This window comes from Anguilla anguilla, chromosome 12, assembly GCF_013347855.1.
Source record: "Anguilla anguilla isolate fAngAng1 chromosome 12, fAngAng1.pri, whole genome shotgun sequence".
Taxonomy (NCBI): Eukaryota; Metazoa; Chordata; class Actinopteri; order Anguilliformes; family Anguillidae; genus Anguilla; species Anguilla anguilla.
The window spans coordinates 14406292-14545698 of NC_049212.1; the positions used below are offsets into that span (position 1 = coordinate 14406292).

The 139407-nt window shown below is 45.0% G+C and overlaps 10 protein-coding genes and 1 long non-coding RNA gene across 15 annotated transcripts in view; 9 read left to right on the forward strand and 2 right to left on the reverse strand.

The window, feature by feature from the left end:
* The window catches only part of zbtb16b (zinc finger and BTB domain containing 16b), a 107581-nt gene extending 89617 nt beyond the window's left edge, over positions 1-17964 (forward strand). For both annotated transcript variants that reach the window (XM_035385278.1, XM_035385279.1), the window contains exons 5-7: positions 10755-10925; positions 15305-15472; positions 17617-17964. In XM_035385278.1, the coding sequence (XP_035241169.1) occupies positions 10755-10925; positions 15305-15472; positions 17617-17846 (569 nt within the window). In that variant the 3' untranslated portion in view covers positions 17847-17964. The remainder of the gene's footprint in view (positions 1-10754; positions 10926-15304; positions 15473-17616) is intronic.
* A 6028-nt stretch (positions 17965-23992) lies between these two features.
* On the forward strand, positions 23993-50644 carry LOC118208964 (G protein-activated inward rectifier potassium channel 3-like). The gene is made up of 4 exons (XM_035383983.1): positions 23993-24465; positions 46789-46978; positions 47416-48580; positions 49306-50644. The coding sequence occupies exons 1-4, from the start codon at positions 24452-24454 to the stop codon at positions 49638-49640; spliced, it is 1704 nt and encodes a 567-aa protein (XP_035239874.1). The 5' UTR covers positions 23993-24451; the 3' UTR covers positions 49641-50644.
* On the reverse strand, positions 35561-41302 carry LOC118208963 (5-hydroxytryptamine receptor 3A-like). The gene is made up of 9 exons (XM_035383982.1): positions 41155-41302; positions 39784-39941; positions 39433-39477; positions 38986-39095; positions 38560-38729; positions 37561-37721; positions 37247-37457; positions 36470-36703; positions 35561-36336 (listed from the first exon to the last, which is right to left on the reverse strand). The coding sequence occupies exons 1-9, from the start codon at positions 41234-41236 to the stop codon at positions 36041-36043; spliced, it is 1467 nt and encodes a 488-aa protein (XP_035239873.1). The 5' UTR covers positions 41237-41302; the 3' UTR covers positions 35561-36040.
* A 1036-nt stretch (positions 50645-51680) lies between the features above and the next one.
* Positions 51681-61139, forward strand: tmprss5 (transmembrane serine protease 5). The gene is made up of 13 exons (XM_035384516.1): positions 51681-51987; positions 54172-54316; positions 54500-54598; positions 54981-55094; positions 55974-56109; positions 56615-56728; positions 56870-56913; positions 57143-57305; positions 57830-58014; positions 58521-58619; positions 59324-59466; positions 60139-60291; positions 60585-61139. Exons 1-13 carry the CDS (start codon positions 51730-51732, stop codon positions 60591-60593), a joined length of 1662 nt encoding a protein of 553 aa, XP_035240407.1. The 5' UTR covers positions 51681-51729; the 3' UTR covers positions 60594-61139.
* Positions 61140-61435: 296 nt separating this feature from the next.
* Positions 61436-64922, forward strand: pih1d2 (PIH1 domain containing 2). The gene is made up of 6 exons (XM_035384479.1): positions 61436-61528; positions 61797-61984; positions 62411-62534; positions 63018-63266; positions 63452-63726; positions 64247-64922. The coding sequence occupies exons 2-6, from the start codon at positions 61802-61804 to the stop codon at positions 64379-64381; spliced, it is 966 nt and encodes a 321-aa protein (XP_035240370.1). The 5' UTR covers positions 61436-61528; positions 61797-61801; the 3' UTR covers positions 64382-64922.
* A 1223-nt stretch (positions 64923-66145) lies between these two features.
* LOC118209812 (dihydrolipoyllysine-residue acetyltransferase component of pyruvate dehydrogenase complex, mitochondrial-like) lies at positions 66146-76070 on the forward strand. Its single transcript, XM_035385488.1, has 14 exons — positions 66146-66406; positions 67867-67968; positions 68252-68376; positions 68701-68860; positions 69380-69506; positions 70206-70393; positions 70775-70925; positions 71520-71587; positions 71954-72064; positions 72165-72272; positions 72514-72632; positions 72799-72961; positions 73071-73207; positions 73938-76070. The coding sequence occupies exons 1-14, from the start codon at positions 66146-66148 to the stop codon at positions 74065-74067; spliced, it is 1950 nt and encodes a 649-aa protein (XP_035241379.1). The 3' UTR covers positions 74068-76070.
* Positions 76071-76192: 122 nt separating this feature from the next.
* dixdc1a (DIX domain containing 1a) lies at positions 76193-89896 on the reverse strand. 3 transcript variants are annotated; one of them, XM_035385490.1, is made up of 15 exons: positions 89357-89896; positions 84356-84474; positions 84095-84249; positions 83726-83806; positions 83454-83507; positions 83166-83216; positions 82632-82736; positions 82195-82248; positions 81601-81693; positions 81173-81244; positions 80866-81027; positions 80533-80599; positions 79747-79855; positions 78763-78871; positions 76193-77872 (listed from the first exon to the last, which is right to left on the reverse strand). In XM_035385490.1, the coding sequence occupies exons 1-15, from the start codon at positions 89377-89379 to the stop codon at positions 77789-77791; spliced, it is 1338 nt and encodes a 445-aa protein (XP_035241381.1). In that variant the 5' UTR covers positions 89380-89896; the 3' UTR covers positions 76193-77788. The 3 variants fall into 3 exon arrangements, with proteins under 3 accessions (XP_035241381.1, XP_035241380.1, XP_035241382.1); XM_035385489.1 differs by having other exon boundaries at positions 81170-81244; positions 89357-89892; XM_035385491.1 differs by lacking the exon at positions 83454-83507 and having other exon boundaries at positions 81170-81244; positions 89357-89893.
* Positions 89897-95507: 5611 nt separating this feature from the next.
* Positions 95508-99377, forward strand: cryaba (crystallin, alpha B, a). The gene is made up of 3 exons (XM_035384520.1): positions 95508-95808; positions 97933-98055; positions 98551-99377. The coding sequence occupies exons 1-3, from the start codon at positions 95626-95628 to the stop codon at positions 98725-98727; spliced, it is 483 nt and encodes a 160-aa protein (XP_035240411.1). The 5' UTR covers positions 95508-95625; the 3' UTR covers positions 98728-99377.
* Positions 99378-99937: 560 nt separating this feature from the next.
* nkapd1 (NKAP domain containing 1) lies at positions 99938-105711 on the forward strand. 2 transcript variants are annotated; one of them, XM_035386380.1, is made up of 6 exons: positions 99938-100054; positions 100813-100889; positions 101031-101131; positions 101382-101510; positions 101866-101919; positions 102031-105711. In XM_035386380.1, exons 2-6 carry the CDS (start codon positions 100821-100823, stop codon positions 102500-102502), a joined length of 825 nt encoding a protein of 274 aa, XP_035242271.1. In that variant the 5' UTR covers positions 99938-100054; positions 100813-100820; the 3' UTR covers positions 102503-105711. The 2 variants fall into 2 exon arrangements, with proteins under 2 accessions (XP_035242271.1, XP_035242272.1); XM_035386381.1 differs by lacking the exon at positions 101382-101510.
* Positions 105712-106563: 852 nt separating this feature from the next.
* On the forward strand, positions 106564-112188 carry LOC118210314. The gene is made up of 3 exons (XR_004761829.1): positions 106564-107593; positions 110101-110258; positions 110874-112188. It is a non-coding gene; the product is annotated as an uncharacterized LOC118210314 (long non-coding RNA).
* Positions 112189-118727: 6539 nt separating this feature from the next.
* On the forward strand, positions 118728-139113 carry LOC118209838 (serine/threonine-protein phosphatase 2A 65 kDa regulatory subunit A beta isoform-like). The gene is made up of 15 exons (XM_035385530.1): positions 118728-118845; positions 119839-119929; positions 120260-120360; positions 120826-121058; positions 121678-121825; positions 122178-122333; positions 123076-123190; positions 123553-123623; positions 130282-130416; positions 131939-132112; positions 132442-132502; positions 135253-135407; positions 136256-136398; positions 137551-137642; positions 137756-139113. Exons 1-15 carry the CDS (start codon positions 118768-118770, stop codon positions 137770-137772), a joined length of 1770 nt encoding a protein of 589 aa, XP_035241421.1. The 5' UTR covers positions 118728-118767; the 3' UTR covers positions 137773-139113.
* Positions 139114-139407: the final 294 nt, after the last annotated feature.

A 139407-nucleotide genomic window follows, 5' to 3' on the forward strand; every position in this document is an offset into this window, starting at 1 on the left:
CACTCGACTCGTTAGCAAGATAGCTAACGGTAAACTGTCTGTTTATATGAGGTCAGACGGTACAGAAGTTAATGTTGGGCTGAGAGTCTGTGGTCATTGTGGTTATTTCTGTAGCAAACCCTGAGGAGTGCCAAACTCTCGATGCTGTATAGGTATGGGGCTCTCCAAACTGTAACTTGGCGGATAACATACCTGTCATCCCAGTTAAATATTTCTCTGATATTTCGGAGACCAACCCCTACATCCCACCCCCACCACCACCACCACAACCACAACCTCCAATCCTGGAGTACGCCAGACATCAGCACCTTAACTGAAAACACAAAATGTCTTTCATGACTTTCATTGGCTTTGAATGTGGTTTATATTCTCTCTAGGTCTCGGGTCAGTGTGTGGCTTGGTGAGGGTAGAGGGAGAGAATTGAGGCCACAGGGAGACAATAAAATAAATATGGAAGTGATACTGGAGGATGTGGACCTTGACAAAACCTGAAAGACTGTGACCTTAACTGAATGGGGATTCAGGGAGCGGTTAAAATGGAGGACGAAGTGCTTTGATAAATGGAAACAGATTTCAAGGTAGGAGAATTTCAGGGCGTTTGGTTTTGGGCCAGAATCGATGCCTACGACCGCTTTACATCACTCCGGTTACGCTTTGGCCTAACTGATTTCTCTGACAGCGTGAAAGGATGGCGGCTGGGCCTGGAATTAACGGAACGTGCGGCGTTACTTTACGGTTTTAAGTATTTAAAAGCGTAAACTCGACTGAACTCCGCACGTCTTCCTGACAGTTTCCCCCTGCTTGGTATGTGTCTGCAGTCTCTCATTCCCCGCACTAATTCCAATTTAATTGCCAGAGGCCTGAAGCCTCTTCAATAGGAGTAACAAATGGTTTGATTTTGTAGACTTCATCAGAGTGCATTTTAAATGCGACACGCTAACCCCACTCGAATGCCAATGAGGCCGCGGAGTAGCTCCCTGTTTACTAATTACCCCCTTTTCTTACTTCCAGTCACACTGCGAGAGATATCTGATTAAATGGGATTTGTGGGATAGGCGGACAGCGGAGCGGGGTTTTCTCCATTGTGGAGCGATCTGCAGACAAGGCGGGCCACGCGGAGCACTGTAAATTATATCCCCTTAAAGGCGCACTGCCCTTTCTCTGTTCCGCCCGGCGCCCGTGTCGCCTTACAGGAAATAAAAATCCGTCCCGATGACATCTTTGTTTTCTTCCGCTGTTTAATTTGTCAGAATGTGGCAGGTGGCTGGGAGTGGCAGGCGTTCCGTGTCAGAGCCAATATCGCCCCCCCTCCTCCACCCACTCACCCACCACCCCCCCCCCCCTTCAATGGCTGATGATCGCTTCAGCTAAGGCTGTCAAATATTTTGTTTTAATAATTTAAAGACAAAATCCAAGCGAGTGTTGAGATTGAGAGTTTGGGGAGCAGTATGAATGTATTTCTCCATTCAGTCTGTAAATCGAAATAAGACGAGTATATTAGTCCATGACAGTTACCTGAAGTAATTAATATGGCCTCCATATCACCATCTGGCAGCATTAATCTCTCTGAGGAGAGTCCATATTCTAACATTGAAACTTCTGTCGTTTCATAATAGCTGATGACAGTGAAAGGAAATGTTGTTAAAAAAAATTTTTAAAATGTAATTACTCGTTGTTGGGCTGTAGCTGTTACTGGATAAAGAAGTAAAATATGTATTCAGTGTTGGTTTGTTTTTAGGTTCTAAAGCACCACATAAATTTGGATTTATTCTGTGATGCATGGGAAGTGCAGCATTTATTGCGTCAAATGGCCTAGTTTTGCCACAGTGTAGCATAACGGTTAAATAACTTAGTCTTGCAACTATTAGGTTACGGGTTTGATTCCATTGTAAACTTTCCAAAATAAATAAATATGAAAAAAGCCAAACAAGCAAAAGGTTTTAGGTTGTATTCCCTACTGGCCCTGCCATTGTACCCTTGAAATCCAGCTGTATAAATGGATTTTATGCAAAATATCTGTCATCTGTGCAAGTCACTCTGGTCTGGAGCCTTTGCTAAATGCTGGAATGAGATGTAAATGCGTAAAGGCAGACCAATCAGAAAGCAGCCTTTAACAGACAGTAAAGAAGCCCAATCAGGTGGGAGGCTGTGTGAAATGGAACCTTGATCTATACAACAGTCTCCAAAACACGTCCTCCCCACTGTTTAAATGGCACTGCTTGTACACACAATTTATGTGTATTTTTTTATTTTCCCTGCATACTTTAATACTAATTATAGCCCTGCCTGCATGTTTTCATTCCTGTAGCTTAATGCATGAGAGTAAGTGCAGTTCTGGAAAGACCCCATAGTGTTTCATTGAGAGCTTGGCCACCGTAGAAAAGGTGTCTTGATTGTCTTTGGATATGTAGTTAACTGTTAAGTTCAAGAACATATTAGGTTCAGCAGAAGAACGATACTGCTTAATTGTAAATGCTGTTCTGATTAGTTTTAAATGGGCAAACGCCACCTGGAGAACAGTTTTTTTTTTTTTACCCCCGTAGTCAAATTCCTCTCACAATAAGATTCAATATACCATATTTTGTTTGCTTTGGTCCCATTGTTTGCTTCTCATGTTTAATCCTTGGAAGTGTGAGAGAAGGAGAGATAAATGCAGAAAAGGAAAAGAAACGATGGATGGATGAATAGTCTGAAGAAGAGAGTGGCTATCCTCACTTATTTAACCCGCCTGCCAGACCTCATCTTGTGACGTCTGAAGGAAGAACAGAACAAAGCTCCATCACTGAGGCTAACAAGCTATTTAAAATCAATAACAAATTCCTTTGTCATAAGTAACCCAATCTTGTTGATTGTTCAGACAGAACAACAACACGAAAAGGTTGTCTGAGTAATGGCCAAAAAGAAAGTAATAACTGCTTTAGATGCATTATTGATTTTAACAGACTGAGCTAGCTTACACCATGGTGCCTAGTTTGAATTGACCCTCTCACTTAAAGCACAGCAATTGTTGATGACACGATTGACATACTAATCAGAAATTACTCCACCGCTTGAGCATCAATACTACACTGGCTTGCCGAGGAGACTTCCGAGAAAAACAGACTGCTCCATACGCTTGTCTTGAGATAGAAATTAAGACACATTCGAATGGGACATATGTTCTCCTCCAAATATGTAAAGGGCGTCTAACTTGTGAGACAAACCCATATGTGCAGGAGGTTGCATTGCCAGCATTCATGGCCAAACACTGGTACATCCTGGTGGAGTCCAGGAAATTCTCCTACATAAGCAAAAGAAAAAGCTAATTCATGTAATCAGGCACTCATGTAATCAATGTCAGTACTGTTGTAAGAACCACTCAACAACTCGTAACTGGTAACTTTCTTTACAGTCTCATTCTGAGGCTGTTCTGTGTAAACCTGTGGAGTTTTTTTTTTTTCTGGTGGTATTAATTGATGTGTAACAGGAAACAATTCCAAGAGCAGTTCAAAGTCTGTGAGTCTGTGTGTGCAGTCGGACTCACTGAGCCTGAAATGGGACTGGATTCAATCTACATTTCTCTGGATACTGGTCAATCTCCCTGTCAATCATGGTTTCATTGTGTGGATGTGCCCCACAAATTGATCTTGAATATAACTGGGGGTGGTACCTGAGCAAGGCAGTGCATATTTGGACATAGTGTCACGCAGGGAGGGAGGGGTTTCGTAGGTTTGTCTGTTTTTTCATCAGCGTTGGTGGTTGCTGAACTGTAAATGAATGGATGGGTGAAAAAAAACTTAATGATATGATGGATTAGATTCTTTATTGACCTTCTAGAGGAAATGTGTTGTCACAGTTCATACACTGCACATGCCTCAATACAACACAACACAATATATACATAAATAAACACAAGTCTACATCTGCATTTAAACTGTATTTATGAATAAATGTTGACAGTACATGTAGATAAAATCCAGGCCATTAGCTAAATAGCATCTCTCTGCAAGACCTTTAAATATGGTGCGCTGTGACAGTAATGATTTAGACAAGTTGTAATAGTCCTGTTGTTTACTCGTAAGAAACGAATGTCGGTCCACTGGGTTTCTCTTCCTGCAGTAAAAGACTGCAGAAAAACAATCTAAGTGGTCCTTTTTCTCTCCAGTGAAAACCGCATAAACATGGCATACCGTGTCCTTTGTGCGCGTGCTTTACCGTTTCAACCATTATCTTCATGTGGATCTCAGGACCCACCTAAACGCCTCCCAGTACCCACCAGTTTGGGAAGCGCTACTGTAGAATCTATGTTATTGTGCGCTCAATGCAGCATCTTATTGACCACTGACATTTACGGTGAATAGCACCGAGCTGTTCAAAGGTTTGCACCCCTAGCCACTTTCTGAATGTCGCGTTTCCTTGCGTTTATGTACCGTTGTAGCATAGCTTTCTCCCTTTTGCTTGTCTATTGCCGTCTGGAAAATTTTTTCAAACGCTTTCTTTGCCCTGTATGCACGTTTTTCCGCTTGCAGAACCTGCGCTGCCGTCGTGTCCCTTTCGGGCTGCCGTTGTTTGGCCCGTTGCCGCGCCGCCACCTGTCACGCTGAGGCAGCAGCGGACGTCCCCGTGGCGGTGCTCCCTCTGGCTGAGTAGCGGGTCCCATTAACGGCCCCATTCAGAGCGCTTAAATAACTACCGCCCGCCACTCCAGGCCCATTAATATCATGTTTGGAGTGGAGAGGAGAGGCCCTCTCTGTGGGGCTGGCAGACAGTATAAATAGATAGAAGAGCAGAGGTAAATTATTCCAACAGGCAAGAGTAGTCGAGTCTGTTTCCTCCTACCGTGCCATTATTTTAGCTCACCCTCCAAGCCATTCTTATGTTTTTTTTTTTCCTTTTCTTGGTGAAAACCTGAAAGGTTGGCTCTCGCACAGCAGGCACCAGTCAGCCGAGGCTGGACAAGCATATGGCATTTAACCACACAGGGGTCAGGATTTTATTTAAGGGCTTGGTTATTGTCAAAAAAACATTGCTAAATTCTTTAGTACATTTTCAGTACAAATTATATGACAGAGTACTGTACATGTACTGTTCTTTTTCCATTCACATGTATGCACCTGACCTATCAATTAGCTTTCCTCCGCTGCAAAGCACAATTAGTAGCTCAGATGTTTGCGCACAATAGTTTCACCCATGCTACTGAGATTTAAATGGTCTGTGTTTTCCCGTGTTTCACTGACGTAGTGATGGTGGTGCTACATCCGTTTATGCGTCATCATGTGACTGGCTGTCAGGATTTGGTACCAGACCGTGGTGCGCATCACACTGAAGACCAGTGTTTGAGAAGGACAAGCCAAATAGCAGCCCCATGTTTCTAATTGCTGGTGCATTCAGGACTCTACTTAAAATATCCAGGCCTGGACAGTGTACTCACCCCGACATCTGCATACACTGCGGATAACCGTATCGTTTGTCGCCCGTCTCAGTGACTGTAAACATGTGAGCATTTGCATTCATTTTCTATGTTAAAGTAATTGGATATATTTTTAAAATAGCATTCTGTGCATTTCGTAGCGGCAGGTGTGCGCTCACACCAACCTTGAGCTGTACTGTCCAGCACTCCCTCTCAATGGATATTTCTAGTCTGGCTTATCACTCACATGGCATCTTGAGTTAATGTTTATTTAAACTAAATAAATGAAACAAAACCTGAATATGACATACCAGCTCTTGCAGTCTGTGTGCAGTATTTTTTTTTTTAAAGATAAAAAAGTCTCTGATGCAGAACATGGTGCATTTGTGCTCCGATATCAACGCAGCGATTCCTCTCGGAGTGACCTAATCACATCAGAGGTGTGAGTGAATTCTATTGGCTGCAGATAACTGATACGCTTATAGAACCCGAAGGCCGTGCTGAATCAAAGCCTGGAAAGGTTGGGGGAAAACATCTTGTGTTGCGTCTTCATAATGCTAAAGTCACAGTCAATGTGGATAGCTAAATGCATTTATTGTGCAGTAGAAGATACCTTAGCCTAGTACATTTAACTTGTTGGCAAGACATTGTCAGTGGGGGTCTGTTGTATTTTATGCATTCAGACCTTGTTCAGTGCATGTTAAAGTGTTAGCGCAGAGCGTGTATTGTACTATGGTCAGGTAGGAAGGTAGCGTGAGGGAGGTCATTGTGCATTATTCTGCACTGATCCGTGTACATTGGGAGCTGGGCGGATGATGGCAGACTCCATTGCTGGAGAGACAAACATTTGTAATGCTTCTTACTCCAAACTCCTTTCTTAATTACTTCATTGTTTATTTATCTAGCTATTCACAATGTGAAGATCATATGATACAATTATTTTATTTCTTATACACAGAATGCAGTTCTAGGGAAATGTGCGGGTGTTTTAAACTGCGCAGGATTCAATTAAAAACAGCAGTAAATTGCAAACTGCAGTAAAAGCTAGGGGGACATATTGATCCCCACCTGATTAGGTTTAAATATTAGAACATAAGCGCGTATAAAATTGTGTGAGGAGGAGAATAGGCCAGTCAGCCCATCTAGACTCATTATTTTGTTTGCAGTATAGAGAATATTCATCACTCCATCAGTCTTGAGTATGCTTGAGAGTCACTGTCTCCATTTCATGGCCTGGAAAGCTGTCACATGCTGTATGACAAGCGTTTGCTGCAGTCTGTATCACACCGCAGACTTGCATACACTGTTGTTTGCAAAAGACGTCAGTTATCAACATGGCCGCCACAATCCCTGGTTAGTGTGCAAAGCATGATGGTGCGGCTAAGGGCCCTTGCCTGGTTCTTGATTTTGTGGGTCTTGTTTATATTGAGGTCTCACAGTCAGGGTCACCGTCAGGGGGCAACAACTGGTCACGTTGTCCCAGACCCTGGAGGAGGGGGGTCCCAATATGTCTGTGAATTTGGAAATCTTACTTTCCCGGGCCTGAGAATAATATTATATCATTTTGTCCGGGAATTCGGGAATTTCACGCGACAGTGCTGCTCTCAGCTAATCTTCACTGGGTTCCATTGGAGCATACCTGTTAACTATCGGGTGTGCCATGCCCTGCACTAACAAATTCAAACATCTATTACGTTGCTCATCCGCCTTGTCTATCTCCAACAGCTAAAAATACTGGTTCTGTGGGTTTTAGAAGCCTTCAAAATTGAATTATAGACTTTTTAGAACAGAAATGGACTAAAAACTGAAAACCAGGCAGGCGGAGGGTACAGCAGCCATGGCCAGATTCCTGTTCTGTTCTCTTCTGCTTCACACATTTGTGTCCGTACTGCAGACAGGAACGCTGTTTTTTTATTCTTTCATCTGAAAGATGAGCTGTGTGGATGTTTGAGCATCACAAGACTGCAGCAGAGACGATGAATTTGAGTTCTGTCATTTTGCAGGAATAGAGATGATTTTGAATGGGAGGCCCGGGCAGCCTCTTGTGTGGCCAGTGCCATATTTCCTCACATGCTGTGACCAACCGATGCACTCTGGTGTGTCATCAGGCAAGGTCAGGCGTGCAAAATCCTTTTAGCAAAATTTAAAAGTTGAAATGAATTTTAAATGTACAAATCCTATTCGCAAAAGCCAAAGTAAATGTCCTCAAAATCCATACCACTTAATTAAAATCCCGAAAGAACATTTAGGCCTACTCTTGACACGTCATTTCAACGTCAGTACGCTGCTCACTTTTGAGAGGGATGTGTCGTGAGGTTGTGTAAATTTGGAGTGTGTGCCGCTGAAGGAGAAAGGTTGGGAAGTGCCGGGGTGCAGCGTAGGATGAGAATGGCCTGTTCTCTGCTGTGTAGGCAGTGGTGTGCGCCGGTGAGCTGCAATGGCACTGTGGCCAGGAGTCAATGTTCCAGTCTGCTGTGTGCAGGAGGATACTGAGTGTGTCCGTGTGATAGTGCTTCCACACAAGCACGGGATGTGTGTGTGTGTGTGTGTGTGTGTGTGTGTGCATGAGCTTGTGCATGCGTGTATGTGTTTGTATGTGGGTGTGGGTGTGTGTGTGTGTGTGTGTGTGTGTGTGTGTGTGCATGCGTGTGCATGAGCTTGTGCATGCGTGTATGTGTTTGTATGTGGGTGTGTGTGTGTGTGTGTGTGTGTGTGTGTGTGTGGGTGTGTGTGTGTGTGTGTGTGTGTGTGTGTGTGTGTGCGCGCATGCGTGCGCGTGTGTGCATGAGCTTGTGCATGCGTGTATGTGTTTGTATGTGGGTGTGTGTGTGTCATGACCTCTTCACACAACCTCCACAGACTGCCCAATGTCAGTTTGTTCAGTAAATTTCTTATTCACGGTCACAGCTAATAGAGAATCAGTCTTTTGTTGTTTATTTCAGGGTCATAATGTGTGTCAGTACAAAGTTCTCTTATACAGATCTCAGATGAGCTATAAAATGTGAAAAAATGGGAACATGTTTCCAGGAAACATCAAGCCTTCAAAGATCAATTAAGTCTCAGACTTTTTGAACTGAGGTGGCATTTCAAGTGTAATGAAGCCAGAAATTAATCGGGGCCATTCATTATTCTTGCACTGAATTATTAATAATAAATACAAAAATATTACGTCAGATTATTTTTCCTAGTGACCGATTATGAAGAGAGTGAGAGGAGGATTTATCGCACCCGCGATGTTAGAACGTCATGCCCGTCACTCACACGCGCTGAGGGATTCTCCTGGAGGGAGCTCCGATCGATGAATCCCTATTCGTTGATTAAACGAGAAAGGAACTGGGGATGAATAAAGCTACGGGGATCTAACCCAAAAAACTGGAGGGCTGAGGTTGTACATCAACACCAAACCGTCGCCGTGGAGTCCTGCTCTGCGATTGGGGGAAAAGCACCGTCGCCGTGGAGTCCTGCTCTGTGATTGGGGGAAAAGCACCGTGTCTGGAGAGTTGTTTTTTTTTTTTTCTTTTCTTGGGTGTTGAGGCAAATGCTGATTGATTCAGCGGGGAGACAGGCTCAGTCTCGCATTTATGAACACAAGGCGAGGGTTCTCATGGATTTTTAAATTAGTGGCAGCTTTGCAGGAAAGATGCAGTATTGACTGATGAAACAGAAGCTCAGTTCCAAACACTCAGGTTTGCTAGAGGTTTTTTTTTTTTTTTGGGAGTCTGGTAATTGAAAAAGTGTGTGTGTGTCTGTCTGTCTGTGTTTGTGCGTGTGTGTGCGTGCATGTGTGTGTGTGTATGTGCTTGTGCGTGCGTGCGTGTGTGCACAGGCATTGTGTGCGCATGCGTATATATACGTACATGTTTTCATACACACATACCTTGCTGTTTCCTTGTTTGTGATATAATCTCTTCTGAGGGGTGTGTGTGTCTTTACATGAGATCCCGTGTCTATCCTTTATGCAAGAAGCTTTGTTTAGCATCATATGATATGGACCATATCTGATGTGATCGTGGCAACTACAAGTCAGTCTGCCGTAGGTGACACCATATGAACAATTATTTGTCTAATTATCCGAGTCCTTTGAGAACAATTTACAGTATGTAATCTTCTGTTTTCATGATTATTCCCTCATGACATGATCATTTGACACTTTTTACATGTCCTCACACAATAATATACACCAAGTTGAATGAAGTAGAATATAGATTTTTTTAATGATTATAAAAATAGGTCCCAGTGCTGTAATAGCTGAGAGGCATTATCTCTGCTAGGCATAATGTATGCAGGATTGTGCATGCAGTAACACTGCAGAGGGTCGGCAGGGACAGGATTGCTTTTTTCAGGCGTTTGCAGAGGGTGTGATGGGGACCCCATGCTGGCCCTTGGCCTCTGTTCTTCATAGGCTTTGACTGCCCCTGCCCTGACCCTGGATTAGTCACAGGTTCTGTACAGAGTAACAGGAGTTATGATTTAAGGCTGTGTAAACTACTCCTGTATCAAAGCAGGGGGAAATGAATGGCTGGAGCTGAATGGTGAACGCCGCGGGCCCCAGCTCAGACGCGGTGCTCAGTTTCAAGTGTCCGATTTGCGTGTGTGTGTGTGTGTGTGTGTGTGTGTGTGTGTGTGTGTGTGTGTGTGTGTGTGTGTGTGTGTGTGTGTGTGTGTGTGTGTGTGTGTGTGTGTGTGTGTGTGTGTGTGTGTGTGTGTGTGTGTGCGCGTGTGCGCGTGTGTGTGTGTGTGTGTGTGTGTGTGTGTGCTTGTGTGTGTGTGCTTGTGTGTGTGTGTGTGTGTGTGTGTGTGTGTGTCTGTATTGATTTCTCAAGCACAGCATTACTGTTGTCTGACTGTGCTTGTTCACAGGTCCTGACAAGGCCTGTGTGTATAACAGTGTGTTCTCTCTCAGGTCCTGACATGGCCTGTGTGTATAACAGTGTGTTCTCTCTCAGGTCCTGACATGGCCTGTGTGTATAACAGTGTGTTCTCTCCCAGGTCCTGACATGGCCTGTGTGTGTAACAGTGCGTGTTCTCTCCCAGGTCCTGACATGGCCTGTGTGTGTAACAGTGCGTGTTCTCTCTCTCAGGTTCTGACATGGCCTGTGTGTGTAACAGTGCGTGTTCTCTCTCTCAGGTTCTGACATGGCCTGTGTGTATAACAGTGTGTTCTCTCTCAGGTTCTGACATGGCCTGTGTGTGTAACAGTGCGTGTTCTCTCTCTCAGGTTCTGACATGGCCTGTGTGTGTAACAGTGCGTGTTCTCTCCCAGGTCCTGACATGGCCTGTGTGTGTAACAGTGCGTGTTCTCTCTCTCAGGTTCTGACATGGCCGTGTGCGTGTATAACGCTGTGTTCTCTCTCTTCTCTCCCAGGTTCTGACATGGCCGTGTTCTGCCTGCTGTGTGGGAAGCGGTTCCAGACGCAGACGGCCCTGCAGCAGCACATGGAGGTCCACGCCGGCGTGCGCAGCTACATCTGCAGCGAGTGCAACCGCACCTTCCCCAGCCACACCGCCCTCAAGCGCCACCTCCGCTCCCACACGGGTGAGTACAGACCCCGCCCCTTTTCAGCAGGCCCCGCCCTAAAGCATCACCAGCACACACACAGGTCAGCCTGTCTTTTCCCTTTACTAAAGATGGTGGAAGAAATGACAGGAGTAACATTTACTTTTTTTATAGAAATGTTTTCTTGCCTGCCCAGGCATTACTAATGAGTTATGACAGGTTTTTTTTATTTATTATTATTTATTAATTCTCATTCAGTCCAGAACACTACTTCCTGCATAATGGTCTAGTTCTCACAGACGGAAAATGCTGCTCTCAAACATTCAACTTCTGCTCTCACCTGTTACTTCCTCTCAGCGTCCGTTCCTTCCTGTGACATCCTGTTCATTCATCTCACCTTCTGATCCCTCTACTGTTGTTCACAGAGGAGAAAAAAAACCCACCCCTGATTTTAAAATCTTAACGGAAACCGCAGCTCTTTTGTCAAATTTGCCGAATGTCGATTCATTAGATGTCAGATTATTCTGCGCCCACGCAGATATATTTAGAAGGGTGATTGATGCTGTTCACCTCTGAAGGGTGAGGGGCTGTATGCGGGTGTCAGGCCTGCTGTTAACTGCGGTCAGTCCCCCCCCCGGGCGTTGGTCCACAGCAGTGGGGAGGAATGGGGCCTGCAGTCGGGGCACAAATTAGCGTAATTCGACAACTGTGGCTTTGGCGGGGCTCCAGGGCTGGGGTCGGGTCTGCGGTTTGCTCTACCGAGAGGAGAGAGGATTGCTTCCCCCCCCCCCCATTCCCCTGGCACCACGCCAGGCCCGAGAGAGAGAGAGAGAGACGGCACTGCCTCCCGCCCGCCCGCCCTCCCTCCAAGCCTGAGCAGGAGAAACCTTTCTTTCTGTGGCCTTGGGCCTTCCCCACCTTCCCCACACATTTCCTTTCCCCTCTCGGTGCTGTCGAAGCTCCCGAGGAAGAGGAGCGGCGGCTGTCGCTCCCCGCGAGCGTCGCCGGGGGGAGGGGCCAACATGGAGCACGTGACGGGCTCAGGGCAGCAGTGTGTGTCGACCATCTTGGGCAGGTTGCACTGCAGGAAGTGCAGATTAAATTTCAGGAAAGCAGAAGAGCACCCTAGTGCATTCTATCGATCTACAACTCACAAAATGTAGATGTAGAAGTATTATTCATCTCCATTTGCTCAAAAAAGGGCCCCAGTGTAGTTTTTTTTTTTTTTCTAGTCCAGTAAATTCAGTATTTTTTTTTTTTGTTGTCCATGACAGTTGTTGCAGCCAAGCCGACAGCTGTCTTTCAGGTTGGCTGCTGTCTGTGTTTGATTGCTGCCTGTTGATGCTGTAATGCCACGCTCAGAAGGAGATTTACTTGCCAATAGAATTTCTGCGTGGCAGGAGGGAGAGAGGGTCTGATTCGAGGAAGATGAGTGTGGCTCAGTAATGGGGGGGCGGGGGGGGGGGGGCCCGCTTTCTGCTCGTTGACCCCTGGTGGCAGCCGCGTCTGTGAGAGCGCACCACGGGAGGATGGATATGTTAATGTGGAGAATCGGGGATAGGCAGAGGTGGTGATGGCCTGCTGCTGTATCTCTGCGCTTGAGGGAGGGGGTGTGTGTGTGCATGTGTGTGTGCATGCATATATAGGTGTGTCTGCATACATATATTTCTGTGTCTGCGTGCATATGTGTGTCTACACATGCATATATTTATGTGCATGTGCGCGTGTGTATGTGTGTGTGTGCATACATATGTGTGTCTGCACATGCATATGCTTGTGCGTGCGTGCATGCGTGTATGTGTGTGTGTGTGTGCGCGTGTGCATGCGTGCATATATATGTCAATCAAATCAAATCAAATTTATTTATAAAGCACGTTTAAATACAACCCAAGTTGACCAATGTGTGTCTGTATGCATATATTTGTGTGAGTGTGTGTGTGTTTGTTACAGCAGTGCGGTGGTGTTCTGAGCGTCATGGCGACTGTGTTTAGCCGTTTGGCCATTCACACTGAATGCAGTCGTGGGAGCGGTGCCACCTGCATGCATCAGTGCCGGCTCATTAGCATGCGGCTGCTGTCCCCTCCCCCTCCGCTCACACTCTGTCCTCAGGCCCTTTGAGGGGCGTGGCTGGCCGTGTGTGCTCCCGGCTGTCTCTGATGGCGCCGGCCAAGCGCAGCCCTGCTGCTGAAGGAGCGCTGTGTCATGTGACATGGCTCCAAACCCCGCCGCACGCTGAATGCCCCCACGTCTCTGCCATATCACCTCTGCAGAGCCCCTGCCACAACAGTCACCTGCAGCGTACCTTCAGAGGCTGCTTACCTGCTCCTTCAGCAGTCCCAACCTCAGAGTATAGTGTCACTTAACACCAGGAACAGTGTGCGTGAGCTCACTTCCTGTGCTGTAATGACCTTCAGGTACCCTGTTAACAGGCTATATGCAGGTTGAGCCAGCGTGCGCTGCGTTTCTGCTTGGGAAACTGGGGAATGGAGACTATGCTGGATCAACTAGTTGTTTTGGGGGATTATTATTTCCCCTGGGGCGCACCAATCCGCTCGCTCTTTGACGGGCTGTGATTGTGGCAGCGTTCACGGTGACAGAGAGGCCAGGGCGTCTCATGTCTTACAGCAGCATCTGCTGATGGCTCTATTCAGACCGACACTTCCCCCCCCCCCACCCCTATCTCTCTCCCCCTTTTCCCCTCTCCCCTCATTCAACCCCCACTTCCCCTCACGGCACCCCCTCTTCCAGAACGAACCCAATCACCGCCGCCGCCGCCGCCGGTCCATTTAAATGTGAACAACATTTAGGGGCATCTCGAAAAAGCGCGCCGGCGGTCTCTTTACGAGGGGGAGCGGGGGCCGGGCCGGGCATGACAGCACATAACGAGAAACGCAATTTATTCCCCGGCACGAGCGGTCCCGGTCAGCCGGATAATGAAACGTGTAGGTCACCGCTGATGACTCAGACCCTCGCCGGCGGAGCGAGAGGCATTAGGCGGGCGAGAGCTTTCCGCGGCGGCGGCGGCTCCGGCTAACGCGCCGGGAGAAAATTCTCCATCGCCAGGTGCTTGTCAGACAACGGAAAGCAATTAGCATGCGGCGCCGGGGAGAGGAGCCGCTCGCGCTACATCATAATATCACGGATTATTGGCGTTTGAATGGCCATTACCGGCCCGGCCCGGAGCGGCCGCCCGCTCCCGCTTGACCCGAGTCGGCCCGCCCTGCGACGCCTGCTGGGAACGAACGCCGTCGGGGAGCCGCGGGAGAGCGGCGTCCGGCCGTGTGTCACCTTCCCCCGTCATTGGTAATCGTGCCGTTCCCGTGGGCTGCTATATACGCAACAAATACGGCGCTTGTTTGTTTGTTTGTTTTTTTGTTTGTTTGCGTTTTCGTTTTCCGCTATAAAATAAACAAGACGTGATTTTTTTCCTACTTACCGTTTTCTGAGAATAATATAGCACTCGCATCATGTTTTTTTTCCCCCCTGTGTTTTATGTATTTATTTCCAGCCTTTTAAAATGAAGGAGCTGTGATTTATTTGTTTATTTTTTTTGACGAAACAATGCGACAGCTTGGTGAGCAGGCGTTAGTAACGCGCGACTTCTCCCCGTTAAGGGCTGTTGGTTGGGAGCTGGCTGGTCTGCGGTCTGCCGTGCCGTGGGAAAGGCGGGGAACGTCCGGTGTTCACAGCTGTGCCCTCGTCGTGTTCCCCAATGTTTCATCATTTTCCGGTCGAATCAGACCCTTTTAACTTCTCTGACCGGGCTGGCAGTGCTAATGCAGGAGAAACTACCAGATTATTTTCTGACTTCATAAAGTAAACTAATAAACAAACATGACCTGGTTAGAGAGAGACTACGGGTTGTGTTCACTGTGACCACATATAGAAAATGGTGGAGCGAAGGGTGGAGCAGGTCTTTTTTTTATCATGGCTTTAAATATCAAAAATGAAAGACGCAGCTGAATCTTACTTTTGTCTTTGGGAAGTGGAATCGATGATGAATCTGTATTATTACACCTATTAATGGAAATAGAATCTATCTTCCAGTGTTTAAAGCAGGAAAAGCCATGAATTTGACAAGTACAGAGAAATTCAGAATTTATTCTTTTATTGATGCATGAGCACAGTGTGGCAGTTAACAATTATCTTCTTCAGGATGCCTGACCATGTCAAAGAAAGCGTGAAAAATGAGAGACTGGCAAATATATCCCCAGCGCTAATATGATTAGCTCACTAAGTTAATTAGCCAGTATTAACCAGCTGGACTGTGAAAAGCACCATAGAAAGATCTCCAGCCCAGATTGCGCAGTTCCCCGGTGGAGCGGTTAGCGCGCCTAGCCCTGGTGCGTGTGTTTGTACGGAGCAGGTGATTTGCCGGAATCTCCACGCTGACCCGTGACCCCGCCCTCGTCCCGCAGGTGACCACCCGTTCGAGTGCGAGTTCTGCGGGAGCTGCTTCCGCGACGAGAGCACGCTGAAGGGCCACAAGCGCATCCACACCGGGGAGAAGCCCTACGAGTGCAACGGCTGCGGCAAGAAGTTCAGCCTCAAGCACCAGCTGGAGACGCACTACCGCGTGCACACAGGTCAGTGCCCGCCCCGCGCTCGCCGTCTTAGGTCAGCTTAGATACCGCACAGGGGTGTGTTTACCTCTCATAGTGTTAATTAGCGGTACGCTGGTCAGTAAGGCACCCACACACGCGCAGTCCAAGTGCACTACAGCTAGACCACAACATGCCTCTCCTACACCCATCCCTTAGTCAATACGATTTGTGCTAGGCCACCCCCTGTCAGAGAGGCCTCTGCCGTAATTGGCTGCTCGTTGTCGGCTCCGGGCCGAGCGCGCTCAGATAACGAGCGCAGCGACAAGCCTGCAGTCAGAGGCCGGCCGCTCGCCGAAGGAGCCGGGTGATGAGTCATTGACACGGGCGCCTGGCTGTCGATGGCCGATCGATCCCCAGCCTCCGTTTGCCATTCATTACCGCCCGCTTCCTGTTTGCGCCGCCGCCGCCGGCGAGGGGGCGTGTCCCCCCGGCCGCGGCTCCGTTCTGACACGCGCCGTACCGGCGGAGAGAAAAACCCTGAGGTCGTCAGGGGTCAAAGGGCAAAGACGTCGTGAGAATCGGAGTCCTGCGCTGACTCAAGCCCTCAAACTTGCTGCTCTGTGGGCTAGGTATGAAATGTGCAACGTATTCTGCTAGTATCGCTTGGCAACCACTACAATGGAATGGAGGCCGTCCCTGCCAAGTCCCCCAGATGGGACCTCCTTAAAGCACGGCTGTTTGTATAACAGCCACTGGACTTCCCCAGCACAGAACCTGCCCTTTTCACACCTAATCAATAATACAGTAAAGCTGGGGAGAGTGCAGAGGTAAACAAAAATAGGTGAAATATTGTAAGTGGTATTGCAAGGTAGACACACATGTTGTCAAGTCTGAGAGTGCAGGTGGGGCCTGGTGGCTACAGGCTCAAGCCTCAGCCTCGTCCTTGGCTGCGGCGGCTAGATACAGCTGGCCTCACGCCATCGGTGGTTGGGTTGATTCAGTGAGTTATGTCAGCTCCTCCCAGTGACCAGTCCCCCCCAGGCTACCAGCCGATGTCAGTGAGATCCTCTCTGATTGGCTCTGGCTCTCTTATAGTAACGTGCGACCCGCAGTATGTAAGGTCAGTGTCTTGTTGGTGAATGAACTTGGGGCGCACTGGTGTGAGGATATGAGAGGCAAAATGTGATTTCCAGACAGTGGAAAGCAATAAGGGGGGGAAATAATATTATGTAAGAAAAAAAGAAAAACCCTTTCCATAAGAATTAGCCATATGAATTAGCCATGTCATGAATGTATATTGTGATACATTGTCCTTAACGTAAGTCAAACATTCAAACGAATGTTGAAAACGCTGCTGGATATGCTGGAGGTAGGACGCGGCGCGGTTCGTAAGTCTGAAATAACACCCGGCAGATGGAAGAAGTTTTCCGCGGTCCCTGTTTTGCACCTTGCTTTAGATCCTGCGTCAGACGGGAGTGTTACAGCGTGCGACACATCCAGCTTCCCCTCGCCTGATCCCCATGGCACAGAACAGGACCCGCAGTGCTGGGGGTGGCAGAGAGAGTAGAGAGGAGGCTCGGGGAGCCATTTTTGGCCTGACTCCGTGTAGGGGAGAGCGGGAGGTTCTTAGTGAACCTCATGCTGCTTCTGGGCTATTGAATTGGGAGAAGGTAAAAGTAACATAAGAACTAGTTCTTCAGAACTCCTTCCTCTTGGGTACAATCTTATGTATAGCATCTCTAATTTCCTTCTTTTTTTTTTGTAAACACACCCCTGCTATTAAATGGTAAAAGGTGAACTTCACACAAAAAAACAAAAACAATTATCAGTCCTTCATTTATTTTAATGGACTTAAGAATGCAAACAAATTTAAACTTCCTTTAATGGTTTCCTAATTAATTTCAAGCAATCTAACACTTTTGCAAATCCCACCACAACCCCTCTCTCCACATTTACAGAGTGTGCTGTTACACCTTCTTTCAAAAAAATAAAAAAATAAATCTGGGCTGTAAAAATGGGTTCTTCCCTTTACGGTATCCGTGACTACCGAATAACCCAGTAAGGATCAACACAGGTGCAGATTTTTTCAGCTGAAGCCTCTCTTTAGTCATCCCCAGTATGTCCTGCATTCCACTGCACCCTCCTTACCAGCAGGGGGCGCCGCTGTCCTGTCTTTCTCCACGCAGGTGAGAAGCCCTTCGAGTGCAAGCTGTGCCACCAGCGGTCGCGGGACTACTCGGCCATGATCAAGCACCTGCGCACCCACAACGGGGCCTCGCCCTACCAGTGCACCATCTGCCTGGAGTACTGCCCCAGCCTGTCGGCCATGCAGAAGCACATGAAGGGCCACAAGCCCGAGGACGTCCCCGCCGACTGGAGGATAGAGAAGACCTACCTGTACCTGTGCTACGTGTAGAGCGGGCCCCGCCTGTACCCGCGCCTGTCAGTGTACGTGTACCCCCCCTGTCCCCTCCCCTCGTGCTGCGACAGAACAGACCCGCCCTCAGACCCCAAGGGGAAAATGTACGTACATGCAGACAGGCAGAAAGAACCGGGAGAGCCAGAGACCTTTTCTGTGCAAGAGCTGGGTGGGGTAAACTGGGGGAGGCAGTGCAGAGTTTGGGAGGGCTGGAGGCGAATGGTGTGCTGTGTGGGTTTTTGGGGGGGTGTTGATAGGTGAGAGCAGGTCTCTGTAAGTTTTTGTCTTCGTATATGTACAGTGTATACATGTAACCACGCTTTAGAAATGGGTAAAGTTTTTAGTTGTGCGCGTGTATGTACGTACGTGGGTGCGCGTCCTGTTATTGTGCAGTCAGAATAGACCCATCCGTTGGGTCCCGCCGGGTGTTGGGGACAGCTGCTCTTCCTGACTCCTGTGTTGAGGTCTGCTCCCTGTGCTTTTCCCACCCCAGCCTTTACAGGAAAGGTCCCTCTGCCACACCCAACCCACTGCTGCTCACAGGCACCACTGCTGACTGGTGGATTTGGCCATGGTTTGGGTGGCACGGTGGGGGTGGTTATGGGGGTGGCAGTCCTCTCCAGTACCCCCGTCACTTGATTCAGCCATCTTGAAGGTCTTTTCTCATTGCCTGTTATCCCTGGGAGTTCAGCAGGGTTAGTTTTTTTGTTTGTTTGTTTGTTTTATAATTGTCCTCCTGTTTTAATTGAGCGCTCCCAAATCCCAGCTTCTGGCTTTGATTATAGAGCACTTAGAACACCCCTGGCCTGTACCTTATTCATTATAAAAATACAAGTAAAGCTTTACTTGGTACTTGGTATGTTTTCTGGTCTAGGGAAGCTGAAAGCAGCAGAGAGGAGGGGGAAAATGGTTTCATTTGACGTACGATAACCAAACGAAAGAAGTGTCACGTGGCTGAACGCTGCAGAGCATTTAATAAACTGTTTACCCCAAATCCCCCAGCTCCTGTCTACACCTCGTTGTACACACAGGTTTTCCGTTTGGGGACTTGTGTAAGAATGTGCCGGTTGTCTGTGTGCGGTTATATTTGACAGCGCATCATTGGCTATAATGCGGCTGTGCGGAAGCATTCTGGCTAAGGGGGGTGTCCCCCCACGTGTCCGAAAGGAGCGCTATCGTTACAAAGAACATCAAGTGATGTTCCGCTTTTCCCTCTCAGCAGCAATTCATTATGAGTCCTGAGGGCAGGAGGTTCATTCATAACAATAACTACACACTAATAGTGAAACATGACAGCCTAAAACGACTAAGCTTTTGCAGGATCAGGTTTTTATGATTTCTTTTTTTCCTTTCCTTTGTGAAACAATATAGAACGGCACTTTTGACGTGAAGTATGTGTAGAGCAAAGCATGGCCGCGCAGATGAGGGCTCAGGGTGTTTAAATGACTGGCCAGGGTCGGGGCGTTTGTGGGGGGGTGGGGGCAGCGAGGCCCGGGCGCTTGAGGTGACAGGAAGTGCTAATTCCACGCGCATGTCTTTCCCCTTCCTCTCGCCGCATTTCTGATTTTTAACTCGGTGTGTTCTTCGGCACATTGTACTTGAATGAACTCGTCTGTCTCGTGACCTCGCGTGCTTGCGCTCGTATTTTTAATGTTTAACTTTTTGTTACGTGTCTGAAAGCCGTGTTTTTGGAGGGATGGGGAAGGGGGGGGGGGGCCCCCGTCGCCTGAGAAACACGAAGCACTCTGGGGTTGAGGAGAAGTGCTGCGGTGGTAATGACAGCGATGAGAAGGAGAAGCTCCTGACAAACCCTGGACGAGTGAAACCAACACCTTATCGGTCACTGAAGCGCAGGAAGCAGCTGTGCTGTCTCATAGCAAAGCACCGCGGCTGGTCCAGATCAGTGACCGTTAGCATTATCTGACGCCACTCATCCCAAGGGTCATGAAGCTCCCTTCTGCATCGCTACGCCAGTAGCATTTTTTCTTTGTATGTGTGTGTTGTGCATTCTCGTTACCAAAATTGGTATTTTTTTAATTAGCCTGCTTTTTTTTCAAAGCTGGGTTTCTTTTCAGTCATTGTGATGAAAGCTACCTCTAATTTTGTTTCGTTTTGTTTCGCGTTTTCAGATGCACATTTTTGCTGTGTTTTGCGTTTTTGCATCATGACATCAGACATGCTTCATCTCGCGCATTTTCTGCAATTCATTACTATTTTAAAAATTTTATCTGATATCTGTTAGAATGGTAGCGACTGACAGGACAATAAAAAAAATGTAAGGTCTTGTTTTTTCTTCTGTGCTGTCCAGTCCTACTGTCTATCTTTAAGGGTGGAAAAAAGATCTTTAAGCCTTAAGTATGGGTAAGAGTCGACATGGAACATGTCTGTGGATTAGTAAGCGTGTACTTTAAAGAGGTTTTAAAAGTGTGAAACTTGAAGCAAAATATGTGAATATTGTTGTTTTGTATAAATGTGAAAAAGAAAGTTCAGTGATATTGAACTGCTAAGAGAACAGGTCATATATGCAGTCAGTGATACAGTGTGCGTTGGACAATTGGGACTGCAAGTGTTAATCATAGAAAAAAAAATACTGTTGGTTGTTTAAAAAAATGTCCTAAACAAGAGCCAATAGAGGCAGTTTGATATTGAAACAAATTTGTGATATTTTTGTATTACAGTGTCAGTCCCTACTCATCCGTCAGTTTTAAGTGAGGCAAAAATATATATTTAATTTTTACATTGTTTTTTTTTTTTCCTAATTTGACTTGTTTGGCCTCTGCCTCTTTTATAATGTTGGACATAAATGTGCGTTAAAAATGTACTAAGTGTTGCTTTCTGGGTGTCAATTCATTGTTGGTGAAGACTAAATCATTTTGCCTCAAACCCACAATGCAAAATGTCTAACAGATTGGAATATTATGATGTTACCAGTGGTCTACTATTTTGCAGACAACTTTAAGATATTTTTACTTGAAATTGCTGAAAAGAAGGGACTTCAGTGTAGACATTTTGATTGCTGGGGGGAAAGCATTTTGTCTTATATCTTTATTCCACCATAATATTGGTAACACTGTGAATTGAGGATTTTCTTCTTCAAATACCTTTCAAATGCAAAGCATCCATATTGAGGATCTAAAGGTAATTCAAAAGGTTCACCTGAGTACTTAACACTTTTGTGTCTTCAGTGTGTTTGTGTGTCTGGATATGAGTGTGTGTGTGTGTGTGTGCGTGCGTGTGCGTGCACATATGTGTGGGGGGTTCAGGTGGTTTGTGTGCATGCATGAGAGAGTGACATCTGACAAATGCACTAACTAGATACAAAACTCAGTGGCATTCTAAGCCACCTACTCTTCATTTTATTTTAAAAGAAAGACAAAAAGGCATTGATCTAGTTCTTCCCCACAGTGATTCTCCAGATTTGACTTTAGCTGTTTATGTACTTTGTGCCTATATGAAAAAAAAAATGTTCAACAAAATGTCCTATCTCTGCTTAGTTTATGTATTTTCAAAGAAAAAAAAAAAAAAGATGATAAATGGTGTCATCACCAGACTGGCAGGGAAGTCACGACAGCTGAACACAGCACTTGTTTTATGAGTTTTATCCGTTGTAAAATGTGGCCGTTACGAGGCTGTGGCTTTACAGGAAAGGCTAATAAATGAATAAAAAATTGAGGAGAGGAAATCTTAGCCGTCTTTTAGGTTTTTCCAAAACCCCTTGGTAATTACGGGGATTTGTCTGGGCCCGTGTTATTACGGTCGCTAACTATAGCAATGAAACAGCGTGACCGCGCGAGTGCATTAGGAGTAATGACTGCTGTATTGACGGGAAATTAAATCATAATTGCTTTTTAATTTTATAATACATGTAAATAAGCACAATAAGGCGGTGGAAACAAAGGGTACTTTGGTTCTTTGATTAGACCTACTTCAAATGATTATATTCAGCAACCACAATTATGAGGAAAATTGGTCTGCAAAGCAAAAGGGAAGATAAAAAAATGTTCTTATGAATAAAGCGTTTTGCCACTATAGGGTGAGGAGAAAAGTGGCGGGGCAGTTTTGATCGCAGCAAGTTCGCCACCTTTTCTGTCTTCAAGGTCTCTCTGTTTCGCATCACCGGCTGCCTCTCTTTTATTCCATTATTGATGCATTGCTATTGTTGAGAACAGGATAACGGACCCGAACGCAGCGTTTGTTTTCTTTACATTAGTGCCTCTGACCTATACCTGTTTATATTGCGTGGAGACTGGATTTTATAAAAAATGAAACGTTTTAAAAAACGTGTTGCGTCCTGACGTCCCTGCAGTCGGATCACTGTGTTGCAGTGTGGTGTTCTATCTAGAGTACGTAGCCATTTCATGCAGTGCAGACGTGCGTGTGCCATCGAGGCCTAGACTAATTTCCTTGAGTAACCAAGCACCAAGACGTTGTCTTTTTTTTTTACATCAGCACTGAGGACCAATTGCCCTATCGGACCAAGTGTAACAAAGCTTTTTATATGTAACAAAGCTTTTATTTTTTCTTTCTTTCTTTTGTCAAATTTTTTGGCTTGTCTGTGATTTTTATTCTTGTTGTGACAGCCCAAGTGCCAGTTGGATCGCTCTGTATAAATGAAATGTTTTTATTATCATTTGAATTGATGTTATAGTTAAGTCTACCTCAGCACCTGCTCTTAGCGTAATCTTAGAAGGTGCCCGATTATTATTTTTGTTTTGTTTTTATATATGTGATTTGCATTAGAGCTTTTGCGAGGTCCTTCGTCTTTTCCTGCACACAAAAATATGCTGATTGGGAAGCGCTGCTTTACGGTGTTGGTGTAGCGGGTGTGAGCATCAGTTTCACAGTTTTTCATTTCTCTCATTGTAGGTTCCGACACATCTCTTTGTAACTTTTCAGTGTTCTCTGGAGTGTGGAAAATAAATAAAAAAATAAATAAAAATAAAAACATTATAAAAGAGATTTTAATGCTGCAGGTTTTCTTCTCCATGTTGTTGCCAAGTGAAGTTTGTGCCTTTAATAGCAAAAAGAGAGTATTTTTTACATCTTACTAACAGTAGATTGTTTTTTGTAGTGGATTTTTTTTTTTTTTTTTTTTTTTGTATTTTTATTTATAAGTCCCATAAAGGAAATAACAATGTTCAGTTGTATATCTAAAATCTGCAGTTAGAAGAAAATAAAAGAATGGACTGAATTTTGTCTGACTCTTTTTTGTTTTGCCTTTTTTTCCCCCCAACCTGCACATTTATTCTGCTCGTGGTTTAAAGTAAGGAGAATTCAGTTTCATAGGACAATGTGATGCCGTGCCACATGACTTATTTTACCAGCTTTCCTCTGAAATTAAAATGTTTTAAATGCAAAAAAAAAAAAAAAAAAAACTTGAGAAACTGAAAAGTGCAGTTTTGTACTGTGCTGTTTTCATGCCAACTACTACAACATATCTCAGCCAAAAAATGAATATGCTACATAGTCATTAATATGCTACATGGAGTGATAAGCAGATTTTCCACGGCCAAATCAGAGTTGGCTGCACCTTAAAAATGTAATAAATAGCCTGTTGGTGATGCGGTGGAGCCAATGGACGAGCACTCAGAAGATTCTTAAAAGAAGCCAACCACTTCTGTTTCCATTGCAATGAAATGGGGGTGTCTTGGCAGGTGGCACCCCCTGCTGTTGCAATGAGAGGTGAGCTTCCAATAAAGGAATGAGGCCATATTTTAACTGACAATGTCACTGCCAAAATTCACTATTTTCCTCTCAGAAGTATTTTAAAGAAAACCAAAGGTGTCTAAATCATACCAAATATCAAACGGTATGCCAGAAGAATTCTAATAATACAATAATATTTGTACAAATACTAAAAATACTATATATATTTTTTTTCTTTTCTTTTCCCTCAAACCCAAAAGTCTTGTCTGTCTCATCCAATTTGGAGGGTTGGGCTGGTGGAGGCAATGCGAAGGGGAGTCATTGAATATGCAGGCCTGGGGCTTGTGGACTCGGCGTGAGTGCAAAATGGAAGTGTAAAGAGCCCGGATTCTCTGTCTCTTCCGACTGAGACAAATTCAGTTTACGCGACTGAGCATGCTCTGTTCAGTTTTCAGGTTTTTCCGGTTTCTTGTGCAGCGGTGGAGGAAGCAATCAATGAAACAGCACAGATCTCTGACATACAGACTCATTCACTGTGTAACTGAGCATGGCTCCTTCTAAAGATACGGCAGTACCCTTGTTACCACTAGGTGGTGATAAGACTAGCAGAGTGAATGCATTCTTGGCCTGACATTAAGCGTTGACCTGAACCAGAGTTGTTTGATTTAGCATCCTAGTTCATACTCTCCAATCAAAAGTAAATATGCGCATAATACTTGTTAACAAATGTGGCGTGTAGGCCTACCACATATCAACATTACTAGATTTATAGTTTCAAAGTTTGTATTGCCAGGCACTGAGTTTACGGTGAATATTTAGATTTAAGATCATACATTATGGAGAGGATAAATTCCCGCAAACGCAATACCGAACGGATTTGTGGTTTTACTAGCGAAGAGAATCCGAAAGAGGACTTCGCAGCAGAGACTTGACTGGAACCCCATGATGCCCGGTATATGCAAGCGAGGAGGTGAGAGAATGCTTTCTGGCCTTTGAATAGGCTTTGTGTGACAGCCAGAGGTCCTTGTCTGTATGTGCTCTTTGACCCAGATATGATCTAATGGACAGGAAAGAGCCTGGACAATAGCGTAGTGAATAGGGTAGTAGTCTTCTCCAAATCCCGTTGATTGTGTTCGATGTCCAGCCATGCCTGCTGGCTAATCAAGCCTAAAAAATTTTTTTTTTAAACCCTGTCCCTGAACAGTAAGGCTGCTCACTGACTAGCGAAAAAACGCGGCAGCTTACCTTGATGTTAAAGAGAACATTTATTTCCGTAGTGTAGGAATGTTGCTTTAATTTAGAGCGATTTGTTGTAATGTTATATTGTTTTCTTTGAACGGTTTGTGCTTTAGATGTGTGGGTGTTTGTTTATGGTTTGATGTGTTGGATGCCATTTAAAGCTGCGCAAGAATGTTGCTTTTTGCAGATAATGATGGGTAGCAAGGAGATGGCACGGATAATTTAAGATGAAATGCAGAGTAGACTACTTCACAGCTGATATAAACAATCAATACACTCTCACATCGTCTTTGTAAGTGTAGTTTACAGAGAAACAAAGTTTGGCATTTACTTTCTCTTGCGGTATATAATCGCATATGAGCATAAGTCTTACTTAAGGATCACAGCGTGATTGTATGCGCGTAAATAAATTATAATAGTGGATAGACTACAAAATTGTAGCAATACGTGGATTTATTGAGAATCACCGCTTTGAGCATGATGGTTCCCTCACCACCACTCAGAGATACACACAAGCGATGTCGCCCCCTTGTGCGAAATGAATTTTTCTTAATTGCAGAATGCTGAGTGAATTTGCAATCATTTTCAATTATTAATCTTTAGATCGGAAATGAAAGGAATAAATACCTGTTCGCCTAAAATACTGTTGTGTCCACGTGTTGGCACAATTGAATCGTTGGGAAGGGAAATTCTAAAAACAATGATAAGAACGTTTTACTGAAATTATTTAGTGTGTACATTGAATTGAAAAAGGAAGCCTGCCTTGCAGTTGTGTCAATAAAGATTAGAAAAGGAATACGAAATACGTCCATCATGATGTGAATTTGTTTTTATTGTTGCACACATTTAAAATAACAATACATGAATTGATAATCAAACATTTCCCCCGCTTCAAGTTCGTTCATTTACTCCTTCAGCAACTTGAGGTCACAAACCGGCAGTACACTGATGCAATGCACTAATCCCTGTAGATGACTTTGCCCTCTAGTGGACATGCTTAAAACTGTTGACAAGCAGCTTCGTAGACTTTTTAAAATTTATTTAACCTGATTTTAACCAGGCAGAGTCTGGTCACTTAAGAAGACATTTCTTATTTACAAAGGACCACCTGACAAGAGGCAAACGTCTTGGGGTGGGGGGGCATATATGAAAACAGAAAAAAACTGTATCTAACTACAATAAAAAGATGAGCAGGTAAAGTCAACAGAACAAACAACACAACAAAAAATTATAAGGTGATAGTGGGAGGGGAAAAAGGTTAGATAATATAACCTTATAATAATATGTAATATAATTCTATGCCAGAGATAACAATTATGTTACTTATGAGGATAAGAAGCAGCTGCATATAGCAGTTAGAATGTCCATCACTGAGTTCTTCAAAGTAGATAGGGAGAAAAATTTGTCCATTTTAAGTGTTTTTTTGCTGTTCATTCCAGTCATAGGGGGCAGACAATTGAAATGAGGTGCGACTAAGGGAGCTATATTCTCGGGGGACTGTTAGGAGCATACAGTATGTGTGGAGGTCAAGCTAAGAAGGGCTCTGTAAATGAGAGTGAACCAATGAAGTGTATATCTGTGTAATGAAGGCCAGTCTATGGAGGAGTGCAGGGTGCAATGGTGGGTTTTATAAGGTCCATTATTGGCAAATTGGATGGCAGAGTTGTACAGGGCATCAGGGTAATTCAGGGCACCTTAACAAGCAGATCTATACACACCATCTCCATAATCCATTAGGGGTAGGATGGTCATTTGGACCATTGTCAGTTTGGCAAAGTAAGTGAAAGATGAACGGTTATGGTAATAGTCGAAAGCTCTCTTGAGGGTGGAACTCTATCGTGATCTACAACCTTTCAGGAGTGTGCGTACATGCGCGTGTGGCGATGGTGTGTGTGTGTGCATGCGCACGTGTGTGTAGTTGGAGAGGATTTCATTTCATTTCATTTCAGTCATCACACACCCCAGGCGAAAGCCTTTTACTGTGGGAATGCTGGCATCAGTGGACTATGGTAGACCAATCAAGGTGGTAATAATTTCTCAGTGAGAAGGGGACTGACCAATGAGGTCAGCGTGACACATATGAGTGGTCGGGCATTCCTGCAGTCTCATCCTTGCTACGAGGGCTTTTATTGTTACTTCAGTTAATATCTTGTGTCTTTGCCGTTGTTGCCGCTTTACAAAATGCATACTGTACATAATACTGCTCTGAGAGGTTTTCACCTGTTTCAAGAAGCTTCAGTGTCACAGGCACAGACTTGCAACACAATATAATCAAGAAAAGACAAGTAGTCCGACTTGCTTTGAAAGAGAAATTTTGAGCATTTGTGCGCAAACACAATGAATCTGGTAAATAAATACCAATAAACTCCCCTTGAATGGAAAAAAAGCTGAAATTCAGACATTATGAAAAGGCTGTGCAAATTCCTTCTTATTCATCATACAACCTACCTCGTCTGTCTGGCTGCGAATGTGAACGGGAGCGTTTGGATATCCGCTTTGTAAATTATTGGGTTTCTGCCTTCATTTGGCCTTGGAGTGTGAAAGAAATCCATCGCAGTGAACGCTGAAAGCGTGAAAAATGCAAAAAATGTTGCTTACTGTGTGAAACATTTTCCCCCTTCAGTTAGGTAAAACTAAACCGGTAATTCTGTGTGCCAGTTGGCAATGATTCTGTAATGACATGAACGGGTATAGTAGTGCTGACAGAGAAAAGGCTTCAAGAACTTTGTACTGACTGTAGCAAACATGTTGTAGGCTGCAGGCGTTTCTGAACCAGTCATAAGATGTGGCTGTCCACAGTAAAACAGCACACCTGATTCAATTCAGGGGCTCACTGCTAACATGATAGCAGCACTCACATTTGGGAGTCATACCTTGCTGTCTTAGCACGTTTTAAAATACAGTGCTGACTGCAGTCTTCTGTCAGTATTTAAAGCAGTTAAATCTCATCCTTAATGTGCACATCCATTTAAAACCTTCAATCCATCATATGGTTCACGCAGGGGAATGGCTGGTGATAGGCCCCAGCTGGGAATGATGTTTCAAGTGTGGTGAACACATTGCCTGTATCAGTGAACACCTAATGAACATCAGTGACTGTTACGTGCCATGTTTTTCTTTTGTGTGGACTTCCCTGCCTTCACCTGTCAGTCACCATCCACCAAGTCCCACCTTCACCAAGCCCCACCCTCCGTGTCAATTCTGGACAGCCAATCATAACTCGCCACATCTACTATAAAAACCCCACCTGTTTGTAACAATGGATGTCTGACTGGTTGCTCTGTGTTATGTCTTTGACTATGTATGTTAAACACCCATTTGAACTTGTCTTGTTTTATGTACACTTCCAAGGCTTGGGACAGGTAAGACTGGGGGCTCCTGTACATATGCCCGTAGGCTATGTTATGTATAGATTCACTAGTCCTTAGGGGTGATTGCCAACCAATTGTGTTTCAGTCTGCTAGTTAGAGTAGATAGGCCTTTTGTTTGTGTACTTGATACACTAGATTAGTTTACTCTCTGGTTTAGCTAGCTTGTTTTTTTTGTTCTTTTGGCAACATCCAGCGTCCGTTGACCCTGGTAGTGTGTGTCTGGGTTGTTATATGTCTGGTAGTTTGTTGCACCGTTTTGTTTATCACAGTAAACACCCGTGCACTGAGTTGCTGCTTTGTCTGTGTTTTTTTTGTTGTTACCATACCTACAGTATTAACATCTCCCGGCCATTTAACATCAAGTTACATACCCCATGCACCCCTAGACCCATGGGGTCGTAACATATTTGGGGGCTCGTCCGGGATTGCTGAATTGTGTAACAAAAAAAATTAACTGTGAAGATAACATTGTGTGTACAGTGGTGCAGTATTAGGACAATGACTTCGTTTGATGTCAATGACTTTCTGAGCAGTCTGTCAGATGATGCACTGGATCTGTGCCGTAAGATTGACCTGCTGAAAATTGCAGAGCACGTGGGTCTTGTGGTGTCTGCTGCTCTCCGGAAGAGAGAGATTAAGTCGCGGGTAAGGGAGAGGCTGGTGGAACTCAAAATTCTTGCCTCGCCTGTGGCTGTTTGTCCGCTTGTCCAGCCTGACATGTCGCCTACTGGGCCTGTTGCGAGTCCACAGTCGCCTCGGGGCGCTGGTGGTTCTGCTGTGGTAGGAGTGAAAGAGGAGATTCCTCCAACTACCCCTCCACCTACATTGCCCAGGTTTGAGGCGTACTCGCCGAGTTCTTGTGGGTCGGGTAGTAATGCCCGGCTAAAGATTCGTCTCGCCCGGTTGAAGTTCGAGGCTGAGGAGAAGGCTCGTAAGGCAGATACTGAGGCACGAGAGGGCACGAAAACAGGAACAGGAATTTCAGTTAGCTATGCGTAAGCTGGAATTGGAGACAGAGGTTAAGATGCGGCAGCTGGAGTTACAAAATGCTACAGAGCAAAATTCCACTGTGGTTACCCCAGGTACCTCCCCACCGCTTGGTTTTGCTGGCTATGATGTCAGGAGACATGTGGCATTACCCTCTTTCAGGGAGACTGAGGTAGATGCCTATTTCAGCACTTTTGAACGTTTGGCAGCAGCTCTTAACTGGCCCAAAGAAATTTGGACAACCTTGCTGCAGTGTAAACTAATTGGAAAAGCACAAGATGTAATGGCTACACTAACTCTTGAGGATAGCATGAACTATGATGTGGTAAAAGCGGCTATTCTTCGTGTATATGAGTTGGTCCCGGAGGCCTATCGACAGAAATTTAGAAATCAAAAGAAAACCTCCGCCCAATCGTTCGTAGAGTTTGCCAGAGAAAAGGGAACTCTGTTTGACAAATGGTGTGCTGCGAGTAAAGTTGATAATTATGACTCTCTGCGTGAATTAATTTTGATAGAAGAGTTTAAAAATTGTGTTCCGGAACGTGTTGTAGTTTACTTAAACGAACAAAAAGTGATGTCTTTGTCTGAAGCTGCGATATTTGCGGATGAGTTTGCACTCACTCATAAGACTGTGTTTGGTTCCACCCAAGGAGCTAAGTCTGTTGCTTCCCGCAGTGCAAAAGACAACGAATCTCCAAAAGATTCCAAAATGTCACCCCCACGGTCTAAAGAGGAACGTGAATGTTTCTACTGCCATAAGGTAGGGCATGTTATTGCTAACTGTTTCACTTTGAAAAAGAAAACCGCTGCCTCAGCTAAGCCTACAGGCTTTGTTAGAATTGTTCCTCGAAACACTCAGTGTTTAAACGGTCCTGAAAGCAAACCTGAAGGTTTTGAGCCGTTTATTTTTGAAGGTTTTGTTTCCCTTTCCGGTGATCCGACTGAGCAAAAACCGGTGCGGATTTTAAGAGACACGGGAGCTTCACAATCCTTCGTGTTAGCCGACGTGATAGCCGTATCGGACGTGACCTATAGTGGTGCTAATGTGGTAATTCAGGGCATTGATATGGCCTTGGTTACCGTTCCCTTACACAAAGTACATGTTCAGACTGATTTAGTCACGGGTTATTTTAATGTGGCTGTACGGTCCGCTTTACCTGTACCAGGCGTGGACTTCATTATGGGCAATGATCTTGCCGGAGGTAAAGTGCGTCCAGTACTCGAAGTTTTAAATAACCCCGTATCATGTCCCATCTCTGACATGTCTAGATCACTTCCCGGTGTTTTCCCTGCTTGCGTGCTCACTCGAGCTCAATCAAAGAAATGGGGTGAGGAAGTTGATTTATCAGAATCTGTTTTAGCGTCCACTTTTACTGAGGATAGTCATCTCACCAAACCGGAAGTACCACGTGTAAAGCCGGAGGTAGGTACAGAGGTTGAACCTCAAGATTTTTGTGAAAAAGAGGAATCTCTTACCTTATCTCTAGAGTTTGCCTCAGATAAATTGCCTGTCACTCGCGAACAACTTGTTGCTGCTCAGGAAAATGATCCGTCTTTGCGTAAGTGTTTTGAGATGGTGGTTAAACCTGTTGTGATGAAAGAAAAGTCGACTGCTTATTTTATAGATGATGGGTTGTTAATGAGGAAGTGGTCGTCTTCATTAATTAAGGGAGCCGAATGGGGTGTGGTTTTTCAAATTGTGGTACCTGGCATGTATCGACCACAGGTGTTAGCGTTGGCACATGAAAATCCATGGTCTGGTCATTTGGGAATTTCCAAGACGTACAATCGCGTGTTAAAGAATTTCTTTTGGCCAGGACTTAAAAGTGCTGTGGTAAAACACTGTCGGTCTTGTCACATTTGTCAGGTCACGGGAAAACCTAATCAGGTTGTTCCACCAGCCCCGCTCTGTCCAATTCCAGTACTTGGTGAACCATTTCAGCATGTAATTGTTGATTGCGTGGGTCCGCTTCCTAAGGCAAAGTCTGGTCAACAGTTTCTGCTCACTATAATGTGTATCGCGACTAGATTTCCGGAAGCTATTGCATTGCGCACCATCACTACCAAGAACGTCATTAAAGCACTGACTAAGTTCTTTTCTATATTTGGATTCCCTAAAATTATCCAAACGGATCAGGGTTCTAATTTTGTCTCGAAACAGTTTAAACAATTTGTGCAGTCTCTAGCTATTAAGCATCAGATCGCAAGTGCTTACCACCCTGAGAGCCAGGGGGCACTAGAGCGTTGGCATCAGACTCTCAAATCGGCTCTCCGCAAATATTGTTTGGAGACTGGAAATTGTTGGGAAGAAGGGTTGCCATACATTCTGTTCGCTTTACGAGAAGCGGTACAGGAATCGTTAGGGTTCAGCCCTGCTGAACTAGTGTTTGGGCATACTGTTCGGGGTCCTTTAAAAGTTTTAAAGGATCAGTTCATATATGACTCGGATATAAAGCCTAATGTGTTGGATTACGTTAGTCAGGTCCGAGAGAAATTGCATCATGCCTGTTCCCTTGCTAAAGAATCGCTCTCTGTGTGTCAGAATAAAATGAAGCGTCGTTTTGATTGGAAGGCTGTTGATCGCAATTTCAAACCTGGTGATCAGGTCCTAGTTTTGCTACCGATTGCTGGATCTGCCTTGTCTGCTCGTTTTTCTGGTCCCTATACTGTGGAAGAAAAACTGAGTGAAAGCAATTACGTAATTCAAACACTCGATCGTAAGCGTCAGTCACGCGTGTGCCATATTAATATGCTTAAGGAATATAATTCTAGGACGACACTTCAGTCAGAGGATGTGAAGAAAGTTCTGCCTGTGTCACGAGTTTCTAGCATTAGCCCTGTACTTAGTAACCCCAGTTTTAATTGTACAGACGATGAGGATGGCCTCGTGCTTCGGAACGCCCCTCAGCAGTGTGCTAGACTCACCAATTCGGAGACTTTGTTAGAATTGTCGTCCCACCTTGCTCACTTATCAGATGTTCAAAGGTCTGATATTGTTAATTTAATACATGAGTTTCCAAATCTTTTTGGTGATACTCCCTCGCAGACTACCGTAACACATCATGACATTGATGTGAACGGTGCCGCCCCTATTAGACAACACCCATATCGGGTTAATAGTACAAAACGTGAGGCTATGAGACGGGAAGTGCAATACCTGCTAGAAAATAACTTGGCTAAGCCCAGTGCTAGTCCATGGAGCTCGCCTTGTATTCTTGTGCCGAAACCTGATGGAACGTCACGTTTCTGCACTGACTTTCGAAAAGTCAATGCGGTTACGGTGCCAGACTCCTATCCCCTACCGAGAATGGAGGACTGCATCGATAACATTGGTGCCGCTAAATTTGTCACTAAACTTGACTTGCTGAAGGGGTATTGGCAAGTGCCGTTGACTCCTCGCGCGTCTGAGATTTCAGCGTTTGTTACCCCCGATAACTTCCTCCAATATAATGTTTTAGCCTTCGGCCTTAGAAACGCTCCCGCCACGTTTCAGCGTCTAGTGAATACCGTACTTATGGGTATTTCGGATTGTTATGCCTATTTAGATGACTTGGTTATTAGGTCAGATAATTGGGCCGACCATGTTTCCGTACTGCGTTGTGTGTTTGAGAGGTTGGCCAAAGCAACGCTAACTCTGAATCTCGCCAAATGTGAGTTTGGCAAAGCGACAGTAACATACCTGGGAAAGCAAGTGGGTCATGGCCAAGTTCGGCCATTGGAAGCAAAGGTTGCTGCCATTGCTGGTTTCCCTGCGCCTACTAGTAGGCGTGAGTTACGCCGTTTCCTCGGGATGGCAGGATATTATCGGAGTTTTTGTAGGAACTTCTCGGTTGTTGTGGCACCCTTAACGAGTGCGCTTAGTATTAGGAAACCTTTTGTGTGGACCTCAGACTGCCAAATAGCTTTTGAGGCTGTTAAGCTTTTGCTATGCAGTGCGCCTGTACTCGCGGCTCCAGACCTTGCGCAACCGTTTAAGTTAGAGGTTGATGCAAGCGCTCTAGGAGCTGGTGCGGTACTGCTACAAGAAGATAAAGATGGAATTGATCACCCCGTCTGCTTCTTCTCCCGAAAATTTAATAAACACCAAATAAACTACAGCACCATCGAAAAGGAAGCACTAGCGTTGTTATTAGCCTTGCAGTTCTTCGAGGTGTACATTGGCTCGAGTTCTACCCCTGTCGAGGTCTTTACAGACCATAATCCATTAGTGTTTTTATCGCGAATGTACAATCAGAACCAGCGCCTTATGCGTTGGTCGCTGATTCTACAGGCATATAATTTAAATATTCGCCATATTAAAGGGACTGACAATGTACTGGCTGATACATTGTCTCGTAGTTTTGAATAAAAACATTTGAATAAATTTTGTGTGTAATAGTGCGGTAACACCACTATGTGTTAAAAATAAAAATTTCATGTCAGGTATTGAATTGTGTATAGGTAAGGGGAAATTGGCACAATGTGTGTACGCCTGTAATTATGTAGGCTACTTTGGTATTTTAGAATGAAGTGGTGTATAAGATTACCATGTGTGTTAACTATAAATAAATAAATGTGTTAAGTTAGTTCTTAAGGGGGGAAGTGTTACGTGCCATGTTTTTCTTTTGTGTGGACTTCCCTGCCTTCACCTGTCAGTCACCATCCACCAAGTCCCACCTTCACCAAGCCCCACCCTCCGTGTCAATTCTGGACAGCCAATCATAACTCGCCACATCTACTATAAAAACCCCACCTGTTTGTAACAATGGATGTCTGACTGGTTGCTCTGTGTTATGTCTTTGACTATGTATGTTAAACACCCATTTGAACTTGTCTTGTTTTATGTACACTTCCAAGGCTTGGGACAGGTAAGACTGGGGGCTCCTGTACATATGCCCGTAGGCTATGTTATGTATAGATTCACTAGTCCTTAGGGGTGATTGCCAACCAATTGTGTTTCAGTCTGCTAGTTAGAGTAGATAGGCCTTTTGTTTGTGTACTTGATACACTAGATTAGTTTACTCTCTGGTTTAGCTAGCTTGTTTTTTTTGTTCTTTTGGCAACATCCAGCGTCCGTTGACCCTGGTAGTGTGTGTCTGGGTTGTTATATGTCTGGTAGTTTGTTGCACCGTTTTGTTTATCACAGTAAACACCCGTGCACTGAGTTGCTGCTTTGTCTGTGTTTTTTTTGTTGTTACCATACCTACAGTATTAACATCTCCCGGCCATTTAACATCAAGTTACATACCCCATGCACCCCTAGACCCATGGGGTCGTAACAGTGACTTCCCTTTACTCCTCAGAAAGTGAATGATTTACAGCTGGGTTTAAATTGACTGCCTCTAGTGCAGGGAATAATGCTTTCGAAAGGTTACCCCTCGACCTCCCACACTTTGCAATCACAAACTGTGCCTCTCTGGCCACTGACGTACAATCAGCACCCAAGAAAAGAAAACTGCAAGTGCCACGGAAATTGAAGAACGCTATCCTCGATCAGAATAGAGGCATATCACTCACTAATAACGATAATGTAGTCTTTGGGCACACATCACAAAGCTGGGAGGACCTAATGCTGCCCTAACCTGAAGCACAGTGGTAGATATAAATCCACTCTCTGGAAGCACAAAGCCAATTACTGCAGGGGAATCACGGCATTTTAAAATAAAATGGAAAGGCTCTGTGTCACAAATTAATATAAGTGCAGACAGATGCTTGTATTATACGTTAAAAGTGGGAGAAAAAGTAATTGTGAAGTAACTGCCCGCAGGTATGTCCACGGCAAATAAAGTTAATAAAAGGACAGGATAATTTGTAATTACGTAACGTGAAATTTTACTTCAGTAAAGCAGTAAAAGTCATACACAACCAGGCCACAAACAGAAGCTTCTGTTGGTCTTTATTCACCATGGTAACACCACGGTTGTTGTAGTGCTTTGGGGACAGAGGAACGCTGATTTTGGTCTCCTCAGATAACAGGCACTCAGTGTCAGTCGCTGTGTACTGTACGCCTCGGCAAATTGCGAGACTGGAATTTCATAGCTGAGATAGCAGCAGATCATATCCCTCTCAACGCGGCCCTAATGCCTTTTATACCCCGGCCAACGGCAGAAAACAATGCCTCGCACGAAGCTAAAACAAATGAAAATTTAATTTATCGCTCGTGTCCCTCTCCTCCTACCCATCCGCCCGGGTTCTGGCTCTCTAGATTAACCTGAAAGATGGCGGTGTCGAGGAATGGTAGCGTAATGAGCATCCTATCTCAAAACAACAATTTCTGGAACAGCTGTTTCGGTAAGAGGCACTTTGATGCCATTTGAATACATCCATATTGAGTTGGACTAAGTTACACAAAAATGCAATCTAACACGACGTGCTGCGTTGAAAACAGGAATGATGAAAGTGAAGCTTTCTCAGAAGCAGGTACATTATTTTTAGTTTAGCACAACGTGATAATGCCGAGAAGTCTACATTGATTTGTCTGGAATTTCTTTGGCTCTGTTCACTACATGACAGTTAGTACAACATCAGTTCAGTACATCAGTATCTTTTTGAATTGCACATTTCAGGAAAGCAACATAACCCGCCAAATGGCCAGACCAAAAACAAAACAAATTTTTTATAGAAAAACTGTATACCCCTGCTCTGAACACAAACAAAGCACAATATTCACAATTTATTTACTAGCACATTGGGAGGATTATGCATTTTACAAAGTCAATAATACATGTATTAAACAACAGTGGAGCCATTGTGTTGTTATTTTGTTATACGGCTGCGCTCACTTCATGAATACTTCCTGTCTCATCTACAGTGATGTCACTGTTCTGTTCCAAGCTGTTTTGGCCCAGCCACAGCAGCTGAATAGGGTGCAGGTGTTAGGTGGGGTCAGAAGGTATCGTCCTGCATCACAGAAGCGTGTTTAGACACAGCTGGCCCTGTCGCGGGGGTGGCGGCGAAGGGGGCGGGGCCTCAGGCGTACTGCCAGACCGACCACAGGGTGCCGAGCGTGAAGCTGTAGGCCAGCATGGCCGCCAGGTAGACGCGGAAGAGGAGGACGTCCAGCACGTATCCCACCTGCAGCCACTCCCGGGCGATTTCCCGGTACTGCTCCCGCCTCTCCAGGAAGCGCCGGATCGAGCCGACCTCCTGCAGGACGCTCTCCAAGACCGCCACGCTGTCCTTGACCGCCGGGACCGGCCCTGACCCCAGCCCCGCCCCCTTCTCCACGTCCCTCCCGCTCTCGCTGCCGTGGTGATTACACCTGTCTGTCAAGCACAAGAGGACCGATACAGAGCACATAATCTTTGGCGAAGAACACAATATTGCCAGAATAATTGGCAGTAGGAAGTGCTGTACATTAAAACCATTGTAACCTCAGAGAGGGAATAAGGGTCCTACCGGTGTGTGCGCTGCTCTCGTTGGTGCTGACGGGGTCGGGCGGGCGGGGCGGCACGGGGCCGAACTTGCGGCGCTTCCGGATGCAGAGCAGGGCGGTGGCCCGCTGGAGCACCAGGCGCTTGACCCAGTCGGGCACGTGCGGCTGCAGGTCCTGCTTGTGCACCAGCCGCACGATCAGCACCGTCTCCGTCAGGCTGATCACCAGCAGGGCCATGCACACCACGAAGTACACGCCTGCCAGCCAAACGGGAGAGGGACCAGCTTACACCTCTCTTCTTTCAAAGCTCTTAAGAGGCTCTATGTCCAGTCCTGGAGAGCCGCAGTGCCTGCTTGGTTTTGTGATTGCCTTATAATCAGCAGCCAATTTGGGCCTTGGAAACAAGGCGTGCAGACTCTTTAGCCAATCGGTGACTTAATTTAAGTACTTAAGTACCACAGCAGCCCTTATCAGTGTTCTCTCTGGCACTACCTGTACCTGCTGCTGCTACATTTCCCAAACTTCAGTACCGACAATCCCACCAACTGAAACCCTCCCTCCCTGGGCCAACTGCTGTCACCACTGGCACAGTCAGGAGTAAATTCCCGTGGGTGTATCCACACTCTGGGCCCTGGTGTCTGGGCAGTGTAAGTCAGTGGGCAGCCCCTGTTAACCTGCATGTTGGAAGTTCTGTCTACGGTAGGGAGACACTGTTTTTGGCGGGAGCTTCAGTAACACACTGGACTGCGACATATTCTGTGTGAGGCGGAGTGCGCGGTTTTCGCCCCGCGGCGGCTCACCGATGAGGGGCGTCCCGATGGCGGTGGCCGGCAGGGTGTCGGAGACGATGATGAGGAACACGGAGTACCCCAGGAGCAGGGTGATTTTGAAGGACACCCTCTCCCCGCTGTCGGGAGGCAGGTAGAAGCCCACGATGTCCATCACCATGAGGAAGACGCTGGGCAGCAGCAGGCTGACCGTGTAGAAGAGCGGCCGCCGGCGGATCACCAGCTGAGAGGATAACGGACGCGTCAGCCGCGCTCGCTGGGGATGGGGGGGGGCGTTAGCGCTAGTGCGCCAGCATGCGGGGGGGGGAGGGGAAGAGCGCGCTCACGTGGAACTTCATCTCGGCGTAGTGGTCCTGGTCGTCGATGCTGAAGGAGTTGTACTGGGAGAGGATGTGCAGGAGCTCCCACTCGCCCTGGTTCATGAAGACGTTCTTGTCGTACATCACTTGCTCCGCGGTCCTGATCAGCGAGATGTTGATGTCATTAACTGTGAGACGAGAGACGGAGAAATGTTCTGTTGCATTTTCTTTGTCTTTCCTTTAAATAAAAACTTACATAAAAAAAAGAACATACATGCGCTTGAATGAGTTACGTGTTTCAGAGTTTATGGCTAATCAAATAAGTGTCTTGATGAAATATTGTAAGTACACAGTAATTGTATTGAATCTTGAAGCCCATTCCAATTGCATATCATTTAATTCTCTAGTAGATGTCATCAATGGAAAATGGACTACATTTGCATATCTAAGTGGCCATTATTAAAATGGAGTGTACTGCAATATGCAAGCATGGATTCATTTTTTTTTTAATTTTAGAAAACATACAAAATATGTTCATTACATTCGGCAGACGCTCTTATCCAGATCGACTTTTTAAATTTACATTTACATTGAATCCATTTATACAGCTGGATATATACTGAAGCAATGCAGGTTAAGTACCTTGCTTAAGGGTACAACAGCAGTGTCCTACCCAGGAATTGAACTTGTGACCTTACAAGACCAGTTCCTTATCCCATGCATACATATGCACCACATAGTTTCATTAGATGTTTAATTGCAGTGTGTCTATTCCATTTCTGTACGTGTGAACAATAAGCTGCTACAGTAAGTGCAGATGTGTCCAGGAGCACGTGTCTTGTTCCCAGCAAGCTCTGATATACAGAATTAGAAGACCTTCAGTATGTGCAAAACCAACAACGTGACGAATGATTGGTTATGGTATTTGTTTTGCACCAGTCATTGGTTGTGCTATCAGTTTTGCTTGCGCTAAAAGGTTTGACCCTAAGTGTTTGGCTGCTGAAAGCCCAGTTAGAGGCATCTTACTGGTGTGCAGCCAGCTCTGGAAGGTGAGGCTGCAGTTCTGGACGTCGAAGGGGAAGTTGTAGATGTTGAGGCTGCAGGCCGTCACCACCTGGATGGGCCTGTAGTTCTGCACGAGGCCGTCGTATCGCACGTACACAAACGGAATCACAGGAGACTTCCCCACGTCCACACTACAGGAATTACAGAGGGAGAGAGGCAGGAACACGAGCATGCTCATGTCTGTGGTGAACACACTATTACTATGTTTAGATCAATCAAATTTGTATCTGTATGTGCATTAACATGCATATCTTGCATTTTGTGTGTGTCTGTGTGTGTGCGCACGCATGCACACGCATACAGAATGCAAACCTTTGCTGCAGAAGCTCTACTGTGCACAGTACTGGTGTAAATCATGCACATGTGTTCTTTAGATACTTCACTCACAACTCATTGATGAGTATATCTGGTATCCAGATGGAAGCAGTGGGGACGGAGACCTGTGTGATGTCATCGAAGTCAGCAGGGTTCCATTGGAGGAACTCGTCCAGCCATTGCTTTAGTTTTGATCATCAATCATAGCGGGAGAGAAAAAAAAATAAAATAAAAAATAAAGTCAATTTCTTTTACTGTGGTGAAGATATGACAGCACATTCATGTTCCTTGGAGGAATTTCATTTCAGAAAAGGCAGGCTTTTTTTCCCTCTCCCTCTCCATCTGGAAAGCACTTTATCTCTGACTGATGTGTAATCTAATGATTGCCTGGAAGTGGCCGTGAATGGAGGCTGTGAGACAGCATAAAGTAGATACCCGCTGTGTAAATTTGATCTGCCACAGAAATGCTATACCGACGCCGTACAGCACAGAAATGTGTGTACGCTCTGGGCTGCTTACCTGCCTGTACCATATGTATGTAGTCAGAACTTGATTCTTCTCATCCTGCATTGCAAAAGAATAAAAACTGCTCAGTATTACATGCATAACTATCACTGTTACAGTATATACTTTAGAGTGCCACGTTTCTATTGCAATTATTGCAAGTATAGCATGTGAGGGTGCATCTTAATGATATGTGTATACATTTGCATGTGTAGGGTGTGTGTGTGTGTGTGTATGTATGTGCATGCCTCTTAAATCAGTTCTGAGTAGGTTTTATGGACATATACAAAAGTAAAGCATGAAATATCATATTTCAGTTGCTATGACTGTAAGAAGATATAAATTTATCATTATTAGCATACATACCACGCTAAGAATGGCATACACCATTAGGTCAATGGACACGGTGGTCGCTTTCCGCCAGTCTCGCACGGGACGCACGCCCTTACGGTACCCGTCACTCAAATAGTCCGACAGACGGATCAAGGTCGCGTTGGAGAACCGACCCGGGTTGCTTTTCTTCACTGAGACACATAAACACATCAGCGTTTTTCTCCCGCTTATGATTATCTTCACAATTGATCATTTACGCCCGTGACATTTTCAGCTTGTATTGCATTTTCCACTCAAGCGCGCACTTAGAGTGAACCCGAGGCGTTGTCAGCAGGTTACCATGAAAATAATTTCTGTAACATCTATTTAATTGGAACTTTAAATTCATTTTCGATTTTATGATATCATTTGAAAATCATCCTTGGCGACAGCGTTTACTTGTCAGTGCTGGCAGTTCAGCAGTTAAGCAGGCTTAGTTTATAATGAAAGGAAGAGTTTTAATTACTTGACCTGACTGTCTTTTTGTTTTGTCTTTTCTCCCTGGTGCTGTTTAATGTACCAGCCCAAGATATGAGACCAGGAAACGTACAGTTTAATATAGTTCAAAGTATACATTCACACTTTTCTGCAAAACCTGTTGTGGTTAGTGAGTCTTGCCTGAAAACTTTAGACAAAATATTTTTAAATGTTGATGAGAACCGAAGAAAACTCTGCATCCACAACGTCCCAGTAAAGGCCATTGACTTTTCGTGTGTGTCAGGACCGATTGAACAAATCAGATACATTGTCAAATACTTTTGGACTTACCGAAACTGTAAATTCAATTCACAAAGTAATTAGAGCTAATCAGAAAGTATTGCTAAGTGATACGGGTAAGCCAAAGCGTTAATAATTGTAAGGAGAACAACGCTTAATTGGCGTTGGTCGATGAACTAAATAAATCATGTATTATCTTTACATTTTACTGAACATACAAAGAACATTCCCTTGCTTTTAGATGAAGCCTAGGGTAACCATATGTTGTATTTCAAAAAAGATAACGGGGGCGTTATGAACTTACAAAGATCTGTTTGTTTATACATATATGTCTGTTTATGGTCGGTAGCCTATGCATAATAACTAATACAGAAAGTAACTCCGCGAAGGATTTAGCGGTAACAGTCTGGTAACAGATTAAATATGAAAATACGTCACTGCAACTTCAAAGAGGACAACAACTAAGTTTAAAAAAATAAGTTTAAATAAATATTTAAATACGATCTAATTCATAAATACAATTGGAAATAATCGTAACATAAATGGGATACGATCAAATATCTGAAAATACAAATACAAAGGAACTAAAATATAACTATATTTTCCACTTTGTCATCAAAAATGACTAAATATTCGTTTTAAATGTACCTGAATTGCAGTATCCTGAACAGACTCGCTGAGTGCCTAGCAGAATCCCACTGAGCGCTGTCCAAAGTGCTGAAAATCTCATTTTGGCTGATGACTTTCCGACTTCCGAGCGCGTACACTTCTCCAGCTCCTTAAACCGTCCACTCAGTGCGCTCTGCTTACGGTAATGTCAGTTTAGTAATCCTCTCTTCTTTTGCTCTTTGTCTCAGGCCGACAGAGGTTCCGCCACAATAGACGCATGAAAAAAATGTGTGTTTTCAGATCAGAAAGCCGTTACGTGTCCTTTGTTTTTTAGTAGACAGTGTCATCCCGGAGCGATTGATAGACGTTTTGTCCAACGAGGAAAGGTTGTCCGTTACAGGCGCATAACAGGAACTTATAAAAACTAACACATTATGTCCATGTTTCATTTGAATTTGGAAAAACAGTGTTAACCCTGTTAATGTATTCTGTGTACAATATGTTTCATACGGAACAAGTTATGTAACAAGTGAATAAAAATAAAAAGCAAATAAAGCAGTATTTCATTAAGACATATTATTATTAAAATTATTAAATGATGGCTCATCTTAAAATATTTTCTTCATTAAATAATTTCAGTATGTAGTTATTTCTGTCAAAATGTATCAATGTAATATATGTATCAGGGTTAAATTTAGCTTGAAATTGTGAACTCAAAATTAGACAAAAAAATGTTTTTTTTTTATTTTTTATTATTACAAAAGTAAAATTACTTTTGTGTAATTTCAAAGTGACCAGTCATAGTAGTGTCAACTAAGCACCTTACGTTGCATCAGATTCATGTTGGATTGTTTTATCATTATAACCATATCCCATGGTCACATTACAATAGCAATGCTGATCTTTTGTAAACTACCATATTGAATGAAGACCAACAACAGGAGGGGATCATCTGTCTGCAAATTTTAAGAAATCATATCATTCACTATACAGTATGAATTAGAATCTCAGTTCTGATTTCATCAAAGCCACCAGCTGTAATGTTCTGTCTGCTGTGGATGAGTGGCAGCTGCAAATGCAGCTCATCATCTCTCACAACTAATCTGTGGTCCGAGTAAATGGGCCTACAGTTATATATCTTTGACATGCAGGGATACTTCATTATCTTAATTGTATTAGAAGCTGAGGCTGCCCACCCAGTAGAATGATCATTACAGATCTAAAATGAAAATTGGAGACACAATACACCAGTCTGGCGCCTGTCAATGAATGAAGTTGTGAAGAATGTGTACGGTATGTCCTATTTAAGAGTGGAGATTGGCTATTTGACTCTTTGCTACAGCAACATATGTCTTACAATATCAGAGCAGTTTGAGGCTGAAGAATAACATATCGTTTGAAGGAGGAATGATGAATTTTCAAAACTAGTTTGAAATATCTACAGCATTTGTGTTTACTTCTGTGGCAAACCAAAGTGTAACCCAATTTGAATTGAGAGCATGGCCTTACAGTCAAAGTAATCAAATTAAATGAAAAGCTAACATGGAGACAAACATCCGCTATCCTATTACACAAATGAACCCTAAAGAGATTTAGCTCATCCTGAATGTTTAATTACATCTTTTTTAATTGTATCCCTGATAGTAACCCATACACCATACAGGCTATGCCTGTGAGTATATTTGGAGATTGCATCAAGAAGAGGGAGTCAGCTAACTCCATTAAGAGCAACTGAGTGCATGTGGTCTAGGACAGTGGTGGTTTTGTCCTGTTTGTAAAACAACTTGTAATACGGGCAGATTTTGAAAATTAAAGCTATCGTTTCATGTAAAACACGGGTGGTCATTTTCTAGTTCTCTCTGTCTTTTAAAAGGAGGGAAATTGTCAGGTCTGTACATGAATTTGGAAGTTTTCATAATTTTTGAACACTAAAGAGAGATACTTTTTTTATTATAACAACATTTTACATTACATTACATTACAGGCATTTAGCAGACGCTCTTATCCAGAGCGACTTACACAACTTTTTTACATAGCACTTTACATTGTATCCATTTATACAGCTGGATATATACTGAAGCAATGCAGGTTAAGTACCTTGCTCAAGGGTACAACGGCAGTGTCCTTACCCGGGAATCGAACCTGCGACCTTTCGGTTACAAGCCCAGTTCCTTACCCACTGTGCCACACTCCGTCCCTTTTAATGAATGCATTTTATTTTTGGGATTTCAGTTGACTTTGTTGAAATATTTACCTTTTTCCTATTTTCATTTTTTAAAATCTTTTTTTTCCATTTTGCTAGAGACAGAAACTGTTTTCTCAAAAAATAATGTGCAGCATGTTTAAATGAATAAACAAACAGTTGGTCCTGCACTGTATTTATTTCATCGGTTATATTTGCATTTGTAACTCATTTGGAAGACATTTTTGCTTAAAAATGTGCTGAAAAGGACATTCTGCTATATAACAAATGCAAGTAACAATATTAAAATTTCTGTTGATGGTTTTTCTTTTAGGAAGATGCCCTCGAACAGAAACCAATTTTTACTTGTGCACATACAGTCTGAAAGACTATTTTATTTCTATCTGACTATATCCTTAAGTAAATTATGCACTTTGGTACCTCACATTTAAGGTTGTGGCACTGACAGATATGACTGAGTATTTTAAATTGGATAGAAGAGAGCATTAGTCATGGAGAAAGAATGAAAGAATTCAATCTCTGTAGGGTCTGAAAAAACTTTCATTTAAATTAAATTAAAATAAATAATAAAATTGGAACCACCGCATGGGGCTGAACATGTCCAGTTCCACCCTGATTTGCAATATTCAATATTCAATGTTCAATAACCACATTCATGCACCAACCCGATTCAGGACATCCGTGATTCTCCTCCGAAGCACATGGTGGCGCCAGTCTGCTTCTTTTCACACCGCAAACTGCAGCTAAGCTCGCAGTCGGAGGAAGGCCTTTCATATTCAGCTTTGAAGTCCACTGGTGCCCGATTGACCAATGGGGGTCGCTAGAGAGCCATTAAATGCGGACCCCTAACTTCGACTGCACCCTCCTATACCCTGGGATAGAATCCCCAACTGTGCATCGCTCTCTGAAGCTACTGGCCACTGTCAGTACTGGTATTCAAACTCAATCTGAGACCGTCTGCAATCAATCTGAGACTACGGGGCTTATCCTTGCACCACAGTATGGTGCCTTAACAGAATGAACCACCCAGCAGCCCATGAAATTTTTTTTAAAAGAGGCTAATGAGGTAACAACAATATTGTATGCCAAGTGCCATCAGTAGAATAAGATAAAGGATAAATTTCACTCTGATATCTGGAAGTATTTTTTTCCCCTCGTTGTTGTTGATGTGCAGAACAGCTGGCTGGATCATATGGTAGATCAGCGGTGGACACTGTGGACAGCAGGAACCATGATGAGCCTAGACGGACTGAATGGTCTGACCTCATCATCCTTATGTTCTTATGTAGCGTGTGACCCGGGGCCAGATTGTTGACTGACCCTGACCGCGGCATCATCGAGAGGCGTGTCCTTCTGTCCACACCCGGACTGCAGGTCGTCAGGGCACACGGGTAAATCGCTGGCAAGATGTACAACAGCCTGCCTTATACTGCACTGCAAAACACACGCTTTTAACCACCATCAACTGCTGCAGGAGAGATACTGCGTTTCCTGCCGTTAAGGATATACAAGAGCACCAAAACAGAGGTACCGCTTCTGTTGGGTGTGCATGTATGTGTGTGGTATGTGGTGTGGGTGTGTGTGTGTGTGTGTGTGTGTGTGTGTGTGTGTGTGTGTGTGTGTGTGGGTGTGTGAGTGTGTGAGTGTGTGAGTATGTGAGTGTGTGTGCGTGTGTATGTATGTGTGCGTGCATGCGTGCGTGTGTGTGTCTGAGAGTGAGAGAGGGAGAAGGAGAGAGAGAGATGTACATTGGTATGCAGCATGAGAGAGAGAGAGAATCCAATATAGCCTATAGGTTTATGGGCTATATTGTATTCTTGAATGAGGTACTTAACATGAATTGCTTCAATAAAATTAAAATTTTAAAGTTTCTCTGTTGCTTTAAAGCATCTGTTTAAATGACTAAACACGTAAAAAAAAATATATATATATATTTGTTTGTGCAAATGTTTTTATGTAAACTTTTGAATTCCCGCTTGACAGATTTAGAACTACTGTTATTTGTATGCATGTGATAGTAATGTGTTTATATTATTCATATAAATGGAAAGATGCCTTTTGGAATTTAATGGGTGTTAAATGAAGCAGGGCATGGGGGCTTTTGAATGTGTGTTTATTTGTATTTCATTGCATCATTGCTTTGGATTGTAGTAATGGTAATTTCTACAATCAGTAACTCTGTCGTACCACAGCTATTTGAGTTTCATTCTACTTTCCTAAGGTTCCACGGTATTACATGTACGTACCATGTCAGCAAAATCATCAAGATTAGCTTGTTCACCAATGGGAAGTTATGTAATTTGTCATGTCAGAATGACGGCATGGTGTGAAATAGAATTGTAAGTGCTGGCAGGGTTATTCCGTTAATTCTGTGAGAGATCATTACCCGTGCTCTGGTAATATCATAATCTCCTCAAATCCAGCACCATGTGCCACTGAATTACAGATTAGGTTAGAAATACAAGTGTAATCTCCCGGATGTAATTAGAAATGCATAGCACTGCAGAGCGGCTGTGATCATATCACAGGAAATGAGACCGCAGTCATTGAGATGATGCCGGAGGGGGGAGGGGCTTATCATTATAATTAATGTGGTACCCACGGCGATTAAAGGGGCACTTGTATTAATCTGTAATTTGTTTAGTCATTAGGCCCGTGAAAGGTGTGTGTGTGTGTGTGTGTGTGAGTGTATGTGTCTGTCTGTGTGTGTGTCAGTGTATGTGTGTGTGCGTGTGTGAGTGTGTGCAAGAGAGAGAGAGAGAGAGAGTTTGAGAAATGTCTCTATTTAGACACAATTCCCCTGAAACTCATATACTTTTTTCTTTTACTTTTTGTGCTGTTCTTAAACAAGTACTTTTAGAAAATGCACATAAAATAAATTCTACAACAAAGATAAAAAAAGCTCTGGCGCTCTTTGAGCTGTTGAATAACCTGTCATCAACCAAATATTATGATACACAATGTTTTTCAGGCACATTATCCTTAACTCTGACAACTGAATATTGGTTGCTGTTTTATTTATTTATTTTTTGGCTATTTATTTATTGATTTTTTTTTAAATAAAAAAAAAGTATTCTTGCATTTTTTTGATTCATTTATATATTTTTTTTAAAAGTTGAAAGACACAAATAAATGAATTCACGCCCGTGTCCTGATCTGCTGATCTAGTATTGCACCAGCTGTCAGGTCCCCTGAGGAAGATATTTGAATGAGATGAGTGCTATGTTCTCTCCGTATTCCACTGATTGTTCATTGTCTTCTCCTGGGCATTCCACCTCATCTCTCTCACTGCATTACACTCAACCAATCACATGATGGATGGTTGATTGATGGGACACGCTGTTGGCCTCTGTGGTTTGAGCTTTGGTGTCTTTTCTAGAGCCACCCTGTGCCACCGCCATTTTGATTTCTCATTTTCTCCCAAGGTGCTGGGGGTTTGGAGGCTTTGCGGTCCTGTTTTTTTCTCCCAGCCCTGTAGAGGACCCCCCAGCCATGATGTCCACAGAGGTCCACAACCGTGCGGCCTTGCAGGAGGCCCAGAGCAGGAGGCAGCAGCTCCGCCGGAACTCAGTGCCCCCGGTCCGCACCCTCAGAGCCAAACACCTCCTGGCCTACCTGCCCGGACCTGCCCAACACTCACCCCACCCGTACATGGAGAAGGTGCCATGTTCATCCATCTCATACTAACAACAGAAAGTAGGATCCTGTGTGAAAAAAAAAAACCTTGAACAGTGATTCAATATTGAAAAAATTTGAATCTGCAGTATTTTTATAGCCTTATGAATAATACCATTTAGATGTCATGATGGCAGTGTAGTGTGGAAGTGATTTTGGAAATGAGCTTGTAACCAGCATGGCTTTTACTAAGAAAATGTGCCTAGTTGACTGGAATTCATGGTTAATTGGGTGACACAATTGATATATTGTATATGTACAATAACATTCAAACAATAATAGTTGCGGCAGGGGCAATATAGTTCATAGTGGGACAGCTCCTCCATAAATAAGGTATCAGTTAATGTTGAACTGTATGAATAGATTCCATACATGCACTGTAAGCCTTTTTTTTTTAATTAACTGAAATGCCTTGATTCCAGGCTGAATCCAAAGTGGTTACCAAGGCAGCAGCACCACCCTGTTTGTGGGAAGCCCCTGCTGCCCATGAAAATGGTAGTTCCCGCGAAACCTCCCCTCCTCAGCCACGACCTCCGACCCCTCAGCAGCAGGAAGAGCTCTGTGAGGTCAGCGCCGGGGCGTGTCCGGGGAAGTCGCGGCGCTACCGCAAGCGGCTCAGCTCCCGGTGGCGCCTCTCTGGCGCCCCCCGTGGCGAGTGCAGACCAGACGGGAAGGCGCCGTCCATCTTCTCCTTTTCCAGGCCCCTCGGGGCCCGCCACGGCCGCCCGCGGGGGCAGCGGTACGTGGAGGCGCTCGTGGGCAGCGGGAGCCGCCACCTCGGCCCCGAGGGGGAGCAGCGGCAGCGCTACGTCACCAAGGACGGAAAGTGCCGGGTCAACCTGGGCGCCATCGACGGGCGCGCCCGCTTCCTGTCCGACGTCTTCACCACCCTGGTGGACCTGCGGTGCCGCTGGTTCCTGCTGGTCTTCACCGTCTGCTACGTCGCCACCTGGGTGGCCTTCGCCCAGATCTACTTCCTGGACGCCTGGCTGCGGGGCGACCTGGCGCACGCCGGGGACCCCGCCTGGGCGCCCTGCTACCAGAACGTGGACGGGTTCCTCTCCGCCCTCCTCCTGTCCGTCGAGAGCCAGATGACCATCGGCTACGGCCACAGGATGGTGACGGCCGGCTGCGCGGAGGGGGCGGCGCTGCTCATGGCCCAGTCCATCGTGGGCTCCGTCATCGACGTGCTCATGATGGGCTGCATGTTCGTCAAGATCTCGCGGCCGCAGAAGCGGGCGCAGACGCTGGTCTTCTCCCGCCGCTGCGTGGTGTCCCAGCGCGACGGGCGCCTCTGCCTCATGTTCCGCGTGGGCGACCTGCGGGAGAGCCACATGGTCGACGCCAAGATCCGCGCCCGGCTCGTCAGGTCCCGGCTCACCGAGGAGGGCGAGTTCGTCCCGCTGGAGCAGTCCGAGATCAACCTGGGCTTCGACACGGGCGCCGACCGCCTCTTCCTGGTGGAGCCCCAGACCATCACGCACGTCATCGACAGGGCCAGCCCCTTCTGGGAGACCAGCGCCGAGACTCTGAAGAGGGACAGGCTGGAGGTCATCGTCATCCTGGAGGGCATAGTGGAAGCATCAGGTGTGTGGATGCAGGTGTAGCAGGACAACAAGGCCAGGTCGCTAACATGACCAATATGGCCACTAACATGACCAATATGGTCGCTAACATGACCAATATGGTCGCTAACATGACCAGTATGGTCGCTAACATGACCAATATGGCCGCAAACATGACCAGTATGGTCGCTAACATGACCAGTATGGTCGCTAACATGACAAATATGGCCGCTAACATGACCAGTATAGTTAAAAAATGAATTCTTTGAAAGCCAAGCTTTATAGTCGTTTATAGATGCTGTAATTTTCCTCCAAGTAGGTTTGATATATTATTTTAGGGGTGTACAGTATCTCAGGGTATTCAGTCTTGTAACTGGAGAGTGGACCTGGTCTCATGCCCTTTGGGCTAGTGGGGTAATGGCTGACCAGGCTACACAGTACAGGAAGGAAAAATAATAGACCCATGGGAAAGAAAGATAAAGCTAAGATTGATTAGTTGTATTTCTTACTGCTGAATACAGCACTTTAAATATCGCAATCCTTGATTTCAAAATTGAGAAGACAATCATTTTCATAAAATGTGTTCATTTCATAAAGGTAACTTTTTTAGGTTTTCTTGAGTGTCATGACTTGAATTTTGGAGGCCACATATATTGATCCGGCGTGATTTGGACTGTAGCATTTTTTAAATGAGGTTATGCATAATACGTGATCTTATTGATCATTTAATTTATTTTACCGTCATAGGCATGACTTGTCAGGCCAGGACCTCGTACACAGAAGATGAGATTTTGTGGGGACATCGCTTTGAGTCCTGCATGACCAAGGAGAAGGGGGCTTTCCAGGTTGATTACAGCACCTTCGACAAGACTTTCCCTGTCAAGACCTGGTCCCACAGCGCTAAGGAGATGCAGGAGAGGAGAAGGAGCGAGAGGTCAGATCTCAGCTCCTACTGGAACATTGTCTCTGACGCCCACCCATCCGAGACTAGCGAGCAGCTCTGGACTGAGGAAAGAGCTGGAGCTAGCGCAGATATCCACAGCAGGGACTCTAAGGCCTGTGACGTGTATGCCAGAGTATGAGTGCATGCTTAAATATGAATCATAAACACCTTCGAAATTTCACATCACACATTATTTTTCCTGAGGCTAGTTCTGTTTTATGAATGTTACATTAGATTAGTTTTTATTAGTTTAAATTGATTCTTGCATGATACAAGCTGCTACATAACCAGCTTAATTACAATTGCCGTCTTTCCCTCATGAATGTGTTTCTACCCAGTTGCACATTCGATTACTAACTAAACACTAGCTGAAAATGTGATGTTTTGAGGTCATGTCTGTTGGTTTTTTAATTGTAAATTTGAGTGCTCATTTTCCCTCCACCAGTAGCGGGTACCCCTGCATATATTGACCACACAGACACCTCTTTTTTGCAAGTTTAAGCTTTCTGGATCTGCATGCTTTCTGAACCCCACCAACATGACCCAGCCATTATGGGCCAATATGTGAAATTTATCTGGGATTAGTGTTCATGGGCATAATGTGTCTTTACACCAAACTTTGTGCACACTGGCCTGAACTTCACAAACTCCTGTCCCATAAATTAAGCTGCAATCCTCCAAATTAGTTCTGCTTTTCCATTTCTAAGATTCACAGGGACAGCCACTGAGGTCAAAACTGAATGGCCAATTGCTACTCAGAATAGCGTGCGTGTGAGGGGGGGGTGAGAACGTGGGCCGGGGGATTTTCTCGGATTAGCTCACAGCAGAAAGATTTCAGGAATGTCTCCGCACATTTATCATCCCTCACCTGGACCCTCACCTGGTCCCTCTTCACCTGGGTAATCCCCTGCCGTACAGTACATGCACTGCCATGCTCACACTGTGCGGAGGGAGAGAGACTCATCTCCGAATCAAAGGCTTGTCTCAGAAAGCAGACAGCTGGAGTTACCTGGCAGGCATTGCCATACCCATGATCCCCTTCTCACTGTGGGCTGTATGGAGTCATTTTTGTACATAACACCACTATTTAAAAATGCTGATCCCAATTTTCATCACATTTTTAATAGGATAATTTGATGGTCATTCTATACACCGAATGGAAAATTTAATATATTTTTTTGTTTTGTTAATATGTACATTTAACATAAAATTGTGATGCACTTATATTTATTCATCAAATATTGGCTTAAATATTTTATATGTTATTATTGCCTCTACTTATCCATAACCATACAGTGTGATCATATTTGATTTTATTTATAAAGATTTAATTGTTAAATGCATTATGATCATATTTGATTTTATTTTATTTTAACGTAAAAGGTAAAAAGGTACTTAAAAAGCATAGAAATACAATGTACAGGTGTAAGAAACCCCATGGGTCTTATTTGAGACCTCTCCATTCAACAGTTCACAGCTTGACATAATCAGATAGATACATTTATGTTTCCATAACTTCTGTAAAATCCTCTATGATACTTGCATTTTTTTATTGTATTCATGTACACACAACCAGTGCACTGTTATATGGTGCAATAACAGCATTTATTTAACCAGATGAGAAAATAGATCTGGAAAACAAAATCCACATTAAAGTAGCCTATACTGCAACAGCACAGACAACTGCTTACAGAATTATTCAGGCACTGAAAAGAATAACCAGTTAAACTTAAAATTCACCACATTCAATCATATTATTCCATTGGTGCAAAAACTCTTCAGTGAAGAAGTTCAGTAAAAGCTGCGTAGCGACTAAAAGAGCTAAAATAATATTTTGTCTTTTTCTGGACATTATATAATAATCATCAGTATTTCAGCAGTCTCACCAATTTCACAGATAAGAAAACAAATGTCATAAAAATAATTAATTCCATTTTTTGTTACTAAGGAAGAAGAGCATGCTGAGCACGTCTGTCAGCGCTTGATCAGAAAAATGTTTATTTAGTTCTTTCAGTCCTCAGATTAGCAGCAACATACCTTTTGATTTGTAATTACTTGGATTGAGTGATGTGAGACTTTTCAACAATCCGTAATAATGACCTTTGCTTGGACTCTGCGAATTGTCAGCTGCTCCACTTCTGAAACAAAGTGGACCCTTCTGCTGGCACAGGTAGGAGCGTAACTAAGCAACCGGTACCCAATCGGTACTCGGAGGGGTATCTTTGGAGATGTTTGCCCCCACAAAGAACTGGTTCAACCAGCCTCTGGCTAGGCCCCATGACCCCCCTTGGCAAAACAACAGGTTCATTCTTTTAGCGCCACTGCTGACCTCATTGTCTCTTTGTCAAACGAAAATCCCGCATTGCATTCTGCTAAATGGCAAAGTATCGCACAGCTGGGCGCTCGGCGCATCTCTCTCTCCCCCGCGCGGCGTTTCACAGATCACCGCCGCGCTTTCCTGGACACGGACGCCGGAGGAAAACATGGTAAGGCACCGCGGGCTGCCGTCACACTCTCCCTGGCACTGTTGTAGGGTAAGGTACTCCGTTTCATCGGATGTTGAGTTTGATAAATCTGCGGTTAGAGCCTATGATCGTGCTGGAAAGAAAGATTAGTTTTACGCATTTTGGCACATTTGCTGTTCTAATTTAATCAATCTGGGATTTTGGGTAGTTTACTTACTACGACAATAGGCTATAGGTGTTCTGTACTTTATTAATCTATAACGTTTTAACAATCTTGCAATAAAAAGGCTTCCACTTTAAAGAGTGATACACTCGCATGTAAAAGACAAATTTTATTGAATTTTTTATGATATTGTAATTGTTCAGATAAGTATGCCTTATTGCACTTATTTTAGAGTTTTTATTTCGTTTTTTTACTGAAAGCAATATTAGTGTTGGTATGATAATCATGAGGGGGAAAAGATGTATGGTTTGTATGTGTACAACTCAAAGTATATTCATATATCACATTAATACACACTTTTGTTTAATGATTGCAAAAAAAAACATAAAAAGTAAAAATGAGTTACCATTTATAGCAGCTCAAGATTTCCTGTTATATAAAAAAGATTATTATACTTTGGCTTAAGAATAATCATTTTTGCTTTAGAAAAGAAAGCGAACAGAGCAACAATTGAGATTTTCACATTTAATTCAGTTTTGATGGATAAATATAAAGCATGGAACAATTATATCTTTGTAACCCCTGAGATGTAGAACTGAGACATAGCATAACAAAAGTATGCACATGTCATATTAGTTTCTTTTTCGAGAGGTCAGTCCTTACAAATTTATTTCCTACTTTTCAAAATATATACGAACAGATGAGTTCCCTTGTGAATTTATACATGTTTCATGTTAAGTTTTAACGAAAATGGAAACCGTTCGGGCTTTCGCTTCCAAGAAACTTGTTGTTAATTTCACAGTAGAATTTATACATTTGTAGATGTTACAGTAGAAGCCTATGGACTTACACACTGATTTCACGAAGGAGCTGTGATTCCTTCGAGGCAATGAACTTTTACACCTGCATTAATCTGAAGACGGCTTTACTAACGGCTTTCGGCCGCGAGGCAGATGCGAGCGGTGCAGATGTAAAGGTCTGTGCTTTCACCCCCCGTCCCTGAGCGACAGCGAGCTCCATTGTGCAGCTGAGAGCCGGTCCTCGGGAGGTGTCAGGAGACACGGGGGGAATCACAGACTCTGAGCGCTCACAGGTGGCGGCGGAGCCTGGCTTTACCTCACTCTGAACCCCCCGCGTGTGGGGAAGAGCCCCTCCCGGTGAATGAGACATTGTGCGCTACACCTGGGAACGCCTGAGCGGGCTGTCCGCGGCTCTCCAGCGCCTTAATTAAAACCGTCTGAAGAAATGGCTCGTGTAAGCTGATAATATGCTGGGGACCGCATGAAGGCAGACAGAAAAGAACCTGAAGCGCGCTCACGCTTCACATTTCACTGCGAAAGGCAGAAATGTGTGTGTGTGTCTTTTTTATTTATTACATAGAGCTTCACCTGGGGATCGGGGCTGCTGGGTGACTCATCCAGCTAAGACACTGGGCTCCAGTGTGTGGACGGTATCAAAGCCTGACCTGCCTGGCAGTGCATAATTGGCCCTGGCATTGCTCAGGGAGGGAGAGTTGCTCTCAAGTTAATTCTCATTTCATTGTGCAAGAGAAATTAATCCGATGAATAAGCTGCCTGAGGTTTGGCTGTGCAAACTGTACATGAGGTGTACTCTTCCTGTGTGACAAATGCACAGCTCAATTTGATGGAAAATTAAAAAATGGGTTAAAACAAATATTGTACGAATTAATAACCATCCTTGAGACTATCCAGACTGTCCTCCATCCTGCACTTATTGTGCCTTGTATCATTGTCTTGATGTTGTAGCTTGTAATGCCTCCTAGTTTGACTTAGCATAGTTTAGGTCGGAGTAATGTTCAATGTGTGAACTGGACTGTAATGTGTTCTTGGCTATGATTAACTGTACAAACTGAGTATTGTACCTTATCGGACTTGTGTTTTGTAGTTGTTTCAATGGCCTTCGGTGTGCACTTATTGTACATCACTTTGGATGAAAGCGTCTGCTAAATAAATGTAATGTAATGTAATAGAGGAGAATGTAGCTATGGTTGCTTGCAGTCCCTACCATCTTTTATCTTGTAGAGTATTGAAGCGGACACGCTGTCTGTGATTGAAAACCCTGGAGCTGTCCCACACCCTTTTGGAAGAGACGGGACAGGTGCAGAGGGGGCCGCAGGTGTCCACGGCAACCCGGCCTGGCTAAGAGAAATCCACCCGGAGAGTAAAGGCAAGCCCTCTAGTATTACCCCATATCATACACACTGCTTGATGAAAGAACATAGCAATCTTTGCCAGACCTTATTCTTTCAGATGAAATTCTAGTTTTCCCTAACAGAGCAGACCTCTCTTTGTATGGGCGTGCACGAGAAACACAATTTTGATGCTTAGTGTTTTTTTTTTGTTCCTTCAGTATCTTCCAAGGTGACAGCCCACAGGCTGGTGAGAGTCTTGGCCGCTGTGTGTGCAGTTGGAATCCTGGGGGGTGTGGCTGTTGGTGTTTGGTTCATAGGTGAGAAACTAATTTGTGTTTGAATCCTGGAGAGTGATTGGCCTTTCATTCTGCTCACTGTGTTTTTGTATTGGGCTATATGATGTATGTCAAATATACATTCCATTGTGTATGAAATGCAATATGTGTATGTTATGCAATACGTTTTCTGAAATTAAATACAATATTTATGCATCTTTTTACCAAATATATGAGCTCATATATTAGAAATGAAATCAGTTTTAGTTTGTGTATACCTTATGAAGGCATCTGGAGGATAGAATGACTTTAAAGTGAAACTACAAATTTGGGAATTAAACTGACTTGACCTTTTTGAATATTAAACAGTGAGAGACATTCTGAACTGAAGCTTAACCAGCATTGTTGTTGTCTGTCATTCCAGTAAAACTGCTGCTGAGGCCTACCATCACTCAAAGCCCAGCAGGACTGGGGGACACCAAAGAGACCTCTTTCTGCAATGTGACTGAGGACATCTCTGTCACTGACCCCAGGAAAGGTCAGTGGCCTTCACATCCTACTCCAAATCGCTGATACAGGATCAACTGGCACACCCTTAATCCTATGCCTTCCCCCAAAAAAAATCTGTGTAAAGTGTGTGGGTTGATTTAAGATCAGTGGCTGTCTCTTTAGTAGATGAGTAGGTCCAGGAAAGAGATAAATGCCATTGTGATAAATTGCTGTTCATGCTAGTAGTATGCACAATTCCAGTGGGATTTCATCTGATGCAGTTGAATGGTGCACTACGGCTCTACTGCTGTATCCTTAAGCAAGGCACTTAACCTGCATTGCTTCAGTAAACATATCCAGCTCTATAAAATGACTGCGTGTAAAAATGTAATCTGTGTAAGTTGCTTTGGGTGAACGCATCTGCTAAATGGTGAAATATACTGTAATTTGCTTTTTATCTGCACCATTGCAATGCACGATACATTTAAAGCAGTCAATTCTACAGGGTTTAAAGTTTGGAGAAAAGAATGAGCAACAAAAAATTGCATGGCATTCCCTGTAGAATCAAAGGATGTGTGGAGCCCGGTGGGGTGATTGACTTCAGTGTCCCACCCCCACAAACCCTAGTTTTGTTCACAATTTCCCTGTTAATCTGCTGTTTTGTTTTGAACACTTACACCTCAATGTATACACCATGTATGTGTTCTTTTTCTGAATGTGCATTACACTGATGACATATTGTTGGCTCTTCATGTTTCTCCCAATGCTGTTCCTGCGTCCCTTCAACTTAGGTGAGTCAATATTCTTTCAAAGTTTAAAAGTGATAATGATATGAGTAATAATGATGTTCCAAAGTTCAGTCATGCTTCTGAATCCTGCGATATGATTGGATGGGCGCACGGAGGGATTTTCAATCAATCAGGCTCAGTGTTTTACAGGATCAGCCCGGAGAACTCGCTGCTGGAGATCCAGCTGGAGAAGCTGCAGACGTGGCTGCCCGTGTGCTACGAGCGCTGGAACTCTTCGCTGGGCACGCTGGTGTGTCGCCAGCTTGGCTACCTCAGGTCAGTGCACCAGAACAGGCAGCAGGGCGTGCCACTTTTGGGACAGAAAAGCATGTCGGCCATTTTTCAAAGGGCTCCTAGGTTTGCGCTTTTAGAAGCAAAAACCTTGGGAAACTGTTTGTTTGAGTGGGCATAGCCAACCATTTATACGCATTGCTGTATGAGCCTACCTTCAGGGATATTAAATTCACTGACCCCCTACTTTTCTCTAGAAGCATGGATGAAGCAATATTTACGCCTGCTTTGATATTGCGAGTTAACTATATCTTTTCATGACTATGACTGGTAGTTCGTATAGGTTAGCATTGTCCCACTAGGGGTAGGACAGGTCTCAGCTCCCCAGGTTAACAGGTGCTAGATGTATACATGCACTAATGTTAACCCTCCCGAACTGGTGGCGCAACAGTTAGTATTACGATGGATATTACATATTTGGGGAAATGGGAAATAGGGATTTAAAAGTTGTTTCAGATTAATCAAATGCGATAAAAACCTGTATTCACAGGCTAACCAAGCACAAAGGAGTGAACCTGACTGATATTGGACCCAATTACACTGATGGCTTTGTTCAAATTACTTCAGAACACAAAAACAGTCTTGAAAACCTATGGCAATTCAGGTAAATATTTTTCCCCAAATGTTTTTTTTTATTGTTATACATTAGTTTACCATATCATGCATGCTTATTCAAAGAATGAACATTCCCAATCAGAAAAGCTGCATTTGTTGTTTCTGTTTTTTTTGATTGTATCTGTTGTAGGGGAAGTTGCCTCACAGGAAAGGTTATAGCATTGAAATGCTTTGGTGAGTTAAAGTTAAATACAGACTCATGAAAGAATTACTCATTAACAATGTAAAATAACTTTAATGACTGAATAAGAAAAAGAAGCTAATCCAAATGATATAGGTGTACTCTGTACATCTGTGTACATATGCACAGTCAGGGATACACAGGCATAATCACAAACACACACACACACGCACACACACACCTGTTTGACTTTTGCCTGGTGGATCTGTTGATCTCCTCAAGAGTGTGGGACTCGAGCCAAGCTTGCGAGGATCATCGGGGGCGTGGAGGCCACTTTGGGCAGGTGGCCCTGGCAGGTGAGCCTGTACTACAGCAACCGTCACACCTGCGGAGGCTCCATCATCACCAGCCAATGGATTGTCACCGCCGCACACTGCGTCCACAAGTAAGGGCCCTCACTATTCGTATCCAAGCAGCACAACAGTTTAACACCACAATCATGTGATATATGTATCCATATTGTGCCTCCATGATATATTAGGACACAATATCAATAGGATAGGATATGAAGCATTGAAACGCAGGTGCTGATATTGTGTGGATCATGTCTAATGATAGCATAATATTACTGTTTCTTTAAGGGCTCCAAAATATGGTCATTCGTATGTGTTTTATGGTTTTCATAAACAAAGTTAGAACTCGCAAGTGACTAAGTCAGTAAAGGCATTCACTAAGGCCACAGGCTGAGTCCTGTCAATCACCGTGACCTCACAGGATTGAGCCGTGGCAGTTAGGCCTTGGGCACTGAAGTAGTACACACACTTCCTGTGAACTGAAAGGGTGGAAGAGCAGGAAAAGGGAGAGAAAATGTTGATAACAAACAAACTTTCTGAAGATAATAGAGTGAAGTGAAGAGGTTAAAAATGACACACAGTCAGTGCAGCATTCCGGCTGACCTTTGCTCTGAAGTTACAGGCTGCCTCAGGTGTCCAGCTGGATGGTGTATGCTGGCATGGTCACTCGAGGGTCAGCCAAGCTCGCCCAGCACACGGGGTACGCGGTGGACAAGATCATCTACAACAAAAACTACAACCACAGGAGTCATGACAATGACATCGCCTTGATGAAACTCAAGGCCCCTCTGAATTTTACAGGTGGGATTTCTGCACAGCATGCTAGTCAATCCCAGTGTTGATAGACATGGAAATTCAGACATAATGAAAATATATACTTGTTTTTTTTGGTTAGTTTTGCTGTTTACTTGGTTATTTAGCTCAATCTTATTTAGCTGACCCATTTTAAATGCTGAGGATTTGGACTTGCGTAAAGACACAAGCACAATCCTGCCAAACGAACATCCAGTCCTTGGGCAACAGTACAGCCAATCATGCGCTGCCCTGCGTAGCTGGTGGCCATAGTCCACATTGGCAGAGCCAAGATTGGTAGAGCCAGGATTCGGTACCAGGCCACAGGGCACATAACACACTGATATCACGTGTCTGTGCCCTTATTATGCTATTTTTATCTTGCCTTTCCTTTTTAAAATTGCAACACTCTTGCATAACACTTCAAATAGACTATGACAGTGGCGAACGAGGCAGCTTTCTCCTTTCACACATGCATACAGTAACATATATTTTCATGTTTTCATTTATTCCAGACACCATCAGGCCAGTTTGCCTGCCACAGTATGACTATGACCTCCCAGGAGGAACACAGTGCTGGATCTCCGGATGGGGTTACACTCAACCTGACGAGGGTACTAACACCCTACATGCAACTCTGGCATGGCTGGGTTATCTCGTGTTATGTCTACAGTCAGTGAGATACTGTATACACTGGTGTTGGAGACACATGGAGTCTGTGGTTTTGGTTTCCACCTTAAAATCAGCAACCACTTTAGACCCCAGAAACAAGGTGAGGGGAATTCATTGTGTAACCAGCTGCATTGATGGATCAAGTGAGTGATGGGAAACTGTCAATCCCGGCAAACTCTATGACCCTCCAAGACCAGGGATTACAGTGTGTCTTACTGATTTCAAACACAAACACTGTGCACTCTTTTTTATTGCTGTATATTAAATATACATATGATATTCAGAAAGCATTTTGAACTCCATTAAATGTGCTGACATATTTTTCATATGCTTTCGTTTTTTCCAATAGATTAGTACACATTTCTGATATCACAACTTCAGGATATCAGCAATTGTGTACATTTTCAGATTTAGCAATCATTAGCAGTGGTGAAAAGTTGATTGATTGATACAAACTGGACTCTAAAGTGATAACAGTCTTAAAATACTTGTGTTGGGTTTGTTGTTCTGTGCACTGTGCTGCATGTGAGTGCTTTACTGCGCTACACTGCCCTGCCTGAAGCTTTGCTATATTTTACTATGTGGCTGAGAATGTGACAAATAGGCTGAACTGAATGTATGCATAGGCATCGTCTTTCTTTGACAGTCCATATCCCGGACACGCTGAAAGAAGCACCGGTCCCGTTGATAAGCACAAAGAAATGCAACAGCTCCTGCATGTATAACGGAGAGATCAGTCCCAGAATGCTGTGCGCCGGCTACACTGAGGGCAAAGTGGACGCCTGCCAGGTCAGCTCTTTAAATCTCCATCAGTATCCCCCATCTCCATGGCTTTGGCTCGTTTGCTTTTGGCTGGCTATTGTAAGAGATGTCCTCGTAGATAATTATGGTTTCTATAAAGTAACTGATACGAATTAAGCAGACATAACATTACGTAATTCGGAATCAAATGTCAGTGTCTGTACAGCCATACACAATAGTTCTCATTACAGTGTAGTTTCCTTTTTAAGATTAAGATGCAATCTTCCAGCTAGTATTTGAACGGAAGAAAGCCCTCCAGCCTTCCCACACTGTTACTAACGCCAATACTAATTTTCAGTAAATATGCATCCTTACAAACGGAATAGAAATGTGCACGCAAAGTAAAGAGTAGGAGAAATTTCCACAATCAGCTAACTGTCCAAAATAGTTTTGTACAAATTGTTTCATTCTGTGGGAGGCTGCCATCAGTATAAAAAAAATCCTGTGGCATTTTTTGTTTTCTCTGACTAAAATGTTGTACATTTGCAGCTTTTGCACTCCAGCTTTTTCCAATACAAAGTTTAACCTAGCTTGCAAATCTTCTCATTTTGTGAATGCCATTTTGTTTATGGTTCAGTTTAAGAAGCCTGCACTCGGGCCTGCAGACAGCTGTTTTGGGTAAATGAGATGAAGGTCTTTGACGTGCATGCCCTTCCTCAGGGGGACAGCGGGGGACCCCTGGTGTGCCAGGATGACAGCGTTTGGAGACTGGTTGGCGTGGTAAGCTGGGGGACAGGCTGTGCCGAGCCCAACCATCCTGGCGTTTACACCAAGGTGGCAGAGTTCCTGGGCTGGATATATGAGATGATTGAGGTAATGCTCCTCTTTAATTGCCAGCTTAAGAATGCATAAGCAGGGAAATAAAATTAAGTTGGAGATGCATTGTTCTAAGGCTTAGATAATGCTGACAGAAATACAAAATGTAAAAGTTGGTAATAATTGTAGCTTATCACAATGAATGTGTCCACACACTAAAAACCTGTCTTACACATTGCAAATACCAAATGCCAAACAGCAGTAATATCTGGAATTAACAATTCTATTTTATCGTGTGCGTTGTTTTCCAGTATAAAAAGTAAAACAATTTGTTCTCCTATTTTGGCCAGAACTACTGAAGACACAAAGAAAAGGGAAGACAGGATGGGACAGCAGGGAAGATCTGCAAAGAAGGAGCTGTCCAAAGTTGTATTTCACATGTGCAAGGGATACAGAACATGCACAATCAGTGCTGTGTTTTGTGTATTTATGACCAATGCACTAAGCCACTTGTATTATCATGTGTGAAGGAACACAAACATACTGTACACACACATACATAGAGTTCTTTTTTTTTCATGGAACCCACTCACTGCTTTTTTTACTCATTGTCTGAAAGAAAACCAAAGAGATTGCTGGTTGTGGTGAAATTAACTGGATTTTAAACAGTGATTAATGTCTGTTTTTTTTTTTTGTTTTGTTTTTTTTTTTCATTTTAATTTGTAATTGTATGAATACAAAGATTATTCACTCTGTAAAAATAACAGTTTAGGTCACTGTGTTTTCCTATTTAAAAATGTTTGTCCTTTATGTGTGTTATTACCTGTATTCAAACATATTTATAAAATACAGTATATTTCTTTTATTATATCAATAAATTAAGATGAATAAATGTTTTAACTCCACGTGCCTGTTATTTGTCATGTATATTAGAAACATTTAAACATTTTTTTAATAGCTACTGTATCTTAACACGCGTTACACTAGCTAATAGTTACGTTATACTTAACAGAATTGTGGCTAAGCACTGTTTACATACTTGACTAACCTTATAACTTGACTAACCTCTTCGCGTTTTATATGATAAACTTACTCAGTTTGTCAAATCAGTCCACTATGAACTGCCAATGTAATAAGCGTCACTCTTTTCTGAAATAGACTGGGATTGTGTGAGGTTTAATTAACTCATCCAGCAGAGGGAGTTGCTGTCTACGTCTGGTCCTCTTTTCGTTTCCATGGTTACAAAAGAGCCTCGCACTAACACAGACGGGAGCGGCTTTTGATAACGTGCAAGGTAATCTAAGTTAGTAAACTACAGTTAAAGATAACATGCGCGTACATTTTATGTGAAGTTTATGTTAGCTAGACGTTTACCCTTGGTGTTATGCCTAATCGTCTGTGTTTATTTCTCGTATGTTGCTGTAAGGTTAGAGTTAGCTATCTAACTTGGGCAAGCGTATATGAAGTTAGACCTTGCTTGCTCTAGATGAACTCGCTAAATGTGCTGCATAGCAAGTTATCATTGTAACGTACAACAGTTAGCAACGCCTCTTTTTCCTTAGGAATTATGTCAGCGGTTCACGGCCAAGCGGTTGATCTACAACAGGCCAGCCAGTTGTGGTCTATGCTTGATGAGATGTCCGATAATGATCCCGAAAGCTACCGTACATTCATACACCGACAGCTTAAGGAGAGCGCCGAGTTCTGCGCCCCACCTCAAGCATACGCTTGCATACGCACGGTTGTACAGGTAACTTTACAATACGACGTAGCGGCTTTTACTAGTTTGAAAAACTGCAATGCCACATTGAGGCCAGATAGGATATTATTCTGAGAAACCGGCCTGCAATTGTATGAAGGATATTTCAGATAATTAACACAAGTTTCTGACGCCCTGCCAGATTTGAAATAATATATTTATTTTTAAATCCAGAAAGTGAACTACTGTATGCTTTTTATACATAACTCTAAAACCCCATTACTAAGCAGAATGTATAGTCATGTAAATAGGTAAGGATTGGTTTAGAGCGGGATGGCACACTATTTGAGGTTTTCCAGGTCTGCATTCTCCTCAGTGTGCCGCATCGCCCGTTAAGTGTGAGACAGAGTGCAATGGTGTTCCTGGACCCTGCCTGGTGTCCTTTAATGAGGGGGATAACCTGTGTTTGTGTGACAGGAGCCGAAGGAAGGGCTTCTCTATATCAACCTGTGCAGCTGGAAACGAATCCCTGCGCCCAAGGGCCATTCCCAGCCTGTTCCTGTAGTTGGAGGGAGACTGGAGACATTGTCAGATGACAGCGGTATTGCACTTCTTGTTTCGTTTTTACTGGGGCTGACTGCATGTTTGGGTGGGACTGGCCTACTTAAGGTAATCGCTGTGTCTCATAGCTGGTCCAGGATCAATCTGTCTGCTATTTATTCAAACCATGTCATGGATCCTGGGCTAGTGCTTTGGGCAATGATATAAATACACCAGCAAGTGGAAGGCATTAAGTCAGGCAACCTATTTATATTTCATAATCTTTAAGGGGACAGTTCAAGTAATTCCTATGCTCTTGCTAGTTTGTGATCTTATCAGTATTCTGGAATCTTCTGAAAATGTTTCATAGCAGCCAGTTCTCAAGCCAGAGCATCCATAAATCACCCCTGTGTCTGCCATACGTCACTGAGTAGCCCCTGTGAAGAACTCTTATTTACAGTGCATGTTGTTGTGAGTATATCTGAAGGACCTCTAAGAGCAGTGCTGAGTTAACCCAGCTGGTGCTCTCACTCTCTCTTGCTAGAGACCTACAGCGTGGTGGATGTTGCCTTTAACCCCAGCGTGCTGCAGGGGGCGCAGGAGAGCCCACAGGAGAGGGACCAGCTCCACCTCCTGGCTCTCAGCTTCATCCAGCAGCAGCATGGCCTACGCCTGTCCCAGGACTACACCCTGCTCAGCGGCAGGCTGAAAGGCACTGCCCAAAGCATGAGACTCCGCCTGGCATCTAAACGCCAGGATACCCTGTCTGCTCCTGCCCCAAAATCCCCTTCAGGTGACCGCCATGACTGCTCTAAAGCCTGTCACCTCCTACACCACTATCTTCTCCTCGTAGCCAGCAGCCGTAGCATCCTGTAGCTTTCTAATGTCAAATAGCTGAGGCTAAGCTGGGCTGGGCTTAGCTAGTGCTAATGTGGAAGACTTGCTGGGAGAGCTAAGCTGCTAAGTTGCTCTCCACAGGCTCCTCTCTCCTCCAGCAGATCTCCTCTCTACGAGGGGAGCAGGGGGAAAGCGAGGACAGCCCTCCTATCCAGCTGACCCCACAGAACCGGACTGGCCCAGCGAAGCCGGCTCTCATCCAGGTCATCTCCAGCACGGAGTCCGCCCAGCCGCGGCGCCCAAGGCACCAGCTCAGCACCGCCACGGATGCTGACGGGACCGCCAAGACCGTCCAGCTGACCGTGGAGCTGCCCGGCGTCCGCTCCATGTCCGAGTGCCAGCTCAGTTTATCCCAGGTACAGAGCCGTCCCAGAAACAGATCTCTCTGATCCAGACCACAACCAGAGCAGAATGTGAACTACGGTCCAAGAACAGTTCATAATAATTCACAATTGATTACTTTTGAAATTTTCCTGCACCCCTGGCCTTCTTAGAAGTGCTTCCCCTTAGAATGTCATTTGAATTTACCTCAGGAGGAACTACGATGTCTAGCTGTGCACAACACAACCATAGACATAACCAAAATTTGATTTGAGTTTGATTTCATCAGGGCCACTTAATTTGATTTGCGTGAACCACATATTGTGGTTAGCAATGATTTAGGATTGCCATTTCACACAATGCAATGGTGGATTTTTTTTAAATGGCAGATTAGCTGTTGGGTTCATTTTGAGTGCATTAAATTCAGGTCAGTATATTTTCCCAGGCAGTCAATATGGCCCTTTTTGCTTTTCTATTACATCCAGTGTATGCCCTTTTGTGATTGGTTGAATGCCACCGCAGGATTAATATTGAGCTTTTCTTGTCTGCATTGAGGATGATGTGTTGCTGGAGGTTGGGGACACGTACCACCTGCATCTGGAGCTACCGGAGGCAGTAAGAGAGGAGGAGGCCAGCGCAGTCTTTAACAGGAAGAAACGCACACTGTCCGTCACCATGCCTGTGCTGTAGACATTCCCTGCCCTGCACATACCGCTCTGCAAACACAATGCCATTTTGAACTGCTTACAAAGATTTGGGCCAAAAATAGGAATCTCCCTCGCTCTGGAGAACAGTATTGTACATATACGCCCTGCTCTTGCCATGTTGATGAAAGACTATTTGAAGTATTATTCATCTGTAATCTCTAGTTTGCATTACATTTTTAGGCACCAGTTTTGGAAAAAATATATCACCTCAGTTGTCTGGCTCAGTTGAGAAGAAATTGCATCTTCCACAAATGTAATAAAAGTAATCAGTAAAATGAGAACCAAACACCTATCATTCCCCACTCTCCCACAGACTAAGTTCATAATGTTATGCTTCATACAAATCCCTGGGATAAATGTTTAATTTTGATCCATTAGCCCTTATTTGTATGAGAAGTAAAACATCTGAACTCTGATTTTTCCACACTTTTATTGGAACTCTTTTTGTAACTTGCATAGTTTAAAATAACTATTTCCAGATTTAACACAAATGAAATATGATTTATTTGTGGACAGTCATGAAGCATTCATGCTTATACTACCTCTTTATTATTTATATGTTAATTACATATGAAATTAAGAAATATAAATATTTGTTACATTGTTAAACCCCTGTGTTGAATTGTATTTATTTTTCCACTTGTGGTTATGTAATAATTGTATGTATGGCTTTTTACAATTTCTTTCCTAGCTTTATTCGGTATAATTAAATCATTTCACAGATGCAGTATTGTGTAGACAGAAATTATAGCTTATCTAAGTTCCTAGAGATCTATATTTACAGTAGGGTCTATCTTTAAGCATTATTTCTCTCCAAACACTTATCTTATTTCGAGAGATGGGGACATTTTTTATTCTTTGATTATAATATATTTTGGTGAGTTGCTCAGTGGTATTTTACTTAGTATTTTCAGTCTTTTGTGTTGCAGTAACTCCCAAGTGGCGGGGGGGGGGGGGGGGGGGGGTCGGGTATTATTAAAGGTGTGGTCAAATCACAACCAATTTCTTTACCAGCTCTCATATATTTTTTGTAACTGAATCAAACTGAATTTAACAGTAGACGGTTTTGTATTTTCCTTATCTGTGGATAGTCATTGGGTCTCATTCACAAAACATTTCTTAAATTAATCTTGATTTTGTTGTTAAAATGTATGTACAAAAAACCAGTATGGGATTCATGACACATGTGCAGACACATTATGCGTATCCCAGGTGTATGGGATGATGAATACTGACAGTTTGCAAATTTTATGCCCAATCCTGTTCATGTGATTAGCATAAGGAAACAAATACAGGTAAGAAAAAAATTAGGAATGCTGAAATGTTCTTGGAAACGTTTTTACACACAGTTTACCATCAAATTTGATCGTTCACATGTTTCCTTAATGAGGCCCACTGACTCTAAAAAGCAGGAAGAGAATAAAGAAAGGAAAGGAGAGAGACAGGACATCATTGCAACACCAAAAACTCCTGTAACTCAGCCAGCCCTTTAAGAGGCGGATTTACGACTGATTTGCACGACAGTAGGTTGGGCCTTGTACCGGCTGGGCGAATAGAAAGACAGCCGGAAAGTGTGAGGTTTGGGACGGGGAGGTCATTGGAAAGTGAGGGTGGTTTTCCAGTTTCTGGGGCTATTTTAATTCTGCCGTTGGTATCACAGTATCCAAACAGTAATTTTCTCGTCGGGGGAGTCCTCTGTTATTTTGTGTCATTTTTGTACGCTTTGAAATAACGCCAAATATACAAAATGTTGCGTTTGGTTGTACGTCTAAGAAAAGCTGTCAATCTCAGCCGGCCCCAACTCAGTTCGGGCCCGTTGGTAAGATCTCGATCTGGACCAGGCTGTTCTCACCTGAAGAGGTACCATTCAGGCGGCTCGACTCGGATTCTACCCCTTTGTTATCCCACAAAATATAGCACCGCCAATGTACACGGTTCATTGAAAGGTAAACAGATTGTGTGCTGCTATCAGAGCAAGCGGTTCTACAGCCTTCCACCTCACCAGAAGGTAAGAACTTGAACCTGAAGTTGTAGCTCCTGTATGCTTGCGGGGCTTTTGGCGAGGTAACGCAGACGGCTTTTAGCCATGACTGCAGCTGGTCAATGCATTTTGTTAGCTACTGTTGCTAGCTAGCTATCATAGTTCGATCTGAATTCGCTCGCCATCCTGATTGCTTGCAAGCTGGTTAACCATTGAGCTGGCTAACCACCGAGCTGGCTGCATTTTCCTGTATTCACCTTTTTTACTTTGATCCAACAAGAAACGATGTATTGCTAACTTATATAGCTAACTTTAATCGGTCTGGTCTTCAGCTAGTTTATTCAACGAGCTAGCTACGAAGCATGTTTTGTTCGGTGAAACCGTTGCAGTAAACACATGAACATGAACTTGATATGTAGTGTTAGCTAGTGTCAACCGAGAGCTGGTCATTCATTACAGTAGTGATTATCAAGATTCGTTCATCGCGGTTGTATGTTTTCACGACTCCGTTAACGTTTGCGCATAAACTCCGATGTCCTCCGATGTCCTCCGAGCAATGGACTGGCTTCGCATCGTTGACTTCACTGACAGCTTTAGTGATAATGTGAAGGCTGATATAGGAGGTTGAGGGTATGCATCTGTTATAACAAAATAATGCATACACTTTAAAAACAAGAATTAAAAGCAGGAATGTGGTGAATTTGACACACAACTTGGGCAGGCCTGGCACGGCTGGCATGCTTGAAACCTTGGGATACATATTTGCATTTTGCGTACTTTTGAAGAGGCACCATACAAATGTTGAATACGTTTTGTTGTGCCAGTAGTTTAGGTTCTGTTCTGTCAGATTTTTCATGAATGAAGAAACAGTCCAAGTCATCTGAATAGCTTTTGCGAAAATTTCAGGCCACCCAGTGGGAGGTGGCTTAATCATTTGCAGGTTTTCATAATGACTGCTATTGGAGCAGAGCCTGGTGCCACTGACTCCTGATATGAACAAGGTCTTCTTCCCCCGTCGTGCCCACAGTCCTCTTTTCTCCACCGTGTCCTTCCAGTCCAGCAGTCCGCACAGTCTGCTTGCTGTGTGTTTGTAGGTGCATGAACGTGTGTGCAAACTGAAAGTAACTCTTTCATTTAGATCCCTTGACTCCTCAGACTTATATATTTACAAATAAATGGAAAATAATTTTTTTTTTAAATAATTTAATTCTCATAAATTGTTAGCGCTTAATTATTCTAAAACGGACAAATCCACCACATGGCTCTGTTTATAAGAAACTATAACTGACAAACAGGTTTTGACCTGTGTATGCACCTGTGACTGTGCCACCAAAGCTGGATAAAGTGGCTAAAAGTTGAACCTGCAATTGACTGGTTCCTTGTGCTGCACTTGCCCCACTGCTGTTGACTGTTGGTGCCTTGATTGGTTACTGTATTGTCAGCATTGATCTGACTGGTTGAGGTATTGTAACTCTTTACTGCTTCAGGTGGACCTTCCAGCCCTCTCCCCCACAATGCAAATGGGCACCATCGCGCGCTGGGAGAAGAAGGAGGGTGATAAAATCAACGAGGGCGATCTAATCGCAGAGGTTAGTAACAGGGCTGTTATAACACTGTGACTGTGGCCCGTCAGTCCAACATAGTGTGACTGTGACCTGTTTGCCTGGGAAATCCTGTGATTGATACTTGTCTGTGACTGACTGTGATGTGTCAGTCTGAGAAACACTGTGGCTGTGACTTTCTTTTGGTGGACATGGGTGACCATGACCTGTCCATCTAATAGAATTTGTATGTGACCTGTCAGCCCAAGAAAAGCTGTGACTTGCGATCCTACTCATGTTTGTCGCCCATGCCCGTGGCCTGTTTCTCCAGGTGGAGACGGACAAGGCAACAGTGGGCTTCGAACTGCTGGAGGAGTGTTACCTGGCCAAAATTCTGGTCCCAGAGGGAACAAGGGACGTAGTTATAGGATCACCCATCTGCATCACTGTGGAAAGGTCAGCTGACTGTTATTGCAATCAATCATTCACTCAGTCAGCCAATGAACAGTCAAAGATCAAATTCCCTATAAACGGAAACAAATTTTATCTGTACGGCTCTCTCACCTGTTCAGTTTCACCTGTGCTCTGATATGTGAGGTTGCTGATGAAAGATCATGAGTGATATCTGTGGCACTGCCGTCCTGTGCATTGCTGGTTAAAACAGACGGCTAAGAGGAATAGTGGATGTTGTCAGTGCAGATGATAAGCGGCCCTGAGTCAGGAGAGTTGGGACCTGCTGGCCTGTCTGCCCACCTCTCACCTGAGACTCTGTGCCTCCAGCCCTGACCTCATTCCCGCCTTTAAGGACTACACCTTGGAAATGGCATCGGCGCCCTCCACCCCCGTCGCTGGAACCCCGCCTCCTGCCCCTCCCCCTCCTGCTGCCTCCGCCCCCGCACCCCCACAGGCTCCCGGGAGCTCCTACCCCCCGCACATGAAAGTGAGTTACTCTCCAGGCCTGTGCCCCACGCTAATGCTGTGTGGTGGCCACAGATTCCCTACTCTAACCAGATGGTCACCTACTTACAGTATGTGTTGCATTGGAAGTTGTATTTCTACCAATGAAGCCGATGTGTTCAAATTCTAATACAGCTTATGAATATTCAAGGCGGAGCATAACCAAGATTGTATTACTGGCAATTAATTGTATGTCCTTGGTCCCACCTCTTCAAGAATGTTTGTAAACTGTAATATAGCACCAGAAATTATGTTACCATCAAAGCTTCCTGCAGTAAGGTAAGGGTGGACAACTGTAATACTAAAGACCCACAGGTTCTGCTAGTTTTTGTTTTCACCCAAAAATCAACAACCAATTTAAAAATAAAAAAAAGGAGGGGGGGGGGCGGGGGCGGGGGCGGGGAGTCAGTTATATATGTAACAAGGCAAGCTGGTGTTGTGTTGCCCTTGTGATAATACCCAGCTGTCACTGTGCTGACGCCCTGTCGATTCCTTTCTCCAGATCCTGCTGCCTGCCCTGTCCCCCACCATGACCGTGGGCACCGTACAGCGCTGGGAGAAGAAGCTGGGAGAGAAGCTGAGCGAGGGGGACCTGCTGGCCGAGATCGAGACGGACAAGGCCACCATCGGTGAGTATAGGGCCATATTCATGTTTTTCAAAAACGGTTCTCCCCCAGTCTTATCACGTTCTCTGAATTTGGACTGGGCGGTTGCGTTGTGTTGTAGGCGGTAGGTCTGTCTCATTCACAGCACATGCTCAGTCAATGCAGGAGATTGCAGGTGTGAAATAGCAGCTTCTGCTGTCCCCCTGCTGTACAGGTACCAGGTTAACCAGAGGAGGTGGCTGGTCCACAGTAACCAACTGAAACCCTCCCTAGATGTTGCTACAGCCAATTATGGGTCCACCTGTAATGAAACTGACTAAGCTTAATAAATTGTATGTTTGGGTGTGGACCCCAGTCTTACCAACCAGGCCTGCCTAGCCCTGTTCCTGGAGATCTATCTATTTGTAGGTTTTCATTTCAATCCTAATTTGGCATGCCTGACTAATTGGCAACTCAACAAGATCTGTAGCTTTTGAACGAGGTGTGCTTTGCTGAAGCTGGCGTGAACTTTCAGGATGGCAGATTTCCTTGAACAGGGTTGGGCAGCCCTGCTATAAACATTATGACAAAGCTCCTAACACTTCTGAAACCGTGGTCAGTATTCAATACTAGATAGTGGAGCTCATCTAGTATCACACTCGACCGTTTGTTCCTGGTCTCTGTCTCAGCACGCCTATGCGTGTGGCTGTGTCTATGAGAAAGTGAAGGACTGTGTCTGGCCAGGGTTCGAGGTGCAGGAGGAGGGCTACCTGGCCAAGGTGCTGATCGCCGAGGGCACCCGGGACGTCCCCCTGGGCACCCCGCTCTGCATCATCGTGGAGAACGAGGCCGACATCCAGGCCTTCGCGGACTACACGGAGACGGCCATGGCCGAGATCAGCACCCCGCCCCCGGCCCCCACCCCCTCACCGGTGCGTCCAATCAGAGTCTGCACTGCAAAGTGCTCTGTTTCATCACCCTGGGGTTGCCAGGTTTCTGCGTTAATCCCTTTATTTTTGTACCGGCTTCATTTGCTAGGCTCAGCTGATCTGTGTAGTGGTGTGTTTGGGAGGGTTGTAGGGGTATTGCGAGAGAGCCAATAGTGAGATCCTGTTCAGTGAAGCCGGAGTGAGGGGGGTCACTGGGGGCACTACGTGCTGTAGTGAAGCGCAGGCGCTATGGCCTCAGTGTGATGGGTGGATTTGTAAGGGCACCCACTAGCATCGAGGGCTGCGTTGAAGGAGAAGGACGGACGTCTTGACCCCCCGGCTGACACCTCCCAAGTAAAAGCGCCACACGCGTTTGGGTTTCAGGCGGCGGCTCCACCCACCCCGACCGCAGCACCCCCCATGCCAGCGCCCGGCCCGCCCGTCCCCGCGGGCGCCAAGAAGGGGCGAGTCTTCGCGAGCCCCCTCGCCCGAAAACTGGCCGCTGAGAAGGGCATCGACCTGGCCCAGGTCAAAGGTGACTGCACCCCAGCGTGGGAAAATGACACACCACTTCCATTTGGTGTTCTTGCCCAGATTTGAGACCAATAATGGTCTTCAACTATTTTTGAGGATTTATTGTAGAAGTGATGAATTCTGTGGGGAGGTTGTGTTCTCTTTGCTCCACAAGCGAAAAACAGAACCAGCACAGTATGGGCTGCGTTCAGTGGCGCAGGCTGTGCTCCGGTGCTCTGTGCTCATTTTCCTTGTTTCCTCGGTGAAAGAAGGGAAGGTGGAGAGGAAACGTGGGAATGAGAACACAGCACAGAGCCTCGAGTACATTTCCACTCGCACTCCATTCTGTTATAAACCTGGCCTTAATTACAAATGGCCCTTTGGTACAATTACATCATGGAAGTAATGTCAAAAAATGATGTAACAACAAGAATTTGAATGTTCAATTGAATTAAAAAATATCAGGTTTCTTTACTTGTTATCTTTGTCTCTACCAACAGTCTTTCAGGTTATCGTACATTTTTGTATGTCTCTTTATGATCTGTAGTCACGTGACGGTGTACAAAATGGCTGTGCTGAGCATTGAACCTGACTGATAACTGTTGTTGCATTTCAGGGACGGGACCAGATGGCAGAGTCACCAGAAAAGACATCGAGAGTTTCGTCCCACCCAAGGCTGCACCCGTTAGTGCCCTCTTCCCTCCTCAAAACTGGAATGACCTTTTCTCCTATATTTCACCATTTTAATTTCATTCTTCTTACCTGGACTGACTTGTGAAGTGAATTGTAATTTGTGACTGAACTGAGCCTCTTGCTAAATAGTTGTGTTGACAGCATCAGGTTTTTTAATCCGACACAGAGGTTGTCAGCATTTAACTAGATACAATTTTGCTTTCCACAGCAAACCACAGTGATTGGTTTACATCAGTAAAGAAATTATAGCTCCACCCATTTTGGGTTTTATGAGGCCTAACTTTTACATGACTTACCTGGAGAACTCCAATATCTCACAGACTATTTTTTGTTGTGTCATTTTGTTTGGCCCTTCAGGCCCCGCCCCCTGCACCAGCTCCCGCCCCCGCGGCTCCAGTGCCCGCCCCTGCTGCGGTTCCCATGCCGACCGGCACCTTCACAGACATCCCCATCAGCAACATCCGCAGGGTGAGGAGAGGGCTGTGTCCCGTTTCGCGGATTACTGCGGCCGTCCTGCTGTTTGCCTGTCCCTGATTGGCTCTGACCCCGCTCTCATCTGGTTTCCTAGGTGATTGCACAGCGGTTGATGCAGTCCAAGCAGACGATCCCACATTACTACCTGTCTGTGGACATCAACATGGACCAAGTGCTGGAGCTGAGGAAGGAGCTCAACCAGGTGAGCTTTATGGACCAGGGAAAGGGAAGCAGAAGGAGCTGGTCAGCTTTATCAATAGGCACTTACCCTGTACTGTGTGTGTGTGTGTGTGTGTGTGTGTGTGTGTCTGTGTTTGTGTTTGTGTTTGTGTCTGTGTCTGTGTCTGTCTGTCTGTGTATGTATGCATGTACATGTTTATGCTTGCCTGTGTGGTCTTGCGCATACGTGTGCGTGTTCTTACGTGTGTGCTTGTCTCTCACAGGAAGTGAAGGCAGAGAACATCAAGCTCTCAGTCAATGACTTCCTCATCAAGGCCTCGGCTCTGGCCTGTCTGAAGGTGCCCGAGGCCAACTCCTCCTGGTTGGACACCATCATTCGCCAGTGAGTGTCTGAGTCCTGAGCTGTCCTTTAGCAGGAAGTGCATTACAGCAACGAGAAGCTAGACTTCTGAGCACCAATGAGCACAGCAATGAGAAAACGGTAAAACGTCCATCCACGTCCATCCCGGCAATGGCTCCTGACTTTGGGTTGTGCCCCCCTCCCGCAGGAACCACGTTGTGGACGTCAGCGTCGCGGTCAGCACCCCCAACGGGCTGATCACGCCCATCGTGTTCAACGCCCACATTAAGGGCCTGTCTGCCATCAGCACGGACGTGATGTCACTGGCCGCCAAGGCGAGGGAGGGCAAGCTGCAGCCCCACGAGTTCCAGGTGACTGAGCGGGACCGGCACAGGGGTGCATCACTTACAGTACCTGCACTGTGGGGTTTCCTGGGCTGTGGGGTGACCAGTGTGTGTGTGCGTGTGTGTGTTTTCACAGGGAGGGACCTTCACCATCTCCAACCTCGGCATGTTTGGTATCAAGAACTTCTCGGCCATCATTAACCCACCCCAGGCCTGCATCCTGGCTGTGGGGGGGTCGGAGAAGAGACTCCTACCTGCAGATAACGAGAGAGGGTGAGAGAACAGGAGGGAATCGGGGGGTGCTTAATTTCACTTTATTCTGACATCCCTGCTTTATATTAATGTCTGACCCTGTGCAGACAAACTTCTGTGTGTGCTGATTTCTTTTAAGGCCTTAAGGGTCAGCTTCTGTTTTTCTTCTTAGGTATTGATGGTCAATTTCTTTTTTTATCCTTGAAAATTGAGGGTCAGTTTGTGTTCTTTGTGGGTGTTGAGGGTCAGTTTGTGTTCTTTGTGGGTATTGAGGGTCAGTTTGTGTTCTTTGTGGGTGTTGAGGGTCAGTTTGTGTGCTCTGTGAGTATTGAGGGTCAGTTTGTGTGCTCTGTGAGTATTGAGGGTCAGTTTGTGTGCTCTGTGAGTATTGAGGGTCAGTTTGTGTGCTTTGCGAGTATTGAGGGTCAGTTTGTGTGCTCTGTGAGTATTGAGGGTCAGTTTGTGTGCTTTATGGGTGTTGAGGGTCAGTTTGTGTGCTCTGTGAGTATTGAGGGTCAGTTTGTGTGCTCTGTGAGTATTGAGGGTCAGTTTGTGTGCTCTGTGAGTATTGAGGGTCAGTTTGTGTGCTCTGTGAGTATTGAGGGTCAGTTTGTGTGCTTTGCGAGTATTGAGGGTCAGTTTGTGTGCTTTGTGAGTATTGAGGGTCAGTTTGTGTGAGGGTTAACTCGTGCATGGCAGTGGCATGTTGCGGGGGCGTTTGTGTGATGGTGGTTTTGTGGCGCTCCCCCAGGTTCGACGTGGCCAGCATGATGTCGGTGACGCTGAGCTGTGACCACCGGGTGGTGGACGGGGCGGTGGGCGCCCAGTGGCTGGCGGAGTTTCGCAAGTTCCTGGAGAAACCCGTCACCATGCTGCTGTGATTGGCCCGTCGCGACTCCGCCCCTGTCCCAACCCCGCCCCTGCCCCGACCCCGCCCCCCCTGCAGCTACGCACAGATCGGGGTACCCCGCTCGCAGGATCCACACAGCCCCCCCCCCCCACCGAAAACCAGAGCCTCTGTCTCTCCACCCCCATGCCCTGCACTCTCTGACACCGCCGCTCACACGTTTATCTTACTGGATTCCCTTAAAGCAGCCCACAGAATAGGGTTTGGCTAGCAGACCTATAGACCTGTACAGAATTGGTTTGAGTCAGAGAGGAGCTGTGATTGGTCAGATGAGCTGCAGTCATCCCTCTCTGCACCACTGAGTAGTTAACCTTCTGTAGTGTTTTAAAACAGGGCCACTTCCTGGTATTTGGCAACAGGATGTGGTCTTGTCTTTCTCAAACCTGGAGAGAGAGAACTTTTGGCCTTAATGGCGTGTGGTTCATTGTCCTGCGAGCAGCCCTGTCTTTTCAGACTTATCTGTCTGTTTTCTCTTAGATTCCCCAGCCTCCGCCCCAGGCCCAACCACCAGGCCCCCTTTAGCGATGCCCCTTGCCCTACTTCTGTACAGGATTTGCACACTTTTGTGTCAGGTGGCCATTTGCACTGGCTCATCAGAAGGGTTCTGAACGTGGATAGTGACTGCAGAGCTGATGGTTTATTTATTAGTCATCCTTCACTCCAGAGAAAGCTCAGCTGTACACTACTTCGATCTTTTTTCTTCTTTTTTTGTTGCAATAGGAATGTTAAATGTATTTTGGGAAGAAATAAGTATATTGACCGTCTTCTACCGTGTATAAAAATTGCGAGGCCCAGACCAAATCAGATCATTTACGTAAGAAACGAGGGGGGGGGGAAACTTTGTAAAAGCCTCATGCTTACAGCAAACCTGTGGTTGTAAATTCAATATCGATATACAAATTTATTTAAATGACAACGATGATCATTTTTGTTAATGGTAGCATGTAATGAAAAGGGACATTTCATGGGAAAGGGAAATATGATATTTATGAATATTTATTTATTCAAATGTATGTATTTCTGAGTGGGGCAGGTTGTAAGCTGAGGGTTATGTGTGTATACATAAATGGTATAATGTTGAATACTCATCCCAGAGTCATTCATTGGAGACGTTACAGTGCAGTGAGTGAATGTGTTCTGCAGCAAGATGCAACATGCAAAAATTAGTGCAAATAACCTGGGCAATAGAATTTTATCATCACCCCTTCCCAGACTAAAGAATATTCATTACATTGAAAATTTAGAAGATTAGAATACTATTTACCAAGTTATATTCCTGTATATACATATATATATATATATGACATCTGCTTAACTTCACTATACCAGGATTGCTGACTTTGCTTTTGATGAGTTTTCACTGTACAGGGATTCAGCTCTACCCTCCGCTATATTATCTCTTTCCATTCTTACCATGTGACCCTTATTCTCAATGGAAATATCAACCAATAGGTCACGCAGACATTTGTACACATCTGTGTATAAACTGCCTTGGTATAAGTAATTTATTTTAAGTATAGATACACCATGGATGTGTGTGTCAACGTATGCATGTACCAGGTGTGCGTATGTATGTGTGGTGTATACGTGTTTGTGTGCACATGTTTATGGGCACGTGCAGTACATGCATACCTGTATGCATTACATCCAAAACACCGGGTTCTGATTGCAGTTTGGGCTTGGGCCTGTCCACAGCGTAAAGACTGAGGTGGTGTGCTTACTTTGCGGATGTCTGTGTTTAAATTGTACAGCTTATATTAAGCCATCAGGTGTATGTTTATTTTTGTCACCAAAATTCGACCAGATGTGTACTGAATGCCCCTTCTGTAATGACTCATGTCACCTCAGTGTCTATGCTCCTGTAACCTGATTCAGGTTTTGCCTGTCGTTCGCCCGATTGTTTGAGTGTTTGTGTTCTTTATCACACAAGTGAGTTGGAATGTAAATGCGGAAATTAAAGGTTCCTTTTTGGTGCAAGTGCTTGCGTGATTCATTAGCGGTTGCAAATTATGTTCTTACAAAGGCATTTTGAGCATTACAGTGTACCAGGTCATACATTCAATAAAAGGGGAAAAAATTGACAAGCCTTTTTAACAATATAGTTCTCATAACTTTACAAATACAGACAAAAAAAAACATTTTATTTCAAAGACATTTGGAAAACAGTTAAAATAAATGCAGTCAGCCCAAAACCTATGTTTTGGAAAGGAAATCCTTTCTCTTTGTCCAAAGACTCAAAGCTGTCCTCTTCCCCCTCTTTCCCCACTGAGCCCCGTTTGTCTGTCTCTCATAGCAGATGAATAAGAGATTAAATCAGGGTGTGCTCCAATTAGCTGTCCAGATACTCTGATGGATCATAAGGAGAAAAGGTCACATAAGACTTGTGCAGCATTAACATGACAAGACGTCAGCTGGCTTATATAGAATCCATGAGCCATATCATTGCAAAAGGGCATGAGGCCACTCCTTGTTGTACGAGCACTGTTCAATACAGACCAATGTGAGAACCATAACCAAGTGAAATCGAACAGAATTAGAACCAAGCTGGTGTTACCATGCAGAATGACAGAAAGCTGAGCTCAGACACAACCTGGTAAGATAAAGAGATATCAGTTGAAGCAGTTGAGTAATAGTCTGCTCACCTTTGCAGTGAACCCAGACTTCTGGCATCACTGATAAAACTCAATGACTGTTGGTTAACAAGAAAAAAAGCCACTTAGCCAGTATGTTGCTTTTGAAAAGCATAGATGATTTTTTTCCCGCACTTATTCACAAAACTCCCGTTTCATGACAAAGGTTATTGGTTATTGAAGGAGCTGTGTTAAGTTCAGACACAGGGAAGTTCACTTTTTCAATATATATGTATCACTATTTTTATATTGTCAAATCAACCTTGCTTAGGTAAACTCCACTCAGAATCCTCACCATGTTGTCACATACACAATCCATCAAAAATATACCATATCTCCGGTGGGACCTCCAGGCCTTAGAAGCACATTTCTATAGCAAAACTACAGGGTTCCCAGCAGACTCAGTCACATTACACTTTGCCTGGCTTGCCATCTAGGGATGGACTTTTCACCTACAGACCGCAGTTCACTCATTTCTCAGTTCATTCACAGTAGCACAAAGTACCGTCTTATTCTGCTTAAAAAGGCATTCACCATATTCGGTGAAAGTTTTCCTCTCTAGTATCTGAAAGGAGGCCTAATGTATAACAACTATTTCTGTGAGAAGTGGTAAGAAAATATATTCTGGCATCACAACTTTTTACAACAATATGCATGACAGTTACAAAGAGCATAGGAAATATTAAGGATTTGGCACACATTCAGAAGGTGTGAGAGAAGTCTTTTCTCTGTGATGGGTCCTCTGATGGGGATGAGGGGTGGGAGGGGGATTTAGACGAGGTTAGCCTTCAGCTCAGCTTGACAGAGCACCGTGAGGTCCAGGGGAGCACTGCTGGGGGGTGAGATGCTGTGTGCTGGGGGGGGTCCTCTGTGAGGGACGAGGGCTGGGAGAGGGTATTTAGAGGAGTTTGGGCATCAGCTCAGCTCAGCTTGAGAGAGCACTGTGAGGCCCAGGGGAGCATTGCTGGGGGGGCTGACATGCCTGTGTGCTGGGGGGGTGGGGGTGGGAGTTGGGCTGTATAAATTGTTCTCGTCCTGCCCCGCTCCACCCTGCCCCACCCAGCTCTACCTGCTGTCCCCATGGTCCTCTTCCACCCAGGCCACGATCTTACCCTCCCAGCCGGGCACCAGCGCCTCATCGTGGAACACCTGTAGGACCGCACGGCAACAAAGGGTCAAAGCACTCAGGAGCTCATGGTACACATCTGTCCCAATTTTAGCTCAGGTAAGAAGATCCATCACATGAAAAAAAATCTCTAGACACAATTTGAAGTTTGTGTTGTTTCTAAGGACAACATTTAAAATGTAATATGGATAAAATTATCCACCATGGTGCCACCACAGTGTATTCAAGTGTGCTTTTCAATTCTTGATTTTGTTTGTCATTGTATGTGTGTTGTTTTCCTTTGATTAGCTGAGGCAGTGTTCTATAGTGACTGCAAATCCGATACGGTAACTGTTAATCAAACAGTCTGTAAACTGCATCATTCTGTGCACACAAGCTGTTACCTAGAAACAATATTACAAACCAAATGATATTGTGTCATTAATTCTTTGTTTCTATATGTTGTAAGCATTATATGAAAGCAACACTCAAAGCTGTACTGTATCGTATGTACAGGCACGGCTGTAGGGGGTTGCCAGCATGAAGCAAAACAGTACTCCTGTAATCGTGACTATTTACGATGCAGCACAGTCTCACATGCCATACTTCTTAATTATGTCTCATAGCCTGTTCCATTGCCTGCAAAACAACATAATAGCAAGTGACAAAAACACTGCCACCTCTATCCTTGCTAACAACAAGAAGAGCCAGTAAATCTCTCTCAGTTTTTCATGATTCCTTTAACCATCTGATCTTGTGTTCTATTACGGCAGGTTTTTAAGCACTCCGAATGGTGCAATTAGCAGAACGTGAAAACAAAGCACCATAAGCATACAAGTGAACATGACAGCAGTGTCCAAGGACATCTCCATGGCAACCCCCTCGCTGTGCGGGAGGGGCTTTGTGATCAGAGACGGTGCACACACACACCCACCTCCTCCTTCACCGTGCCAAACTCGGGGTCCAAGGCTTTGAAATGGTACCTGAAGGAGCCCTCTCTGTCCACCGCCACTTTGAAGTCTCTGAGTGTCACTTCATCCAGCCTGCCAACAGGACACAAGCAGTTACACACACACACACACACACACACACACCCAGCATGCCTGCCAACAGGACACAGGCAGTTACACACACACACACACACACACACACACACACACACCCAGCCTGCCAACAGGACACAGTCAGTTATACACACACACACACACACACACACACCCAGCCTGCCAACAGGACACAAGCAGTTACACACACGCACACACACACACACACACAGAATGCCTGCCAACAGGACACAAGCAATTACACACACACACACACACACACACACACCCAGCATGCCTGCCAACAAGACACAAGCAGTTACACACATGCACACACACACACACACACCCAGCATGCCTGCCAACAGGACACAGTCAGTTACACACACGCACACACACACACACACACACACACCCAGCATGCCTGCCAACAGGACACAGGCAGTTACACACACACACACACACACACACACACACACACACACCCAGCCTGCCAACAGGACACAGTCAGTTATACACACACACACACACACACACCCAGCCTGCCAACAGGACACAGTCAGTTACACACACACACACACACACACACACACACACACCCAGCCTGCCAACAGGACACAGTCAGTTACACACACACATATACACACACACACACCCAGCCTGCCAAAAGGACACAGTCAGTTATACACACACACACACAGCCTGCCAACAGACACAGTCAGTTACACACACACATACAGCCTGCCAACAAGACACAGTGAGTTACACACACACACCTTATACACGCACATGTGCACACACACACATTGTACACATAAACGCACAAGTATACGTACACCCACACACAATCTCACAGTGAGTGGTAGGTAGCTGACCTTTTGGGGATATTAATAAGGAATGGTGTGAGTGAGCGGTCAGTGAAGTAGAGCACTTTGGTGGAGTCAGCAGGGTCCAGCACAGGACTACTGAGGGAGTTCACTGTTTCTGTGAGATTAACAGAGCAAACTGCTAGCAGGACAGTTTCACATTCTGACATCATTAATAAAACAAGAACTTTAAATATTGTGGCTCCTCAATTTCTCCAGTGAATATTTTCCAGATGCACAGTTTTATTGAAAGAAATTCTTACTTAATTTTGAAATTAAAAAATAAAAGGGGTAAGCCCCATGCAGTATAGTACCATGCTTATCATTAGAATATTTCAACTTTAAACACATGAGGTAGGTAGGAGGAACAGGAGGGTAGAGGGGAACAAGAAGGAGAAGGACCAGGAAGGCAGGGGGAACAGGAAATAGAAGGACTAGGAAGGTAGGGGTACGGGAAATAGAAGAACCAGGAAGGCAGGGGGAACAGGAAGGAGAAGGACCAGGAAGGCAGGGGGAACAGGAAGGAGAAGGACCAGGAAGGCAGGGGGAACAGGAAGGAGAAGGACCAGGAAGGCAGGGAGAACAGGAAGGAGAAGAACCAGGAAGGCAGGGGGAACAGGAAGGAGAAGGACCAGGAAGACAGGGGGAACAGGAAGGAGAAGGACCAGGAAGGCAGGGAGAACAGGAAGGAGAAGGACCAGGAAGGCAGGGGGAACAGGAAGGAGAAGGACCAGGAAGGCAGGGGGAACAGGAAAGAGCAGAGAACAGGATGGACTGCAGTGAAGGAGGCCTCACTACAACTGAGCGGCCAGGAGTCACGATTGCAGTGATTAGCTTTCTGCCCTGGAGACCGGCCTCGCCCCTGCAAGACACAAACAAGCGTTTAACTGGGCAGCAAGGCCAGCAAGCACACAACTCTGAACACCAAGTCAGCTAAGTCCTCACACACAGACTGGTGCATTAAAGAGTCAGTAATTACATAGCACTACAGGGGAACTGGATCATTGTAATTTGGTTAATTGTTTGCAACGTCAACTGATAAACTAGATGAGTATGGGTGTATGTGTATATGTGTATATTGTATATATTTGTGCGTGCGTGTGTGAAAGAGAGAGCGAGATGAAGCACCTTCCTTTCTTGTCTGTGGTGTGGGTTTAGGTCGTGGAGCCGGTCCATGAGGTTGGCCACGGCCTGCTCCAGGGTGTCGATGGTGTGGTGCTGAGGGTCATGACCACTGAAACTGTTCCTCAAACTCCGAAGGGCATCCCGTATGAGCGGCAGCTCTTCTGTCTGTGCGCGCACACACACACACACTTGCATGAGCACACACACACACACGCACGCACAACTGTTGGCGCCACATAATTCATGCATCCATTCTGTAACACTGATTCAATGGCAACGTGGTAAAGCGTAAGAGCAGCGGACTCACCACCCCTGATGGGGACGCTGGTGATGGGGCCCTTCCCACTGTGTATGGGTAGCCATTATTCTGAGACTCAGAGAGCTGGATGAAAGCACACAGCAGTGGGATTAATGTAACTGTAATCTGTCCTTTTCTGGATTGGCTGGATTGTACTGGAAGCAAAATGTTAGCTTTATGGTGTTTTATATAGAATTTATATAGAATTGGTGAAACAAATTGAAATTTTCTGGTGTAGGAAAGTATAATATTCAATAGGTACTCACAAAGTTCACAAACACTGTTTATAGAATCATTCTTTCATTTCTCCAATTCCTTTGTATTATACTGTATTTTCAAAAGATGTGCATGTTCTTATTATGAGCTTAGTAGTATTTTTTTATTACTATTGTTTTCACATATTTAGGTGGTTGTATCAGAGTGTATGTATGTATGCATACCTTTTGACTGTTATTCTCGAACTCTGTGCACAGAACTTCATCCAGTTTTGCTTGTTGTTGCTGGAGCAGTCTGTCCTTCTGTCCAATTTCCTTCTATACAAACAAATAGCACAATTATATCACAATGGGTTTAGCTGAAATGTGGGTGTAATATTCACTTGCTTTGTAAATTGCTGAAAAATGTAAAAATTTTGTAAAAATTTGCATTGCTGTTAAATTAAAATGGCTAAAACTAGGTGTGTAAAGGCAATTATCCAATCCATGTCATTATGAATCAAAGCAAAATATGTATTTAAATGTCCATAATCTTACGGCAGTTTGCTCTGTAGCAACACTATCACTGTTTACGTTTCCTACTCGCAATGACTCACACTAGTGTCATTTTTCCTGGTAAAAGTGAAGTCAAGTTTTTACACTCTTAACTTCATTTTCTTCATATGTGCACATTGTAACAGGATTGTGTTAGCTAGATCATGTTTATTGATACTTTCTTCCCATATTGGATGATTTTGGATCATATCATACCAAACTTTGTGATACTGCCAAATATCAAACCAGGGTCTGTAGGTTTTATAGGGTCTGTGTTTTACTCACTTTATATTCACTCAGCATGCTGCTCATCTCTTCCACTTTCCTCTGCAACTCCTCCTGAGAATGTACACATTGTTTGCACACTCCTAACACACTGTTTACACACTCCCCACACAATGTTCGCACACTCCCCACACACTGTTTACTCACTCCTAACACACTGTTTACACATGGTCTATAGTTTTACTGGGTTCAGTACATACCCATTTGGTGCTGTGATTAGATGTTGGTAGTTTTATTTGTGTGTGTTTGTGTGTTTGTGCTATCATTGGTGCATGAGTGTGTGTGCGTGTGTGTCTGTGTGTGTGTGCGCATGCTTATGTTTATGTGTGCGTGTGTGTCTGTGTGCGCATGCTTATGTTTATGTGTGCGTGTGTGTTTGTGTGTGTGTGTGCATGCTTATGTTTATGTGAGTGCCTGAGTATCTCATTCAAACTCACGCTCTGTGCTGTTAGCATGTCTCTGGCCATGTTGGACCTCAGCAGCTCCTGCTTCAGCTGCAGCGCAGACGCTTCCTGCGCAGACAGCCGCAGCTGCAGAGCATCCTGGCGCAGAGATGCAGATCAGTGGTGTTTCCCAGGTGACCTAGGCCACAGCTGCACTGCAGTCCTAACCCGCTTTCCCGCATTACAGGAGGAGGAGCTCCTGCTGAAAAACTCGAGCACAGTCTCAGAGCCCTGCCCTGAATCACTATAACTTTACTGCCTTTACTCCATCCTCTGGTTATATGAATGAAGGTCAGTTCTCTGTCAGTGAGAATGTGACGTAGTCACCACACAGAGCATGCTTAATGAGCATAACTTCCTGTAATTCTGTAGCGGTTGTTCCTGTTTACTATGATTAAGAAGTTGGGGTTTAAGCATTTCCCTAAATTGAGAATTATATGATTGTGCTAATAGTCAATCAATTGATTAATCGGTTGGTGCGTTACATAGCCCCCTCTACAGAGTAAAGCAGGCTACTCTAAGATTCACCTTCATTCCCTGCAGGCTGAACATCTCCTGCTTGGACCTCATCAGCTCTTTCTGAGAAAAAGAAAGAGAAAGAAAGAAAGAAAGAAAGAAAGTCACGTGAACTGAAGTGAAAATATACATCGCATCTGCTCAGCTTGAAACTATAGGTACTGTATTATAACTCTTGTTGATTGTGGAGTGAGGTTGAATTAACTGTTAATAGGGTTATGAGTGATTCACAGCTGTTTTAATTGGTTCACATGGGTGACTTTATTTGTTGAAGCCCAGTCCCCAATTAACCCTGTTTACCTTCAGGTCCTGGGACTCCTCCGTGCTCTGGTCCATATGACTACGGAGTATGACCTGAAGACAGGGTGAGTTTGATTTATATGCTTCACATTCCTCACATGATGCCTGTTTACTTTAATTGACCTGATTCATGGCTTGAATTCAGATGGTTCATAGCCCGTAATTGATTCACAAAGCATAAAAAATGAAACTTATCCAGCAGTAACACCAAGCTGCAGTACATTTAAATCAAAGCAAATGGTTGTCTGTGACAGAGAGAGAGATGGTCATACCAGCTGCTGCTCAGTGTTCTCCATCCCCTCCCCCACACTCCCCTGTTCATCTTCAGGAAGAGAGCCATGGAGGAGCAAAGCCTGAGACACACACACACACACACACGCGCGCAAACACACACCACACACACACACACATGCACATGCACACACACACACAGTCATATGATTCTCAGAAAGGGTAGATTAATCACATTCATTCTTGAAGCAGTGTTTCTAAGAAACACTGAACAGTGTTACTTCAGTTAAACCTCCTATCTCTCCCCCAAGATAAGACGATAAATCATTTTAACAGGCACAAGTTTGTGTGTGTGTGTGCGTGCGTGACATGAGTGAGTGAGTGAATGAGTGTGTGTTTGTGTATTTCACCTGTAGGCTGGACACCAGCTTTCTGGCCTCGTGCATCTCATTCTGTAGCTGCTCCTGTTGCTCACATAGCTGCTCCTCCCACGTGCCACGCCCCACTGACCAGGCATGCACTGGGGCCGCCCCCTGCCCACGGGGGGAGGGCTCTTCCTCATCACCTGCAGACGGAGCAGAGACAGAACATGCACTGGCTATTCAGTATTGCAGATTTTAGCCGAGGAGGGGGTGACATCATTGGTCATCAACTGATGATGGATGACAAACCTGAGCATGGTGTACTCAGTCTCTCCTTTGGTTGGCCATCCACACACTCCTTTTTGTCTTCTGATTGGCCGGTGATGGACTCCGCTCTGTTCGAGTGTGTTGGGCTGTTCGCGCTGAGGCTGGGGCAGCAGCCAAAAAGAAAAAAAAGAGCAGCTTCTTTTAATTATTGCTGTGGTGCACAGATTTGGACAACTACGTTTTCTATGCTTTGCAAATTTAATATTATTTATATTAGTGCTGTGTTGTCAAGCACTAAAGGTTATTATTATTATTATTATTATTATTATCATTATTATTATTATTATGTCAGTGAATCCAATAGCCTTATTCTTTAGAGCGCTAAGTAAAAATGAATTACAGATGACTTAGTCCAAGTGTAGTCCTGCAAGTACACCAGTAATAATTACAATCAAAACCTGTAGTGAAGAAATGTCCCAAGTAGTTACCATGCATTTGCAACCTCACGCTTTATATGGCTTGCAATACGGTACATTAGTCTCTGCCCAGCACTCAACACGGAGTTACACTGGCCGAGCTTAGTGGTACAGTCTGATGCAGTCTATTAATAATGCACACCAGAACCTCTTCAAAAGACATTAGCTTTATTAAATAGCATCTGTTCCAATTAAATAAAATGTTATTGCCCCTTCTTAAAATGCAATTCACGCATGCCTCCTCACAACCTAATCCTGTGGGGGCTTGTAGGGCAGTGAGCATGCGGTGAATGGTTGTGGTTGTGGTGTTCAGTCAAACCACTATTACACTGTGGTGTTTTTAACACTGTTCTGTTTTACTGCATGCATAATTTGTGCTGTGATAGTACACCCTTTGTAGATACTTGGATATTTAAAAACATATCTAAATGCATTTCTTAAAATGATGGACAAGGCCTTTTAACAGTTAGACTGTGGGCAGTACCATCTTGGACAGTGCATTCCCTAGTACCATAAACTGACCACATTACAACCGTGAAAGGACTGTTTGTTTCTGAGGCTCATAATGTAAAATTTACAGCTGGATAGATAAGGGAATGAATGCACATGGCTGAGCAGGGCATTTGGGTAATCCAGGTGGTTAATGAGCAGGGAATTTGGGTAATCCAGGTGGTTAATGAGCAGGGTATTTGGGTAATCCAGGTGGTTATTGAACAGGGTATCTGGATAATCCAGGTGGTTAATGAGCAGGGTATTTGGGTAATCCAGGTGGTTAATGAGTAAGGTATTTGGGTAATCCAGGTGGTTAATGAGCAGGGCATTTGGGTAATCCAGGTGGTTAATGAGCAGGGTATTTGGGTAATCCAGGTGGTTAATGAGCAGGGTATTTGGGTAATCCAGGTGGTTAATGAGCAGGGTATTTGGGTAATCCTGGTGGTTAATGAATAAGGTATTTGGGTAATCCAGGTGGTTAATGAGCAGGGTATTTGGGTAGTCCAGATAGTTAGTGAGTGGCCTTTTTTTGAGAAGCACCTCTGAGCATGTTGTAGAATTATGAAACACTCCCTCTCACTCTGGCCCCCTCTCACACAACACAGGACACAGGACAGCGACACATGGGACAGGCCATGATAACCTGAGGTGGCAGGCCGTAAAGAAAACTTCTGTCAGGGGAAAAATCGACTTTCATCTGCCCAGGCTACTCCGCTAAGGGGGGTAGGGAGTCTCACACAACTGCTCCCAAGATGGAACTGGTGACTAAGACTGTGAACCTGCAACTTTCAAAGCCTTCTCTATGATAGTAGTCATAGAGAGCGGTCATGTTTTCTCTCTGTGGGAGTGACATTTTCCCCCTATGCTGAGTTCCCAGTTAGGGAAATATGATCGTTTAGTTAGTGGTGGGGTTTGAGTGTGTCTGATTTCACAAGACCACCCGCTGTCATGACTCTGCTTCTGTGGTTTTCTGGCCTCAGGGAGAGGGTGCGTCTGACTTAGGTGTTCAGACACAGGCACAGGCTGATCAGACACAGACAAAGAGGCAGCATGAGATAGAAGGTATGCAACAGAGAACAGGAAAGGTTGGGGGAGAGAGGGACTAAGGCTTATACATGGGCTTAAATTTCTTGTTAGAAAATTCTTTGGCATGCCAATAACCTGGTCTGAATCCATGAGAGAGAAAGAGAGAGGGAGAGAAAGAGTGAGTGAGAGGGAATGTGCCTGAGAGAGAGGGAGAGAGAGTATGTGTGTGTGAGAGAGAGAGAGTGTGTGTGCCTGAGAGAGAGGGAGAGAGAGTATGTGTGTGTGAGAGAGAGAGAGTGTGTGTGCCTGAGAGAGAGGGAGAGAGAGTATGTGTGTGAGAGAGAGAGAGTGTGTGTGTATGTGTTTGAGAGAGTGTGTGTGTGTGTGTGTGAGAGAAAGAGAGAGAGAGAGAGAGAGAAATAGAGAGAGAGAGCATTTGTATTGACACTGCTACTGGTAAGCCATGCAGAACCATGACCAACATGTGTTTTCCACATGTGAATCCCCCCCCCCCACCCACACACTGTGTAACAGCATGCATACAGAGGCCATACAGTAATACCCCTCTGTTCCACAGGAGTCACATTAAAATCTGCCATCTCTCAGTGTGGGGATGTAAATGTTTTTCCTGAAATGTCTGGTTGAGGAGCTCTAAGGGGAAAAACTTAAGGACCCAATGTGACTGCTGCCCGCAGACCCACAGAGGGAGATTCAGTAAAAAAAATAAATAAATAAATAGCGGTAGGCTGAAAAAGCATTTTCCACAAGGGCAACCATAAAGTCAGTATGTCTTTAATCCTGAGAAATAATAGGCGTTTTTTCCATTCTAGATGGTACTAGGAGTCAGAACTTTCTGTGCTGTAAAGCAGAGAGCAGAGTACAGCCTCTTGGGTGTATTCATCATGTGACCTATTGTTCAATCCTTTACACTAGCAAGTGCTAACCGCAGGGAGGCAAGGACCTCAGACCAAATTAAACTCACTCTAATATATCAACATGAACACAGACCTAAATGCTTCCCTGTGGTTACTGCACTGCCTGTGTTGGCTGTTTAGTCCGACCTTAGCATTACTTCAACATACAAGTGACGTTCACATTCAAAGTGTGAGGGCTATTATAGACTGAAATTCCACCCCCATCCTAAATCTACTTGACATTTTTTTAAATGATTTGAAGTTTTTTCTCTTTCTTCTACTCTCTCAGTGGGCTTTCACTTTCTGAAAAATAAGTGCGTCATCTTAGTTATAAGTATATCACACTTCGTCATGTTAATTTATTTAATTTTCTTTATGTTTTTTTTCTGTATGCTTTGTTTTTCAATTCAACCAGGATAAAATTCTAGATTTTCTTATTCTCCTTTCCCTAGCTTTTATCAGACAATGCTTTCTCAGTGATTGCAATAATGAGAAAATGATCATAAAATAGCCGCTAAATATTCATAATACTGCAGTATGTACGTTATACACTATAATCTGTAAGCCCTGCACAGTTGCTAGGAGACAGGAAGCATCTTTGTCTCTCCTGCACTGTGGCTCAATCTAACATGGCCGCTTCAGCCCTAAACCTGTCATCCTTACCCCATATTTACTGTCGAATTCTATTTATACAGTCACACGACACTGTGGTGTACATTATGGTTTTTAACATGGTTTTGGGTAGGTTAGCGACAGACTATTGCCTGTGCTTTGTAGCTAGAAACAGCAGTGAAAATTACAGTTGCTAGTTGTGAAAGAAATACGTCAGAAAATGTGTTCCATGAAGAAGATCACCGTACATAACAAACCACTGTAACCTTTTTTGTATTGTATTTACTTACTGTTTGTCGTGAAAGACAGCAGTTACCATTAGACTCCAGAGCAAATTACAAAAGCTGGAAACCTGGTTCACAGTTTATATAGAGGAGGAAAACTTGTCCAGCAATGAGAGGAGAGAGATAGGGAGAGAGAGAAAGAGAGGGGAGAGCGCAAGAGAGGGAGAGATTCTGTCCAGACAAGAAGGACAGTAGATCTGGGCTACTTATCAGCGGCTGTACCCGAGCAGGAACTCTGTAATCACCCAATCTGGTTTTCCCCACTCAACTCTGAACCCATTCCCACACTGGACACAGACCGCTAAAGCCTGCTTAGTTCTGGAAGTGCGGGATGGTCCGGAGTGCTACTCTGACATTTCCTCCCATTGGTAGCAGACATGGAAGGACAGGTGGGAAGAACGAAGGTGATGGCTATCTGAACCCTGGGAAAGCCATGTATTCACAAAGTGATCCGTTAATGCAGATTTCTGTACATACTGAATGAAACTGGCAATCACGTTTGGACTTTTTTCAAAGAGACACTGAATGGAGGGAGAGCAGAGACAGCAGCTAGGCTGTTGTCTTCATTTAATACGCTTTCTTAATATTACGATATTACAGGAAAATCCAGACCCCTAGTATTGGGACCTCAGTCATGATTTATAAAAGAATTTTTGTAGCATAATAAACATCTGAAACGTTATTGATTTTACAAGCATGGCCGATGGTCAAATGAAATTGTGTTTAACTTACAAACTCCCTATTCAGCACTAACTTACTTTAGCACATAGACAGAACCATCCTAAGAGGAACATGTTGCGCTGTCTTATACTGGCATGCGGACAGTGCAATTTTACACTGTAACACACATAACAGCAAGTGTGGTTCAGCACAGAGTAATACGGTGATCTGCATGATGACAGCATCTGATGTAATCCACACTCATCTCTATGACCACAGTACATGAGGTGATTTGGACAGGACATCATCAACGGTCATCAAATCAATGCCAGGCAATGCCACGTACCCCTTAAGACACACTGTCACACACACACACACACACACACACACACACACACGTTCTAGCCAAACTTCGAGCGACCAGCAACGCCAGCAACACACTTTGAAAGGCTGGGACAACTGGTGGAAAGCGTGCTCAGCGTGGGCTGCTGCTGTTAAACCCAGATCGCTGGGATTGGGAGAGACAGACAGAAAGACAGCCAGCTATGACGTCATGATTAAAGAACACAAAAGTCTTACCATTTCATCTGCTTAGCTCCCATTCTGCCCGCCCCTAGTGCGCTTCAGTGCTCCGGCTGGGCCAGAGTGGTAAGCCTGGGTCCTCGGTCAGTGACATCCCCAAAACACATCAGTGCACGGCGGGAGGGCGGGGCCACTGGATGGAGGATAAGAGAGGAGAGGAGTGTGTGTCCGTCTCCGGCAGGAGTGGGCTGTTTAAAAGCAGCCCCTTCCCTGAGGCGCAATCAAGGACCCATGCCTTCCCTGCTCCTCCTGCTCACCCCCCACCCCCTCCGTGTGCCCTCGACGCAAATACAGCGCGCTCCTCCAAATCCTCCTCTTCCCCCTCTCCTCCCGTTGTACTCCTTCTGTGTGCTGTTCTCTCCGTCTGTTCCAGCTCTCTCTTCTCTTCCCACTCTGTGTGATTCCCCCGCTCACACAGGAGCCTCTGGCATCAGGCACCGAAATTCACTCGCTATTTCTGCTCTCTCTCTCTCTCTCTCTCTCTCGTTTTCTGCACGGTTCTCGTCTGATTTCCCTCCTCTTCTCCTCTTTCTCTCCCTCCCTCCCTCCTTCCCTCCTCTCTTGCTCTCTCGCTCACCCGCTCAGTGAGGGCTGTGTGTTCTGTGTGGAGGGCTGTGTGTTCCTGTGATCTAGGGATCTGGAATCTGGTGGTTTGTTTGTGAAGCTCCTGCACAAATTATCCTGCGGATTCTAATGACTTAATCTAAGTAAATCATGACTCAATTTGATTTACATTTCTGAGTCTCATAAACAATTTTCCACCCGCAAATTTAACACCCACACACACAGACACACACACACACTCACACAGACACACACACACACAGGACAAGTTGAGACATGCGAGAACAGCAAATGATATACCAGCGTTCAGACAATGATCTTTAAAAAAATACGAGCTGGTAAAGAGTGACAGTGGCTCCCACACAAAGACGGCACATGAACACAGAGCAGAAGTACCCCTGCACTGCCCAACAGTTCTGTGAGAAACAATTATGAAAAAAAATTAAAAGCCGTTATTTGTAAAACTAAAAAAAAAGAACCTCTTTTTAAAACACATTCTTAGGCTTGCTTTTACTGAATTTGTCGAGTGAATTATCTTGTACTTTTTTGTGCATCGGACATTTTTAATCATTTTCACAATTTTAATTTATTCTTTTTCATATTTGTTATGTGAAGTAAGATTTTGATGAACTCTTAGTTATGTAATTATCTTTAATCATCCTGTTTTCATTCATTTTATTATTATTACTTAATCCTTGTTTCTGTCTTCTTTCCTGTTTCACATTTTTATTTTTAAAATGTTTTTAGAATAGACATTGCTCTAATCAGGACAGTGCAAACCAGCTGAACTCAAACATTTCTATCTTCACTGCCTGGTCTGGTAACTCCCAGCTACGTTCAGGATATCCCTGTGGCTAAGAATGTGAGCAATTATGCTTGTGTAATTATTGGACATGGGAAACATCCAACTTCCTGACTGTTTAGTTGGGGATCTTTATAATAAGGAGAACAATCTTTTGCATGCATCTGTAGATCAAAACTGCAAGTACTTGATGATCTTGATAGGCAGCAGGAGGAAGTTGAACAGTAATTTAGTTCCCCTGTAGTCAGTCACGCAGTATAACACTAGCTCTGTACAAAACCCTTCACTGCTAACGCACTGATCACTGCTGCAATCAGAGCATACCCTGACAATCTGTGATTTCCCATCACAGTAATGTGAATGTAATCTTCCGCATGATCCAATTAATCTACCGTCAAACTGCCTAAAATAATGTTCCTGGACCCCAAAACAAGACTGGGCATCTGCCCAGTGTTGCAGTCACAGCCACTACTTTACACAGCCAGTAAATTACAGACCAGCACAGCAAAAGGAACGACTGGTTTTAAGTATTTTTATCATAAGCTGTATAAGAATACCGCAGGGACAGACTAATCTAACCTCAATAGGAACAGGAGTAGTAGTGTGTGCCTGGCGTTTTGGTTTGTTACCGGGGGACAGAGCCTCCCCTGTGTGGCCCATTGTCTGCCGGGCGCAGTACACTCGGCCTCATTGTCTTCTGTGGCTCTCTGGCGTCGACGCACAGTAAACAGCGCGCCTGTTTCCACGGATACCCACCGCTCCGTGTCCCGCGCTGTGAGTGACCCCCTGAAGAGCGAAATGAGTCATACCCACCTCCCCTCTGATAAAGGCGTGGCATCAGCCTTCACGATAATAATGACAATAGAAAATATAATAATAATGATAATAATAATAATGATGATGATGATGATGGTCATAATCATAATAATCATCTGCATCATTGTAGTCATCATTTTGAAGGGTTGCATTTATGTACAGACTTTATTGACACAAACCCATTTACACTGAAGAAGGAGGAGGGATGCTGACCACAAGTGCCAAAAATGCATAAAAACCAACCTAGATACCTAGATAATACCTAAATACTCATTGTCACTAGCAGCAAATCACTCCTAATTTGAACAGGGGCAGTCACCAAAATGTTTCTTACTATTAAGTATAGACAATAACATGTAATACTGTACAGGCCTAAAAAATAAGTACATTTTTTGTTTAAAAGGGGAAGTCAAACACATGCTTCAGTAAAGAACCGAATGGTAGTAGTGAGAACAGACCTCCTGAACAGTTCTGTGTTGCACCTTAGTTATGTAAGACAAGCACTCTGTAGACCCTGGCACTGAAGTATTGTATGTAGTTTTTCATTGAAGACTACCGTATGATAACCTCCATAAGTTTACATCTGGGTGATGCACAGCTGCCATTTCCCCTCAGAACACCGTCGACATGCCAGCTGGAGCAGAGAGGGAGAGAATCATTAAGCCAAATAAGCCAGGAATGAAAAGGCAGCCAAGTTGAGAGAGCCAAGTCGGGAATTTGGCCATGACTTGGGGTCACCCTTTCTTCTTAGTTTAAGTGCCATGGGATATTTCATGACCACCTTGACTAGGATCTCAGTTTAATGTCTCTTCTGAAAATCTGCAGTGTCCTCCTGCACAGTGTCCCAATCCTGTCCTGTGCCATTATGTCCAGGCTGAAGACTACCCCCCTGCTGGTGCACTGACACCACTTTCAGTAGCAATTTAGTCTTCAGTCCCAGTAACAGCCAATCATAGCCTGGCTCAGGTTCAGTCACCAGACAGGGGAAAGTAATGGGGGCATTTTGCACTGAATCCTCTGAGATTCAGAGGTAACTCAGGTACTGCTGAAAACTGTGTAAAACCTGCACCCAGCTGTAATATTGAGGCCCATTCCTGCACACTGCACAGCTGAAGATCATTAATTCATCATTTTAGCCACAACTCTTTATCCATTGGCGATTAGTAGAGGAGACGTATCGCATTGTGTGGTGAAATGTATTGCTGCCCTGACAGGCTATTCAAATGGCCACTTAAAGCTGCAATTAATTATGCATTTCGGCTTGCAGGAACAGGCATAAGTCTCTTCGCCACTGCAGGGGAAGCCGCAAATAAACAAACACAGCTTGATACAAAGTTAATGACAGATGATTTAATTTGAGGCTAATTTGAAGTCACGGAATTGCCTGGCTTGTGGTGCTGGTGTGGGCACACACTGCATAAAGCAGATAGACTAGAATCATCAGACCCTACAAATGGCTAACTTCTACTGGCAGGGAAAGTCATCTTTTAAATGTATGAAGAGATTATTGATATGACAGAGAAGGTTTATGTTAACATAGAAGGGCTTTAACCAGAGAAAATGTACAGAAACTGCTGGAAGGAAGAAAGCACAAGAGTCCTTGTGTTTCTAAAAACAAACAATGCACGAGTGAGTCTGAACAAGCCGCATAAGACTATCTTTGTTCAACAATCAAGAGTCTTTACTTGAGGCTGAAAGGATCACGCCGAGACCAGTGAATGCAAGCTGATTGGACAAGGAGGAACCGTCCTATCTTAACGTATCACAAGCTGCCCCTAGCATGAGCACACGCAGGCACACACACAGGCATGTGGACGCATGCAGCCCTGCAGTGAGGTACAAATATCCTTTCTGGAACACAGTTTTCTCGGTTTTCAGCTCGGTTTTGCTTCGTTTCAAAATTAGAATGAAGAGAATAAAGTTAATATTAGCCACCAAGCACCCCCGCCCCTCCACCCCCCCCCCCCCCCCCCCCCCCAATAATGAAACAAAACTAATAGCAGAAGGAAGGGTGGTACAGGGAGGTATTTTCAGGTGTGTTGCTTGTCTTTAGAAGAAAAAAAAACTTCACAGCTCAATGACATGCTGTGGTTTCAGGTTCTGGTATTCTGTGTGTCTCTTTGATAATGCCACATCTACAATCTCACTTTTTTTTTAAAATGCCCACGGCAACTTTTGCTTAAACATGCCAAAGCACATTTGGCTAAGTTACATTCCAGTCCTTACACATCTGCAAGTACTGTATGCTGTTACACTACCATGAGGCAACACGACCAATTAAATAAATGATTGGCTGGAATTGATTTTGCACCAGTCATCTACCTTAGGGGAGACTATGAGTACCATCTGGGGTAACATGCTGCAGACAGATTGTGAACAAACCCTGAATATAGTCAAGGATTCAGAGGAATCAAGCAGGCTTTATTAGCATGACAGGAGATATTCAGTGTTGCCAAAGCATTGTGTAAAAATGACATTAAGCTTATTTTTAGGCCTCCCCCACCCACTTAAAAATAGAAGTACAGTACCACAAAATGCAACTCACAGCCACTAGAGGGCAGAATAAGATTTTTTAAAGATGGAATGCGAGCACAGTGCTGATGTTGCCCATGGCACAGAACAGGAAGGAGGAGCTACGGTGTGACAGTGAGGGACAGAACATGCTGAAGCCTTTTACTCAAAACCAGTTCTTCTTTACAGGTCATTATTCTATCTTTATTTTCAACAGAAATGGATGGTCTTAATTTTCATAGTTTACAGGCACAGACTAGCCCACCTAAGAGCTGTTAGAATAAGCACAGAACACCATGCAAACAAAAGCAGTGACTCTAGCAGTTTGTGTTCTTTTACCCACTCCTACAGTTTCAAGAGTCAAAAATACTACTGGTCTGCTGCTCAAGAGTACTGGACCTCAGTGTTCAAGGTTACTCCAAGATATTGTTACCACATGTATTGCATACTTGGTGTACAGTACACTCTGATGATGAAGACTTAAAAGGACCTAAGCTGTGTCTCATTTCATATACTCATCTACTACACGCTACATACTATACTAATCGCACATATGCTATGTTCGCAATGTAAAGTCATTAGTGTTGCTGAATGATTAGGTGGTACATGCTATGTGCCATTTGCCCTTTGTTCTCTGCAGACATGTGTAAACCATGGAGTGGCCTTACCTTATATTCTTTTTGGCAAACAGCTGTCAAACAGATGTATTGGGATCTATGGCCAACAGTTTGCACACATTCATTTTTTGGCTTTTATTTCTGTTTTTTCACACGGGTATAACAGATACACTCTATGACACTCAGGCGGCATACTATTATGTTTGCCAGTGCTGTAATATGCCAGCACATCTCACCTTTCTAACTGGTGCTGTTTGCCTGGAACCAGATATAGCATTCCACTGTACATATACATTCCTGCCATACTAGAGTCCATCATTTCAGTCCCATGGACAGACAGTATGCCATTTCAGATAGTATATTTTCATGAGAATTAGCCCTGTATGACCCCAGCTCTAGTTTGCTCCAGCTAATGAAAGCCACACCCGCTGCTGCACTCTAGCATGGTCCCTGGGGATGAAGACCAGACGGGGGAGGGTTGGGTGGGGGGGGGGGGGTGATAACAATCCCCTGGCACAGGAGGTGTCTGGAAAACGGGCACATCTGAGGTGCTGGGGTGGCGGCTTGGCACTGACCATTCCCATCCAAAAACACAGACAGTACCAACAAGCAAAAAAATGTTTCCTCTGACCACAGGGGGACCCTCCAAATCCCCCCCAAAATAATCCTTTGTTTGAATGGAATCACACCACCAGTTTAAATAAACACACAAAGTGTCAGGGAGAAAGAGAGCAATGGAGAGAGGGTGCGAGGGCGAGACAAAACACTTGACATCACTGTTCTAGAAAGTTCAGAGGGAGGGCGTGAGGCTGGCACCGACTGGCAGAGGTGGGTATATATGAGGGAGCAGAGGGAGGAAAGCAGCCCAGCGCTCTCTCTCTCTCTCTGTTTATCGTGTGGTCACTCGCTCGCAACTGGGTAACAGCGTAGCCCCGAAGCCTCGAGCCCCAGTCAGGATGGAAATCCCCATTCAGCACCCCTGGTTCCGCCGCCCGCTCCTCCCCTCCTTCTGCCCCGCCCGCATCTTCAATCAGTACTTCGGGGAGGTGGTGCCGGAAGACGACGTCTCAGACTCTGTCTACTTCCCCCGCATACCCCTGCTCAGCCTGGGAAGCTGGATGGACAGTGGGCTTTCAGAGGTGAGTAGCAGAGGCCTGCGCCTCTCTCTCTCTCTTTCTCTCTCCATCTCTCTCTCTCTCTCTCTCTCTCTCCCTCTCTACTTCTCTCCATATCTCTCTCTCTCTCTCTCTCTCTCTCTCTCTACTTCTCTCCATCTCTCTCTCTCTCTCTCTCTCTCTACTTCTCTCCATATCTCTCTCTCTCTCTCTCTACTTCTCTCCATCTCTCTCTCTCTCTCTCTCTCTCTCTCTCTACTTCTCTCCATCTCTCTCTCTCTCTCTCTCTCTCTCTCCCTCTCTACTTCTCTCCATATCTCTCTCTCTCTCTCTCTCTCTCTCTCTCTACTTCTCTCCATCTCTCTCTCTCTCTCTCTCTCTCTACTTCTCTCCATATCTCTCTCTCTCTCTCTCTCTCTCTACTTCTCTCCATCTCTCTCTCTCTCTCTCTCTCTCTCTCCCTCTCTACTTCTCTCCATCTCTCTCTCTCTCTCCAGGGGCACAAGCACCAATGCATGAATGCACAAACCAAATAAAACAACATCTCATTAAAGCTTTATGTCTTCTGGTCAAGTGCTCACATTATTCTGATTTGGTCTTCTTTAAAAAAAGTAGTGATGCTTTATGAACTTACCGGGCTAGATAAAGGTTCAGTAATAATGTTACTGAATGTAATGTTAATGAATTATATCTGTTTGGAATTCACTTGTCAATCCATTGGGACCATGCTGCACACGCTCCTTTCTTTCTGATATCAAAACTTAAACATCCATCACACCCAGGAGCGGTAGATGTATGAGGGTAATGATGAGCTGGGTGCCATATATGGTAACAGACTCTAGAGGGCTGCAAAAATTCATTGTCTATGAATACCTGCCATTGAGAGTCTTTTGCTTGTGGCTATTTGTGACTGTGAAGCTCCAAAGTGTTCTAGATCTTTCCAAGAGGCAGCTTGTTTCAGCACTTGGCATATGCGCCACCCCTTTGTGCACCATGACACTGTGCTAATGGCATGGTTTAGATATCACTGTTTTTGAATGAAGGCTGACTGACGCAAAGCAAATGTTTCATGCCTTAGCACTATCATGCAATCATTGTTCATTGTTTACAGTTGATGTAGTTCATAATACACCACGTTTTAGAATACCCTCCTGACTATGATGGGTGAAAACAATGAGGTGATATCTTATTTGTATAGAATGAACTTGTATAGAATGAAGTTGGGATTTTATTTTCTCATTCATTTTCCTCTCTAGTATGCATTCAGCTCACCAAAAATATGTGCAATATTTATGTATAAACAATGCAGTTTCACATATGCACAAATATGCATGTGCATTAAAAAATACTTGAAAAATAGTTGAATTGAATTTAATATTATTATTTATTTGCTGCATGGAGGTGGGAGTTTGCATTGTTTCCAGACAGCAGTGATGTGCTGAACCACAATCAGCATTCGCTGACCAGGCTATTGTGAGCCGTACAAAGTTATACAAGGCAGACTATATTCTGGAGTGGACAGTCACCCCACCAGAACTGGCTGACCAAAATATGTGCCATCCATCCCACCCTCCTCGTGGGATTCTGTCTCAATGTAACCCCAGTCTGGAATCTTGGGCCACATCTCCCACTGCCAGACCCGACCTGGGGAACAACTGGCCTGACAAAGGCGCTTTCAGCATTTCTGCTAGCTCCGTTTGCACTCCTTCAGAGAGTCTAAAGTCATCCCACGTTCTTGTGCGTGTTATTGAAAGGATAAATCAGTAATAGTTATCTGAGAAAGATTACTGAGAAAACGTCAGTAAGTACAAACTGAAAAATTGTGCCAGGTTGCTGAACTCAAGGTCACTTCTGAGCCAGGACAAGGGTCAGAACTACCCAGAAACAATGTGCAGCTGAATCATGTTTCATGGAAGCCTTTGTTGTCATCATTATTTCCAGGAAAGTGAATTCTCAGGTCATTGCTGGTGTTGTTATCTTGTCAAAAGGTCACTAAGGGTTCAAAGTGAAGGGTGCTGTTGTATCTGAGCGATGAGAGATAAGAGGAGGAAACTGCTAGACAGTAACTGTGTGTCCTCTGATTGCTATCACGGTGTATAGGAAAAGCCCTGCATATGCTGTTATGACTGAGATTGTGTGTGTCCGTAGATGAAGCTTGACAAGGACCGATTCGTCATCAACCTGGATGTGAAGCACTTTTCCCCGGAGGAGCTGAAAGTCAAGGTCAATGGCGAGTTTATTGAGATTCGCGGCAAACACGAAGACCGGCAGGTAACAAAAAAAACCTTAACCAATAAGGTGTAGATTTTGCTACCCTCTTCCAGCACATCTCTCCTATATCTCCTATATCATACCCTAAGACATAGAATTGACTAAAATAATTAAAAAATATGCATCTTTCTCTCTCTCTCTCTCTCCCTCCCTCCCTCCCTCCCTCTCTCTCTCTCCCTCCCTCCCTCCCTCCCTCTCTCTCTCTCTCACTCTCTCTACAGTATGGTACAGCCTGAAAATGAAGACCTTTTATAGTTTTCATTTTTGGTGGCTTCTCAAACACATGCTTCAAATCTTTAATTTAGCCTCAGGGAAAGTCAGGCTGCTTACGTGCTGTGTGCAAAGCTCTTTTTACACCACCCCCGATGCCCTTGGGGCTCATTGTAGCCCAACCAATGTAGAAGAGCTACACAAGTGGAATCATTATTTGAAATGTGTTATTTTAGAGTGTAGAAAAACTGAGCATTTTATTTCATTGTTGATCACCCCAAACAGGACGAACATGGGTTTATTGCTCGGGAGTTTGTCAGGAAGTACAAGCCGCCCGTAGGGGTGGATCCAGGCTCCATAACTTCCTCTTTGTCCTCAACCGGCGTGTTGACAGTGTCTGCCCCTCGCAAAAAAGTGGAGGTCATGGAACGCTCCATCCCCATCACCCATGAGAGGAAGTAGAACCACCAGCTGTCTGCCCTCCTGCCGTGCCCCTGTCTTTCACTCTGCTGAGCTCCTCCTCATTGAGCATTACAAGCCCCACCCCTGACTCTCCATTGGAGAATGCAAGCCCCACCCCTGACTCTGGGAAATCAAGTGCAATCCTCCAAGCTTCTGCCCTGACTGGTATGGGGTTAAAGCATGAATGACAGAGAAACACACTGGTTTGTTGCAGTTCTATGACTAGCTTCTCCTCAGAGAGCAAAATGCATCACAAATCTGCTGGTGAATTGGAGACGTGCACTGCAACCAAACTATATAGTGAGGTTTTCTTACACAAAGTAAATAAAATATTATTTTGAAGGAGTAATTTATTTCTAAGAAAGATGAGAGAAACAGAAAAATAACACATTGGATGTCATTTTCATTTTCAAAAAGTGTTGAATCAAAAAACTGCAAAATATTATTATTTTATTTTTATTTATCTGACTAGTATTACAGAATGAAATGTATGGGCAAGGGCTTGCGGTAATGACTGAAAAAAGCCACCCTGTTTCAATATTATGCTTTCTGTTATATTTGTTGCTGACAATCCATAGCCTTATACATTGCAATAACATGAGCTGTATAATAACAATGGCAGTAATAAACCTGATGTAACAAACAAATGACCTCAATGTCTCTGTGATTTCTGTTTCAATTGTATATCTCAGTTTTGGTTTTTCTTTTATTGTGGGGGCATTTTGCTTTAGAAGCATCTCTTGCTAATGGACAAAAGAAATTTGCAAAAACATGCAATCAACATCTAAATATCATGTAAACAAAAAAAATATATAGTTGAATTATGATTAAAATGGCATAATTTATTATTTATATAGCGCAAAATTGTTATATGTCTCATAGATCCATTAAATAAATTTAGGCTCTGATCTAAATTTCAGATTTACATTGGTTTTCTTAAACCGCCACATTTCATCGTGTTTTGACAAAGACGTAACGTTATTCCAGTTTCTTAGATTCTGCTCAGATTTGATTTACAGTTTGACATTGCGTTACGATATTATTGACACAAATGTGTCCAATAAGAATATACCAAGTTAGCCTATCAATCTGCTCAGATTTGATTTACAGTTTGACGTTGCGTTACGATATTATTGACACAAATGTGTCCAATAAGAATATACCAAGTTAGCCTATCAAAATCTTGGTGGGCGGTTCAGCATCAGAGCGTTGTGACGTTGGCTACAAGGGAAACATGTTCGAATTCGGAGGAAGTCAGCCATTCTCAGCGTTTGTACCCAGGGTTTGTTGACAAACACTTTATGAAAACCTTTCTAAAAACCGAACGGTAAGAATTTATTCATGTATAGAAGTAACTGTAGATTCACCATAGTCTTGATACAGTGAGACCGCGAGTATGTCTAAATAACAGAGACCTTCACTGTGGACTGAGTCCATTTTCAGCCAGCTAATGCTAACTGGCTAATTACCTTTGTAAATGCACATGAACTGTAGGGTATCTAGCTAGGCAGCTAGCATTGGCTGTGTTGAAAAGTGATTTGATTTATACAGTTAACAAGCTTCTTGGTTGTAAATTTTGAACGTGTTTTTCTTGTCGGGAGATGAGTGCGTTAGCTAGTGTGGTTAACTCAAGTAAGCGATCTAGGCAATTCAAAGGAAAACTCAGCAAACTGGCTAGTTGTTGAGCTAACGTTAGCGCCACATATTGCACTAAAATGAAAATGGTTCTTGGCTGAGTAATTCCGGGAATACAGTGTAGTTATCTTGAAAGTTATCTCAACTCTGTAGCATTGCTTAACCTTCAGTTGAAAGAGGTCTGACCTATATAACGTTAGCCGCAAATATCAGGTTCTATATTGTAAGAAATGATAGGAATCGACATCGTTCAAATTATTTATGTAATACTACGGATTCAGAAGTGTACATTTTTGTATTAGCCAAAGTGCCTTTCTCCGTTTTGTTTTGAAGGTAAATAGAAAGTAGGTCATTCTGAGAGATGGCCTTATGGTTTGATTTATACTGCCCAGGCCGTAATTCCTTCTCCATGCTCAGCTGTAATAAGTGCTTTGCCTTTTGTACTTCTAGGTGACATCATGTCCCAGATACCTATGGGTAAAGTGTTATTCAGAAATCTACTTCGCCACACGGGTGCTCATAATAAGGTGAGTGTCCAGAAAGTGTCTGTATTTTGCTGATTAAGTGAAATTCCTGGCTAATTTTTTCTTCGACTAATTGGTAACGCAAATGCAGCTGATTATTGTTTTAAGTGACATAAATTGAGCCTGTGTGATTTGTATGCACAGATTCTAGAAGAGTCTGAGATGTGGAAGCAGAGGGACATGGAGAAGCATTCTTCGGATGACCAGGTTATGCTCCACGGACGAAAGCCTGCACACATGTACAGGTTCGGCTCATCTTTAAAGTACACACATTTACTATTTTATGCCACTGTACGTGCCTATGTCTGCATGCATGCATATTTGTGGGCAGATTGTACATGAGAAAGAGAGAGTGAGAGAGAGAGATGGAGAGAGAGCATTCCTAGCACAACTCTTCCTGGTTTTCTGAGTGGCTGTGTTGCGATTGTACTACAAGCATCCCTGGTGAGAGAGAGGGACCCGCAAACGCTCACAGAAAGACATGCCGTGTCACAGGGGTCACATGCACTGCGACCGCTTCCTGGAGGAGACCTCCGCCTCGGGGGACAGGGACAGGGAAGACGACCGGGAGGCCCGCTTCCTGACCCGGAAAATTTACGAGATTAAGGCCAGCGACCCCAACAGGTGTTTGTCAGCTGTTACAAACCAAGAGACTGGAATAGCCACAATAGTATTTATTTGCTTATTTTTTTCGTTGCTGGCATCCAGGATAACTTGTATACTGTTTGTAATGTATTATTTATTTGTACGGCCGGATGTTTGCTAAAGGAATGAGGGTTACGTGCAGAAGCAGTATAGCCCGCCTGCAAATCAAACCTGCGATGCTTGGCTTACTAGCGGGCTCCTTAACCACGGCACCACACCGCCATCTCCAGGATGGGAGGTCTCAATACAGACTTTGTTTTTTGTACAGTGTGGACTGAATATGTTTGCATCCTGCTGTGTGGACTGGACATGAACGTGTTTGTGTTTGTTGCAGGTGGGGGCACAGCGGGTTTAAGGAGCTCTACCCAGAGGAGTTTGAGTCGGGCGGGTAAGACCTCATCACGGAAATCTCACACCGTTTTATGGCAGGTCGCGCTTGCCTGGTGCAGTTCGTTTCTGTCCCGTGGTCAGCCCAGTTCTTTTTCAATTTCTCTGCTAGCGAGAAGGAGGGCAGCAACGGCGAGAACCTGCAGCTCAGGAAGAGGAGGAGGGCCAGCCTGGGGGGCGAGAGACACAAGCACTCCAAGAAGTCCTCCCGCAAGAAGAAGAAGAAAAAGGAGAAGAAGAAGAGGAAGGTGCAGGAGGAAGAGGAGGAGGAGGAGGAGAGCGGGCAGGGCAGGAGGAGCAGCAGCAGCGAGAGGAGCGACAGCGAGAGGCGCAGACGACGGAGGAAAGGCGGCAAGAGCAAACACCGGAGGAAGAAGAAGGAGAGGGAGAGGAGGGAGGAGAGCTGCTCGGGGGACAGCGCCTCAGAGGGGGGCGGGGGCAGGCGGGCACGGAGGCCCGGGAAACGCCGCAGGAAGGCGGGGTCGGACGGCGAGGGCCGCGCCCCGGACGAGCCGCACAAGAAGAAGAGAAAAGACTGGAAAGCCGCGAACGAGGAGAACTCTGAGGAGAGCTCGGAGGACTGAGAGCCGCGCCCTCGCGTGCGGCTTCCGGACTCCCGCCCAACACCGTCTGAACGCTCCAGCGGTCGCACAGAAGCACAGCAAGCCACAGAGCTGGCCAGAAGCCTGCAATAACGCTGGGGCTCGGGGCCTGCAGGAATACTGGGGCTCAGTGCCTGCAGGAATACTGGGGCTCAGTGCCTGCAGGAACACTGGGGCTCGGGGCCTGCAGGAATACTGGGGCTCAGTGCCTGCAGGAATACTGGGGCTCAGTGCCTGCAGGAATACTGGAGCTCAGTGCCTGCAGGAATACTGGGGCTCATTGCCTGCAGGAATACTGGAGCTCAGTGCCTGCAGGTATACTGGAGCTCAGTGCCTGCAGGAATACTGGGGCTCAGTGCCTGCAGGTATACTGGAGCTCAGTGCCTGCAGGAATACTGGGGCTCAGTGCCTGCAGGAATACTGGGGCTCAGTGCCTGCAGGAATACTGGAGCTCAGTGCCTGCAGGAATACTGGGGCTCAGTGCCTGCAGGAATACTGGGGCTCAGTGCCTGCAGGAATACTGGGGCTCAGTGCCTGCAGGAATACTGGGGCTCAGTGCCTGCAGGAATACTGGAGCTCAGTGCCTGCAGGAATACTGGGGCTCAGTGCCTGCAGGAATACTGGGGCTCATTGCCTGCAGGAATACTGGAGCTTGGTGCCTGCGGTATACTGGGGCTCAGTGTCTGCAGAAATACTGGGGCTCAGTGCTTGTTGGTGACTCTGTGCCAGTGGACTCTTCATGCTCAGTGCTCAATGTCTGTCTTCAGTGTCACTGCTGTGTGTCAGAAGGAAGGTTTCCCCTGTTAGAGGTGCCCAGGGGCTCATTCCAATCATGTCATTTTACCTCCTTGCTCTTCGCTCCTAGCTCCACCCATCTGAGGATGCAAGGAAAGGAAGCAAAGAAAGGACGTAAGGACAGAGGAATCGAGGAAACATGTATTAGGCAAATGGGAACGTCTTTGTCAGAGCATCTTTTGTCAGTCAGTTTGAAGCCATGTCAATTAGACATGCCAAATGGGGAGAGGTAAATGCACAGGCCGATCATTTATACGTTAAGAGTTCATAAAAACAAATACTTCTGCAAAGGATGCACTGTTTCCTTAGTCAAGCATCCTTTGGGAGCCTCCTAGCTCCTCACCCTCAGCTCCTTCAAGGAGCATTTAGCGGGTTAGAATGCCCTTTCAGATCGACTTATGTCCGATTTCTTGGGAAGGAGAGAAGGACAGATAACATTATCGATTGGAATGAGCCCCAGGACCCACGTATTCCCCCTTCTCCCCTGTAGAGGTAGACCGAAAGCTGTCTGACCCCTGAATGGAACCACTGAGTCTCTGTTTTACCGCCTGCCAGCACCGCTAGCTGCAGATGAGGTCACTCCGAGTCCTTTCCTCTGCAGGTCAGCATGGTTCCCTGAGCTCTGTGAGCAGTCCTAGGCCGATGGGGAGAAAAGCCATATTCCTCCATCTGCCTGGGCTGCTTGCTGCTGTGAGTAGTATTATGTGTTCCTCCATTGATCACGGGTATGTCTTCAGGTTCGGGGCAAGCGCAATCATACTGGGTGGCAGGTTATCAAAATTTCACCAGTGCGTCACTAAAACATCATCATACCTCAAGCTAGGTGATTGTTTTGTATATTGAACGGCCAGCATCGTTCCCAGCATTTATATAAACTTGACTCTGATTGAGGCAGTCGGCTCACAGAAAGCACAGATTATTTTGGAATTTGGATTTAGTTTTTTATACCGTCCTTTCATCTCCCTGTCTCAGAGCGTTGTACGGTGAACAGGGTAACTGCCAGAGGCCCTGCTGTCTCAGTCCTTCGCACGAACACCACGCCAAATGGTCACGGTGTTACTGTTTTATAATGAAATGTTTCCTTGTGTTTTTGTTGTTGAATCAACTGAAAGTTGTTAAACTTATTTTAGCCTGTACCAGCGTAGCAGAATTCGGTTTTTAGATCAGTTTCGTGAGAGAGAGACGATTGGCAAGCAGATGCCTATAATAACCCCCCCCCCCCAGCCGTATTCCAGCTCTGCAGTGCAAAGGGGTTGAAGGCGTTGAATCTTTGAGTCCCCGCCCCTTCAGGCGACCCATACCGCCACATTTCTGCCATTTCTGCAACTGAAACCAGCAGGTACGATTAGAATGCAATGCGAGTTGAGCGGATGTGGGTTTGCTTATTTTTAAAGCTCTATAGTCGGAAAGGGTATTGACACTCCTCGATTGGTGGGTTGCACAACCTTGTTTACACGTCATTGGTGGGGAAAGCAAACAGGAAAAAAAACAACAACAAAAACGGCATCAGATGGGTCAACTTCCTCAAATGGCACCTCCAGAATAGAAACGAGGGCCGCACACCAGGGCTTCCCTGCCCCAATGCCACGTAGCGGGCGAAGGACCCGGACGTGCTCAGAGAACTTCCTCCCTCCCGTACGCAAACACGGCGCGGGAGGTCCGCAGACATCGCCAGAAGAGGTCAGATGTAAGGATGCTCAAGGATGAGCAGTAGATGGATTCTGGTGCTTGTCGGGCTGCGTCAGGGCGGCGCACACAGCTGCGGTTGGGGGACAGGCTGTAGCGCCGACCGTAGCAGCAGCCTGCGTTTGACTGGTGAAACCTCTGGAAGACTCTCAGCGTGAACTCTCTGAAGAGCTGGACGCCAGTTACTCTGTACTCAGAAACAGCCATTCACTCACAGTGTGTGATCACAGGTGGACAAATGTCTTTTGTTAGATATCTATTTTTTAACTTTTATAAATTATTAACAATCGTGGTTTTATTGAACAATAAATTTGCTGTCCTGACGCAGATTCAGGTCAGCATCTTGCACATGGATCCTTTTCTGTCTGACAGTCACATAGCTGCTCTGTGTTTATGAATATTCTCTCTCTCTCTCTCTCACACACACACACACACACACACACACACGTTCACATACAGCTTACTGTTTAGAAAACATACATTTAAAACTGCGCAATACTAAAGACTAGAAACAAATTAACAGTAACTACACAAATAGTGGGGCAGATAGGCAAACCAATTGTGCATTTTATGACTAAAGCATGAATATTTCAGCATATAATCTACATACCCCAAGGTTTTATTTCAGACAAGAACTTTGATGTAATAATTACATGCACAAAAAAGAAAAATGGAATCATATATGGATACATAAAGTAAATAAAAATAAATATGGTTCAGTCATGTTTTTATGGTCCAGTGATCCGTGTGACTCACTGTCCCTAAGATGGTGGCAGACAGATATGTATTGTGCTTCCAATTCAAAGCATTTCCTCTCCTAAGAGGATGGGGACTTCCTGGAAGTCAGGTAGGTTTTTCAATTTAGGGCATCTCTGATTTATTTTTAGCAAGATATTTTTATGTCTGTTTCACATTTTGTTATAACATGTCTCAACTTAGTAGAGATGGCAGTGTTTGCATAGCCTTCCTTCTGTGCGAAGCCTTGTAAGCTGATGTCTTTTTTGATGGCCAAGCCGTGCTCACCGAGTCTGAAATTCAAGGTAGTTCTTAGTTCTTTGCCAGTCACTGTGGTCAGAGTCTGTCATTGTGTACTGTATTTTTATGGCCCGATAGCATTGAGTTTTGCTTTGTGCTCTTGTTTTTGTGTCCCAATAAGTTATGTCATTTTGTTTGCGTTATGCTATAATTTGGTCAACTCTTAACAATCTTTATGGTGATGCCCTGAGGTCTTACGGTGTCAGAGGTGATTGGTGAACTGAGCCTCAGGGCCAGCTGTGTGAGAGGACTCCTTGGCCCAGCTCTTGGTGTTGCAGGGCTTTGTAATGGTAAGAGTGAGGGCCATTATTTTTATTTTTTTTAGAAGTTTCCAAAATTTGATTGCCCTCTTGTACTTTGATTGGTAATGGATATTGACTTACAGTGCCTTCGGAAAGTATTCAGACCCCTTCACTTTTACCACGTTTTGTTACGTTACAGCCTTATTACAAAAAATCATTTTTGTTCTCATCAATCTACACACAATACCCCATAATGACAAAGCGAAAACAGGTTTTTAGAATTTTTTGCAAATATATCAAAAATAAAAAACTGAAAAATTAGGTTTGCTAAGCTTATAATGTTTAATGTCAGCGATGGTCCAGAGGGGGGCAGTGTTGTGCTGTCAGTGAGCTTTGTGTGTCCCTAGCCCATGCGTACACACCAAATTCAACTGCAAAAATTTTTTATTACATTTTATGCTTGCTTCATATGCAAGTTACCAACTTTATGTTGTGTAAAATAAATTAGGACACTTTAATTTGCTGCAGTTAGGGATAAATCACATTTTTGTTTAAATTAGATCTGAAGTCTAAGTTTGAAACTTCATTATAGATGTTCTTTTTAAACATCCTTCTCTGAGGACAGGGGAAGTTTGTATGTCTAGTGTTCATAGGGTCCATTGGCATACACTTGCTATTATGAAAGGCTTCATCAGATTTAGTATGCCCTTTGTGCTGGATCTGCATGCATTGATGGAGTCACAGCTGCTGGTCTTCAGTGGTTAGTTTGCATCACAAAATTAACGCCACACAAACCGAGTACTGTGCTGGTTCTGTCAGCTCCTGAGCACGTGCCTGAGTGTTTGTGAGTGTGTGTAAATGTGTGAGTGAGCGCATCTGTCTGTAATGCGCTGCGTGATGACGGCTCATTATCCCAACCACAGCGCGGTCAGCTCTGTGCCGTAAACAGAGGCCTTGCTCGCCGAGAGAACATTGTGTCTGTGTACCGATAGACGCCGGCCTCCAGTAGTGTAAAAACAGAGACTCCACAAACAATTTGAAAGTTATTAAACACCCAGCTGCCAACGCGCTGTGATTGAATTAAACGCAACCTGCGCTAACGGGAAGCGAATGTTCCGTTTCTGCTCTGAAGAGCAAATTTGTTTCAGAACAATGGTCCGGAGTGCGGAGAAGCGCCGGCAGGTGGGCCTTGGATTGGGCGCGGGACACTGGGGGATCTTAAGCACTGAGGACTGTCTGTTTGAGCTTAAAATGGCTTCAGCTAGGCTGGACATACAGGGCATGCAGAAGGCAGCCTTTACAAAGCAGATTTCTGGTAAGCCCAACCAAACACTTTACCTGGGTTTCTTTCTCCTTGTTTTTCTAATCCTTTTCTTGTTGTCCCATCTTGTCAGTGTTGGCTGTTGCTCACTGTCAGTTTTTTTTCTTCTTTTTTTTCCTCCTCTAACCTGTGCTCTGCTTAGCCAGTCAGTCCTCAACCCAAAGGCACCCCTCACGTTTTTACCTTTTGTAAAAGCATGCCTCAGGCTTCTCAGCAGAAGATGCTGAATGGGGTGTGTTCAGAAATCTCAGAAATGCAGCCATGCCTAAAAGCCACGAAAGCCCTTAAAATCCCAGCAGTGCGGTAGAGGAGCTGGGAGAGCCTCTCTCTTTACATCGTGTCATCTAGAGCAGCACCGTGGGGATCCAGGTACCAAATTATCCTCATTATACTGGTTAATCCAGTTACAGTGGCCTGTGCTGTGGGGCTCTCCACTGAGAGGGCACCTTTACATTGTCTCGTCACCTCTGACAGTGAAATTTAGACCAGCTATAGTTAGAGCCAGAGTGTTTTCTGAGGGCTAATGGCTGTCGCTCAGCTGACTAGCCACGCGGTTGCGCAGTTGGGCACGTTTAAGCCTGCGACTGCACAAAGCTGCTTTGAGCTGCGCATATGCACTTCACCTTTGCTCACGCTCACTTTGCAGGTCATGTTGCGAATGTCTGCATGTACACACTGACAGATCTGTGCTAATACATGTAACAGTTTCCTCTAATCACGGGACACTAGCTACTGAATTTACAATAACAAGTCATAACTTCGGCCAAAACTACCAATACTGCAGTACAGATATGGCACAATTTATCATACAAAGCATTTATTAAAAAAATAATTGGCAAAGATAGAGATAGTTGGACATATTATAAAAGATAATGTATTTAATAAAATTATTCTATAGTTTTTAATAATTATTATCAATTAATTATAAAAGATAATGTTTTTCAACACAACATTTAGATATGCTTCAACGATGAATGTGTTGTGTACACTACATACAAACTTGTATTCACTCTTGTACACTGCTGTGTGAATGTACTTGTGATCGGTCTCTTGAAGTTTTCTGTGTGTGCTGCCTGTGTGGTTTCAGCACATGAACCACACTCTTGGGTTGTATTTGTGGATCCAAATAGCTGAACCAGCCCACACAAGCTTTATCAGATTTATCAGTAGCTGCACGTCTAAAGCCAGGGGCCATTATCTAAACAACCTGTTTGCTCTCACAGGAAAGAGAGTCACTGCACGCAAACTGACCCTGTTCACACCACCGGGAAACCCCTGGGCAGAGTTCAAAATAAAAGCCAAAAATTAAATGAATTTTGCTGGGAAAATGTCAATAATGATCCACCCAGGCTTAGCTGTCTCGCCCCAGGGATTTCTGGGAAGCTTGCATTCTCATTGGCCAAAATGTACATGGCACAAGGTTCACTGGATAGCAGCGGCTTTAAAAAGTACAATTTTTGTAAAGTTGAATTTGAGGGTTTTTTCAGTCAGATGTTGAAGTCAGTCAGTTCCTCTGCTCAGATAGGAGATGTGATTTGCTTGTTTGCTGTTTGTTCACATGTCAAATGTAATTTGAAGTCAGGAGAATACTAGAATGCCCATTCACCAATCCTGAGCTTTGGCCCAGCTGCCTATTACTGTCTGAACACATGGCTATTACCTTCAGGCACATGAAGTGCATCCAGCTTGTGACTATGCCTAACACATAATAAAACAAATAGGACACAGACAGGCGTATTATATAATGTCCCTACTGTACATTTTCCCATTGGACCCTAAAAACAAATTCAGTGAGGCTGAATTTGGTCTTGGGGTCCCTACTTCCACAGATCCCCACCGTAAATACACACGCACGCATACACATGCACACACACACGCATGCACACACACACACACACACACACACACACACACACATACACATGCATGAACATGCACACACACACACACGCACACACTCATGCACACACATGCACAGACATGCACACACACACACACACACACCCACACACACACACTCTGTACTGCCAGTCCTGATGCTGCGTGCGTCATTCGGCCCTCCGGTGTCTGTGGCGAGACGGACAGCTCAGAGCTCTTCTGGACGTGTGTGGAGAGGCGCAGATGGGAATACTGCGTGAGCACCACTGCACAGCCCATCCCCCCACCTCTCCTCCTGCCCTCCTCACTCTCCTCTTCGCCTTTGAGTCCACCTCCCTCCAAAGCAAGCGGGGACCCTAGGCTGGAGACTGCTGGGTGTCCTGCCTCCTGCTTTTGCTCCCTCTCAGATTCACTTCAGATTGTTTCCTGGCAGGAAGTGCTTGTGATGTACATAGTGACAAAGCTTAAAGAATAATAACAAGCTTCAAATCTCTCTCTCTCTCTCTGCCTCTCTCTCTCTCTCTGCCGCTCTCTCTCTCTCTCTGCCTCTCTCTCTCTCTCTCTCTCTCTCTCTCTGCCGCTCTCTCTCTCTCTGTCTCTGTCTCTCTCTCTCTCTCTCTCAGCCGCCTGTTGTATATTTGAGGTGACCTTACACCACTGCAGCAGGCAGATGCCTTTGGAAAGAGACGAGGATGAGCACTGAGGGACAGCTGATCAGAGAGATCATCGCTAATGAGCCGCTCTGGGACTGTAAAAGCCTGTCTCTTAGTGCTGGATAGAGGTGAAAGACTCTTTCCATACCTCCGCTCCTGCCCCCCTCCCCCCCCCACCATCATCCTAATGTAACAGTTACCATGGACAACTGTTTTAATTCACACACATTCTCTGTGCAGCGGGAGCTGAAGAAGGTTTTTTTTCCATCTCGTAATCCTGGTGTTGTGCTTATATATACAGTACTGGCACAATTAGGGAAACACTGTGCTTGAAGAACATGTTTAGTGCTTTTAAAGCCTTGATCCATGTTCAAGCTGATTATAAAATTTCCATTAGTAAGATACATCAGACTACTCAATTATATAGGTATGAAAAACACATATATTATGGAGTAATGATTATTACTTATTAATTTAAAAGAAAATCTTGATATTACATTTATTACATATTACTTTTATCATTTAGTATGCCGAAAAGAGAAAGTGTTGCAAAATATAAGCAGTTGAACACACCTGACTAATTTTAAACACCTGTGAAGGCATTTGTCCGAAACATTATGACACCCAGAAATGGGGTGGGGGGGGGGGGATGCAGGCTATGTATAAAAAGTGCTGTTATTGTAATTAAGTTTTTGTGATCACATGCCCACTGTAGCTTCCTGTTCTTTGGTCTTTGCTCCCAGGAGTGGAACTTGGCGTGATCTTCTGTTGCTGTTGCCCATCCGCCTCAAGGTTCGACACGTTGTGCGTTCTCAAATGCCCTGTTATTTGAGCATTCGCAACCTTTCTGTTAGGTTGAACAAGTCTGCCCATTCTCCTCTGACCGCTCTCACATACAAGGTGTTTTAAGCCACAGAACTGCCGCTCACTGAATGTTTTTGTTTATCGCACCATTCTCTGTAAACTCTGGAGACTGTAGTGGATGAAATTCCCAGCAGGGCAGCTGTTTCTGAGATGCTGAAACCACCACATCTGGCACCAACCAATCATTCCAAGGTGTGTATGTGTCTGTGTGTGCGTGTGTGTGTATGAAAATACATTGTACTGCACGTGTACATGGTGTGTCTGTTTCTGGTCTGAAAACCAGAATATCCTGTAATGTGAGCACAAGGAGAACATCCGTGTCCAACATGTTCTCTGTACTCATCTGAATTTAGCTGGGACAAAATGGCCCTGACCAAGGCCTCTGCGATCAGGTGCTACTGTGCAGCTTTGTAACAGTACGACCGCTCTGTTCAGCAAAATGGGGCTCCTTGTGCTGGGATCTAAGTAAAGATGAAAGACGTGCCCGGAACAATCCGTCTGCTGCCTTCCTGGCACTGCGGCCCCCGGCGTTCCTGCAAGCGTGCCCGCGGACAGAGACCCACAGACAGAGGCTCGGTCGCCCCCTTTCCCTTTATCCGGGAAAGAGCGCGTGACTGCGGAAAATATTCAAACGGGAGGATTCACGAGTGTGAAAAAATACAGTCAGCCTCCCTCCCCGGCACACCCACCATCACGCCACCCCCCCCCTCCCCCCACCCTCGATTTTTCACAGCTCTGGCTGCAAGGCCGTCTGGGAGAAGCGGTTGACGTCAGCGTGTGTCGGCTCGGCCCCTGCGCTGCCGCCGCTGATAAATGGTGCCAGTAATTGAATTAGAGGAGCAGGGGGAGCCCGGAGCTAATTAGGCCCTTTCAGCAGCTGCTCTGTTCTTACCCTGGTACCCCCCCCCCACCCCCCAAAGCACCACAGCAGAACCGCAGAAGCCTTTGGTCATGTGATGGAACACTTCGGGTCATGTGGTAGCGGGGGAGTAACTCTGCTGTCCTTCTTTGCCATTTCCCCCTAATTCGTCACACAGGTGAAGGCTTTAAATGTCAGACAGTCGGAGGACAAAAAGACCTGGGGAATGCTGACGACGTTAGGCACGGGTCGACAACCCCGGTCAACCTGTTTCTGAAGCTGCGTGTGGTGAAATGTAATCCACAGAATAAGGTGTGTGTGTGTGTGTGCGTGCGTGCGTGCGTGCGTGCGTGTGTGTGTGAGTGTGAGAGAGAGAGAGAGAGAGAGAGAGATACATTATTATTATTGTTACTATTATTATTATTATTATTGTTATTATTATATAGCCTACTCACTGTGGCCATTACCACACTGTTAATTGCATTGTTGTTGTTACCACAATGTTGTTTGTATTTCATGTTGTTTGTATTCCTATTCCTGTTTCTGTGTGTACGCTTTGGCAATATGTACAGATGTATTTCATGCCAATAAAGCATTTTGAATTTGAATTTGAGAGAGAGAGATAGAGAGAGAATGAAAAATAACCTTGAACAAAAATTCAAGATGTAGAAGTAAAAACACCAGGGTAAACAATTATGCAAAGCGGAGGCTGACACGTGGATGTGGCTCACCTTTAACTGAGCAAATAACGCAAAATATTTCTATTTCTACACTTGCACAGCAAATAGCGAAATCTTGAAGCCTGACAAATAACGTATTATCATTTATAAGCTCTACCACCAGATGTCGCTAAGTGCTTACTGAACTACACGTTTTATCTCTGTGGTTACTGGCAAACCAAATAAAATAACAGGTTGAAAGATAAATGTTCTGCATTGTTATTGTATGACTGAGTAACGACATTTCTACGAGTGAAAATTCAATAACAACATCAATGAAATAGACCGGTTTTGTCTCTTCTTATAAATAACGAACTTCGAAATTAAATGAACTTAAGGGTTTCATTAGTCCCATGGAAAACATGTTTTTGCACTGCTGAATATAAGATGAACAAGACTAGATTTTCACGAGTCCATAAACTAACACAGTACAGCAATGAATGGAGAGCCTGCTTGCAGCTGTGGTTACAGTCAATAGTAGGACACCTCAGACAGTTTCTTATCTAGGCATTTAACACTTGAGAAGTGAAGCCTTCACAGCGAAGGGAATAATTATGTTGCTGATGAAAGCTCCCAAGTGGCTCATCCTATTGTCATATTGGGTATCAGTGCAGTGGCATTCCATCTGGCCCGAAATCAAATCCTGACCCTGCCAGCGCTGCTTGTGGCAGCATTAATTTCAATGAAACACTTTACACAACCTCTGTAGCTATAGAGATAGACATAGTTACAGTCATGTAAGTGTCACTGTCAACACCTACGAGATAAATAGAGAGAAGGGTTAGAAGTAAGGTGGCGTATGGAGATTCCAAACCTGGAGAAAATGGGGTAATGAGATCTGGATAAAATTCACTTTATGAGCCCTGTTGTCTTTATCCAGGACTTTCCACTGATTCTGAGCTGGTCTTAGTTGGGCTCCTGTCGAATCAGCTCACTGCCTCCAGTAAGTCACAGCCTCCGTGTGTCCTGGCAGTCCAGGAAGGGCACTCCTTATCTCTGAGCTTACTCATTCTCGAAAGCCCCCAGTTTCACATCCAGCTGTCTCAGTGGTCTATTATTTCTCCAGTGTGTGTGTGTGTATGTGTGCCTGCGTGGTGCGTGTGTGAGGGGGATAACTAAGTGTCAGTAAAGAAAACTCAAGTGGTGTTTGGACGATGCAGCATCATTATTCAGGATGACTAAGCAGTCCCTCTGATTGGTTGCAGTTCTTTTTCACTGGGAAGTGATGACTGTTGTGTTACTCACAGGAGTTCGTGCTGCAAGGGAACATGGGAACTGAGATGGCAGCTTTAACCCTGTGAGAAGGGTGAAACTAGCATCAAGGAGAGAGGATGAGTGCCTCAGCTCATGTCAGGAGGGTGGAGAAAGTGCCTTGATCAGATTCAAGTGGAGGATAAGGATGGGTTTAAGTGCTGCAGAAGAGAGGGGGGAAGGATCAGTCTTGGAGGTTACCCTACCGGGATCCATAAGTGTCTGGATCCCAGGAGGGTGCAGTGCAGTGCAGAGAGAGAGAGAAAGAGGTTGCAGTACAACTCTCCCTGTTTTCTGTCTGTGTGGCTGTGTTGTGGCACTGATGATACTACAAAGAAATTGTCCTGGTTACAGGGGAGGGTTCATAGTTACCTCAGTTAAACTGAAATGAACTGTATGAGCAATGCCTAAACTTACTGCATGCTTTTGTGAGGATGTTACATTTTATGGGAATGTTATGGGAGTCTTTTCACTTTTTTTCTGTCCTTACTTTCATCTGGCTTATCCTCAATATGTGATGTCACCCCGCCAGTTGCACCTCCAGTCTTTTCTCTTACTAACGTAATGCTGTAGTGTTTACACAACTTCCTGTCATACCATTCGGTCATGAGTGATGAAGCAGCCGAACTGATGCCACAACCACTTACTGATCTTAATTGGCATGTTTCCCCAGAAAGATGTGCATAATGTTCTTTGCTTTCAATGTGCTATGGATCGATCCAGTTGTATCAGCAAAGTGTAAATTCAGATGTTTTACATTGTGTTTTTCGAGGGGAGGGATATTGAATTTTTACGGTAGTTTATGAATGATGTTTGGCTATATTGTCTCTCAGTCTTTCAGAGAATTGACACTGTTACTCAGTACATCTTCACATATTTGAAATATTGCTGACAAAACAGACGATGCCACATAAGACAATGTTCTGTTTTGGCAGTTGATCTTCCCTCATTGGATTGCTTTTATAAACATTTTACACACTTTTCTCCCAATTTGAAAATGCCAAGTGTGATTCTCAAGCCACTCACACCCACAAATGGAATGTGGCAGCTGAAGCCTACGCTGTTACGGCTCTCTAATCCACAAGCCAGGGACTATTCTACACACTGCAGACCACACAGTACTACAGGAGGGAGCTAGCCCTGACTGTTGGAGAAGCGTATCTCTAACACGCGGAACCAGTAGCCTTTGAGCATTTGAAACACTCTTGATGGGAAAGGTAGGCCATGGAAGCTCGGGCAACTGCACTATGTCTGTACAAGACCAATTTCACCCCGCCTTTGCATAATCCTTGTCATAATCACCTAATAATACTTTAGCCGTGCCAGGAGGCTATACTGTAGGTCCCAGACTGCCCTGTTGGTGAGTACCTTTACTCAAATGTAAACGACATTCTGTAAATCAACTACCCTAACGTATGTCCCGCTTTTCAAGGGAAAACTAGACATGAAACAAAAGTGAACACCTCAAGCAACACTTTGAATGAGCACAGCTGCCTGAACACATGCAGCCATCTGCTTCCTGTATGTATCAAAAGACTGCTTTTTCCAGTATTTTCCAGGGGAGAAATAATTAGAACCACCGGTGATAGACTGAATTAACTTACGTTTCAGCGTTTTATGATTCAACATGAGAGTGATGGATTTTGGAGGATTCAAAATACAAGAAACATACATTTATCATATCAATATACACTGAACATGCTGGACAACATCGTTTTTCATGTGAGTGATCCTTGTAGTTGTTCTTGAATGGTAGGAAGTAAGAACCCCTGATGATATGCCATGCTCTAAATGCAAGGGCTGACTCTAGCCCTACACAGACCTGGAGCAGAACAGCATACAAAGTGGGGGGAGGGGTAGCGAGGTGGGGGTTGATGGGAAGGGAATGAAACCGGGACACTTAATAAGCCCGTGATGAGAAACATAAGAAAGAGTGTTAAGAGGCGAGAGCACGGTCAGCTTTCTGCAGGCGAGGATCAGAGGGAGCCCGCTGTGAACGAGGAATGCTTGACGTCATCCACACTGGCCCCAAGCTACGCGATTACTGTCAGGTGACTACCTTCCAACCCCGCTCTGACCTTCATCCTACTTTCCTGCATGCTATTCTGCTTTTTTTCCCATAAAAAAAGAAAGAGAAAAAAAAACTTGGCCACGGTTTAAAAGAGGGTGTTCGTTTCTTCTCTTTCGCCTTTGTTTCCTTTTGAACCTGTTTTGTAACGTGTTTGTCTGCTTTACGCGTTCCCTGCAGCTTCACAGAGGGCTGGGTGAAATGTCCAAGGAGTTTGCAGGACTAATTTTTCCCACATGTTTCTGAATGAACGTGCTCCTCCGAATGTCCTGGTCGATGGCTGGCTGTTTCTGAGCTCCTTTTGAAGTTATAACCCCCATGTCTGCAGCCAGCCTGGCTCCCTGATGATAAAAGGTGCCAGAAATTGGCCCAGAGAGATGAAGGCCTGTGTCTGGGTGTTGCTGTGGAAAAAACTCTGGTTGTTGGCACTGCGCTCTGTCACTGTACTCTGATTACACGCATACCCTCAAAACACCAGTACCAGGAGCGTCTTACTGTGCGTGTGCGTCAGAGAGATAGTCGATGTCTGGTTTTCAAACGGAAGTCCGGTTTGTAGTCTTGATTGGACAATGTAATGTAATTGATGGAAGAAAGTTCAGAGGATGGCCACCCCCCCATCCCCCACTCACCCCCACTGTCCGACAGCTCGCCTTGTTTGCAATTATATGTGCAGCTGTACGTGCTGTCTGGTTTTGACAAATTCTGGCAACCCTAAGAACAAATAGAGATTATACTTGCATTACATTACATTTAGGTATTTAGCAGACAATCTTTTTCGATGTACAAAATCACATACATAAGGGGTATACACAAGGAGCAGAAGTGATGCCAAATGACTATTGTCACAACTGACAGTAGTAGTTTGTGCATAAACTGATACAACATAAAGTCACATGCCATAGACGCAAGAGGGAGATTGAGAATGCTATGATTTCAGTGGCAAATGGGTTTTGAGGATCTAAGGTTATACATAGCATGTAGGTAGGCATGGATAGCAAACCCATGATTATTGCTAAGCTTCAATGTTAATTGAGACAAAATCAATTATATCTTCAGCAAACAGATGCATTTTTAGCCATGCAATTACCAGTGGAGAGAGAGAAGGAGAAGTGTGACATATGTTTACTTCGGTTGATTATAGATGAGTGGTAGCCTTATGTATGAGCTGGAGGCAGCTGATGACACATACAGGGTTCTCTCAATGAGAGAACTGTAGTAGACTAGTGGCATAAATGCTTTGGCAATAATCTGGGTGGCATATTTAGTAAGGAAAAGATTTTACTCATGAGAAAAAAATTGGCAGCTCTGAGTAACTTTTGCAATGTTCTCGCTGAAAACTTGTTATCCAGGACTACACCAAGATTATTGGCAGTTTGGGATGTGAACACCATTGTGCTGCCAAAGGTAATGGAGAGATCCACCATGAGGATAGATATAGCTGGTAGGTAGAGTAACTAAAACTTGCCAGGACTGAGTTTGAGATGCCAACATCATCCAGCACAAAATAGATGTGCAAGGCAATATGTTTCTCTATCAGTGGAAAGAAGATGAACAACCGTGTGTTGTCAGCATAGGAGTGGTAAGAGAAGATGTGAGGTTATTACTGAGTCAAAAGACGTATTGTTCAAAGAAAACAGGAGGATCCTGTTCAAAATGGATCCTGGGAGGACTCCTGTAGTAAGGTGATGGGCGTTAAACCATGCCAGGTTGTCTGATGGGACCAATCGGAAAGATTGAAAGAGAACCATTTGTGGGCATTGCCTGAGATTACCCAATTGGGTCAGGGTTGCCTAAAAGAGCACATGGCCAAATGCACTGAATCAAGCAGAGAATTAAATAAGAATCAAGACAGAAATTTGTCTTTTACAGATCAGAGTGCTTATCTTAAGAAGAGGAGAGCTGTTTCTTTTGAGCGGTTGGCATTGAGGTCCCATTGATTGGGGTTAAGGCTGTTGTTCTGAGCCACGTAATGTGTTAACTTTTTCCGTTTTCTTTCCCCTTAAATTCATATATAGGTATTGAGCATTGAAAGTTAGGAAATGGCAATTGTGGCTGTCAGGATATCAGTCTGGACCCTCACAAAGAGCACTGTAGCTGAAGTACATGCACTTTGCCCTATGAGCGAATGCATTGGAGGAGTGCCATTATATTATATCATGTCATATCAGTAGATGATGTCACAGCTACAGTAGCAAACCCATAGTCATAGTGTAAGGCTGGAACCCACCTAACTGACTGTTTTCCAAAAGGGAACTGTAGCCATCGTGCTATATTTGAATACCATGTTGCAGGAATTTGATATGTCTAATTAATTAATTCAACTGTTATTTATTTTTACAAAATACATTTACAAAACAAAGACAAGCACAAAGGCATAAACTGCCAACCTGCTTACACATTTAGTATTCAAATTATTTTGACCAGAGACAAATATAACAAAACTAGAACAAAACAAAGGCAATGTAATACACTTTCAACTCCAGCAGACATCTTAAAAAAAGAGGAATATTTTTAGGAATATTTTATTTATTTATTTATTTATTTATTTATTTATTTATTTATTTATTTGTGTATGGTCTCTTTTTATTATAAAATGTATACCTTCAGCCATAGAATCACCTAAGGGTTCGGCTTTGCAGTCAATAAATCAATCAGGGGGCAACAGATGGAGCTGAGTAAAATGTATTTATAAAAATATGCTTCCCATCTTCACCAATTATCACATTTTCTTACATTTGAGAACACCCCCAATCTCTCACTCACACTAATCGGAAGAAGCCAGCCGCTTCTTCCAAAGGATTTTGAACAGCGCCCATTGTGTCTCCACTGGGAAACCCCGTAGCAGAGGCGAGCCGGAAGCATAACCCAGATCCAAAATGGCAGGAGCTGATGGAGACGATTCTCTCTACCCCATTGCCGTGCTCATTGATGAGCTTCGGAATGAAGACGTTCAGGTGAGCGCCTACATCCGACTCGTTTTCCACGTTTTGGTGTTTCTTTGTTAGTATGTTTAATTTTCGAAAATAACGAACGAAACAATCATCAGGAAATCCATAACCATGACCGCTGAGGCCTATTCAGGAATTGGGCCTGTCTGTCACTAGCACATATTAAAATGGATAATGTACGGTGTTTCGACTGATTGTTGCGAATATGCTGTATTGTAGATATTCTTTTCTAATGTGGCATTGTATTTGTAGATTGCTAGCTAGTCCAGAAGTGTAAACGAATGTTGCGGTGTATTGTTTACACACTACTAGACTAGCCAGTGAGGTGTTAGCCACGAATGGCTAACCGGGTCACTAGGTTAGACGGGTTTTGGCTTTATTGGCTGACCGACTAGCTGGCTAAACGATATGCGTACGTGCAGTCTGTTTACACGTTAACTTGTTAGTAAATGTTAGCCAGAGTAGCTTAATACCGCTGATTCGCTACCAAGTCGACTACCTCGATTGATGCATTTGCTAAGGTTTGCTAGGCAACAGGGTTTGGCTAGCTATGATATTTAGCTAGCTGCTCTGACTGTCAGCGTGTTAGCTTACCTAATGCTCGTTAAGGACATGGTCAAGGAATTCAGCACTATCCCATAGGATGACAACGTACTCAAGATTTTAAGCATATTTGCAATACTTACTAGGAACTAGCTACCCTGAATAAAATGATAACGTGTTTATATAATCGCACATCAAATATTATTCTTGGCTAAACAGCCTAAGCTAGACTTAGCGTAGTAGCTGTTGTTTTGCCCTAACCGTGTTCGTTAAGGATACATTCATTAGCAGTGCGGTCTAAACAAACGCTTAACGCACTGTATTTTAGATACAATGCATTATTTCTCGTCATTATTGCATTCGTAGTATTGTACCATTCTCCTGCATTATCACATCTGCTCTGAACGCGGGACTATCAGAATAAAGCTGACTAAACTCCCCGTTTCTACAACACAGCTGCGCCTGAACAGTATCAAGAAGCTGTCCACCATTGCTCTGGCCCTTGGAGTGGAGAGGACACGAACTGAGCTTCTCCCCTTCCTCACTGGTAAATCTCAACACTCTTCCTTAGTGCTGCACGTTATTTAATCGCTGCTTCCTGTGGCCCAGGTGTTAACAAATAAAAACTATGTATAAAATTTGGGTATACATGTATAAAAGGAAAAAAAAAAAAATCCTATTTCATCCTGCTTCTATTGCGTGTCATAACACATTTATGAATGAAATGCATTTCTTCTTATTATTGTGAATCGGCATATTATGGCAAAAATAATTGAATTGGTGTAAAAGGCCATTTTTGGAATGTGGCGGCATTCCATGCACTAGCGCGACCACCCGGCAGTTGTGTGAATGCTCTCCTCCTTCGCTGCTTGTACAGACACCATCTATGATGAGGACGAGGTGCTCCTCGCTCTGGCTGAGCAACTGGGCAACTTCACCATGCTGGTGGGAGGCCCGGAGTACGTCCACTGTCTCCTGGTAAGAGTCTTTCCTGAAGGGTTTAAATGGTTTAACTTCTTTCAGATAAATTTCATCTTGTGATAGGCTTTTTGTTTTTAAACCTTCTTTTAATGTACCTAGAAGGTTAGGTGATTCTAAATTTTCCCTGCAGTGGTTGATGGTGTGAAAGAGAATCTGGTTGCACTGGAAGTAAAAGGGGGAAAGATGTGGAGAAGGTGCAGGCCTCTGTTTAGCCCAACACAACAGCCTTTTTCTGTAGTTTTGTGTTACGCATGGCTAGCTTAGCTTATTTAACATTTGTTTTTTTTCACATTTGACCAAGTTATGAGTTTTTCAATTGCTGAAATCGATTAAAATACAGCAGGTGGTTGCCGGTAGCTGAGGGAGAAAGGGCGTATGGTTAGATTGAACAGAGACCTCAAGGGGGGTGATCCTCCTGGTGCGCCCTCACCCCCCCCCCCCCCCCCCCCCCCACCCTTGCAGCCCCCCCTGGAGAGCCTGGCCACCGTGGAGGAGACGGTGGTGCGGGACAAGGCCGTGGAGTCCCTGCGCAAGATCTCCCAGGAGCACTCTCCGGTAGACCTGGAGGTGCACTTCGAGCCCCTGGTGAAGAGGCTGGCCAGCGGGGACTGGTTCACCTCCCGCACCTCCGCCTGCGGCCTGTTCAGCGTCTGCTACCCCCGCGTCTCCAGCACCGTCAAGGCCGAGATCCGCCAGTGAGCTCCGCCTCCTTCACGCGCTTCCTTACCGTCTCACCTGAAGTTTTTATACAGCAGGAGTTTACTAATGCGTGCTCTGTGATTGCACCTGCTGCTTAAGCAAAGGGGAAATCTCACTGTCCCACCATTTCTTACTGTTCCTGTAATGTTTTGAGTAATATTAGACAAAATGTGAGAGCTTATGAATTTAATAGGAAGACTACTGTGATATTAAAGATAGAAAAAAGTTAGTCAGTTATTCTATGGTGTCAGTTATTCTGTTCTATTCTCTGGCAGCGAATTATCGGATAGATGCTTTTAGGTATATTTTAAATAATCTATAATTAATAATCTCATCACTTAACATTTTAGGCCAGGGGTGTCCACTCTTAACTGAAAAGGACTGGTGTGGGTGCAGTAATTTGTTTTAGCCCAGCACGTAGCCGTCTGATTCTACTTATCAAGGTCTTGATTGGAGACCTTGATTAGTTGAATCGGGTGTCATAGTGCTGGGCTAAAACAAAACCCTGCACCCACATCAGCCCTTTTCGGATAAGTCTGGACACCCCTGCTGTAGACGCAGCCGGTGCCATAATGTGGTGTAATGGGGTGTGTAATGGGGCTCTCTGATTGGCAGGCATTTCCGAACCCTCTGCTCAGACGACACTCCCATGGTGAGGCGTGCGGCCGCCTCCAAGCTGGGCGAGTTCGCCAAAGTCCTGGAGCTGGACTACGTCAAGAGCGACATCATTTCCCTCTTCACCGCCCTGGCCTCTGACGAGCAGGTACGCACTCTCGCTGTGTCTCTCCGACCGTCTCTCTCTGTCTCTCACTTTCTTTTGCATTGCCAACCACCTCTGTCATGCTGGTTCAGCATTCCAAAAACATGTATTTTTGCAGTGTGCAATGCGCCCAGAGCTTGAGTGATAGTCATCATTAGTGATGTGGGTCAAAGTGCATGCGATTGGTTAGTTTTTGGTGCGGTTGGTGTGTAGTTTGATCTGATTGACAGGACTCGAGCAGTCTGTAATGCACTTCCGTGCTTGATTGATAGTCATCATCAGCGATGTGGGTCAGGGTGCGTGCCATTGGCCAGTTTTTTGTGTACTCAGTGATGTGGCGTGCTCTGATTGGCAGGACTCCGTGCGGCTGCTGGCGGTGGAGGCGTGCGTGAGCATCGCCCAGCTGCTCCCCCAGGAGGATCTGGAGTCCCTGGTGATGCCCACCCTCCGCCAGGCCGCCGAGGACAAGTCCTGGAGGGTGCGCTACATGGTGGCCGACAAGTTCTCCGAGGTGAGGGGTCGCCGCGGCACACGCCGGTGGCTCTCCATGTACTCTACGCATCACTTTCACTTCCTGTCTCAGGCTTTGTGGTTTCACACTCCTGGGTCCAAAACATGATGGTTTTGGATTCGGATATTTTCTACGCTCTCCTGGGCCGGTCTAGTGTATTAGAACCTATGAAATGCTCTCAAAAATTGCCATCCCCTCCTTTTGGTCCTCTTGGTAGGTTCCCTTGTACCAGGCAATATCAATAGAGCAGAGTATTTGAATCAGAAGCAAATATGTATTTTCGCCCAGGCCTGCCGTTTACTGGCATTAACGACATTGTGGCCGTCGGTTAGGGTGGGTTGAGGTTGAGTGATGGCAGGGCAGTTTGAGCTGTTCCAGTTTTTACCAGATGCAAGCCATCAGGCGGCCTGCTTGTGGGTTCTGGTTGATGCGCTAGCCTGTCTGCGGTAAGACCCGCAGTGGCTCAAACCGCTGAACGTTGGGAGTGCTTTTTCCGTCCCTGCAGGTGTTTCTGGTTCCTCCTAAAACATCTGTTGACTTGGGCTCTGGATTGGAAATTGCACTTCCTAACTGAAACTAATCGTTCCTCATTGATAGACTGTGCTGAGTGAATTTTGGTCAAATGCATATCAGTGATGAGCAGTAAGTGATGGTGAAGAAGGGTGTGTCTCTGTCTGTGCGCATGTGTGAGAGAGAGAATGGGATGTCTAACTCTAACCCTTTCTTTCTTGCTGTTCTGCAGCTCCAGAAAGCCGTGGGCCCGGAAATCACCAAGAATGACCTGGTGCCGGCCTTCCAGAACCTTCTGAAGGACTGCGAGGCTGAGGTTCGGGCCGCTGCTGCCAACAAGGTCAAAGGTGAGTTTGGCAACCTGTACCTGTACAGTACCTTTTTAGCAACAGTAGCATTACCAGTATTTTTTTGTAGTTATTTATTTTTGGTTTTTGCAGTATTAAATTATTTGTGGTTGCTTTGTTCTTGTGGTAGTGTGCTAAGTTGTCGTCTTTATGGCTGACGTGAGGATTTTATTGCATTTTGAGGATGGTCAGCAAGGCTGAAATGTAAATGAATGTATTTAATAAACGATTAGCTATTTTTCGAGTGAGTATTGGTCCTGCGTTCTGTCATGCTGTGGCAGCAGAGTTGCACTTGTCACTGAAGAAGGCTGGGATGGGTGGAACAGGGTAGCTGTCACCGTCTGGCCTGTTTGTGCCCGCAGAGTTCTGTGAGAATTTGCCGGAGGACAGCAGAGAGAACATCATCATGACCCACATTCTGCCGTGTGTCAAGGTAGGCTCTCTTTCCTTTCTTCTCCTTTCCCCCTCTCCCCTGTGTCCTCTCTGCCTCTCTCCCCCTCCATCTCCATTTCCTCCCATACCCAGGTTGCTTTCCTCCCCTCCGCTCTGCTGCTCTCTCCTCCCCCTTCTCTTCCCTCTTCTCCCATTCTCTCCTCTTCCCATCTCGTTCTCCTCCGACTCTGTCTCTCTCGTCCCCTCTCTTTCCTTCTCTCCTGCTTTCTCCTCTGCCCTCCTCCTGCTCTCTCCCTCTCTTCCCCTCGTGTCCCCATCTCTTTCCTCCTGTCCTCATCACCCTGATTTCCCTTCCCCTTATAGTGCCATGTTTCTCAGTGAAACACAGGTTTGGTACATTCGAAAAATCAATAACGGTGAGCTGTTATTGTTGCAATGCATTATGGGAGCACAAATAAGCAGCTGCTGTTGTTTAGGAGGCTTTGGTTCAGGGCTGCTCACAGCAGGGGCTTGTGGGATTGATTTTAGCATCAAAACCTGCACACTGGCAGCTCAGTTCTGACAGGATATGAGCACCGAGCAACGAAACTCTGGTTTGCTTGCATCCTCTTGCCAAGGTTTTGGCTTTCTTCCTTCTTTCGCTTCTCTGATTTAATTAGGAAAAAATGCTTTGTTCTTCGAGCTCAGCTACATTTGTTTCCAAAATGTGTCGGAAGGTTTTTGTTTGTTTGCACTTGGACAGCTTGCATCAATAAAATGAAAAATGAATATTTTTATGATGTGTTGCTGTGAAGTTTTGTTTCAGAAGGAGGAAGGCTTTTTAAATGACAAACACCGTTAAAGAGGTGCAGCAGACGCAGTTCTGTGGATTACATAAAGTCGACTGAATGAGAGTGCTCATTGTTCGCTCAAGTGGTAAACAGAGGTGAATACACAATTGAGAGTTATCAGTGGCGCAAGCAGCTGGGTCTGTTGGGCAAGATAGTTTAGTTTAGTATCAGGATGTATGAGACATTTATAATTCAAATTTTATATTCTTATAAAAATGTTTCCCATGTTTACTTCCTAATTTGGGATGGCTAATCATGTTTCGGTGCTCGTTGCTGCATCCTCGGCTGTCGGTCTGGGAGAGCGCGGTCGTGCTTGTGTTCTCTGAAGAGTGCGATGTTGGGTCTGCTGCGTATCCCACTGCGGTCCAAGTCGCGCTGGCACGGACGTGACTGCAGGGGCAGACGCTCACTTTGCGCTTCAGCGTTTGGGGTTGCAGTGGCCGATCGGCCAGTGGGGGGGTTCCTGGTGCGCAAATACATCCTCCCCAAACCCGTGTGAGGCGTCGGTCACAGCCAGCGCCAGCACGGTCCAGGTCTGACACCAGACCGTGGGTTCCATCCCCACTAGGACTACAATAGCAGCCATTTTTTCCCCACTCCGTAGACCGCTAGCTGAGCTGTGCAGTCACTGCATTGGAGGAGCCTCATTCACGGCTAGCGCAGGTAGCGTGCGCGGTCGGCACTGCCGCGGTCGGTTTTGGTGCACGCTGTTAGCTGCGTCGCACAGTGAAGGCCAGTGTGTTATCAGGAAGATCCACACGAGCCTGCTAATCGGTGCCATAAGGACCATTGGCTTTGTGTGTGCTTGGCCTGGTCTGATGCAACACTTTCACTGGCCTTTATTAACCTCTTAAGGCACAAGCCAAATTTTGCCAATCCTTGCCCATTTAGGGGGTACCCTATTTAAAGCTTTATAACTCCAGACGTGAACACCACAGAGACTTGAAAAATGGCTTAAATGAAGCAAGACATTTGTACAATTTACAATACTAACACAGATTAGTTTATATTCATAATTTTGGAAGAAATAAAGTGCCACAAATGCAATTGTTTTGACAAAAAATCCAAAATAAATTTGCACTTTTTAAGTTTGCAATGAAATACTGCGAGATTGAATATATGCAGGAGGTTAAACTATACATGTGCTAGGTCAAAAACGTCTTGACCACAAGTTCATAAAATCTAAGGGTGGATATGTAGAACTACTATAGATGTATGAAGCAAAAACTAAGCAGTGTACCCAGCATCTCCAAATCTATCCAAAATGTCTAAATTATGCATTGCTGTAAATCATAACATATCCATGTATTTCACTACAAATCAACTGTTTTGACTCAAGAAAATCACTGTTGCATAATTTTCAAATGGGAATTACAAGCTTTCAGTCAGTACAGTGGTCTAAAATAGCTAGGTGTCCAGAAACATATCCAAAATCTCTCCAAAATTGAATAAAATGCTTTTTGTCCATTATAAAGCATATAAATGAGCCCCTTATGAGGGTTTAAGATGAAACATTGCTATCAGATTAAAAAAATAATGCAAAAACATTGTCACACAATGCGGTACAGTACCTAAATGTGTAATAATTAACTCGTGTGTATTTCTATACTCTGTACTCTCGTATGTTTTCTTGTATGGGGATGAGACAACATGAAAACAATTTTCACCCGTCCACCACGTTTTGGCAATGTTCCAGCTATGACGTCATCACTGTTGCATGCTTCACAAAAACTATTACGCTTCCGTCTAACGCTTACATTACAGTGTAAAATATTTACATTATATAACACCACTAACCTATTTAAAGATACTCAATTTCAAAAATAACGTATATAACCGAAATATTTTGAACGGTAATACTTACATAGCAATGATGAAATCTCCTCTATGTTCAGTAGATAGAGACAGAGGCGGTATCAATGATATTGTTCTATTCGCTTCTGTTTTGCTCCAGAAAACGATGTCAGCTAGGTCTATCAGCAAACATATGGTTTAGCTATGTTCAGAAGTCCTCAATAATAATAGTATTTTCCAAGAAATTACGAAATATCCTTGAACACGTTTCGTTAGGTGCATCGTATTTGTCTGCTAACAGAGTGATTGCGTAAGTGAATGCTATGCTAAGAATATTTTCTGTTACGCTGACCTATAAAACGCTATTCCAAAAGCAGAATTAGACATGTTATACATCGTTAGAAAGCTTATACTCTCGCCTACCGAATAAATGAATTGTAAATCAAGTCAGACTGTACTAAAAAGGACGACGACGCCGTAAACAACAGGTGTGGTGTTACGCACAGCTATTTTGGAAGATACCCAGGCGTCACAGATGCGCCTATATTTCCCAAACGGATTGTCCAAGACAATATATGACCACGCAGTCTAAAAAGGGACATCTCTACACGTAAAACCAACAGTAAGGTTTTATATTTATTCAATATTTAGTCCCAGATATTGACTGTAGAATGACATGGTATCATTTTTAAAAACTTTTTCTCGTTTATTTCGTTATTTAGTGAGCAGCGTTTTCACTGCTGTATAGGCATATCTTAGGGCTATTGTCGGGTTTATCTTGCTGCTATGACGGAATACGATTTTTTAGTGGTGAAAGAATATTTTTATTAATGCCAGGATAGACAATATTGTCCATTATGTCAAGGGTGGGGGGTGTTTTTTAGATGAGACTGCAGGGAGGGGGTGCGTGTTAAATGAACGACCGGAGCGACAATGGTGGGGCTGCGAAACTCCGTTTTCGGCATAGTTGTCATGTATCGTCTACTAATGAAACTGAAACAACGCGTTTCTGTTTTCATCTCACACGTTGGTTGCAGTAGCACCGAATGTTTGACTTTAGTAATCTATGCACGCGGGCGTGCCCACCACTAGGGGCAATGCGCTAAGAGGTTAAATACACCATTACGCCTTCTGTAAACCGCAACACGAAGCACGAACTCCGGCTACTCCTGTGACATGCGAGCTGCGTGCTTTTCAGAGAACAGCACAAGGACACTTCCTCCATTTCGCTTTGCGGTTTCTTCTGCTGAATGGGGCCCTTATGAAGTGCGGCCTGTACCGCGAAGGAGGAACGCGGGTCACTGTCGGCGAGCTCCAGTGACGGCGGGTTAGTTACCGCCACAGTGAAGAGTGCGGTCAGTGACGGCGGGTTAGTTACCGCCACAGTGAAGAGTGCGGTCAGTGACGGCGGGTTAGTTACCGCCACAGTAAAGAGTGCGGTCAGTGGCAGAGGGCATTCGGCTCTCTTCTCGTCCCCGTTGGTTGGAGTCATTTCAGATTTGAACCGATTTTGAACCCGGGGTGAATTTTCTAGGCTTTCAGACAGCAGGGGGCGCTGGTGAGTTTTTTTATTATTTATCCTGGCTCAGAAAATACATCTACCCTGGTCCACACACCATTCAAAAGATTATCTCTTTAAATAAATAAGGCCATTCTGGGCCTGAAATATGTGACCATTTCTTGCTCCTAACAGTGTTCACACTTGTGCAGGAATGCAGTGGTTTTGCACGATTTGATGACACGTACACCTCAGCTGATTGGATTTACCATGTGGATATGGTGATGCAATTCTACCAGTGCAGTATCTGATTTCAGATTGTTCATTTGGGTTGTGTTTGCTTTCCAGTAATTCCATGGCGCGTTGCGCATGAAGGATATCGTTGATTCGGTTTGGTTAGCCATAGACTGGCATAGATGGCACTGCGGCAGATGCCATATCGAAGAGGCTGCCGCGATTTCGATGTCCTAGGCAAGGAACCGCCTCGCCTCACTGATGATTTTACCGGGCGGCACTCGATTCCATGGCGAATACCGCCGGGGGGGGGGGCGGAGTCACTGATGCGCCAGTTGTCTGGGAAGCTCATTGAGACTCTGGAAAAGAGTTTACAGTAAATCTAGCACAAAAGAAGCGCTCGCGTTTGACATCTTTGCTACCTTTGCGGGGGCATCAGTCTCAGGCATTGAGCCGTGTTACGGTACAGTGGTGGACGAGGGGCTGAAATCCGTGGTTGGAGCCGCAGTGCTGGTCTCGTCTCTCTGTGAGCGCGGGAAGCGTGTAGCACGACGCGTGGCGGTCGCAGATGCTTTTCTCCAGGCCCGAGTCGGTGACACGTAGCATCCCAGCTAACGCGAAACGTTCTCGCCGTGTTGCTGCCGTGCAGTGGCAGCGCTGCAGCATTGAGAAGGCAGTCCGGTGACACTGCGAGAACATGTTGTGCTAGCTGCGGTGTTCCCTCAGTTTCACACCCCCGTGTGGGTCATTAGCCTCGGTCAGGACAGTAGCCCGCGCGCCCAGTGCATCGGGTTCAGCTTACGGTGCATATGACTGCGGTTTTTCCCAAGAGGCTCATGTTACTGAGCTTGAGGCAGGGAAGCACCCCTGGGCTCACCCCTGGGCTCACCCCTGGGCTCGCCCGCAGGCACGGAAAGGGACTCGTTCTACAACCCTGAGGCCGTCACAGTGGGACCGGTCTCTGCTCGTGAGCTCACCAGGCGGGTGTTTCACAAAGCAGGATTACTGAGTGAGCTGGATAACTGCACTCTGTCTAACCCAGAACAGCTCTTTTGTTTCAGTCCGTGTTCCGTAGTTGCTACCGTTCCGGGTTTTACTAGGCGCAGTTATCCAGCTCTGTATTCCTGCTTTTGTGGAATAGGGCCCGGTTCAGTTGAAAGGCATTTAATGCCAGGGCTTCATAGTTGAACCACACGCAGGGCCTGCATCTCCCCCTGACAGCCGTGCTGTGTGCAGGTAGCACTCCGGGCCCAGCACAGCTTAATGTGACCTGGACTGCTCATATTTCTGGAACGTTCACCTGAAGGCCACTCCTGCTTCATAGGGCTCGAGTGGATCCCTGCTAAGGCTGCAGGTCTGAGATGTTGCTCTTGCGTCTCTTGTGTGTGTAAGACACAGGTAGGAGCGTAAGATTTATGAGCACGGGGGTGTGATTTTGTTTTGGAAACACTGTGGAATGTGTTGGTTGGAGAAGTATGCGCAAACCTGGTTAATGATCTGTGTGTCCGCAAACAGAGGCAAACTGACGGACTCTCGTAATGTCCTGGTGGAAGGCTCTCTGTTGCCTGTTACTCTGTTCTTTTCTTCCCACTCAGACATCTGTAGGACAGAAGAATGACTTTTCTGTTCAGGACACTGAGCCGATGCACTGTAATTAGCCTTTTTACCTCCAGGTTTAGTTTTTTATTATTAATAAATAAAGCAGCGCGTGATTGGAGCAGCCATTGTGACTTGTCGCTGTGCCGAACTACGGCGTGGAAATTCCCTGCAGGCAAATCACCAGGCCAGCCCACACACATTAGAGGTCCTAAGGTTCTAGGAAGTCTTTGTTTTTGTGAATGAAAGTCATTTTGTTTTCCAGACGCCATTAGCGTTTCCGCAATTAGTGTATCGGTTAGCGGAGTGCGAAGCGGCTGAACCTCCCATTGATTCTTACAGCGTTTGGGCAGTAATGCGATGTGCAGCTTCTGCACAGTGGGAGCAGAAATGACTCTTGGTTCCTGGCCAGTTGGCTGATGTATCCGATTGCCGTCGTGTTAATCTCTCAGAAGCATGCAGTCGTTTGAGTGATTGCTCCGTTGGGTAATATCTCCAGATGTAATTTCCATTCAGATCTGCAATCCTTTTTTCTTTTTTTAATACAGCTTTTGCTTAATGTTAAATTTTGACCCAATTAAAAAACGAAGACAAAAACACCCCTACTCCATATCAATGGTGTATAACCCCCTTCTCTAATGGAAATTGAAGCTCAGTTTTTCACCCGTTTGTGGTTAATGTTGGTGTGCGTGTGTGGGTTTGTGTTAAGTTGTTATGGCTCATGGCCTGCGGTCTGACCCTCACAGGAGCTGGTGTCTGACACTAACCAGCACGTGAAGTCGGCCCTGGCCTCGGTCATCATGGGGCTGTCCACCATCCTGGGGAAGGACAACACCGTGGAGCACCTGCTGCCGCTCTTCCTGGCCCAGCTCAAGGACGAGGTGAGCCCCGGCTCCGCCCACCGCTGACTATGACCTCACACACGGGCGTGCAAACCTACGCCCTGCACGCACGTTTGCACAAACCTACGCACACTCGCTCGCGCAAACCTACGCCCAGCACGCACGTTTGCACAAACCTACGCCTTGCACGCACGTTTGCACAAACCTACGCCTTGCACGCACGTTTACACAAACCTACGCCTTGCACGCACGTTTGCACAAACCTACGCCTTGCACGCACTTTTGCACAAACCTACGCCTTGCTCGCTCGCGCAAACCTACGCCCAGCACGCACGTTTGCACAAACCTACGCCTTGCACGCACGTTTGCACAAACCTACGCCTTGCACGCACGTTTACACAAAACCTACGCCTTGCACACACGTTTGCACAAACCTACGCCTTGCACGCACTTTTGCACAAACCTACGCACACTCGCTCGCACAAACCTACGCCCTGCACAGTTGCTCAGACAAACCTACGCCCTGCACGCATACTCATACAAATCTATTCCCGACATGCGTGCTCACACAAACCTACGCCCTGTCCGCACACGTGCACAAACCCTACAACCCTGTATGCAGGCTCGCACACGCCTACGCCCCGCACACACGCTCATACAAATCTACGCCTGGCATGCAGACACGCTGTACTTCTTAAGTCCGGCACTGGGTAGTGAGGGCCGGGTGTAAGTCTGCTCTCCTGTGGGGGAGGACAGCTGCCAGAGAAGAAGGCTCTCTCTCTCTCTCTCTCTCTCTCTCTCTCTCTCTCTCTCTCTCTCTCTCTCTCTCTCTCTGGGCTCCTGCGTCATTCGGCCTCCCCCCACTGTAACATCTGTCATGTGGGATGTCAAACAGCAGCCCAGAAAAAGGCCTGAATCCGCTCCTATCGTGTCCTCACCACTCCGTCCCCGCTGCTCCGTCCCCGCTGCTGCGTCCCCGCTGCTCCGTCCCCGCCGCTCCGTCCCCGCCGCTCCGTCCCCGCCGCTCCGTCCCCGCTGCTCCGTCCTCACCGCTCCGTCCCCGCTGCTCCGTCCCCGCCGCTCCGTCCCCGCCGCTCCTTCCCCGCTGCTCCGTCCCCGCTGCATCCCTGGCCGTCAAATCCGTCACCAAAACAGGACTGGCGGAAGCGGGGGGGGGCCTTGAATCTGGAATGATGAAATTAGATAAAGGCCAGCCCCAACTGTCTGTGCTCCTGCTTCTGTTTCGCTTCACAGCAGTCATGTTTGGACACCTCCGCTTCAGCGCTGAAAATGTTTCATTTCAGCATATTTTCTTGTTAAAGAAGCCGGTTTGTTTTTAGAGCCCCTGCAGTGGAGGCTTAGAAGCTCTCAGACGCCAGTGAAAATAAAACAAGCTGGCCTGTTTGCCGAACATGTCGCACTGTCGCACCTGATGGGTGTGGAGCCTGTATAGCAGGCTGTTATCAGGTTTTTATTCATCGATCCTTGTCTTTTTAGGTCAGCCGGTACTGTAGAGGGCGCTCTGATTTCTAACACTGACTCTCCCTGTCGTCCCTCGTAGTGCCCCGAGGTGCGGCTGAACATCATCTCGAACCTGGACTGCGTCAACGAGGTCATCGGCATCCGCCAGCTGTCGCAGTCGCTGCTGCCCGCCATCGTGGAGCTGGCCGAGGACGCCAAGTGGAGGGTGCGGCTGGCCATCATCGAGTACATGCCCCTGCTGGCAGGGCAGCTGGTGAGAGCCCCGCCCCCAAACCGATATTAAACTTATGCCCCGCCCCCAAACCGGCCCTCACTGACGGCCATGAGAGAAGCCCGTAAAGAGGTTTCATGCGGCAGTCTTGCAGTACCTTAAGATGCTAGCCGTTCTCGCTAACGATGGCTATCCTCAGCCATTTCCAGCATTCCGATGGTGCGGTGACGGTGACTCATGAGAACGGCCTCTGTAGCGTGCATGCGTGTGTGCGTGTGTGCGCCTGTAGAGGGCGCTGTGGGCCTGAAGCTCGGGGAGCGTCCGTGCGGAGCGTGCCTAACCCTCGATCCCCTCTCTCTCCCCGTCTCCAGGGCGTGGAATTCTTCGACGAGAAGCTCAACTCCCTGTGCATGGCCTGGCTGGTGGACCACGGTACGCTCCTGCGACGCGCCCTCCCGCCTCCTCCTCCCCAGCTGGGGGGAGAGAGCGCCCGCTGACCTTTTAAGGGCTGGAACGAGCGCGCGGACCGGGCCCGGAGGAAATATAGCCCAGCGGGGGACGGGGACGGGGGCGCGCGCGCTCACATCGGACCTCTTCAGACGGCCGCTTTTTACATCCCTTCTGCTCTTTCCTAGCATTCCTCCGGCGAGGACTAGCGGGATAGGGCAGCGGAGCAGAGGCCGCACGCTTTCCGTTCCTCTGATGCTTTAGGCCTAGCACGTTAGCGCTGAGGCTAGCGGCTGGCTAATGCTAGCCTGGTGCAGGAGCGAGAGGAGGGACTCTACTGCAGCTCGTACTCCCGCTGTGCGCTTCCCGAGGCTGCGCTTATGAGCGAGTGAACGTTATAGCATTCATTCGCCCTTATGAACCGCGGCGGTTTTTAATGGCGCACTGATGCTTCCGTTCCAGTGCGGCGGCGGCAGGTCTGCTCGCACCGTAGAGCACCGTTCCGACTGAAGATGATATTAAACTGGATTTTTCAGAAGGAATAATTGGGTAATATACTTGGATACGACCTCCAGGGCATAACGCTGCTGCTCAGGCTGAATTGTAGTTTATTTAAATGACTTATACCTGCCATTGTGAAGCTGGCAGGTTGTCAGGCACTTCTCTGCATATCTAAAAGAGCCATCTGGGCCAGTCGAGAGCGCACTCTAACTGAAGTGATATTTAAAAAGAGCAAGCACTATCCTTAAGTGACTTCTTGTCAAACCACTAGGTCATAAAGGACAAAACCTAATTGGGTATTTAAAGTTAGGAGAAAATAGCAAAACAAGTTCTCCTTTTCAAGTGCCTGCATTGCTGCTTTTGCAAACCAGATTGTAAAAATAAAACCCTCCCAGAATATCTGTTTAACTGTTAAGTCTTAAATGCAGTGCAGTTATCTCTACATATTTCTGAGTATATTGTCCATGCTGGCCTTTTGTTTTCGCTCTGAAAATATCTTGTTTTTCTATAAATTGTGATTTCTCCTGCCTTGTAGCCAGATTACGTTTGGCTTCATCTCCTTTTGGATGGCCAGAAATGTAGCTCAAGTGAAAAGTTTCACTTTACATTAGCACAAGCAAATATCTTTGCTAAGACACCAAACAATCGCACAAGATGTTGGCAATTTAGAATACAATGAAATGTTTTTTTTGAGCAGTGAAAAGTGGAAGTTTTGTTCATGTTAAATGGGATATTTATTTTTGATGGGCTTGCAGCTGAATAGAGGAAAGGAGAGGAAGAGGAGGGGGCGGGCGGTGGTGCATCTGGTCTGCTAGAGGGAGACGTGCAGACGGGGATGTGGATGGCCTTGGGGGCGGGGAAGAGGTTCCCCAGGGAACCTCCCACTCAGGCGTCACCCCGTGAAGCCCCGCCTCCCCGGGCCCTGGGAGACGTGCAGCTCTGCAGCTCCCTGCCTCGCTGTAGTGTACACACAGCCAGTGCTCCTGCACAGGCCCTCATAAACGCTCTCCCCAGCCTGCACAGGCCCTCATAAACGCTCTCCTCAGTCTGAACCACAGTGGGGGAAAAAAACACTATCTGTGAAAGGCTGGCTTTTCCTGTGTTAAATATGCACTGATTATCTCAGATTCAGCATGTGTAGAGTGAAGAGAAGGGTAAGGTGAGAAACAGCATCGCTGAACATCACCTTTAGAGACGGGGAAGCCGCCAGCCACTGGCTGCCAATGACACAGGAAAGGACAGGAATGAAAGACCAGCGTCTGTGGATCCGGCACAATCGGGGAGAGAAAAAAGCTGTACTTCTGTATGCAGAACTGCTTCTGCGTGCCTGACCTGCTAGGCAGTACCTCTCCCTTGCCCTCTTTATCACTTTCTCTCTCTCTTTCTCTCTCCTCAGATAATGAGTGTAGGTCTGGCTCACTGCAGCAGCAGGTGTCGGTGTTTAAATGGTGTGTTGGGGCCCGCGGTGAGAGTCGGCTCAGGGATGGGTTTTATCTGCAGCCCAGCACGCACCCACCCACCGGGCCCTCCTTACCGTAAAGGGGCGGGTTTAAGGTCACCAGCGGGTTAGGAATGCGCTGGACGCCGGCCACAGGCCTCGGCCAGCCAGCCCCTGGGCACTACCGGTCGCGGTGGGGGGGGGGGGGGGGGGGGGGGCGGCGTGGAGCACTGAGCGTCTGCTGGGAGATGGTGCTGGTCTCAGATGAGAGGGCTCGTTTGGGCTCTGGCTGTGCTCTTGGCTGCCCCTGTGGTCTCCTGACTCGGTCTCAGGAGGAGCAGACTCTCCAAGCCCTGCAGTGCCCCTGTCCCCTCTGGGAGGAGGCGGGCACGGTGTGGGCACTAGTGTACACACACACATGCGTATGGTATTCAGTAAAATTGAACATGATTGTAGCATTAGCGTTGCAGTTGGCACGTGTAGCGTCGTTGCTGTGCGCGGAATGGGGTTGAGAGTTGGAACGGTCAGTCCGTGATCTGGAAAGGGTCTCAGGTGATCTTACTGCTCCGGGAATAGTGGAAGGTCCTCTTTCAGAGCAGACTTCACGTCATCCAAGTTTGATTTCATTGATTAATTCCTTCATCCAATGGGTATTTTAACTGTTTTTGACATCAGTAAGTGTAGCCAAGTGCTTGATGTAGTGTCCATAGCTGCTGCCGTGTTGCTGATTGGCTGAGCTGGCCGGATTGGGGTTGCCAAGCTCACGAATAAGCAGTGGCCTGCTTTCGGTTCTCAGTGTACGCCATCCGAGAGGCTGCCACCTGCAACCTGATGAAGCTGGTGGAGAAGTTTGGCGCGGACTGGGCCCAGAACACCATCGTCCCCAAAGTGCTGGGCATGTCCAACGACCCCAACTACCTGCACAGAATGACCACTCTGTTCTGCATCAACGTGAGTGTGCCTCCCCCCCCCCCCCCCCCCCATCCTTGTCACCCCCTGAAAATCCCACACCTGCTTATTCTCATAGGTGCTACAAAGTCTCAAGTGCATGCTTTTGAGTGTAGGAAGTGTTAGGCAGTGAAAGTGCTTAAATTTGGCACAGAGTTCTAGGTTTTCTGGTTTGTGCACTTTATGACTTTTTCTGTGGTAGTATTATGCAGCCACAGTACAACAAGTAATGGTGTACTTGATAAACTGTTTGGCTGATTTTTTATTATATTTTTTTTCTCTCAAAATGTTAAGTGAAGGTCATGAAATAACATTCTTAAAACAAAGCAATTCTTGGGATTTTTTCTAATTCTCTCAATGATTTCGTGCCAAGAATGCTGGCTCTCTCTTTTGATTTGTGGCTCTTGTTTTAAAGGGGTGTGGCCTGTTGCTAGGATTCTCCTCCCTCTTGTTTACTTTGCGTCAGCTGATGACCTGGTTGGCTATAACTACATTATATAATTAAAATGGCATCCCTGGCCAGAATTGTATTATGTCCGTTGTAAATGGCATTATAAATGTAATTTGGCTTCGTTACGAGTGCTTCAAAATATCAGACATCCAAAAAAAATGAGAAACCGGGAAAATAATGAAAGGGCAAAAGAAGATGGAATACAATATTATCCAGTTAAAAAAACGCAGAAGGATTCCTTTAAATGTCCCCGACAGGTTCTTCTGCTTTGCATTAGAAATTCTGTTGGAAAAGTCGTGTCCATTTTGCATATTTGGATGGTTGAAACTTGATAGCTTTGCTGTGTACTGTGTGTGGTGTGACTTTTTAACGTGTGTGTGTGTGTGTGTGTGTGTTACAGTCTCTGTCGGAGGCCTGTGGGCAGGACATCACCACTAAGCAGATGCTCCCCGTGGTGCTGAAGATGTCCAGTGACCCCGTGGCCAACGTTCGCTTTAACGTGGCCAAGTCCCTGCAGAAAATCGGCCCGGTCCTGGACAGCAGGTACGTGCTCTGATTCTCTGCACCCCACCTGCACAGAGAAAGGCCGCGTGTGGCCATTTCACTCTCCAGAATGTTTGGGTGGTGTCATGTGCAGTCATTGTAATCACGGTCCTGTTAAAAAATACGTAATGTGTGTTTTGTTTTCCCTTCTCACTTAGTAGTAATAATTAAAATAATTTAAAAAGCTCGGCAGATGTATTTAACCGATATTTGTCCAGGGTTGGCCTGAAATGAACTTTTTCTCCACCAGTCACTGTGGCAGGTAGTTTATTAGATTTATTCTGGTATGAAAACCATGCAGTAAACACTACAATTATAAAGACTCTTGGAATTCATTTTTTTGATTACAAGGGATGATGACACAGACTTGAACTTCAACGAAACAGTTACTCCCTTTTATTTGTACACGTCGTCTTTTGTTGTACGACATTTGCGTGGTTTGTCGATCATAATATTTACGAAGCCGTTGGTAGCAGTGCGAGATTCACAGAGAGAGCGCTTCATTTGAAGGAGGAGTTGAATACGAGATGTTACGCTCAAGCTAGCTTGCTCCTCAGGAGTAAATGAAAACAGAAACCGCTCCTCGGGTTTTTAATATTACTTACTAGCCCGTTTGGCGAAAAATCGTTTTGATCAGAACGCCAAAAAATTTTTTGTACCTTATCTAATCCCACTGTTTCTTCCTGCTTATTTTATGTGTCATAATAAAATTATGAATGATATACATTTATTGTGTTATTATTATGAATTGGTATATTTATGGCCAAAAGTTATTTTTATTAGGACGCTAGTGAATTAGATTAAAATGCAGATTTTGAAATGTATCGGTTCAAAGGTCAAAGATCAGATCCAGTTGATAGTGTGCAAAAATGTAGCCATATCACTGTCAGCAACTCTTGTAAGAAATAAATATGCAGGGGTTTGAGACTGTGGTTTTGGTCAGTATGCTGCTGGAGGGTCCAGCAAGGCAGCAGTGCAGTTTGTCCTGAAGAGTGCACTTAAGTTCTGCCTCTCATTCTGAAGTTCATACTTAAGAGTGAACTGCATCAGCTAATCTCCAGCTTATTATGCATACATGAGCCCTGCAAGCGTGGTTATGCCTGTTTGGGCCAGGCTCCAGACTGCCTCTCACAGAAGCCCTCTGTCCCACAGTGCCCTGCAGACTGAGGTCAAGCCCGTCTTGGAGAAGCTGGCCACGGATCAGGACATGGACGTCAAGTACTTCGCCCAGGAGGCCATAAGCGGTAAGCGTGTACCCATCGCCTTTACCCTCGCCGCTGCTCTGAGCAGAGGGGTGATTTCATTTACCTGATTTTCATTTGCCTAATTTTTTATCCTTTCTTCTTCCCCCCGACAGTTCTAGCCCTGGCCTAACGGGTGTGGTTCTGTGTCCCGTTGAGCGTAGAAGACGTCGCACTCCTTATTTATTGATGTCCGTGAACACTGGCTACGTATGGAAGTTATTCTGTTAATGACCCCGCGGCCTGTGCCCTCAGTGCGTGTGAATGTCCCGGGGGAGAGCGGAGCTCCTCCTCTGTTTGCCGCTCTTGCTGTTCCTTTCTGCACTCTACGCTCAGACGAGCCCAGATCAGCCGGGTCTGAGCGGCGCGTTTAGGCCGTCCCACCGTCGGTCCCCGAGCGAATCAGGGTTCTCTCCTCGTCCTGGAGCCGCCTTGGCCTGTTTCTGTACGCCGTTCTCCTCGCCTCACTCATTTCAACTGTAATCTCTGAAGTCGGCACGTCTGCTGTTCTACGACAGTCCCAATATCTGGGGACGTCACCACGGTAAACGTTGTGAACTGTCAGTCTGCCTGTAAACTAAAAACGCTATCTGTACGTGGCCTGTCCAAAGGGGAACTTCTCTTTCTTTTGTAGAGCTATATATGGCCGTAAATACAAAGCTTTTCTCTTCTGTGCTTTTTTCTGATATTCTGCTGGCGCTGTATCTTTCTGTTTTCGTTTTCACGTTGTGACGGTTCCATCGGTCCGTGTCGCGTACACGCCTGGAGTTTTAAACGCGGGACCATCACGGTTTGTCGTCTTTTGTTTCTGGGATAATTTCCTGTGAGTTTGTTCCAGATACCACTGTTAGGATTTTAGGAATTAGATTTTTTTTTTGTCAGCTAGATTGGTTTTCTCCTCTTGTATGACTACAGTAGTTTTTGGCACTGGGAGCCTAATTTTTGTCCAAGTATTCATGGTAGTGGGTTCTTGTAAGATGATTGTGCCTGTCACTGCTTTGTAAAGCTATAGGTGAAATGTTAACCTCCCCTCATTTTTAGTTTGTTACTTTTGTTGATGGTTAAATTGTAAATGATTAGTGTTAAGCTTTCTTTGTTGGAACTGACGGGCATCATTTGGCCCCTGTGTAAGGCGTTTGCATGAGCTAACTTGTAAATGGCAAACTAGCATTCTCTCCAGCCAAGGAGAGGTTGGAATGGGGCGTGTTACTGGGCGACCCTTTGAGGCCCTGTGATGTTTCTCAGGCCTAGAATTACTGGGGGGATTTAATGTATATTTGACAGACTGAGCTTGCTTCCCTTGTGAACAAACTCCCTTCACTTCCCCTGTGCTTCTGGTCCACACTTGATCCTCATCGTCCTGTGTCAGTAAGAATGTGCTTTGGTTTTATATGAAATTAACCCCTTCTAAGACGGAGCGCACCATTCTATCTGCTGGGGTTACAATTAAATAAAAGTATTGAAACAAAAGTCATTTTTTGTGTGTGTGTGTGTGTGTAATATTAGGGAAAACAACCATTTGCACCCAAATCTGTGAATGATGTGAATCAACCAGACTGTACACCAGTCACTCCACTGAGAAGACTGAGAAAAATCATATGTTAATTTCAATATCAATATTGGCAATCAAGTCTTTTTCACTTTTTTCCCCCCAATATTTATTTATACATCTCTGAAATTCTTCCTTAAAAGAGGATAGTCTGGCTGGTAATCCTGGGCAAACATGCTCAACCATCGTTCTCCGCTGTGTAGGAAAATTGCATTTCAT

What these genes read in the sequence shown, in the direction of transcription:
- LOC118208964 (XM_035383983.1), top strand. An exon ending in CCCACCCGTACATGGAGAAG is followed by an intron (nt 46,979 to 47,415) that starts GTGCCATGTTCA and finishes CCTTGATTCCAG; the next exon opens with GCTGAATCCAAAGTGGTTAC. An exon ending in GGGCATAGTGGAAGCATCAG is followed by an intron (nt 48,581 to 49,305) that starts GTGTGTGGATGC and finishes TTACCGTCATAG; the next exon opens with GCATGACTTGTCAGGCCAGG.
- LOC118208963 (XM_035383982.1), bottom strand. Translation starts at nt 41,236, where the DNA reads ATGAGATTTTCAGCACTTTGGACAGCGCTCAGTGGGATTCTGCTAGGC. An exon ending in TGTATGCCATTCTTAGCGTG is followed by an intron (nt 39,478 to 39,783) that starts GTATGTATGCTA and finishes TTTGCAATGCAG; the next exon opens with GATGAGAAGAATCAAGTTCT. An exon ending in ACGCCGAGATGAAGTTCCAC is followed by an intron (nt 37,458 to 37,560) that starts GTGAGCGCGCTC and finishes TTATCCTCTCAG; the next exon opens with CTGGTGATCCGCCGGCGGCC.
- LOC118209812 (XM_035385488.1), top strand. Translation starts at nt 66,146, where the DNA reads ATGTTGCGTTTGGTTGTACGTCTAAGAAAAGCTGTCAATCTCAGCCGG. An exon ending in GCCTTCCACCTCACCAGAAG is followed by an intron (nt 66,407 to 67,866) that starts GTAAGAACTTGA and finishes TTACTGCTTCAG; the next exon opens with GTGGACCTTCCAGCCCTCTC. An exon ending in GACGGACAAGGCCACCATCG is followed by an intron (nt 69,507 to 70,205) that starts GTGAGTATAGGG and finishes GTGTCTGGCCAG; the next exon opens with GGTTCGAGGTGCAGGAGGAG.
- tmprss5 (XM_035384516.1), top strand. Translation starts at nt 51,730, where the DNA reads ATGTTTGCCCCCACAAAGAACTGGTTCAACCAGCCTCTGGCTAGGCCC. An exon ending in GGACGCCGGAGGAAAACATG is followed by an intron (nt 51,988 to 54,171) that starts GTAAGGCACCGC and finishes TTTATCTTGTAG; the next exon opens with AGTATTGAAGCGGACACGCT. An exon ending in AATCCACCCGGAGAGTAAAG is followed by an intron (nt 54,317 to 54,499) that starts GCAAGCCCTCTA and finishes TTGTTCCTTCAG; the next exon opens with TATCTTCCAAGGTGACAGCC.
- cryaba (XM_035384520.1), top strand. Translation starts at nt 95,626, where the DNA reads ATGGAAATCCCCATTCAGCACCCCTGGTTCCGCCGCCCGCTCCTCCCC. An exon ending in TGGACAGTGGGCTTTCAGAG is followed by an intron (nt 95,809 to 97,932) that starts GTGAGTAGCAGA and finishes GTGTGTCCGTAG; the next exon opens with ATGAAGCTTGACAAGGACCG. An exon ending in GCAAACACGAAGACCGGCAG is followed by an intron (nt 98,056 to 98,550) that starts GTAACAAAAAAA and finishes CACCCCAAACAG; the next exon opens with GACGAACATGGGTTTATTGC.
- pih1d2 (XM_035384479.1), top strand. Translation starts at nt 61,802, where the DNA reads ATGTCAGCGGTTCACGGCCAAGCGGTTGATCTACAACAGGCCAGCCAG. An exon ending in GCATACGCACGGTTGTACAG is followed by an intron (nt 61,985 to 62,410) that starts GTAACTTTACAA and finishes TTTGTGTGACAG; the next exon opens with GAGCCGAAGGAAGGGCTTCT. An exon ending in GCCAGCTCAGTTTATCCCAG is followed by an intron (nt 63,727 to 64,246) that starts GTACAGAGCCGT and finishes GTCTGCATTGAG; the next exon opens with GATGATGTGTTGCTGGAGGT.
- dixdc1a (XM_035385489.1), bottom strand. Translation starts at nt 89,379, where the DNA reads ATGGGAGCTAAGCAGATGAAATG. An exon ending in AGCTGGTGTCCAGCCTACAG is followed by an intron (nt 83,807 to 84,094) that starts GTGAAATACACA and finishes TGTGTGTCTCAG; the next exon opens with GCTTTGCTCCTCCATGGCTC. An exon ending in AGAACACTGAGCAGCAGCTG is followed by an intron (nt 83,508 to 83,725) that starts GTATGACCATCT and finishes CCCTGTCTTCAG; the next exon opens with GTCATACTCCGTAGTCATAT.
- LOC118209838 (XM_035385530.1), top strand. Translation starts at nt 118,768, where the DNA reads ATGGCAGGAGCTGATGGAGACGATTCTCTCTACCCCATTGCCGTGCTC. An exon ending in GCTTCTCCCCTTCCTCACTG is followed by an intron (nt 119,930 to 120,259) that starts GTAAATCTCAAC and finishes CTGCTTGTACAG; the next exon opens with ACACCATCTATGATGAGGAC. An exon ending in CCCTGCTGGCAGGGCAGCTG is followed by an intron (nt 132,113 to 132,441) that starts GTGAGAGCCCCG and finishes CCCCGTCTCCAG; the next exon opens with GGCGTGGAATTCTTCGACGA.
- nkapd1 (XM_035386380.1), top strand. Translation starts at nt 100,821, where the DNA reads ATGTCCCAGATACCTATGGGTAAAGTGTTATTCAGAAATCTACTTCGC. An exon ending in AAGCCTGCACACATGTACAG is followed by an intron (nt 101,132 to 101,381) that starts GTTCGGCTCATC and finishes GCCGTGTCACAG; the next exon opens with GGGTCACATGCACTGCGACC. An exon ending in GAGGAGTTTGAGTCGGGCGG is followed by an intron (nt 101,920 to 102,030) that starts GTAAGACCTCAT and finishes TTTCTCTGCTAG; the next exon opens with CGAGAAGGAGGGCAGCAACG.